The 144,179-nt window shown below is 48.4% G+C and overlaps 1 protein-coding gene across 1 annotated transcript; it reads right to left on the bottom strand.

Annotated features, from left to right (window-relative positions):
* Nucleotides 1–44,737: 44,737 nt before the first annotated feature.
* LOC142257063 (uncharacterized) lies at nucleotides 44,738–108,401 on the bottom strand. Its single transcript, XM_075329122.1, has 11 exons — nucleotides 108,210–108,401; nucleotides 108,026–108,121; nucleotides 106,096–106,272; nucleotides 105,890–106,013; nucleotides 105,749–105,810; nucleotides 62,439–62,507; nucleotides 61,817–61,993; nucleotides 61,611–61,734; nucleotides 61,465–61,529; nucleotides 61,161–61,263; nucleotides 44,738–47,025 (listed from the first exon to the last, which is right to left on the bottom strand). The coding sequence occupies exons 2-11, from the start codon at nucleotides 108,080–108,082 to the stop codon at nucleotides 45,800–45,802; spliced, it is 2,184 nt and encodes a 727-aa protein (XP_075185237.1). The 5' UTR covers nucleotides 108,083–108,121; nucleotides 108,210–108,401; the 3' UTR covers nucleotides 44,738–45,799.
* Between the last annotated feature and the right edge of the window lie 35,778 nt (nucleotides 108,402–144,179).

Genomic DNA, 144,179 nt, shown 5'->3' with positions numbered 1-144,179 from the left:
TTCTTTCGCTATTTGTTCCATGGTTCCTGCACCTTCATTAACAGTTTTTTTCGTACCATGAGACCTCCTCGATTGCTGAACTCTGCCCTCTCATGTCACCTCGCCTGCGCAACGACAGTCTGGACCTTAGAGATATTAGTTTCCCTTTCGCATCCTTCTCTGCTTCCTCCTCTGTTACCATTACTTCCTCCCGCAGACTATTCAAAGTGTGCTGCAGCATGTAGACCACCGAATAGTGATGGGAAGGACGTCATTATCAGCGGTAAGCATCTAAAGGTACCGTCACACATAACGAGATCGCTAGCAAGATTGCTGCTGAGTCACGGTTTCTGTGACGCAGTAGCGATCCCGTTAGCGATCTTGTTATGTGTAACATCTACCAGCGATCAGGCCCCTGCTGTGAGATCGCTAGTGATTGCAGAATGGTCCAGGCCATTTTCTTCAAAGGCGATGTCCTGCTGGGCAGGACACATCACTGTGTTTGACACTGTGTGACAGGGTCACAGTGACTGCTGAGATTGTTATACAGGTCGCTACTGCGACCTGTATCATTCCTGCAACGTTGGTAAGGTCTGACTGTGTGACATCTCACCAGCGACCTCCCAGTGACTTACCAGCGATCCCTATCAGGTCGCATCGTTTTTGGGATCGCTGGTAAGTCGTTGTGTGTGACTGGACCTTTAGTAGTCATTCAAGTAGTCAACTCTACAAAAGGATGCAGAGGTCCTTCATCTGTGCCCACTCTGTAAACATGATTTACCCCACGATTGGACTGTGTTGGTCCAGGCTATGCCTCATGACCTACTGCCCCAAAACTCATCGCTGTTGCTACAGTCACTGCAACATATGCAGAATGGAATCACATATCAATCGGTTAACCGGTAGGCCAAAAGACCTCTGTTGCGATACAAATCGATAAACTACGGTGTGTGAACGGCAGAAGTGAGCACACAGCGGCCGTGTTTTCTGCAGCAGCACATCCAGGCTGGAATAATGGCCTAGAAACTGCTGTACAACCAAATTGAGGACATGAGCCATGCAGGGCACATGTGTGAGGTTGCTCCGGTGCAGTGTAGGGCCGCCACCAGGTTTGCACCATTATTGCACACTGCCTTCCCTGGCTCCAGGTTCAGTGGAGACAGTGAATGCTGAAACTCGGCCTGGATAGCTGTCCACAACTCTTCAGCTGTGTGACTGTGTTGCCAAATACATTTTAACTTGCACACTGCCTGACTGCGTTGAGCCCTGGCAGCCTTGTATGGAGGAAGGGTGCTCTCTGAACTGTTGGAACACGTGTTACATTAATGTACAGTTGAGGCGCAGGTGGAGGCCCTAAAAGAGGTGGAGGAAGCAGAAGCAGTGGAGGAAGTGATAGATATAGAGGTTTATCCCACAAGCCTTGGAGATTCCAGGACTTGTGGAGCAGCCCCTTGCCCCAGCAGCCACCAGAGTCACCCAGTGAGCGAGACGTGACGCCCCTGGCCACGCTTGCTCATCCAGGTGTCAGTGGTGAAATGCACCCTGGCAGTCACAGAGTCTTCCAGGAATAGGCAAGGTTTCTTGCAACACACTGGTCTGGTTCTGGCCCAGGTTTATTAGAGAAATATTTACAACTGGAGGACTGGGACGGCCATCAGCTTTCAGAAACAGACTGTCCACAAGGTGGAAAGGCAGCATTTCAATGGCCGAAAAGCTGATAACTGTGAGGGAGGCCTAGGCGGAGATGTTATGGTGGGTTTAGAAAGATGTGGTTTGCTCTGTGTCTGACATCCGTCAAAAGCACCTGGCATGTCCATTTCCGTAACAGGTGATAGGCTCTCACTCACCCTGACTGTAGCGGGAACACAAGTGGAGGCTCTGCGGCCGGAGACCTGTGTGAGAACACTTGCCACGGTAATGGAGGAGGCAGAAGCAGCAGACAGAGTTGATGTGGTGGCCGGTAGTAAGCAAGGTGTTTTAGTGCAGTAAAATTCCCAGAATAGCTCATGTAGGTTGTAGATGTGCAGTTTTATTCAGGTAGTAGTCAAATTATTGGAATTTCTGCCTCTACTGAGTCGTTGTTGTTTTTTTTTAAGAATTTTTTAAGAAAGTTAGCAGATAATGTAAGTTGGGTCATTCTTTGCAATCTCAAAAAAAAAAAAAAGCCCAGGCAAGGCAACCCCTCCTACGAACTGCATACCCGCAGCCTGAGGTTTTGGCTGAGAATGAAGCACATGGCGTGGTTGCATTACTACGAGTTTGCTCGGAAAGCGGCAACGTAACCTCCTCGTCTTCCTCCTCTCCTGAGCTACTTAGCTGCATGTCTCTGGATTCACACCAAGTGGGATCTACAACCTCATCATCATCCTCACTGTTGTCCCACTCCTCGCCCGTGAGTCATTCTTCCTCCTCTTCCTGCCTTCACAGCACAGTACATTAAGCGTGCTCCTCAGGTATCCCAGTATCAACATCATCACCTCCAGCCCTGGAGGATAACGTCTGTTGACGAGGGTCTGGATCATGCTCGGACACAATTTTGTCCTGGCCCGGTTCCAATTGATAAAGATTTTGGGCATCAGTGCAGATGCTTTCCTCCTCTTGAGTCTCAGAATTTTTGGAACAAACCTTTGATACTCATGGGATAGAATGTGTGAACAGCTCTGCAGACTCAGTCATCTGTGATTCCCCACAGTCACTGGATGGTTGGAGAGTTGTGACGCGGGGAGAACAAGAGTAATTGGGGTGCCACCACTGAAGACTGTACTGTGTGTGATGTTGAGGAAGAGGAGGAGAGGCCACTTGATGCAGAGCTTGCTGTCCACTGTAGCACATGTTCTATCTGGCCCTCATCTACAAGTCATACCATTGTGAGGCTGCCAAAGAAAAGGAGCGGAGTAGCCCGCCCGGTAATGGAGGCTGTCAGCTGTCTTTGGATAGGACATGCCAGTGTTCATTCAGTAGAGCTTGCAGGAACATTGGCACCTACCCTACGTACACCTCAAACACCACGCCTATGCCCCCTTCCACCACAACCGTGGGATTAACTACTCATGTTTAATGTAACTTCCCCTCTTTTAACCAGCTGTTTCACAACCCGAGGCCCACATCTGTGTCACCTATCACTAAATTAATAATCAGTATTTACATGATGAAATTTCAATATGTGGCTGGACCAAGGATTTGCAATCTCCATTTAGATGATGAAATAGCAATTTTTGGCTGGACCACAGACTTTGTATGTGAGGCCTGTGACCACAACCAAAGAAAAAGCGATCAGACATCCAATGCAGTTAAAATATATATTTTTATTATTAGTGCAAGTGCATGGCATAGGAATAGACATATAAAGAGGGCCTAAAACGGTGGTGTCAATCCATCATAGTAGTACTGACAGTGCTAATGACACCGCTGGTGGCAGGGAGTGCCCGGGGAATACAGCAAACAATGGTAATGGTATCACATATATACGCAGGCATCCGCCGAAACTGACGTCCGTCGGGTGGGGGGCTCCGGTGAGTGTATTATTATGTCCATGGTGGGTGATGTACATATATGTGATAGGCAAAGATCTGTTGTGCCTCTGGTTGGTGGTGTGTCTTTGTGGAGCCCATCAGCATTGATACGTGAGTCATACCCCATTGTAGGGGATTTAATATTGAGGCCATTACCATTGTTTGCTGTATTCCCCGGGCACTCCCTGCCACCAGCGGTGTCATTAGCACTGTCAGTACTACTATGATGGATTGACACCACCGTTTTATGCCCTCTTTATATGTCTATTCCTATGCCATGCACTTGCACTAATAATAAAAATATATATTTTAACTGCATTGGATGTCTGATCGCTTTTTCTTTGGTTGTGGTTGTTTGCTATGCGATTTATCCAAGGTCCTCATATGCGCAGGCACCATCTATATAATATATATTGAATGGAAATTGGTAATATTTATGATGGTGGTATGTATGTCAAAAAGTTTACCTATTATGTGAGGCCTGTGGTCAGCTGTGATCCTGCCGTCTCCACCGCTCTCATTACACAAGTATAAACATCTAATACTGGAGGAGAAAACAAGACTGAACACAAGGAGGTCACAGCCGTCTACACCTCATAGGGGAGATCTCCATCTACCTGAGGATCCTGTGGAGGAGGAGGAGGAGCGGGACATCTCTCTGGGGTCGTCCTTGTACTGGAGAGACCTGCAGGAGACACAGACAGGACGGACATCATTATTACATACAGATAATTATAGGCCGGGTGTATTCAGTCCTGTCTATTACCTGGTGATGTGCGGGGCTGGGGCTCCTCCATCATCACCTCCTTGTACCGCTCCTTGTGTCCTTCTAGATACTCCCACTCCTCCATGGAGAAATAGACCATGACGTCCTGACACCTTATAGGAACCTGACAACACAATGATACCGTCATCACCCAGAATCCTCCAGTGCTGTCCTGTATAATGTCCCAGCATTCCCAGCAGTGTCACCTCTCCAGTCAGCAGCTCAAGCATCTTGTTGGTGAGACCTAGGATCTTCTGGTCATTGATGTCCTCATGTATCCGGGGGTGAGGTGGAGGCCCCGGGATTGGGCTCAGGGTTCCTCCCCGTCCTTCAGACACAAGGGTCTGACAGCGATCACTAGAGGTCTTCACTACTGTGTAATCCTGAGTGTGGAGACATTAATAAAATCACTACAGACATTTCCAGAGTCCATCACCTCCCCGGTCATATCCTCTGTTATTCCCATAGATAATAATGTAATGTGGTGACATCAGAGCCTCTCACCTCCCCGGTCATATCCTCTGTTATCCCCATAGATAATGATGTAATGTAATGACATCAGAGCCTCTCACCTCCCCGGTCACATCCTCTGTTATTCCCATAGATAATGATGTAATGTGGTGACATCAGAACCTCTCACCTCCCCGGTCACATCCTCTGTTATTCCCATAGATAATGATGTAATGTGATGACATCAGAGCCTCTCACCTCCCCGGTCATATCCTCTGTTATTCCCATAGATAATGGTGTAATGTGATGACATCAGAACCTCTCACCTCCCCGGTCATATCCTCTGTTATCCCCATAGATAATGATGTAATGTGGTGACATCAGAACCTCTCACCTCCCCGGTCATATCCTCTGTTATCCTCATAGATAATGATGTAATGTGATGACATCAGAGCCTCTCACCTCCCCGGTCATATCCTCTGTTATCCCCATAGATAATGATGTAATGTGATGACATCACAGCCTCTCACCTCCCCGGTCACATCCTCTGTTATCCCCATAGATAATGATGTAATGTGATGACATCAGAACCTCTCACCTCCCCGGTCATATCCTCTGTTATTCCCATAGATAATGATGTAATGTGATGACATCAGAGCCTCTCACCTCCCCGGTCATATCCTCTGTTATTCCCATAGATAATGATGTAATGTGATGACATCAGAGCCTCTCACCTCCCCGGTCATATCCTCTGTTATTCCCATAGATAATGATGTAATGTGATGACATCAGAACCTCTCACCTCCCCGGTCATATCCTCTGTTATTCCCATAGATAATGATGTAATGTGATGACATCAGAACCTCTCACCTCCCCGGTCATATCCTCTGTTATTCCCATAGATAATGATGTAATGTGATGACATCAGAGCCTCTCACCTCTCCAGTAAGATGGAAGATTATCTCCAGACTCAGGCTGAATATCTTCTCCATAATTTGGTCTTTCTCCTTATTCATGATTTATGGGTCAATCAGAAAAATAAAAATAAAACAGAGAATCCTTTATTGTAATGAGGATGAAATGATGTTAAAAAAATCAACTAAAAACACAAAACATTTGTGAAGATAATAAGGGGAAATCATTTGAGGCAATAAATTGTAGGTATAGTCTTCCGTCCTCTCTGCCGGCACCGACTGAATCTGATCTGAGGAGACTGTGCAGTAGATCGGGCGATTGCAACACTCCTGGTCCTATAATTGTCCAGCTTTAAAGGAGTTAATCATAAATCGTGTTTCGCTCTCCCCCCTCCCCCCGTGTAGTGCGGAGTTTGTCGCTCTCTCTTTCCCCCATGTGTAGTGCGGGGTCTGTCGTTCTCTCTCTCCCCCATGTGTAGTGTGGGGTCTGTCGCTCTCTCTCCCCCATGTGTAGTGCGGGGTCTGTCGCTCTCTCTCCCCCATGTGTAGTGCGGGGTCTGTCGCTCTCTCTCCCCCATGTGTAGTGCGGGGTCTGTCGCTCTCTCTCCCCCATGTGTAGTGCGGGGTCTGTCGCTCTCTCTCTCCTCCATGTGTAGTGCGGGGTCTGTCGCTCTCTCTTTCCCCCATGTGTAGTGCGGGGTCTGTCGCTCTCTCTCCCCCATGTGTAGTGCGGGGTCTGTCGCTCCCTCTCCCCCATGTGTAGTGCGGCGTCTGTCGCTCCCTCTCCCCCATGTGTAGTGCGGCGTCTGTCGCTCCCTCTCCCCCATGTGTAGTGCGGCGTCTGTCGCTCTCTCTCCCCCATGTGTAGTGCGGGGTCGCTCTCTCTCCCCCATGTGTAGCGCGGGGTCTGTCGCTCTCTCTCCCCCATGTGTAGTGCGGGATCTGTCGCTCTCTCTCCCCCATGTGTAGTGCGGGGTCTGTCGCGCTCTCTCCCCCTTGTGTAGTGCCGGGTCTGTCGCTCTACTCCCCCATGTGTAGTGCGGGATCTGACGCTCTCTCTCGCTTGCTCCCCTCCCCATCTGTAGTGCTGGGTGTCGCTCTCCCCCCCATGTGTAGTGCCTGTTTGTCGCTCTCCCCTCCCCATCTGTAGTGCTGGGTGTCGCTCTCCCCCCCATGTGTAGTGCGGGGTCTGTCGCTCTCTCTCTCCCCCCATGTGTAGTGTGTGGTCTGTCGCTCTCTCCCCCATGTGTAGTGCGGGGTCTGTCGCGCTCTCTCTCTCCCCCATGTGTAGTGCGGGGTCTGTCGCTCTCTCCCATGTGTAGTGCGGGGTCTGTCGCTCTCTCTCCCCCATGTGTATTGTGGGGTCTGTCGCTCTCTCTCCCTCATGTGTAGTGCGGGGTCTGTCGCTCTCTCTTTCCCCCATGTGTAGTGCAGAGTCTGTCGCTCTCTCCCCCCCCCATGTGTAGTGCCTGTTTGTCGCTCTCCCCTCCCCATCTGTAGTGCTGGGTCTGTCGCTCTCTCTCGTCCCCCCCCCCATGTGTAGTGCCGGGTTTGTCGCTCTCCCCTCCCCATGTGTAGTGTCGGGTATGTCGCTCTCTCTCTCCCCCATGTGTAGTGCAGGGTCTATTGCTGCACCCATAGTGGGAGCTTATGGCGGAGAGAGTATCCTAGTGAGGAGGAGAAAATGCCGAAAGCCATGAAACTGGTGATTACGAGTAAATGTTTTGTTAAGAAATCCCCGATGTGTCACAATTCCTGCACAGCACCTTCAAAGTGACAAAGTATGAAGTGAGAGCCGCACACCCCTCACAGGTCACACACACTCCGGGACCCCTCAGTGATGACCCCCCACAAGTCACATACACTCCGGGACCCCTCAGTGATGGCCGCGCACCCCCCACAGGTCACACACACTCCGGGACCCCTCAGTGATGGCCGCACACCCCTCACAGGTCACACACACTCCGGAACCCCTCAGTGATGGCCGCGCACCCCCCACAGGTCACACAAACTCCGGAACCCCTCAGTGATGGCCGCGCACCCCCCACATGTCAAACACACTCCGGGACCCTTGAGTGATGGCCGCGCTCCCCCCTCACAGGTCACACACACTCCGGGACCCCTCAGTGATGGCCGCGCTCCCCCCTCACAGGTCACGCACACTCCGGAACCCCTCAGTGATGGCCGCACACCCCTCACAGGTCACACACACTCCGGAACCCCTCAGTGATGGCCGCGCACCCCCCACAGGTCACACACACTCCGGGACCCATCAGTGATGGACGCGCACCCCCTACTGGTCACACACACTCCGGGACCCATCAGTGATGGACGCGCACCCCCTACAGGTCACACAGACTCCGGGACCCCTCAGTGATGGACGCGGCACCAAGCGGCCCGGCGCCTCCTTCCTGTTCACAGCCAGTGAGAAACCACCGGGCTACAATAAAGAAGACGAGGCAGAAGACTCACACCGGCTTAATCCAAGGACAAACAACATAACAGGAATAACAGCAGAAGGAAGGCTGGGGGCACAGGCTGCGCTCCAGCTATGCCGGGGGGACGGGGGCAGAGGCTGCACTCCAGCTGTGCCGGGGGGACAGGGGCACAGGCTGCGCTCCAGCTGTGCCGGGGGGAAGGGGACACAGGCTGCGCTCCAGCTGTGCCGGGGGGACGGGGACATAGGCTGCGCTCCAGCTGTGCCGGGGGGACGGGGGCACAGACTGCGCTCCAGCTGTGCCGGGGAGCCGGGGACACAGGCTGCGCTCCAGCTGTGCCGGGGAGCCGGGGACACAGGCTGCGCTCCAGCTGTGCCGGGGACACAGGCTGCGCTCCAGCTGTGCCGGGGAGCCGGGGACACAGGCTGCGCTCCAGCTGTGCCGGGGAGCCGGGGACACAGGCTGCGCTCCAGCTGTGCCGGGGAGCCGGGGACACAGGCTGCGCTCCAGCTATGGCGGGAGCCGGGGACACAGGCTGCGCTCCAGCTATGGCGGGAGCCGGGGACACAGGCTGCGCTCCAGCTATGGCGGGAGCCGGGGACACAGGCTGCGCTCCAGCTATGGCGGGAGCCGGGGACACAGGCTGCGCTCCAGCGATGGCGAGAAAGAGCGCAACCCCAACAGGAATAACCATTTCTACAGACTGGCTTGAATCAACAGTATCCCATGCACTGCTCCACACTTGTGCTGGTTGGTGCAGCTCTCCACCAGCTGCAATTTTGTAAAGAATCCAAGGCACCGAGAAGCCCCACTCCGATTATAAATCCGTATTTGTTCCAGCATACAGAAGGAAAAAGTGCAAAAAGAAAACAAAAACGTTTCGGCCGACAAAGGGCCTTTTTCAAGCCATAAAAATTACCTCTCTACAGACCGCGCTGCTCTACACCGCTAAGGCTGCTTTCACATCAGCGTTATTTTAGCTGCGGCATGAAAGGATTTTTTGCCGCAAAACCGGATCCTTTACAATTGCGTTGTCATTTTAATGCATTTCCAATGGAATTGCGGCAACATCCGGTCACATGCGGTTGCGTGCGTCACACACTGGATCCGTTGCTTTGCGGTATTTTATCTTTTGTCAAAAATGCAACTTCCCCCCCTTTAGCGTTTTTGTCCTCTATCAAAATACTGCACGTCAATGGATCCGTGATATTGCAGCGCTAGCTGCAATGTATTTGAATGAGCGCCGGATCCTGCTGTACCGGAAGTCGCCGTATCCTGATACACAGGATCCTGTTGTCTGTATTGAGCATGCCCAGAAAGCAGCCTGGCATGGTCAGTACAGAACTCTGTCTCTCAGACAGAAGACCAGGATCGTGGAGGGGTGAGAGGGAGTAATAAACATGGAGTCCCTAAGAGTGTCTGTGGATTTATTTCAAATAAAGTATTTTTTCTCTGTGTAGTCTTTTCTTTTTTAACCCTTTATTGGAGATTCTTAATGGTTGGGTCAAACGTGGCCTGACAATAACCTTGGGCAGGGCCGGCATCAGCACGTGTCATACACGGGCAAATGCCGGGGCCCTGGAGAGCCGGGGGGGCCCACTCGTCCTCGTCAGGTCTGATGCCCCTTGGCCGGGGCCCACTCGCCTTAGTTCTGCTGCCCCGGGCCGAGTTCCGGGGACCGCAGTCCTCGGCAGGAATCTGCGGCGCCGTCCCTTTAAGCGCGCAGACTTCCTGGTTTGAACTTCATCTGTGGGCGGAGCTACCGCCCGGCATCCTGCTCAGTTCCACAGATGAAGGAGGCGCAGTGCTAGCCAGCGACCCCAGCACAGCACTTCTCTCCGGCGCTGTGTGTGCCCCTCTCCACCATGACCTGAGCGGTATGTGCCCTCCCCGCCCCCCGATTTATGGGCCCTGTTGAGCTGTATGGGCTTCACCCCCCCTAGGTGTATGCCCTGCCCCCCGGTGCCGTATGAGCTGCGTGTGTGGGCCCCTCCAGAGCTGCGTGTGTGGGCCCCCCAGAGCCGCGTGTGTGGGCCCCCCAGAGACACGTGTGTCTGTATGTATACAGCAGAGCTATGTGTGTATGTATGTAGCAGAGCTATGTGTGTATGTAGCAGAGCTGTGTGTGTATGTAGCAGAGCTGTGTGTATGTAGCAGAGCTGTGTGTGTATGTAGCAGAGCTATGTGTGTATGTAGCAGAGCTGTGTGTGTATGTAGCAGAGCTATGTGTATGCATCAGAGCTATGTGTGTATGCAGCAGAGCTATGTGTGTATGTAGCAGAGCTGTGTGTGTATGTAGCAGAGCTATGTGTGTATGTAGGAGAGCTATGTGTGTATGTACGTAGCAGAGCTATGTGTGTATGTATGTAGCAGCTATGTATGTAGCAGAGCTAAGTATGTATGTAGCAGAGCTATGTGTGTATGTATGTAGCAGAGCTGTGTGTATGTATATAGCAGAGCTATATGTGTATGTATGCAGCAGAGCTATGTGTGTATGTATGCAGAAGAGCTATGTGTGTATGTAGCACAGCTATGTATGTATGTAGCAGAGCTATGTATGTATGTAGCAGAGCTATGTATTTATGTAGCAGAGCTATGTGTGTATGTATGTAGCAGAGCTATGTGTATATGTATGTAGCAGAGCTATGTGTGTATGTATGTAGCAGAGCTATGTGTGTATGTATGTAGCAGAGCTATGTGTGTATGTATGCAGCAGAGCTATGTGTGTATGTATGTAGCAGAGCTATGTGTGTATGTATGTAGCAGAGCTGTGTGTATGTATGTAGCAGAGCTGCGTGTGTATGTATGTAGCAGAGCTGTGTGTATGTATGTAGCAAAGCTGTGTGTGTATGTATATAGCAGAGCTATGTGTGTACATATGTATGTATCCAGCAGAGTTGTGTTGTGTGTGTCTGTATGCATGCAGTAGAGATGTGTGTGTCTGTATGCATGTATGATGTGTATCTATGTATGTCAGTGTATATGACTGTATAGATGTGTAAGTTCAATATATATTTTTCTCAGTTTGTCTTTAAATATGTATATGTATATGTATGTATATGTATGTGTACGTATGTGTGTGTCTGCGTGTGGATGGAACCCACTGGGACTCTTCCGCCCAGGGCCCACAAAAACCTGGAGCCGGCCCTGATCTTGGGCTTTATACCAGCTAGTAAACAAAGCTGGTATTAACTGTTTATTACCCAGCATGCCACCCGGCGCCAGGCCCGATGAAGAGTTGGATACAGCGCCTGAAGGCGCTTGTATGAAAGTGACACTTTCTGGGGCGGCTGCGGACTGCAATTCGCAGCGGGTGGGGCAGGGGGGCAGAAAGCTTGGCCCACCCTGCGCTGTGGATTCCAATCCCCAGCTGCCTAGTTGTAGCTGGTAGGACACAAAAAGTGGGCGAAGCCCCTGTGGTTTTTGTTTTTATTTCATGAAAATTAAAAAAAAAAAAAAAAAAAAGGGCTAACATACAAAAATATGGCGAAGCCCACGTCATATTTTTTTTTTAGTTTTTGGCCAACAAAATAAAGGGCTTCGACTTCTGGGTGGTGGAGTTTGATGATGGCCGCGTTGTAGAAGAGCTCCCCACAGCATATTGCCCTATACTCTGCTATCCAGGTCACTAAGGTCGGTGAATCACCGGAAAGCGGGATAAGGTCGGGACCAGGGTCGTGCTGCAGGGACCCAGCTTTCCCGAGATCCGGAGGTACCAGGGGTAAGTCTCACCAGCCAACAGTGGACGCTCAGGGAAGAAGCCTGACTACTCACCCACGCAGAGGCAGTGACGGCTCCACACAAGGCAGGAGGACGGTGACAGCGGGGACGGTGACTCTGTACAAGCCACAGCCAGTGTGAGGAGTGGGAACAGCAGCCGGATAAGGAGGAGCGTCCCTCACACGCGAGCTCCACGAGGCAGGGACACAGCGCTTGTTACACAGGGGAGGCTGAAGAGACATAAAGCAGAGCCACTCAGCTCAGCCATACAGGAGAAGGAGGGCTGCAGCCGAGGGTCTGTGTCTACATCCAGCGCCTCCCCCTGAAGCACAGAGAGCTGACAGCCAGGACCAGCAGCCTCATACTGGACCAGCACCAGAACCAGCCCGCCTCATACAGGACCAGCCCGCCTCATACAGACCCAGCCCGCCTCATACAGACCCAGCCCGCCTCATACAGGACCAGCCCGCCTCATACAGGACCAGCCCGCCTCATACAGGACCAGCCCGCCTCATACAGGACCAGAACCAGGACCAGCAGCCTCATACAGGACCAGCATCAGACCCAGCACCAGAACCAGCCCGCCTCATACAGACCCAGCACGCCTCATACAGGACCAGCACGCCTCATACAGGACCAGCACGCCTCATACAGGACCAGCCCGCCTCATACAGGACCAGCCCGCCTCATACAGGACCAGAACCAGGACCAGCAGCCTCATACAGGACCAGCATCAGACCCAGCACCAGAACCAGCCCGCCTCATACAGACCCAGCACGCCTCATACAGGACCAGCACGCCTCATACAGGACCAGCCCGCCTCATACAGGACCAGAACCAGGACCAGCAGCCTCATACAGAACCAGGACCAGCATCAGACCCAGCACCAGAACCAGCCCGCCTCATACAGACCCAGCCCGCCTCATACAGGACCAGAACCAGCACCAGAACCAGCCCGCCTCATACAGACCCAGCACGTCTCATACAGACCCAGAACCAGCACGCCTCAACCAGAACCACCACGCCTCATACAGAGCCAGCACGCCTCAACCAGGACCAGCACGCCTCATACAGAGCCAGCACGCCTCATACAGAGCCAGCACGCCTCATACAGAGCCAGCACGCCTCATACAGACCCAGCACGCCTCATACAGGACCAGCACGCCTCATACAGGACCAGCACGCCTCATACAGAGCCAGCACGCCTCATACAGAGCCAGCACGCCTCATACAGGACCAGCACGCCTCATACAGGACCAGCACGCCTCATACAGAGTCAGCACGCCTCATACAGACCCAGCCCGCCTCATACAGGACCAGCACGCCTCATACAGAGCCAGCACACTCTTACAGAGCCAGCACGCCTCATACAGGACCAGCACCAGAACCAGCACGCTTCATACAGACCCAGCACGCCTCATGCAGGCCCAGCCCGCCTCATACAGACCCAGCACGCCTCATACAGGCCCAGCACGCCTCATACAGGCCCAGCCCGCCTCATACAGACCCAGCACGCCTCATACAGACCCAGCACGCCTCATACAGACCCAGCACGCCTCATACAGACCCAGCACGCCTCATACAGACCCAGCACGCCTCATACAGACCCAGCACGCCTCATACAGACCCAGCCCGCCTCATACAGACCCAGCCCGCCTCATACAGACCCAGCCCGCCTCATAACGACCCAGCCCGCCTCATACAGACCCAGCCCGCCTCATACAAATCCAGCCCGCCTCATACAGACCAGCACGCCTCATACAGGACCAGCACGCCTCATACAGGACCAGCACGCCTCATACAGGACCAGCACGCCTCATACAGGACCAGCACGCCTCATACAGAACCAGCCCGCCTCATACAGACCCAGCACGCCTCATACAGACCCAGCACGCCTCATACAGACCCAGCACGCCTCATACAGACCCAGCACGCCTCATACAGACCCAGCACGCCTCATACAGACCCAGCACGCCTCATACAGACCCAGCCCGCCTCAACCAGGACCAGCACGCCTCATACAGACCCAGCCCACCTCATACAGACCCAGCACGCCTCATACAGACCCAGCCCGCCTCATACAGATCCAGCCCGCCTCATACAGACCAGCAGCCTCATACAGACCCAGCCCGCCTCATACAGGACCAGCACGCCTCATACAGGACCAGCACGCCTCATACAGGACCAGCACGCCTCATACAGACCCAGCACGCCTCATACAGACCCAGCACGCCTCATACAGACCCAGCACGCCTCATACAGACCCAGCACGCCTCATACAGACCTAGCCCGCCTCAACCAGGACCAGCACGCCTCATACAGACCCAGCCCGCCTCATACAGACCCAGCACGCCTCATACAGACCCAGCCCGCCTCATACAGATCCAGCCCGCCTCATACAGACCAGCAGCCTCATACAGACCCAGCCCGCCTCATACAGGACCAGCACGCCTCATACAGGACCAGCACGCCTCATACAGGCCCAGCCCGCCTCATACAGGACCAGCACGCCTCATACAGACCAGCACTCCTCATACAGACCCAGCCCGCCTCATACAGACCCAGCCCGCCTCATACAGGTCCAGCACGCCTCATACAGGACCAGCCCGCCTCATACAGGACCAACACGCCTCATACAGAGCCAGCACGCCTCATACAGACCCAGCCCGCCTCATACAGGACCAACACGCCTCATACAGGACCAGCGCGCCTCATACAGGACCAGCCCGCCTCATACAGGACCAGCCCGCCTCATACAGGACCAGCCCGCCTCATACAGGACCAGCACGCCTCATACAGACCCAGCCCGCCTCATACAGGACCAGCCCGCCTCATACAGACCCAGCACGCCTCATACAGGCCCAGCACGCCTCATACAGGACCAGCCCGCCTCATACAGGACCAGCACGCCTCATACAGACCCAGCCCGCCTCATACAGACCCAGCCCGCCTCATACAGAGCCAGCCCGCCTCATACAGGCCCAGCACGCCTCATACAGGCCCAGCACGCCTCATACAGACCCAGCCCGCCTCATACAGACCCAGCCCGCCTCATACAGAGCCAGCCCGCCTCATACAGGCCCAGCCCGCCTCATACAGGCCCAGCACGCCTCATACAGGCCCAGCACGCCTCATACAGACCCAGCCCGCCTCATATCTCCACACCTCCTGAGTGTAAGGGCTGGTTTCCATCTGCGATTCAATAATCTCTGCGATACTCGCCCAGAATGTGGGGTGTCATGCGTATGGTCTGCGGTTTGTGGGACATATTAAAAAGAATGATGAAAAGGAATAAATAAAAAGAATGAAGATAATAACTTATTAGGTGTATATTATGTAGATGTATAAAAGGTTTCTTTGGCAAGTTACACATGGAATGAACATTATATATGAGCATTATAGGTGTGGAATGATTAGGAAATATCTGTAGATAATAGGAAAATGAACGCATATGCCATATAACCAGGTGTATATTATGTTACCTGAGCATTATAGGTGTGGAATGATTATGAAATATCTGTAGATAATAGGAGAATGAACGCATATCCCATATAACCAGGTGTATATTATGTTACCTGAGCATTATAGGTGTGGAATGACCATGAAATATCTGTAGATAATAGGAGAATGAATGCATATGGCATATAACCAGGTGTATATTATGTTACCTGAGCATTATAGGTGTGGAATGACCATGAAATATCTGTAGATAATAATAGAATGAACGCATATGGCATATAACCAGGTGTATATTATGTTACCTGAGCATTATAGGTGTGGAATGATCATGAAATATCTGTAGATAATAGGAGAATGAACGCATATGGCATATAACCAGGTGTATATTATGTTACCTGAGCATTATAGGTGTGGAATGATCATGAAATATCTGTAGATAATAGGAGAATGAATGCATATGGCATATAACCAGGTGTATATTACGTTACCTGAGCATTATAGGTGTGGAATGATCACGAAATATATGTAGATAATAGGAAAATGAACACATATGGCATATAACCAGGTGTATGTTATGGTTATATGCCATATGCGTCCATTCTCCTATTATCTACATATATTTCATGATCATTCCACACCTATAATGCTCAGGTAACGTAACATACACCTAGTTATATGCCATATGCGTTCATTCTCCTATTATCTACATATATTTCATGATCATTCCACACCTATAATGCTCAGGTAACGTAATATACACCTGGTTATATGCCATATGCATTCATTCTCCTATTATCTACATATATTTCATGATCATTCCACACCTATAATGCTCAGGTAACGTAATATACACCTGGTTATATGCCATATGTGTTCATTTTCCTATTATCTACATATATTTCATGATCATTCCACACCTATAATGCTCAGGTAACGTAATATACACCTGGTTATATGGAATATGTGTTCATTTTCCCATTATCTACATATATTTCATTATCATTCCACACCTATAATGCTCAGGTAACATAATATACACCTGGTTATATGCCAAATGTGTTCATTTTCCCATTATCTACATATATTTCATTATCATTCCACACCTATAATGCTCAGGTAACATAATATACACCTGATTATATGCCATATGTGTTCATTTTCCCATTATCTACATATATTTCATGATCATTCCACACCTATAATGCTCAGGTAACGTAATATACACCTGGTTATATGGAATATGTGTTCATTTTCCCATTATCTACATATATTTCATTATCATTCCACACCTATAATGCTCAGGTAACATAATATACACCTGGTTATATGCCAAATGTGTTCATTTTCCCATTATCTACATATATTTCATTATCATTCCACACCTATAATGCTCAGGTAACATAATATACACCTGATTATATGCCATATGTGTTCATTTTCCCATTATCTACATATATTTCATGATCATTCCACACCTATAATGCTCAGGTAACGTAATATACACCTGATTATATGCCATATGTGTTCATTTTCCCATTATCTACATATATTTCATGATCATTCCACACCTATAATGCTCAGGTAACGTAATATACACCTGGTTATATGGAATATGCATTCATTCTCCTATTATCTACAGATATTTCATGATCATTCCACACCTATAATGCTCAGGTAACATAATATACACCTGATTATATGCCATATGTGTTCATTTTCCCATTATCTACATATATTTCATTATCATTCCACACCTATAATGCTCAGGTAACATAATATACACCTGGTTATATGCCATATGTGTTCATTTTCCCATTATCTACATATATTTCATTATCATTCCACACCTATAATGCTCAGGTAACATAATATACACCTGGTTATATGCCATATGTGTTCATTTTCCCATTATCTACATATATTTCATTATCATTGCACACCTATAATGCTCAGGTAACATAATATACACCTGGTTATATGGGATATGCGTTCATTCTCCTATTATCTACATATATTTCATGTTCATTCCATGTGTAACTTGCCCAAGAAACCTTTTATACATCTACATAACATACACCTAATAAGTTATTATCTTCATTCTTTTTATTTATTCCTTTTCATCATTCTTTTTAGTATGTCCCGCGGTTTGTTTCTCACCTAGCATTCGTATGACATGTGAGTGTCATGCAAGTGCCGTGCAAGTGGTATGTGAGTCTGTAGATTTTTCTTACCAAGGATCCATGTGACATGCGTATGCCATCGGTGTGACATGCATATGCCATCGGTGTGACATGCATATGCCATCCGTATTGCGATATTTTTCTTGTTCCCATAGGGTTGCATGGGGGTGCGAGAGCTGAGTCTCACTGACAATCGCAGGATGCTGGGATTTCACTAGGAGTGCGATTCATGTGGAGAAACAAGGGTCAGGATGGCATGGTCACATAGATTAACACTGGTGTGAGTGCAATCCGATTTTGCATCTGATCGCACTCGCACCAAAAAATCACAGAAAAGCGCCCTAAAAGTGAAATCCAGCACCCCACTGATATCTACAGTGGCATTAGCAACCCTGAAATAAAGCTGTATCATAGTGAATCCCAGCACAAGTTCTGGTCAGTGAGCTTTTTACTCCCCTAATCCATCAAGTCACGCTGAGAATAACATTAAATACAATAGCAGCTCAGGCCTCCGACACACATCCGTTAAGATCACGCACGTGTAATACGGGCTGTTTTTCAGGTCCGTTTTCCGTTTTTCCGTCCGGTTTTTGGGTCCGTGTGGCATCTGTGTGAATGCCGTATGATAGCCGTGTGTGCGTGTTCGTTGTTCGTTTATGTGAGTGTAAAATAACTGACGTGTATGTGTTGTCCATGTGAATTTATGCGTGTTTGTGATGCACAATATCGTAGATACATACCTGCTGACAGCAGACAGAGTCGCGCGTAGAGAATGAACTCGGGTGAACTGTACCCGACTTCATTGTCATACCGCGGCTCTGTCTGTGTGTCGTGTCCTGATTAGCGGTCACCCATGAAGGACTCACCGGTGACCGCTAATCCCCAGAGTGAAATGAGCAGCCCTCTCTCATACTTACCGTTCCCCGATAACTTCCGCGGCGCTGCACGGCTGTATTAAAAACTCCGGCGGCTTTTTCTATTTTGAAAAAGCCGGCCGCTCAATAATCAATCTCGTATTCCCTGCTTTCCACGCCCTCCAGCGAATCTGATTGGTTGCAGTGAGACAGTGAGACACGCCCCCACGCTGTGACAGCTGTCTCCCTGCAACCAATCCCAGCCGCCAGTGGGCGTGTCAATATCAAGCAGTCAAATAAATAATTAAAAAAAAAACGACGTGCGGTTCCCCCCATTTTGATACCAGTCAGGGTAAAGCCAAACGGCTCAAGGCTGGTATTCTCAGGATGGGGAGCCCCCCAGCCTAACAATATCAGCCAACAGTCGCCCAGAATGGCCGCATCAATTAGATGCGACTGTTCTGTGACTCTACCTGGCTCTTCCCGATTGGCCCTGGTGCGTTGGCAATCGAGGTAATAAGGAGTTAATGGCAGCCCATAGCTGCCAATAAGTCCTAGATTAATCATGGCAGGCGTCTCCCCGAGATACCTTCCATCTGTAAGTTACAGTAAATAAACACACACACCCGTAAAATCCTTTATTATAAAAAAACACAAACAAATTCCCTAGTTCACCAATTTATTAACCCCAAAAAAGCACTCCATGTCCGACGTAATCCACAGAGGTCCAGCGTCGCTTCCAGCTCTGCTGCATGCAGGTGACAGGAGCTGCAGAATACACAGCTGGTCCTGTCAGCTCCACGCAGCTAATGAAGGGAATAGCGCGATCAGCTGAGCTGTCACTGAGGTTACCCGCGGCCACCGCTGGATCCAGCAGTGGCCGCGAGTAACCTCAGTGACAGCTCAGCTGATCGCGCTACTCACCTCAGTAGCTGCGTGGAGCTGACAGGAGCGGCTGTGTTTACTAACGTGTGCGCACATAATCATTGACTTTCATGGTGTCTGTGTGTGCGTTCCGTGCAGGAAACGAACATGCTGCCGTATAAAACGGAAACACATACGGATCACGGAGATGGACACACGGACATGATGAAAAACGCAAGTGTGATCTCAAACATAGATAAACATTGGTGCACGTTTGTCCGTGTCTCCTGTATATACGGAAACGGACTAAACACGCACGTTTTTAACGGATGTGTGTCGGAGGCCTCAAACAAAGTGAATCACAGCAATCACCAATATAAACTGTAGCTCAGAAAAACAGAGTTGCAAGCTACAAAGCAGCAGTCCATATATCTGCAATACAGGGGACACTCAGAAAAGCAGCCTGGCCACAGATAATGACATTAGCTGCCTGTAACTGATACTAATATAAACTGCTCTCCTGCAGATGACGTGTACACAAGGTACAAAGATGTAATCATATGAACTCTAATATACTAAAGCTCCAACCACATATAAATCATGGAGAAATTTGTTGGCAAGAACTCTGCTACAACATCAGGGAAGGGCAACAGAGTGCAAAAGCGGGAACAAAGCACACTATCGCTGACGAAAGTGGCCTCTGAGACTGACCCTGACTCCCCTCAATCCACAGCTCAAGCTATCACTGAACTGTTGATGCCGGTGGTGGATGGACGACTGGCAGCCTTTCAATCCTCCCTAGATGTCATCGTCGCCCAAATTAATGCTCAGGGTGCGAGGCTCACAGATGCAGAACAGAAAATCTCTGACCTAGAGGACACCTCCAGAGAGCTTAAAGAGAAAATGGAGGACATGAATAAAGTCATTAATGAGCTGTTAAATAAAGTTAATTACCTAGAAAATAGGTCTCAAAGCAATAATTTCTGATTGGTGGGTCTTCCTGAATCAATCCAGCAATCTGAACTTCTGAATATCACATCAGAACAGCTGCCCAAGGCCCTGAACCTGGAGTTAAGTGGGTTTTACACAGGAGCGATATCGGTAACGATATTGCTATCGTGTATACCCGCCCCCTCGTTTGTGCGACACGGGCATATTGCTGCCAGTCGCTCACAAAATCGCGCTATCCCCATCACATGGCTTACCTGCCCTGCGACGTCACTCTGGCCAGTGATCCGCCTCCTTTCTAAGGGGGCGAGTCGTTCGGCGTCACCGCGACGTCACACGGCAGGTGGCCAATAGAAGCGGAGGGGCGGAGATGAACGGGACGTAAACATCCCGTCCACCTCTTTCCTTCCGCATAGCCGATGGAGGCAGGTTACCGTGCCTACTCGCTGGCAGGGCCGGCTCTAGATTTTTGTGGGCACTGGGCGAAAGAGTCTCAGTGGGCCCCATCCACAGATAGACATGCACAGATACATACATATACAGGCATACGTACACATATTTATTTAAAGAGAAATTCACAAAAACACATATAAACAGACATAAATCTATACACAGTCATATACACTGACATACATAGATACACATCATGCATGCACACACACATTATTTTTTATATATTTATACTGTACATATTTCTAATATTGGGAAGCCAGCAACAGCCTCATTCACCTCCCCGCTTGTCTAACAGACATGGCCGCACATAGAGCACACTAACACTGCTGTATATACATCACAAGAGAGGCTGGGGACTTGCATATTACTGGGAGGAATACATATTACTGAGGAAAAGGGTATACAGCAATGGGGGGGGCATACAGCTCTAGAGGAGGACAGTGACTCTGAGGTGGGGGGACAAACAGCTGTGAGGTGGGGGTGACATGCAGGTCTGGGCGTATACAGCTCTGGGGTGGCGGGGACATACAGCTCTGAGGGGGTATACAGCACCTGGGTGGAGTGGGCATACAACTCTGGGGGTATAGTAGTATGCAGCCCCCATATTCCTCCATATAGTGTTATGAAGCCCCCATATGGCACTATGCAGCCCCCATATGGCACTATGCAGCCCCCATATAGCAGAATGCAGACCCATATAGCATTAGGCACCCTCATGACGTATACAGCCCACATATAGCACAATACAGACTCAGATAGCATTAGGCACCCTCATGTAGTATACAACCCCTATGTACCACAGTGCAGAGCCAGATAGCATTAGGCACCCTTATGTAGTGCAGAGCCCCTATATAGTACACTGCAGAGTCAGATAGCAGTAGGCACCCTCATGTAGTATACAGCCCCTATATACCACAGTGCAGAGCCAGATAGCAGTAGGCACCCTAATGTAGTATACAGCTTGTATATAGCACAGCCTGTATATAGCACAGTGCAGAGCCAGATAGCAGTAGGCACCCTCATGTAGTATGCAGCCTGTATATAGCACAGTTGTATACAGCACAGTGCAGAGCCAGATAGCAGTAGGCACCCTCATGTAGTATACAGCTTGTATATAGCACAGCCTGTATATAGTACAGTGCAGAGCCAGATAGCAGTAGGCACCCTAATGTAGTATACAGCTTGTATATAGCACAGCTGTATACAGCACAGTGCAGAGCCAGAGATAGCAGTAGGCACCCTCATGTAATATACAGCTTTTATATAGCACAGCTGTATACAGCACAGTGCAGAGCCAGAGAGCAGTAGGCACCCTCATGTAGCATACAGCTTGTATATAGCACAGCTGTATGTAGCACAGTGCAGAGCCAGAGATAGCAGTAGGCGCCCTCATGTAGTATACAGCTTGTATATAGCACAGCTGTATACAGCACAGTGCAGAGCTAGAGAGCAGTAGGCACCCTCATGTAGTATACAGTGATTAATACTTCTCCTCGTTTCCCTGCTGATCCGGTCTCCTCGGCGCGTCCATTGCTGTCGCTCGCTCTGACCTCTCAGCAGGCGCGCAGTGATGACGTCACCGTGCTCTGCTGCAGAGCTGTCAGAATGCCGACAGGCACAGCGGGGAGAATGGTAAGAGACGGAGCACGCCGCTCACTCTCTCATCATTGTTCTCAATTGTATCGGCACTTGCGATGCCAATACTATTGAAAGCGCGATCCTCGGCGGGGGGGAGGGGGCGGTGACAGCGCAGGCACCGGGCCCCCCTGAGTAGCGGTGCGCCACTCTTGCCGCCGCGAGTGGTCCCCCCGGCAGCTCAGGGCCCCGGCATTTGACCGGGTTTGCCGGGTGCTAATGCCGGCCCTGCTCGCTGGGATGGGTGGGGAGTCCCAATTTGTTTTTCTATGATTCTGAGGTCATTTCCCAAGTTGGGAATAGGTTAATGGCAGACTCAGGGGATACTAATATGTCCATGTGATGCCCTGAATTAGCCAGGTAGTCACAGGCAGGCCCTTACACTACACCCATCCCCGCAATATGTAACATCAACCAACCTAAAGCCCTGAGTCACCCCTCTCAGGTCCTGACGTTCACAGCAGGGGCGGAGCCAGGCGGTTGGCCACGCCCACCGAGGAGTTCGGATGATCCGAGGCGGGAAAACAACACAGAGAGTTGTGAGGAGATCCGTTAGGGAAAGGAAAAAAGTAGGAGTGTGGAGAGGAGTTAGGAGAAGTAAACACCTGTCAGGGGTCTGGGTCGTAGCCCAGATACCCTGTGGCCAGGAGGCAGACGGTGGTTGCCGCCTGCAGTAGCCGGGAAGATCACGGTGGAACCGTAAGGGACCGTAACAGGGTAGTGGCCCGCCGGTACCGAACCGGGGAACCGACTGGAAACCGGAGCACCAGGAGGGGTACTCAGACCCAGTACGAGGCCCAGAAGCCACTGGACCAAGTCGAATTCACTGATCGAGGTCTGGACCTTAAGTTCTTTCCCACCCAAGTCCCGACTGAAGGCAACAGCCCAATGATGGGGATAGAAAGCCACCGCTCAGGCAGAGAGATCCCACAGGCCAGTGTCTGCGGGCAAAAGGGCTCCCCCGACACACAACATCAGGGAGCGTACTACCGTTACTCAGGCATAAGGAGTCAAAATCTATTAAAGAGGTGCAGGAGAAAGGCGGGAGCCACTTAACCATGTGGGGGAAAAGACGCAGCCGGCTGCGGGCACCGACCACCATCTTTTCTTGGTTTACCAGAGACTCCGGTGTATCTGTCATACAACAGAACAACAGTGCCTTCGGGCCGCGCACCGCACCGCACCATACCGCACCGCACCATACCGCACCGCACCATACCGCACCTCCAAACCCACCGGGCCCCGAGACCATCACCCCCTACCCACGGAGGGGTCAACACCAGGCTGCACAACACCATCCCTGGGAGCCTAGTCAATGACAGCGGTGATGTCCACATTCACCACAACCCGTGGGTGGTGTCACGAAGTTATCACACAAACCATGGCCCCGGCCGTGAACCAACTCACCACCCCTCCGCGTAGTGCCAGCACCCTTCCAGAGCGACGTGACCCCGGGTCTGGAGGCGCTCGAGCCACCGACCAGCGAGCCCGGACCCGAGCGGCTCGGCTGCAGCCGAGCTCGGGGCGGTACACATCAACTCTTCTGGCGTCACAAACAGGATTGAACCACTTACCAGTGGAAGTGCGCCTTGAAGTAGAAGTCCTGTTGAAAATTTGCAGAATCCGCCATCTTTGGGCGCGAAGTTTCCCGCCAAAGCCGTCTTCTTTACAGAAAGAGCGGGAAGGTGAAGCCCCGCCCCCTGGGAACAGAGCGGTGCAGGAAAGTGAGCGGCTGAAAAGTGAAGCTGAGCTGAAGAAGTGCCGAGTGCCGCGAAAAGACCAATGGGGGGCGGGTGAAGATTGCCTGCCATGTGACCAAGTGGATACAGGGCAGGGACTCCAGGACCCCTCCACCCGTTGTGTTCCTGGACCCCGAGTGTGCACAATGTCCGCCCCGTCTGGCAAGCCCGAGATCCTGGAGCCAGCGCCTAGAACAGCGGCGTGGGTGGAGGCCCGGACCGCACAGATGTGCTGACATCTCCAAGCGCAGGTGCGTTTCCTCCTGGAGCGATGGGCGGCCGAGATGGAGGGGATAGCCGCCGCCGTGCGGGCACGCAAAGTGGCGACAGTTTTGGAAGAGCGGGCACACGACCCACGCCCCTATGTCCCTGAGGGACCGGCCGCTGCGGCTGAGGGACCCGGTCTGCTCCCGCCCTCCATGCTGCTGCCCTCGCTGCCCGTAGCGGTTGCTGCTGCCTCTCCACCCGGTTCACCACTCCGACATCGGTGGCGGAATCCATCCCAGACGCCCACGAGGATCCACGTGTGGAGGCAGCCCGCGGACGGCCGTATGAGCGGCCTGCACCAATATCGCTGCCCCGGAAAAACAACCCCTGGAAGGTGCCCGACCTTGAGGTGGTCCCGCCAGTCCTGGAGGAAGTCGCGCCCGAGGAGGTCCCGGCACCGGCAATCCGCCCGGCCACGAGGGAAGTGGGCGCTGCTCGGAAGAAGGCCCAGCAGGTGAGGCTGGTCGTTCCCAGGTCTCAGGCCTCGGCTGAGGTCCCGCGGGGTGGCTGCTGCGAGGCAGCAGAGTCGGCAACGACACAGCGGGGTTCCCCACAGAGGGTGTCGGTCGTGGCCAACATCGGGGAGCTCCGGCTGGGCCACACCCCAGCACAAAGAGACCCAGGGCAGGCAGATGCCCCGTTTTGGGAGCGGCGGCCAAACCAGCTGGGCCGGGAGATCGAGGCCCAAGAGAAAAGGAGAGTCGACATCCTAGCCCATACCATCCGGGAAAAGGACAATCAGGCCTGCCACCTATCGGGTGCGGAGCCCCATTTACGAAGGCCAGGTCCGGCGGTTTGACCCCGATCGTGGATGGGGATTCATTTACGAGCCCGGCCTGGAGGCGGAGGTGTTTGTGTCCCGCCGGGACGTGTATCCGCACCTGCCTGTGGGTCACCCGGACCGTGACCTAGTGCCCGTTGACCTTGTGACCTACATCCGGCATTGCGAGGAGAGGGGCTGGTTTGCCCTCAGTGTGAAAAGGAAGGAGCGCCTCCAGTTCCCTCCCCCACCATACAGCCCTGAGGTCACGGTGGAAGCTGAATACGAAGATGAGTAGAAGGGTAGCAGTTCCAAGCTACCCCAGCTAATTGTTGTCCCCGTTGGGACCCTGTTTGCCCCCGTTCATGCCCCGTTAAAATGAACACGGCTGAGACCTCGCAGGCCACCCAAAAACTATTGGGTTTGTAAATAATTTGACTTGCCCACCCCAGGGCTCTGGGACACCAGGTGCCGGGCCGGACTAGTCCGGGGAGTAGTCAGTGGTGGCGGGGCCCGACTCCGTGACCCTGGCGGGGTCAACTAATATGGCGGCTGTGTTGGGGGTGATTATTAAAGTTTATATTCGTGTTGCCACCTGTGGTTTGCGGCTATTAAGCCGCCGCTGCTGTATGGGGCCTCCGGGGCTGGTGGAATGGCAGCTTGGATGGTCCTGCTCCCCACAGGTGGAGCAGTACCCCGGGGAAACTGTTGGTGCTCGTGACAGTCTATGGTGCTTGGAAAGGGTGCGGTGCAAGGCAAAATAAAGGAGGCAACACCAGGGGGTGCAGTTTCCAGGTTTTACTCACTATTGTTCTTTTAACACGGCAGCTGTCCGGTTGCCCACTGGTGTGTTGGGATCTCCTGTCTGGGACCTCCGCCGATCCTGGGTAGTTCTGGGAGTAAATGCCGGTGCACCCTTTAGTTGTGTCCCTTCCCTCGGCTGTCTTCAAAGCCTTGACCTTTCTGGATAGACCTGTCTCGGCCTCCACCATAGGTTCTGGTCAAGAAGGCTTGCCTTACTGGGTCTTGACCCAGGGGATCTACAGTGGGATGTGGCCCTGGGCGCTTGCAGCCACCCTGGGCCTTCGGTGTTTACTTTGGAAATGTTCTTTTCTTTCCTTAGTTTCTAGGGACCGTCCCTGGATGCAGCCGGATCCCTCCACATGATGTCCTAGTGGAACAGGCCACGAGCTACAAAGCCTTCTGTGGCCCTGGAATCCCTTCTTTACTGTCTGTGGTGTCACCTGGGCCTAGCTGGGCCCCAGGGTCTCCACCAGGAAGCTTCTCTTTCAATCACTTTTGCTCTGCTCTGCTGAGGTAACTACCTCCCTCTCCTTCTCCTGACTAACTCTCTGTCTTGGAACTCCCTGTATCTACTCTACTCTCTGTTGGCTCCTCCCACTTTCCTTGTTGCCAGGCCCCATCCTATGGAAGAAGAGATGGGTCTTACGGCCCCCCCAGCATGCAGCATGGGGGTAGCTGCCACTATCTCCGGTCCCTGTATGTGCCTAGCAATGGGTGTAGTGTGAATTTGCCTGTGAACCGGCGTTTACCCCTGTCCTTACCCAGGATGGGACATCACACCTCGGCTGAGGTGCAATGTCTCTGTGGCGACGGAAGCCTCAGGGGCGCCACAAATTCCCGGACCACCGTTCCCGTCTACGGTCTCCGGAGAGGCTGGTTGGAGGAAGGGCCTGCGGCAGAGGAGGCCGGGGTCCTGTCACCAACGTAACCGGTGACAACCCTCCGGGTCCAGGGGTCCCCTGGATGTTGGGCCTCTGAGAGACTGCCGGGTATGGAACTTTATACCCGGCCCGTATGGGCAATACCCGAGCCTTGACCTGTTCCTGGACTGGGGAAAAGGGGTGCTGACCTGGTTTTTAGAGGCAGCATCAAGGTTTAGGTTTGCTTGGGTGGGCAAGCGGAAGGACCCGGTCCCATTACTTTAATAAAAATGTTTTCATGTAACGTTAAAGAATGTGCCTCCCGTAAGGGAAGATTTGAAAAATATGCTTGCATTGTAAAAAGTTTAGTATACTTGTATCTGTTTTCCCGTTTTACCTTTTACAGTTACAGCAAACAAAAATAAACCGGTGGTGGTCGGGCAGCCCGCGGACGGTCTGCATTAAACCAAGGAGGAATGTGATGCCCTGGACTAGCCAGGTAGTCACAGGCAGGCCCTTACACTACACCCATCCCACCAATAAGGTAACATCTGCCAACCTAAAACCCTGAGTCACCCCTCTCGGGTCCTGATGTTCACACCAGGGGGCGGAGCCAGGTGGTTGGCCACGCCCACCGAGGAGTTCGCATGGTCCGAGGCGGGAAAACAACACAGTTAGAGAGTTGTGAGGGAAAGGAAAGGAGTAGGAGTGTCGAGAGGCGTTAGGAGAAGTAAACATTTGTCAGGGGTTTGGGTCGTAGCCCAGATACCCTGTGGCCAGGAGGCGGACGGTGGTTGCTGCCCGCAGGAGCTGGGAAGACGGCGGTGGAACCGTAAGGGACCGGGACAGGGTAGTGGCCCGCCGGTACCGAACCGGGGAACCGACTGGAAACCGGAGCACTAGGAGGGGTACTCAGACCCAGTACGAGGCCCAGAAGCCACTGGACCAAGTCGAATTCACTGATTGAGGTCTGGACCTTAGATTATTTCCCACCCAAGTCCCGACTCAAGGCAACAGCCCAACGAGGGGGATAGAAAGCCACCGCTCAGGCAGAGAGATCCCATGGGCCAGCGTCTGCAGGCACAAGGGCTCCCCCGGCACACACAACGTCAGGGAGCAGACTACCGTTGCTTAGGCATAAGGAGTCAAAATCTACTAAAGAGGTGCAGGAGAAAGGCGGGAGCCACCGAACCGTGTGTGGGGATAAGACGCTGCGGGCACCGACCACTATCTATTCTTGGTTTACCAGAGTGTATCTGTCATAGTGAGTACAACAGTGCCTTCGGGCCGCGTACCACACCGCACTGCCCCGCATCTCCAAACCCACCGGGCCCCAGGACCATCACCCCCTACCCTTGGAGGGGTCAACACCAGGCTGCACAACACCATCTCCGGGAGCCTAGTCAACGGCAGCGGTGGTGTCCACCTTCACCACAACCCGTGGGTGGCGTCACGAACTTATCACACAAACCACGGCCCCGGCCGAGAACCAACTCACCACCCCTCCGCGTAGCGCCAGCAGCCTTCCAGAGCGACGTGACCCCCGGGTCCGGAGGCGCTCGAGCCACCGACCAGCGAGCCCGAACCAGAGCGGCTCGGCTGCAGCCGAGCGTGGGGCGGTACATCCACACTACTATCACTCCACTGGTGTTCATGGAATGTTAATGGTTTAAACTCGCCGGTAAAAAGAAAAAAAAAAGTCTCAAACTATTTGCATCGCTCAGACTTTCATATTGTTTTCCTACAGGAGACATGCTGGATTAAAGGTAATCACCCGCTTCTTCGTAGCAAGAAGTATGTCACATGTGCAGAGGCTTCATACACCAGGAAACAGAGAGGGGTAGCTATATTAACAGACACATTAGTCATGAATGATGTAATTGAAGTGATAGAGGACCCCATGGGAAGATTTCTCCTGGTTAAAATTACTATGGAGGGTACAATTTATAGCCTAGTGAATGTATTTGCACCTAATGGGCCGGACCCCCAATTTCGTGCTGTTGTTGGATTGCATAGCAGGATGGGAGACACCTAATCTAATTATAGGAGGAGACTTTAACCCCTTCACCCCCGGCCACTAAAACACCCTAATGACGGGCCATTTTTTGCAATTCTGACCAGTGTCACTTTGACAGGTTATAACTCTGGAACGCTTCAACGGATTCTGGCGATTCTGAGACTGTTTTTTCGTGACATATTATACTTCATGTCAGTGGTATATTTAGGCCGATAATTTTTGCGTTAATTTGTGAAAATTTCGGAAATTTTGCGAAAATTTCGCAATTTTTAAACTTTGAAAATGTATGCCCATAAATCTGAGAGATGTCACACAAAATAGTTACTAAACAAGATTTCCCACTTGTCTACTTTACATCAGCGCAATTTAAAAAAAAAAAAAAAAATTCGTTAGGAAGTTAGAAGGGGTCAAAGTTTATCAGCAATTTCTCATTTTTCCAACAAAATTTACAAAAGAATTTTTTTTAGGGACCACATCACATTTGAAATGACTTTGAGAGGCCGAGGTGATGGAAAATACCCAAAAGTGACCCCATTCTAAAAACTGCACCCCTCACACTGCTCAAAACCACATCCAAGAAGTTTATTAACCCTTTAGGTGCTTCACCGCAACCAAAGCAATGTGGAAGGAAAAAATGAAAATTTTACTTTTTAACACAAAAATGTTACTTTAGCCATAACATTTTCATTTTCACAAGGGAGTAAAGAGAAAGTGCACCCTACAATTTATTGTGCATTTTCTCCTGACTACGCCGATACCTCATATGTGGTAAAAATCAATTCTTTGGGAGCACGGCAGAGGTCGAAAGGGAAGGAGCACCATTTGAATTTTTGAACGCAAAATTAGCTGCACTCATTAGTGGACGCCATGTCGGGTTTGAAGACCCCCTGAGGTGCCTAAACAATGGAGCTCCCCCACAAGTGACCCCATTTTGGAAACTAGAGCCCTCAAGTAATTTTTCTAGATGTTTAGTGAGCACTTTGAACCCCTGGGGTCTTCACAGAAGTTTATAACGTTGAGCCATGAAAAGAAAAAAATGTTTTACCACAAAACTGTTGCTTCAACTAGGTAGCTTTTTTTCACAAGGGTATCAGGAAAAAATGCACCATAAAATGTATTGTGCAATTTCTCCTGAGTACGAAGATACCTCACATGTGGTGGAAAGTAATTGTTTGGGCGCACAGCGGGGCTCGGAAGAGAAGGAGCACCATTTGACAGCAAAATTGGTTGGAATCATTAGCGGACGCCATGTCACGTTTGGAGACCCCCTGAGGTGCCTAAACAGTGGAGCTCCCCCACAAATTAACCCATTTTGGAACTAGACCCCTCAAGGAATTTATCTAGATGTTTGGTGAGCCCCTTGTACCCCCAGGGGCTCCACAGAAGTTGATAACGTTAAACCGTGAAAATTTTTTTTTTTACCACAAAATTTTTGCATCAACCAGGTAGCTTTTTTTTTCACAACGGTATCAGGAAAAAATGCACCATTAAACGTATTGTGCAATTTTTCCTGAGTATGCAGATACCTCATATGTGGTAGAAAACAATTGTTTGGGTGCATGGCGGGGCTCAGAAGAGAAGGAATGCCATTTTACTTTTCAAATGCACAGACGCGGTGCACTAATCGGCCGCTGCAGGACGCACGTTCAGATGAGATATAAAAAGCGTCGGGATCCGTAAAAAAAAAAAGTCACGCCAAAAATTGAGCAGGGATGACGATCCGTTATGTGCATCCCTGATCAGCGGTCGTCGGGACGCACGGATGGATGCGAAACAAAAAGCGTCACGGATACGGAAAAAAGTCACGGCAAAAATTGACCACGGATGCAGATCCGTTATCTTCATCCCTGATCAGTGCTCGGTGGGATGCACGGACAGATGAGGTGTAAAAATGGACAGGGGATACAGGAAAAAAAAAGTTATACTCACAGTACCCATAGGATTTGCAGGAGGATCACTGACCAGAAGAACTGCAGGAGGAACAGAAGGCAAGCGAGATAGACAGCTGTACAGGAGCAGCAGGCAGGACGTTGGACAGATCAGCAGAAGACCCAGGAAGAAGGACCCAGCGATGGAGGCAGATGTGATCGGGCCAGTGAAGACCTCGGACGACCTAAGTGAACGTCAAGGGGAGAGCAGAGGGGGAGGAAGAGAGCAGATGGGGAGGGGGGAGAGTAGATGGGGAGGGGGGAGAGCAGAGGGGGATACCGGAGAAGCAAAGGCAGACGGAAGGAAGCAGAATAGAAATCACAGAGGAGGCAGGCAGATCGCAGGGGGAGCAGATCGAGATGTCGGGGGGCAGATCGGGGCATGGGGGGCAGATCGCGGGGGGCACGGGCAGGGGCCATCACGGGAGCACGCAGGGGCCATCGCGGGAGCATGCACGGGCTGCAAGGGGAGCGGAATACTCATGTAGAGCAGGAGCTGGAGCGGTGACACTAGCGGCGGGAGCGGTGGCGTGTTACCACAAATACCAGCCAGTGCACACTGCAGACATGTTGGGGGAGGGCTTCCCAGACCAGCAAAGGCCTGGGGAAGGCGGCCACCTGCAGATCAGACCGCCCCACTTCACACTGATTGGAGCGATTGCGCGTCATAGCACGATCGCTCCAATCAGTGCTGCAGGGGCTGGGGGCGACATGTTTGAGGTCCAGCTATGATCTGCTGCACCTACTACAGCACCTCATAGCCGGATCTCACAGGATCACACTAATTCAGGCATTATTTTTGCCGAAATCGGTGCGAACGATGTGGTTGGCGGTTCAGATTTGAACAGCCAATCACATCGATCGTCTATGGGGGGTGGCGATGCCACCCCCCCTGGGGTCAAACAAGGGTCCCCTGCTGTAAGAAACAGCAGGGAACATCATTTGAAAGCCGTTGCTATGGCCACGGCAATCAAATGAACTTTAGGTAGTAAAGTCACGTCCCTGGTCGTTAAGTCACGTTAAAATAGGACGTAATTTTACTGCCCGCGGTCGTGAAGGGTTTAATGAGGTCCACGACGCAGTCCTAGATAAATCAGTTGCCCAGTCAGCTGGACTATCCAGTACACATAATTGTTTACAATATATTATGGACCATGTGGAGGTGGTAGATGTATGGCGGTTACAACACCCAATAGATAAAGATTACTCGCACTACTCACATGTCCATAATACACATGCCAGAATAGATTATTGGCTGATAAGCACGCCGCTGTTTCCACATCTAATATCCTCCTGTATTTTGGACATATACATATCGGATCATGCATCACTTACTTTTAAAACTTCACTAACAAATGTGGTGGTACGGGAAAGAAGGTGGAGGTTCCCATCATATTTATATCACTGTGAAGATTTTAAAAGGTCTGTACAGAATTATTGGAGCTTTTATGAGAATGACAACAGCGAACATAGAGAAAACACAAATCTGTTTTGGGCAGCCTCCAAGGGCGGTGATAGGCGGCCATATAATCTCCCATGTTAGTCATAAACGTAAAAAATTGTTGGAACTAACACTATTGTCCCAAAAATTACTTACACAGGCATACAAACAATTTAAAATAAACAATTCCCCTGTAACCAAACAATGATTTATAAAAGCAAAAGAAGCAGCGGACACGTTGGCTCACGAAACTGAACTTTATAACGTAGACTACCGGGCAGGTTATTAGCTTCCCTTACAAAACCCTTTAGAACGGCCACCAGAATTCACAGAATTAAAAAAAAAAAAGGATGGCACGATAGTGTCATAGGACGGGGAGATACCGGAGGAATTTAGAGCCTTCTTTAGCTCTCTATACAGGGCACAATCGGGAGAAAGGAACGGAGGATCACATTTCTTAGGTGATATGTGGCGCCTCTGACCTGGTCAGGCACCACTGAGTACTGCACCCATACTGGGGGCAGTACAATACAGGTAAACCAGAAGGCTGACCGAGGTGTGACTACAGGCGCATAGTAATCAGGCCTCACACATTTACCTTTGAAGGGACGCCTGAGAGATTCCAGGAGGGGGCGGAGCCTCCATGTCCACTCAGGGGGTGTGGTGGAGAGCCTGGTTGCTAGGTTTTGTAGGCAGGCACAGTGGAAAAAGGAGGTAGAGAGAGAGGAGAAGGGGGAGTCTGGAGTAGAGCTCAGGGAGAGCAGATGTGCAGGACCCACTAGTGAGCCAGTTAGTACAGCTCAGGGAGAGCAGATGTAGAAGCAAACCCTGCAGGCTGTGACGAAGCTGACAGCGTACGCGCAGTGACTACCAACGGGGGGGGGGGGGGGGGAGATTGGTCACCTGGCAGTAGCACCCAAAATCTACCCCAAGGCTAGAGAGAGCAACGCCATAGCTGGGTACGGGGACTGCCAGGTCGGTACCAGGCCCATACAGGTTGCAGGTTCCCCAGAGCAGGGGGCCATTTAGTTGTCCTGCTCAATCTGCAGGTGGGAGTACTTACTGCCCTCGCCACCACAACGGAGTCCGGAGCCACTTAGCGAAGAGAGGGCCCTTAGTTCACAGGAGGCAAGCAGCCAGAGTGACCTGGTCCAGGCTGCAAGCAGGAGAAAGACAGTAGCGACTTCCCTGGGTAGGGACTTCAAGTCGGGGTCACCACAAAAGACACAGGGCTAAGGAAGGCGAGTTGGTAGTCACCCTCATCAGCCAGCCGGAAGGATACCTGGTTCCAGCCTGGTTCATCCCAGCTACGCCCGGGTTACTCACTCTGCCACCTAATGTGAGTAAAACCCCTGAAAGGGGTGTGCGGCTGAGTCATTCTGCTTCTTGTAGTTCTACCCACTTACACTGGACCCTGGGGCTAGCCTCACTCTCAGGGGGCCACAACATCTGGCTGCATCTAACACCAGCCCCAGTCAACACCCTCCTCTGCAGCGGCGGTCCCCTGACCGCAATACTGAGAGTGGCGTTACGGAATTCCCATAGAAGTCAATTTGATCCTACCTGTGACCAGAAGATCCCTCCACGTGGAGAGCCTGAAGGTAATGAGGTTACCCAGGGCTTCACAGATACACTGGCCCCAACATTAACAACAGAACAAAGAATTCTACTTAACAACCCCATACATATATTGGAAATTATACAAACCATAGCCACCCTCAAAATAGCTAAAGCACCGGGTCCAGATGGATTCAGCAATGATTATTATAAGATTCTGGGTCCCTTAATAAGCCCACACTTATGCACAATGCTCAATAATATAGTCCAATCCAAAATAATCCCAGACGGATTTAATCAAGCATTATAGTTTTACCCAAGCCAGGCAAGACCCTCTGCAGGTGGAAGGTTGTAGACCTATATCTCTCCTAAATTCGGATTTCAAAATTTTCACCAAAATTCTGGCAACCAGGTTACAGCAGATAATCCCGGACCTCATACTCCCCTGTCAGACAGGATTTGTACATGGCAAGTCTGTCACATATAACATCAGAACGGCGATAGGAGTAATATCGTATGGCAGACTACATAGACATACCAAACAACTAATAGTAAGCCTAGATGCAGACAAGGCTTTTGATAGTCTCATGGGATTATCTGCATAACCTTCTGAGCTGTAGACAGTTTGGTCCTTGGTTCTGCGAAGCAATCAGAATAATTTATAAAGAACCGATGTCTAAAATGTCAATAAATAGCGCACCTTCGAGGCCTTTCAAAATTCAATGAGGGACAAGGCAGGGGTGTCTGTTGTCACCTCTGCTCTTTAATCTGGCTCTTGATCCCTTGTTGAGAGCCCTGCAAAATTTACCATCATTTCAAGGAGCACAGGTAGGATCAACATCAGTAAAGATCCTGGCCTTTACGGATGATATACTGTTATTTATAGCTAATCTTACACAAGCAATACCGGGAATAATGAATATGCTAAAAGATTTTGTAGAGACCACGGGGTTTAAAACTAATTATAGTAAATCAGAGACGTTGGCACTTTTCAAATCTAGAAGGAGTGATAATTCTTCATTCCCTTTGAAATGGACCACAAACGCAATAAGATACTGTCACACTCCCTGGGTCCCGACGCCGCCTCCCACCCCCCGTTCCGGTCCCCGGTCCCCCTGTCCATGGCTCCTTGGCTCACTCTCCCTCTTCTGCGTCCCCCGAGCTTCCGGTCCTCCGGTCCCGGCATTCCCCTGCGACCCAGGACACAGTCGGGCTCTCCTGCATCCTCTGCACCGCTTCCTGCTCTGGTCTCTGGCACACAGGCCTTGCGCATGCGCATTAGGGCGTGCGCGCGGTCACTGAACTCTTCTTAAAGGGCCAGCATCCCAGAAACAGGATATTGCCAATTACAGGTACAGGGTATATTAGGACTTCCTTTCCATGTGGGTGGTGCTTGATCAACGTGTTTCTCTAGCTAGGTGTTCAGGTCCGCTCTTGCCTTGTCTCTTATTAACCCTGTGTCTTTTGGAGAGCCAGTCCTGCCACTCTAACCCGGTCCTGACCACGGCTTGCCCAGGAAGTCTTCCGGTGACTGTCGGCTGTGAACCCCACCATCTCCTTCAGCCTGAACCCGTTTCCGATCCCCGACTTCATCTGGTGACCTCTGCCCTCTCGTCCAGCTGGACGCAGATCCCGCCAGACGACTCTACCTGGCACCTGAACCTGAGTCCCGTCATCTGGACTGCCTCCAGGAGCTCCGTGGCCCCAAAGACATCTTCATACCAGTTTCCTGAAGGACGCTGATCCTGTACCACTAGTGCTCCGGCTACCGTGCATCTAGGCCCTCTGGTGGGGTGATCGGACAGTCCCTGTACAGGGGTTAGCTCCGGGTTGCCTCACTGGGGGAGTCCGGTGCACAAATCCACCACCAGGACCTAACAGATACCGTATTTTTCGGATTATAAGACGCACTTTTCCTCCCAAAAATTTGGGAGTAAAATGAGGGGTGCGTCTTAAAACCCGAATATAGCTTACGGGGGGGGGGGGCTGTCTGTGCGGCGACCGGGTGCGTTTGGGTGGCCGGGTGTCTGTGGCTGCGCGCGGGCGGCCGGGTGCTTTTGGCTGTGTGCCGGCGGCCGGGTGCATGTCGGTGTCGGCTCCCCCTCTGTGCGGGCTGGCGTTCGGCTGTGCGGGTGGGTGTTCGGCTGTACGCACTGCGGTGAGTGTCCGAGTTCAAATGATGATGCCGGGAGTCAGTGCGTGCGCAGATGGAGCTCTTGGATGAGAGCTCCATCTGCGCATGCGCCGCTACCGGCGCCATCATTTAAATTGGGACCGCGGACACTGAGACACTCCCCGCACCGGCCTGCTTCACTACTGAGCAGTCCTGGAGGCCAGCTGCTTCTCTGTGCGGGCGGCTGTGCGGACTGTGGTGGCTGTGCGGTGAGTGTCCGAGTTCAAATGATGGTGCCGGGAGTCAGCGCGTGCGCAGATGGAGCTCTTGGCTGAGAGCTCCATCTGTGCACCTGCCGCTCCGGTAGTCAGCGCATGCGCAGATGGAGCCATTGGATGAGAGCTCCATCTGTGCATGTGCCGCTCCAGGCGCCATCATTTAAACTGGGACAACGGACACTGGGACACTCACCGCACCGGCCTGCTCCACTACTGACCCGCTGCTGCTGCCGCCACTGACACCACAAACCCCCCGCCCCCTCTGTTGCCGCCACTGACGCCGCCACAGACTCGCTGCCAGCACAACCTCTGCCTCCTGTGACCCACTTCACCACCACTGCTGCCCCCCTCCGGTAAGACAACACCGGAGTATAAGACGGACTGAAAAATACGAGACTTAGGCATTCAGTTACTAGCTGATCCTTCAACACTATATAAGATTAACTATAAACCCCTGATTACATCTTTGATACAGCTACTCCAATCCTGGAAACATCTAACCATCTCATTTTCAGGCAAATGCCACCTAATAAAAATGGTAGTCTTTCCTAAAATATTATACCTATTTCAAACTTTGCCTCTTTTGCTACATAAAACTGATGTTAAACTTTTAAACACCACATTCCGCAAATTTATTTGAAGGCATAAGGGACGTACACGCATAAGCCTAACAAAACTACAGTTACCCAAGGAGGAGGGAGGCATCAATATGCCAGATTTGAGTAAATACAACCTTGCTGCAAATTTCCGTTACATTTTGGACTGGATTAGGGGGAATTCCCTTTTTGCCAACATTCAATTGGAACGACAATTATACCCCAACACTTCCCTAACAGCTTTAGTGCATTTGAAGGGTGATGAAGTTCCGAATGGGATTAGGGAGCTTCCAACAATATGGCAGACAGTTCAAGGATGGAGAAGGATACGGAAATTATGTGGGGCTAGCGCCTGTAACACACCATTCCAGCCTTTTGTAGGGAACCCGAGATTTCTTAGGGGCAGGACTCCAACACAATATGACACACTAGCAAGGCAGGGGTGTGTCTTTGTGGCGGACGTAATGGATTCTGGGTATTCAATACTTCCATATGAAATACTACCACAACGCTTCCAAACCTTTGCTGGAAACCCCTTTTTGTTTCTCCAAGCTCGTAGTTTTGCACAGAAATGCATAGCTAGTAAACCAAGATCCGAGCAAGGGTCAGATGTAGACAATTCTTGAAACAAGCTAAGACACAGGTTTTCTCAACAAGTCACATATATGCGAGATTAAGACCCCATTGGTCGTGGGAGGCGAGAATCGGAGGACCCTTAAAATGGAGGGAGGTCATACCGGAATATGAAACTGGGGACTTTTTAAAGTCCACACTGATTGAAAGAAAATGTATGTCAGCTAGTAGTTACACAGATATGGCATTAATGATTTTCCATAGGGCCTACATCACCCCCTATATTCAGTCAAAAATAAACTTGAGAGCAAACTACAATTGTTCCAAATATGGCAAAGAGAAGACAGACTTATTTCCATCACCTTTGGGAACGTGCGCAGATTAGGGGGGTCTGGGGGAGCGTTCATTCAGTTCTACAATCCAAATATAACCACAATGGGCTATTTTTAATAATTTGGAAGAAGACCAACTAAAACTACCAAGACATATTAAAGCAGCTCTTATTATATGGGCCTCGGCCACCAGGAAAAGTATATTACATAAGTGGCTTAGTCCGGAACCCCCATCATTATCACTTATTCAAACTAAGGTTATGTTTGTATTCAAGATGGACTGTCTACACCAGCACAAGTAAAAGAGTCTGAAGTAAGAGGTACAGACAAGGGTAGGTCTTGTCCTATAACCGTTTTGGCAGCACCTGTGTCCACCATGAGTGTCCACCATGAATTTGATTGGGTTCTCATCTACCAGTAGGGTGACTGTAGAGCAAGGTAAAAAGACACTTGTGGTAGAAGCTATGGTGGGCTCAGGCATGCCCAACCATCATTGCAGCTGTGGTTGGGCTTGATCCTGGTCATTTTGTTGAGGTTCCAAGTATTGTCTCCTTTGTCGTCTATTGTCATTCCGAGGGTAGCACTTGTTGGACGGTGGTCGACAATCACGTTTTATATGTTCTTTTCTTTCGCACCAGAAGCAAGGTCAGGATAATTTTGGAATTGTGGTAGAGGCTTGCATAGAAAATGGTGATACATTAGACATGACATATTGAGGGTCTCTAGAGTCCTCGTCCTTCAGGACGACCATCGTCTTTTTGGAAGGCTTCATATTCTTATGAAAACTCTTTGCTATAATAATAGCATATTTCAATGGGACATTTTCAATTTCAGGACAAGTCTTCATGATGGTATTCCTGAGATCTTCTTGTGACAGAAGCGGAGCCTGAGGCTTAATTTGCTGTGAGAATCCAAGGTCGGCAAACATCTGTGTAAGGGTGCTTTACACGCTGCAACATCGCTAGCGATCTCGTTAGCGATGTGCCACGCTAGATCGCGACCGGCGCTATAAAGACGATCTATGTGTGACCTCGGCAGATCGCATCTGCGATCTAGTGTGTCACATCGCTAATGAGATCGCTAGCGATGTCGCAGCATGTAAAGCACCCTTAAGTCTGGAGGTTTACTTTTCAACTGACTGTTTGTTCTTGGATTACGTCCTTGAGGCTGGTAGCTTGGTCAGATAAGCATTCTTGTGCCCAAGATTTCAATTATTGGGTGGAGCAAGATGGCCGCCACAGGAGGAAGTGTCGGGCACCTGACTTCCAGATGGTGTAATACCGCCATCTTGGGTGTAATGGGAGGGACAGGGGCTACGAACGGCGCTGGGGTTGTTGACATGGGGACGTGTGGAGCAGTGGGCGGGATAGGGACCGCAGCTTGTAAAGGGGGAGTAGGGAGTAACAACAGGAACAGAGTGAGATCTGTGATCCACAATTATAACACATATACTGGGCTGCAATCTTGCTCCTGGAGATAACCCCACCAATTTTCACAACCTCTTACTATCCTTCACATATTTCTGCCCTTCTGCTAACTAGGGTGACAGCGTCTTCGGCTCCTGCAAAAATAGTCATTTTCTTCTTGAACAGAGTATACATAGTGCTTCCAGTTGGACTGGCCAGCTCCAACCTGAACCCTCTCCCCTCGTCATATAAGGAGGACGCTCTTTGGCATCCGACGCACGGATACTTTATCTCTCTTTCTCCTTGCGTCCCTTTTTCTCTGGCTTCAAACACGGCAGTTGATGTGTTAGGCTGGGTTCACACATAGCGACAGCGATAACTACGTCGCTGTTACGTCACCATTTTCTGTGACGTAACAGCGACCTAGTAAGTTGCTGTTATGATCGCTGCTTAGCTGTCAATCACAGTGATGCAGCAGCAATCATAACGTCGCTACATGTGCAGAGAGCAGGGAGCCGCGCACACTGCTTAGCGCTGGCTCCCCGCACTCCTAGCTACAGTACACATCGACTTAATTAACCTGATGTGTACTGCAGCTACATGTGCAGAGAGCAGGGAGCCGGCAGCACAGGCAGCGTGAGAGCGGCAGAGGCTGGTAACAAAGGTAAATATCGGGTAACCACCTTGGTTACCCGATGTTTACCCTGGTTACAGCTTACCACAGGCTGCCAGATGCCGGCTCCTGCTCTCTGCTCGCTTCATTTCGTCGCTCTCTCGCTGTCACACACAGCGATCTGTGCATCACAGCGGGAGAGCAACAATAAAAAAACGAACCAGGGCTGTGTGTAACGAGCAGCGATCTCACAGCAGGGGCCAGATTGCTGCTCAGTGTCACACACAGCGAGATTGCTAATGAGGTCACTGCTGCGTCACAAAAAACGTGACTCAGCAGCGATCTCGCTGTGTGTGAAGCACCCCTTAAAGAACACATGGGAGTACGCTAGTTCTCTTATCTCTCTGTTTATAATTCCTCACACACTGTCACTCCTGCTTACTGGCCCCCCTCCTTCTCCTGTTCCTTCTAACAGCCCCGTAACACCACAAGTATTCAGATCCTATTGACCTACACCCAGCACCCAGGGGTCTGAGTCTTTCCCTTCCCTAGTCCACCCACCGGCGGGTGATCGCCACACCATAGGTCTCCGGTGCTCTACCCCCTCTCCAAACTAGCAACCGCCCACTTTTCATCGAGCGTCTACAGATTACCTCAACAAATTAACAGCTAGAATGCCAAAGGTCTGCAAAGCTGTAATTGCTGCAAAGGAGCATTCTATGCCGAAAGCAAAGCTTCAAAGGAGAAAATTATTATTTCAAGTAAAAATGATTATTTCTAACTTAGTCAATGTCTGGATTATATTTTCTATTCATCATGCAACTCATTTGATAAATAAAAGTAAACAAAATTGTCTGGGTGACCCCAAACTTTTGAACTGTAGTGTGTAGAATTGACATGCTGCGGCTTCGGGAAGCCGCACCATAGGTCAATTTTCGCTGCAGGAAAAACAAAGCACAGTGGGCATTGGAAATAGAAATCCCATCCACTGTGCTTTTACTGTACAATGCAGCATTTTGTGTGCAGTGATAACATACGTCAGCATACTCGCTGTCTTGGCGTCATATTTGATTTAGAACTCTCCTTCATTCCCCATATACAATCACTCACTCGCACAGGTCACCTACATCTCAAAAACATCTCCAGAATCCAATCATTTTTAGTTACATAGTTACTAAGGTTGAAAAAAGACCTAGGTCCATCTAGTTCAACCTGCCTCCACCAGTCTACATTTCTTACTTTCGAAACTGCAAAAACCCTTAATGTCGCTCTTATTCATTCCCGCCTGCATTACTGCAACTCTTTATTGATTGGTCTCCCTCAGACCAAACTCTCCCCTCTCCAATCCATCTTGAAGGCAGCAGCCAGGGTCATATTCTTGTCCAGCCGCTTCATCGATGCCTCTACCTTATGCCAGTCACTACACTGGCTACCTATCAGTTACAGAATACAATACAAACTCATATCCCTCACCCACAAAGCTCTCCACAGCTCTGCACCACCATATATCTCATCCCTCATCTCTGTCTATCATCCCACCCGCCCCCTTTGTTCCGCAAATGATCTTAGGGGTACTTTGCAGGCTGCGACATCGCTGGTGCGATGTCGGTGGGGTCAAATCGAAAGTGACGTACATCCAGCGTCGCTGTCGACATCGCAGTATGTGAATCCTTTTACATACGATTAACGAGCGCAAAAGCGTCGTTATAGTATGATCGGTGTAGGGTCCGACATTTCCATAATTACCCTGCTGCGACGGTACGATGTTGTTCCTCGTTCTCTGCGGCCGCACACATCGCTGTGTATGTAGCCGCAGGAGCGAGGAACATCTCCTACCTGCGTCCCAAGGCTCACGCCGGCTATGCGGAAGGAAGGAGGTGGGCGGGATGTTTACGTCCCGGTCATCTCCGCCCCTCCACTTCTATTGGCCTCCTGCCGTGTGACGTCGCTGTGACGCCGCACGACACGCCCCCTTAGGAAGGAGGCGGTTCGCCGGCCAGAGTGACGTTGCAGGGCAGGTAAGTGCATGTGAAGCTGCCGTAGCGATAATGTTCACTACGGCAGCAATCACAAGATATCGCTGCTGCAACGGGGGCGGGGACTATCGCGCTTGGCATCGCAGCAATTGGCCTGCGATGTCGTAGTGTGCAAAGTACCCCTTAGACCAAGATCCTCCATAATACGAACCTCACACCTCCGTCTCCAAGACTTTTCTCGTGCCGCGCCAGTTTTCTGGAATGCACTACCCCAAAGAATGCGACTAACATCCAGCCCCCAAGTTTTTAAGCGTACATTAAAAACACATCTCTTCAGACAAGCGTATCATCTTAACTTACTAACCTAACTCTCCCCCGTCCCACCTTCTAAATGCTACTCGTAACTTTCTCTCTCCTATGTCTGTCATCACATCCTACATACAACAAATAGCACGTAAGGGTACCCAAAAAGTGACTGTCTAAAGACCAGATCATTCATCTTTATATGTAACCAATTAACTAGCATAACAATGGCCGGCCAGATCTACAAGTGTGCTTCACCTCTTGTGACCCCCTTCTTCCCCATAGATTGTAAGCTTTCGAGCAGGGCCCTCATTCCAACTGTAGCTGTTGAATTATGTACTATTTTGTTTTGTATTTGTCTATACAACCCCCCACCGGATTGTAAAGTGCTGTGCAATATGTTGGTGCTATATAAATAAACTTTATTATCATATTATTATTATGTCCAAAATGCGGTGAACCCTGATCATGAGCACGTAGCCTTACAGGCCTGTTCTCACCACTGGTCTGCAGCCCAGCACAAGGGATGATGAGAAATGTAGTCAGAAGGGAGCAGAAGAATCTGGAAGAGGAGGTGGTGGCTGACAGCAGAGCTGATGCCAGGGGCTGGAAGAGAAGCAGAAAGGCATAAAACAGCATGAAACTGGAAAAAATGACTTAGTGGGATCTTAGAGGCACGATCCCTCAGCATTTATAGAAAAACCATAACTGAGTCAGGGTAGTGGACAACCATTCTAATGTGAGAGATGGACTCTGCCTCTCTGCGCTATTCCACGTGTTTTTTATCCTGATGATGGTGGTAACATCATCCTTTGACCACAACCTCAAAGTCCTATTTGTAGTACACAAACCTAAGGATAATTTTAAAAACTTAGGAAATGTGCTAACAAATTGCCACAAACTCGTATATTTATACACACTATGCCGACCAGCTCAATCTCAACTCCGCAAGTTCTGATGAAATATCGGACCATCAAATGGACAACAGGTGAATAATCCCATATACTTTAAAGCAAATTGTTGATTGAGATAACACCAAAAAAAAAAATGGCCAAGAAAAATATTGATGGCTAACCCCTCATCAATAACACCTGATTAACAAAACTGGGTTTAAAGCCAAAATAAATATGCTTTATTTCTGTGTTTTGTATTTTCTTATTTTTGCATGCACCTTAAACCCTGAAAATACTTTTTCTGATAACAATGTTTCTTGTACATTGAAATTTCATCTGATGTATTTGCGCTTATATGGATGATGCAACGAGGACTGTTCAATGCATGTCCCCGCTATTTATTGTAATATTTAATTTATTTTAAATCCTTTCAATAAATATATTTTGAAAGAAAAAAAAGAATTATTTATTTTGGCTTTAAACCCAGTTTTGTCTATCAGGTCAAATTGTTTATTGGTAACAAGATTTAGGATACAATTATACATTAATGTATAATGTTCTGTGCACATGGCTGGATATATAGATGTTATTCGGATTCTACTTGCCACTTGTGATATTTATTGACAACTGTAAACAGGAAAATCATCACTTTCGTATAACATGTGACTTTATCTGGAAAGTATGCAAATCAAAAAAGTCCGTGGAGCCTCTGTTAGGAGTCTCAACACAGAAACTAGCCAGATATCCCTCTGGGAAGGACCTAGCCAAGGAGTGGCTTTTTAGGAAACCACCATATTAAGTGGCCCTTTTAGTCAATATAAAACTCTGACAAGTTTAAAGATATGACAAGGGAATTACCAAGGCCAGGTATTCATCCACAGACAGCTGTTTTGGGGTATTGCCCCTCATCAGTGTGGAGTAGGATTCTGGCCAGGTGGGAGCAATGCCTAGTAGACCAACAAGACAAAACAATCACTGATCTCAGGGAGACCAGCCAGAGAAAACACTGCCAGCAGCCAACAAGGGCGCTCAAGACCGTGAAATCCTAGGTGCATTGCCCACTGGGAAATATGCAAATCAAAAAAAGTCTGTGGAGCCTCTGTTAGGAGTCTCAACACAGAAACTAGCCAGATATCCCTCCGGGAAGGACCTAGCCAAGGAGTGGCTCTTTTTAGGAAACCACCATATTAAGTGGTCCTAGGATTTCACTGTCTTGAGCGCCCTTGTTGACTGCTGGCAGTGTTTTCTCTGTCTGGTCTTGGAAAGTAACTGTTGTATTATTTCTTGCACAGTGTCTCAATTGATGTATTTTACTCACTTATATAGCACCATTAATTCCGCAGCTTTAGGGTGCCCTCACATCGTATAAAATATGGCTCAGTTGTTGCTCCTGGAACGGTCTTGGAGTGAGATGCAAGTGTCATTCCGTATGTCACGTGAGTGCTTTTTTCCCATTTATCGTCCATGTGATTCCGTGTGACATGCGTTTTAACATGGAGTTTTACATACTGTCATAAGCTAGATAAATAGATGTGTAGCACATATATAATGTCCCACTCACCTGTATTTTGTAAGGTTTAACCCATTAGTGCCTTTCATGTGGCACTAAAGGACGTTCAGCTCTAAATTCATTATTTTCCCCCCAAAAACATGAGGTCCCCCTTATCTTTGTTCGGCAGCTAAGGTAAAGCTGAAAGCTGCAATCTGCAGACCACAGCTGGCAGCTCTACTTTGGCTGGTAATCCAAAATAAAGGGCATCCCACGCTGTTATTTAAAATTTTTTAATAAAATAAATAAATAATTAATTAAAATAAAAAACGTGGGTTCCTTACCAAATTAAATCACCAGTCAATGTAAAGCAGACAGCTGTGGTTTTGTATTCTCAGGCTGGGGAAGTCCATGGTTATTGGTCCCTCCACAGCCTAAAAATCGTATGTCGCATCCGTCCCAGAAATGGTGCATCAATTAGATGTGCCAATCCTGGCGCTGCCAAATGGGCTAATAAATGGGGTTTATGTCAGCCGTGAATTGTCAGCTGACATCAAGCCCTAGTATTAGTAATGAGTGGGTCTCTATCAAACACCTTCCATTACTGATCCAGTCGTTGATTCAAGACAAATACATTTTATTTGTACAAACACCCCTCCGACTACAAACCTCGCTCACCAATTAATTACAATTTTTAAAAACAAAATGTCAAAATATAATCCATAGCAAGATCCCACGACAATTACAAAAAGCTAACCTGAAAGACATCAAAAGAGAAAATTAATAAAGAAATAAAGACAAGAGGCACCCTCATTCACCAACTTATTTTCCAGGCAAATCCCTATCCAGCATAATCCAATAAGGGGGTACCTCGACGTTCCCATACTCACTGTCACAGTCAATGAACAAAAAGTTCCCATTGGCTGGGACAGCAGTGACTGCACTAACACACATTTTTGAGAATCCGTGCACTGACCTGAGAACCTCATGAGGTCAGCCCTTTTTTTCTTAATTCAACTACTGGATTAGTAATAGGGGGGGTATCTGCTAGACAGAGGAAACACGGGCAGAACATACAGACTCCCAGTAGATGTCATCCTTTGGGGGATTTGACTGAAAGAATCGAAAAAATGTCTGCTTCCTTGTGTGCGAGTTTTATCGTGTCTAACAAGATTTATGTTATGGATATTTTTTTTGTGTGTGAGCTTTTCATCTGCAATCAGATGTGATCTTGGCTGATAACACTTTCCACATACAGAACAAAAAGATGGCTTCTCCCATGTGTGAATTATTTGATGTCTGACAAGATCTGATTTACTGCTATAACTTCCCACATTGTAAATAAAAAAAAGTCCTCTACTTTGTGTGAATTCTCATGTGTAACAAAATGGGATATGTCAGCGAAGCATTATTATTATTTATAGAGCACTATTGATTCTATGGTGCTGTACATGAGAAGGGGGTTACATGCAGAATACACATACAAGTTACAGTAGACAGACTAGTACAGAGGGAAGAGGACCCTACCCTTGCGGGCTTACATTATATAGGATTTTGGGGAGGAGACAGTAAGTTGAGTGTAGGTTGGGCGGCAGCTCCGCACGGTGGTGGTGGTGAAGCAGTGAAGTCATTGTCGATTATAGGCATTTCTGAAGAGATGAGTTTTCAGGATCCATTTGAAGCTATTTCCCACATTCTAAACTAGAAAATGGCTTCTCCCCCGTGTGAGTTTTTATATGCCGATCAAGGCATGATTTCTGAATAAAACATTTCCCACATTCTGAACAAGAAAATAGCTTCTCCCCTGTATGAGTTTTTATATGCCGATCAAGGTGTGATTTCCGAATAAAACATTTCCCACATTCTGAACAAGAAAATGGCTTCTCCCCCGTGTGAGTTTTTATATGACGATCAAGGTGTGATTTCCGAATAAAATCTTTCCCACATTCTGAACAAGAAAATGGTTTCTCCCCCGTGTGAGTTTTTATATGCAGATCAAGGCATGATTTCTGAATAAAACATTTCCCACATTCTGAACATGAAAATGGCTTCTCCCCTATGTGAGATTTTATATGCCGATCAAGCAGTGCTTTTTGAATAAAACATTTCCCACATTCTGAACAAGAAAATGGCTTCTCCCCCGTGTGAGTTTTTATATGCAGATCAAGCTGTGATTTCCGAATAAAACCTTTCCCACATTCTGAACATGAAAATGGCTTCTCCCCAGTGTGAGTTTTTATATGCATATCAAGCTTCGATTTAAAAATAAAACCTTTCCCACATTCTGAACATGAAAGTGGCTTCTCCCCCGTGTGAGTTTTTATATGCTGATCAAGCTGTGCTTTTTGAATAAAACATTTCCCACAATACGAACAAGAAAATGGCTTCTCCCCCGTGTGAGTTTTTATATGCCGATCAAGCTGTGCTTTTTGAATAAAACATTTCCCACAATATGAACAAGAAAATGGCTTCTCCCCCGTGTGAGATTTCCTATGCAAATTAAAATATGATTTCTGAATAAAACATTTCCCACATTCTGGACATGAAAATGGCTTCTCCCCCGTGTGAATTTTTAGATGCACATCAAGATATGCTTTCTGAGAAAAACATTTCCCACATTCTGAACAAGAAAATGGCTTCTCCCCTGTGTGAGTTTTTAGATGTAAAACAAGCTGTGATTTCCAAGTAAAACATTTCTCACATTCTGAGCATGAATATGGCTTCTCCCCTGTGTGAGCTCTTAGTTGTTGATCTCCCCTCTTGTGGCTTTTATTTTGCTGAACATTCTGTTGTGAATCAGGATATTGTTTAGAAGCATCACATGACGGATCTTGGTTGTGAAGGGCTGAAGGTTTTTCTACGATAATGAATTGTTCTTCAGATGTATTCTTTATAATGCCAAAATCTTCTGTCAAAACAATAAAACAGAATTCGTAAATTTTAACCTTTAAACTTTAACCTTTAAACTTGGTTTTCACTGGTAAACTGAGGGCCCTGACTGCAGTATCGTTGTGCTGCCCAGATAGTGATGGTCTTATTACCAAGACGACTCTACCACAATCCCAAAAAGAAATTACACAGAAAATTAGCTAATAATATTGACTATATCCTGAATGTCATACCTGGCACCACAAGCACAGTGTCCATGGCTGCCTTATATAAGGAATATAAGAGGAATTATACTTTATGAGGCCAAAAAACTGACAGTCTAAATACTCTATAAAAAGAAAAGGACGACTTCCGGTTTCGGCGCCGATTATGTAAGTCGGACTTCTCTCGGGCTCAGTCACCCCTCGCCCAGAATCACAATGTGGGAGAATTAAGACGCTCAGCAATCCCCCGACCAAATCACCTGGCAATCTGTATAGTGTGGCAGAGGTTTTCTGCTCAGAGGGAGCCTGTAGCAGCGTCGCTGGAGAGACCCGCGTGAGACAGAGGGACATCAGGCTGCGTGATAAAGATGGCGCTGGCAGCATAGCTGAGCTCCTCATCCTCACTCCTCGTGTGCGCTTTAAAACGGACGGCCTTCTGGTAGGACAAATTATCAAACCGGGGGAGGTGGAGAGGCTGTATTGACGGCAGGGACCCAAGAGAGAGCTCAGAAGACGGGCGATATAGGGGGTTAAGGGTACCATCTCACTAAACGACGTACCAGCGATTCCGACCACGATATGACCTGGTCAGTATCACTGGTACGTAGCTACATGGTCGTTCGTGAGCTGTCAATCAGGCAGATCTCACCAGTGACCCGTGTAAACGATGCTGCGCTTACTAACCAAGGTAAATATCGGGTAACTAAGCAAACCGCTTTGCTTGGTTACTGGTCATATTTACCTTGGTTACCAGCCCACACCGCTTACACACACACACACACACACACACACACACACACACACACACACACAGACTATGAACTATATGAGAACAAGCAGAAGATAGACGCTTTCTTCCCCTGGTTGTGCAGAGCTGGGAGCTTCTGCTGTCTCTATTGTGATTGCTCTCAGTGCATCCACACTGGGAAGAGGCAGGGAGGAGACTTTGGGTGGAGGAGAGGGTGTGTTAGACACAATGGGTGTGTTAGACACCGCCCTAGAACCACAAAGAATTATGGGAGTTGTAGGAACTGAACCCAGGAAGTCAGAAGAGAGATTAACCCCATCAGAGCTGGAGCCAGCAATGAGCATGTGCTGCTAGAGCACAATAAAAGGTAATATTGCTGAAAAAACATAATAGATGTGTTGAGAGGCACATATTAGCAAGATTTATCAGAAGAAAAAAAAAAAAAATCAGTTCTGGTAACTGGACAACTTCTTTAACCCCTTCACGACCATGGACGGAAAGCTCCGTCATGGTGCCCTGGGCCTTAAAGACCAAGGACGGATCTTTCAGTCATGGCTAAATCGCGGCCCCAGAGCCCCCGGTGACCGCGATCGGTTTTCAAAAACTGTAGATTCGGGAAGGAGAGGACTTGTACCTGACCTCAGGAGGGGTGGTGTCTCCTTCCTGGACCTACGGAGGCTGTGATTGGCTGACGAACGCCGCTCAGCCAATCACAGCCAGTGTAATGTTTCAGCCATTGAAAATGGCTGAAGCATTTAAATCCAGCCATAATCAGTGCAGCTGTAGCACTGGCCATTGGCTGGAGCTGGGTGAGCTTTGCTGCACCCGCCCCCAGCTCTGATTGGAGTGATCGGCCTTGTGACCGATCTCTCCAAGCACCGTGCATCTGGGACCGGGTGAGTTATAGGAGATCGTTCTCCTCAGCTTCTCCCTCCGTGGAATCTGAGGAGAGCGATCCATGCGGGTGCCCATCTGTGAGTCACAGCCCCAGATCATCCCCTGCCCTCCTCCATCTGGTTCGCCCCTGCATGTGACTTCGCTACTCTCCCGCTGCGCTCCTGCAAGTGACGCCGCTACTCAGCAGAAAGAGAGCAGCGGCGTCAGATGCAGGGGGTGGTGCAGCGGGAGGAGAGCAGCAGCGTCACATGCAGGGGGGCATCTGACGCCGCTGTGCCCCCCCCTGCATCTGACGTCGCTGCTTTCTTTCTGCTGCCTCCTTGTATCCGCCGCTGCACCGCCCCTGCATCTGCCACCGCACTCTCCCCATCAGCCACCGCACTCTCCCCATCAGCCACCGCACTCTCCCCATCAGCCACCGCACTCTCCCCATCAGCCACCGCACTCTCCCCATCAGCCACCGCACTCTCCCCATCAGCCACCGCACTCTCCCCATCAGCCACCGCACTCTCCCCATCAGCCACCGCACTCTCCCCATCAGCCACCGCACTCTCCCCATCAGCCACCGCACTCTCCCCATCAGCCACCGCACTCCCCCATCAGCCACAGCACTCCCCCCATCAGCCACAGCACTCCCCCCATCTGCCGCTGCGCCCCTGCATCTGCTGCTGCGCCCCTGCATCTGCCACCTCACTCCCCCATCAGCCTCTGCCCCCTCCCTGATCTGCTGCCTGCTCTCTCCCATCCCCTTAATTCTGTGCCCCCTCTCCTACCTCTCCCCCTCCCAGATCTGCTGCAATCCTGCTGCCTAGATCCATTCTGTAAGGTAGCTATCCCCAAACTCACCTCCCACTCCCCTTCCACCCTTTCCCTCTCTCCCCCCTTCCTCTGCTGCTCCTGCATCCGTTGTGCCCTCACCCATCCTCCGCCGCTCCTCCATCCGCCGCGCCCTCTTCCATCCTCCATCCATCTTTTTTTCCATCCCACCTAGTCCCCCCCCCTTTTTGCGGCACATCCGTGCGTGCGTTCTGATTTCTTTTTTTATGTAAAGTAAGAAGTACAAATAAACTTAGTTTAGGGCCAGTAAAATTATACTGTAGTAATCGTCAACTACAGTATTTTTTACTGAATATTGTAAGGGTCAGCCCAGTGCCACACGTGAGAGCGATGCACGAGTCTCATATCGCATCATCCGGCACGGTCGCTCTCTTCCAGACAGGAGTGTGCGGCTGTGTCGGGTGATGCGATGCGAGATTTGCGCATAGTTCTCACATGTGGCACTTGCCTTAGTGTCAGTTGCAGGCGCTCATATATATATATATATTTTTTTTTACTGACGTTTGTATTTTTCATTTCGCCAAACTAATATTTCTTTGTATGGGGGGGGGTCTCGTTTCCAACATGGGGTCACATGTGGGGGAGCTCCACTGTTTGGGCACATCAGGGGGATCTCCAAACGCAACATGGTGCGGCTAACGATTCCAGCTAATTTTCCATTTAAAAAGTCAAATGAGGCTCCTTCCCTCTGGAGCTCTGCCGTGCGCCCAAACAGTGGTTTTCTGCCACATATGAGGTATAAGCGTACTAACAAATTGCCCAACAAATTTTATCCATTTTATCCTGTTACCCCTCTACAAATTAAAATATTGAGCCTAAAATAACATTTTTGTGGAAAAAAAAAAGTACTTTTTTGTTTTTATGCCTCAATGTATGAAGCACATGAGGGTTCAAAGTGCTCATTACCCATCTAGATTTATGCCATGGGGGGGTCTAGTTTCCAAAATGAGGTCACTTGTGGGGGAGCTCTATTGTTTAGGCACCTCAGGGGGTCTCCAAAGGCAACATGGCGTACGCTAATAATTCCAACCAATTTTGCTGAGAAATGACGCACCTTCTCTTCTGAGCCCCGCCGTGTGCCCAAACAATTACTTTCCACCACATATGAGGTATCTGTGTACTCAGGAGAAATTGCACAATACATTTTATGGTGCATTTTTTCCTGATACCCTTGTGGAAAAAAAAGCTACATGGTTGAAATAACAATTTCCTGGTAAAACAAATATATATATATTTTCACGGCTGAACATTCTAAACTTTTGTGAAGCCTCCAGGGGTTCAAAGTGTTCAGTAAACATCTAGATAAATTCCATGAGGGGTCTAGTTTCCAAAATGGGGTCACTTGTGGGGGAGCTCCATTGTTTAGGCACCTCAGGGGGTCTCCAAACACAATATGGCATCCACTAACGATTCCAGACAATTTTGCGTTTGAAAAAGTAAAATGACGCTCCTTGCCTTCCGAGCCCTGCTGTGCACCGAAACATTTGATTTCCACCACATATGAGGTATCTGTGTACTCACGAGAAAATGCACAATGCATTTTATGTTGCAATTTTTCCTGATACCCTTGTGAAAAAAAAGCTACCTGGTTGAAGTAACAATTTCGTGGTCATTTTTTTTTTTTTATTTTATTTTCACAGCACAAAGTTATTAACTTTTGTGAAACCCCCAGAGGTTCAAAGTGCTCAATAAACATCTAGATAAATTCCATCAGGGGTCTAGTTTCAAAAATGGGGTCACTTGTGGGAGAGCTCCATTGTTTAGGCACCTCAGGGGGTCTCCAAACGCAACATCGCATCCGCTAATTATTTCAGACAATTTTGCTTTCAAAAATGCAAATGATGCTCCTTCTCTTCCGAGCCTTGCCGTGCGCCCAAACAATTGATTTCCCCCACATATGAGATATCGGTGTACTCAGGAGAAAATTGCACAATTAATTTTATGGTGCATTTTTTCCTGATACCCTTGTGAAAATGCTAAATTTTATGGCTAAAGTAACATTTTTGTGTAAAATTTTCATTTTTTTCATTCCACATTGCTTTCGTTGCTGTAAAGCTCCTAAAGGGTTAATAAACTTCTTAGATGTAGTTTTGAGCAGTGTGAGGGGTGCATATTTTAGAATGGGGTCACTTTTCGGTATTTTCTGTCGCCTAGGTCTCTCAAAGTCACTCCAAATGTGATGTGGTACCTAAAAAATTATTTTTGTAAATTTTGTTGGAAAAATGAAAAATTGCTGAGGAACTTTGAACCCTTCTAACTTCCTAACGGAAAAAAAATTTGTTTCGAAAATTGCGCTGGTGTAAAGCAGACATGTGGGAAATGTTATTTAGTAACTATTTTGTGTGACATATCTCACAGATTTATGGGCATAAAATTTCAAATTTGAAAATTGCGAAATTTTCAAAATTTTCGCCAAATTTCCAAATTTTCACAAATAAACGCAAAACATATCGTCCTAAATTTACCACTGACATGAAGTACAATATGTCACGAAAAAGCAATGTTAGAATCGCCAGCATCAGTTGAAGCGTTCCAGAGTTATAACCTGTCAAAGTGACACTGGTCAGAATTGCAATAAAATGGCCTGGTCTTTAAGGTGAAAATAGGCTTGGGGCTAAAGGGGTTAAGATGATGTTCCTACCAAAAATTATTTATTTATTCCGCTGTCTTCCCTTGAGGTTCCCCAAGAGGTTTCTCTCTCTCCTGCAGGCAGTTGTGAGCAGATTTATTTGGACAGGAAAGAAACCTAGGGTTGGTATGTCTACCTTATTTTATAGTTATTCACATGGTGGTCTGGGGGTCCCGAATTTTTATTTGTACCATAACCACAAGGAAAGTGGTCAGATGCAGCTGACCAGTGTCACAGCGGACAGTGACACAGCCGGTGGCACTGCTCCTAGGGTACCAGAGCCGGTCAGGCTGATGGGGAAGAGTTATCCCCCGGGGAGACAGCCTTCCTCGGTGCTGTCACCCACAGTCAGAGTGCCCAGAACGCAAATGAAACCTTGCCTTCTGACACCTCTTCACCCAGAGAAATAACGGAACTGGTTACGGACCCAGAGCAGGTCCCAGAGGGTCCCGGTGAGTTTGGAACCTTAACGTCACTTTTGGCTGCCTCTAGCCAAGAGTTCCAGGTGGCTCTACAAACTGATGTCTGTCTAGAGACGTTAAGGGACCTCGCAGAGAAGCCCTCCTCCGAGACCGATAAGGAGAGGGTATTCTGGGACCAGGGGAGGTTATACCGGGAGACAGTTCCCTGTAACCCCCAACAGAAGTGACTGAAGGAAAGACAGTTGGTGGTGTCTCACCGCTTTAGGAGTGAGTTGCTGCAGATTGCCCATGAGATCCCACTCGCCGGACACTTGGGGGTCAGCAAAACCAAGGCCCGGCTGTCTCACCACTTCTATTGGCCCAAAATGGGGACAGATGTTGCCAATTACTGCCGTTCCTGTATCACATGTCAAAGAGTGGGAATGTCAGGGCCTGCTCCCAAAGCTTCCCTGATCTCTTTGCCGGTGATAGAAGAGCCTTTCCAGAGAGTCGCTGTGGACATCGTCGGGCCTCTGGCCGTCCCCGGCAGCTCTAGAAAACGTTTCATCCTTACTATGGTAAACTTTGCTACCCGGTATCCGGAGGCAGTGGCTCTGTCCTCAGTTAGGGCCGATAAGGTGGCAGATGCCCTCCTGGCCATATTCTCCCGAGTAGGATTTCCGAGGGAGATGCTTACCGACCAGGGGACTCCGTTCATGTCTGGTCTAATGGAGGCTCTCTGTAAGAAAATGCAGGTGCAGCATCTGGTATCAAGCGCCTATCACCCACAGACCAATGGTTTGTGTGAGCGATTTAATGGTACCCTTAAGCAGATGCTTAAGATGCTGGTTGAGTCACATGGACGCGACTGGGAGCGGTATCTCTCACATCTGCTGTTTGCCTACAGAGAGGTACCACAGGCCTCAACGGGGTTTGGGGTTTTTCCCCTTCAAGCTCCTGTATGGCAGACAAGTCCGGGGCCTCTTGGTCTGGTAAGGGAATCCTGGGAAGAGGAATTGAACTCCCCAGAAGTGTCCGTTATGGAGAATGTCATTCGGCTCCGTGACACAATGCAGTCAATAACATGGCCTGGTGCACGAGAATATGGTGCAAGCCCAGGCCAGCCAGAAGCTATGGTACGACCAACATGCTCGAGAGCGGGTGTACGAAATAGGTCAGAAGGTGTGGGTTCTAGTCCCAATGACCTAGAACAAGCTTCAGGCGGCTTGGGAGGGTCCATACCTTGTACATCAGCGCCTCAATGACGTAAACTACGTGGTTACCATCGACCATGCCAGGAAGAGGCAAAAGGTCTTCCATGTCAACATGATGAAAGCTCATCATGAAAGAGAAGCCCTCGCCCTTCCTGTGTGTAGCCTTCCCGAGGAAGGCGACATCGAAGTCTTGGTGGACTTGCTCGCATCGGCTTGGGATGGAGGGTCTATCGAGGAGGTGGCATTCAACCCACAGCTATCCATGGACCAAAGGTCCCAGCTGCGGGAGGTATTCCGGCCCTACCTGATGACCTTCACGAATGTCCCAGGGAAGACATTCCTAGCCACCCACCAGGTGGACACAGGGAGTCATTCCCCTGTCCGTCAACCCCCATACCGTGTCTCCCTAGAGGTAAAACAGGATATAAAAAGGGACATCGATGAAATGCTAGTCCTGGGGGTGATCCAGAGGTCCAAAAGTGCATGGGCCTCGCCTGTAGTTTTGGTTCCAAAAAAGGACCGGACAACCCGGTTTTGTGTGGACTACAGGAGGCTAAATGCAATCACAGCACCCGATGCATACCCAATGCCACGCATCGATAAGCTACCGGATTGCTTAGCCAGGGCCCGGTACCTGACAATCATGGACCTGAGTCGAGGGTACTGGCAGATTCCTATGTCCAAGGAAGCACAAGAAAGGTCCGCCTTCATCACCCCATTCAGGCTGTACGAATCCCTCGTCATGCCCTTTGGCATGAGAAATGCTCCTGCCACTTTCCAGCGATTGGTCGACCAGCTGCTTGAGGGACAAGGAGGGTTTTTAGTCGCTTACCTGGATGACATTGCCATCTTTAGTCCCACTTGGGAGGAACACCTGGGGTACCTGGAGCAGGTGCTCAGGCGGATCCAAAGCGCTGGTCTGACTATAAAGCCAGGGAAGTGTCAGATTGGCATGACGGAGGTACAGTACCTCGGACACAGAGTGGGTGGCGGGACCCTGAAACCAGAGACAGGGAAAGTTGATGCCATCACCTCCTGGCCTACCCCCAAGTCAAAGAAGCAGGTGATGTCCTTCTTGGGTACAGCAGGGTACTATAGGAAGTTCATTGCTAAGCCATTGACGGACCTCACCAAAAAGAAGCTACCGCAAGTAGTCACCTGGACAGATGCCTGTGAACGGTCCTTCAGAGCACTGAAAGCTGCCCTCGCCAATTCCCCAATCCTACAAGCCCCAGACTTCACCCGACGGTTCATAGTTCAGACAGATGCCAGTGCATTTGGCCTGGGTGCAGTACTCAGCCAGGTAAATGGGGAATGAGAAGAGCATCCGGTGGTGTTTCTCAGCCGCAAGCTCTTATCCCGGGAAGTGGCCTACGCCACTGTGGAGGAGTGCCTCGCTATAGTTTGGGCCCTGCGGAAACTGCAGCCATACCTATAGGGCTGCAACTTCACCACAGTAACAGATCACAACCCTCTCAGCTGGCTACAGCGGGTGGCCGGCGACAATGGTAAGCTACTGCGGTGGAGCTTGGCACTACAGCAGTATGATTTTACCATTCAACACAGGAAGGGTGTTGAGCATGGCAATGCTGACGGGCTGTCCCGGCAGGGGGATGCCAGCGAGGTAGGCTTAGGAGACGATCGGCAAACCAATCTCCCATACTACCTCAAAAAGGGGGAGGTGTCATGTAAAACTGTTGAAGGGTCAACACCCCCCTCCTTTCTGCCATCAGCCACAGATCGTCATGACGATTATCTGATCGGCCTGAAAGCTTAGGTATTTATCACTATGGGTGATGGTAGAACTGCAGAAAAGAAAATGCAGAGAAAGACAATCCTTTGTGCTGTTGTTGGGAAAAACTTCCAAAGCAGTTTTTAAGCGCTACGTTAATGCTAGAAAAATGAAAAACATATTGTCAGAATCCCTGAGGCGTGCTGAACCCAGCGCACTGTTTCGCTTGACGGGGAGATCACCGGTATCATGACAAATTAGTATTGGCCAGTAAAATCGTACTAGATGCGTTGTGTTTGGTATCTATGTAAATGTAAAATCGAGATATAAAATATGACGCTAATATCTTTCCCCTGTGTGGCCCAGGGGCAAAGATATGAAAAAAAAACTAGAACTAAGGAACTGTGTGACCATCTCAGCACAACCCACAAGAGACTCTAAAATGATGTCACAGAGAAGGGGGGTTACCTAAGGCATAAGAGAGACTACCTCCTTTCTGGAGGGCATCAGTAAGGGTGATGCTGGCTGAGTATAACATCTTCTTTTCTTGAAGTCCCTCCACTCCCTAAGTTTGGACGTCACTTCTATGGCACGATCTTAGTAAGTTTCACGTTTATACCTTTTATTTTTAATGTAACGGTCTATACTGTAATTGTATTGTTCCCTTTTGTAAATTCTTGTATATTTTTTTAACACTGCCTATTTTCGGATTAAATATATAAAATTTAATAGTTTCTTTCCTCATGCTTTATATACGAATCCAAAACCCAGAAGGGCCTTATGCTATCTGAAACGGGTTTCCAGCTATCCCGAAAAGCTGGGTGGTGGCAGCGTAATTGTTATTGCATAGAATTATTGGAGTGCTATCATTAAGGTTACCGAGGTATATATATATTCCATTAGCGGGAATCGGTGATATATACATTTACCCTTGCTGTGAGACCTCCAATATTTGGCATTATTAGCTCAGCAGCCTCATTTTATGCATTGTCCTGCAGTACCAAAAGTGGCCTGCAGACAAGGGGAGCGCTAGAGAGTAGTCGTGTTTGACAAATCAGCGAACAGCTGCGGGATTTCTAGTGACTCCCCTGTTCATGACATCTTGTCATAAGGAAATGCGACCGGTGGTGGTGGTGGGCAAGGTCAAAATGCCCCCTGTACATGTGCCTCCAACTACAAAAATGGTAGCTATGAATCAATATCGAATACCAGGAAATCACAGAGAGATAGGAGAAACCATTAAAGAATTGGTAAAAACTGGGGTAATGCGCCCTACTACTACCGCATGGAATAATCCTGTCTGGCCAGTTAAAAAGAGTAATGGCTCCTGGCGCATGATAGTTGATTATAGGGAGTTAAACAAGAATACTCCTCCTTTGACAGCTGCAGTTCCGGATACAATAACAATTGTGGAAAATATTCAGACTCACTCCGGAACTTGGTATGCAGTAATTGATTTGGCAAATGATTTCTTTACTATACCTATAGAAGAGAAGGCTCAAGATCAACTTGCATTCACTTGGTTAGGGAGACAATATACTTTTACCAGGTTACCTCAAGAATGGCTACATAGCCCCACAATCTGTCACCGGACGGTAGCAGAGCATTTGGATGGATTCAATTTACCATCAGAAATGCAGATCTCACCTTATATCGATGAATGATACAAGGACAAGATGAGCAAAGTGTGAAAGATCAATTGACAAAACTGGTTGCTCATATGAGTAAAGCCTGCTTTACACGTTGCAATTTCGCATACGATTTCGTATGCGATTTGCAACGCCCCCATCGTATGTGAGGCACGTTCAATTTGTTGAACGTGCCGCACAAACGATTAACCCCCGTCACACATACTTACCTTCCATACAACCGCGATGTGGGCAGCGAACGTCCACTTCCTGGAGTGGAAGGGACGTTCGGCGTCACATGGATGTCACGCGGCAGCCGGCCAATAGAAGCGGAGGGGCGGAGTGAAGTGGGACGTAAACATCCCGCCCACCTCCTCCTTACGCATTGCTGATCGGGAGCCACAGGAGGCAGGTGAGATCTGTTCATCGTTCCCGGGGTGTCACATGCTGCGATGTGTGCTACCCCGGGTACGATGAACAATCTGACGTGCAATTCTAGAGAAAGGTACGATGTGTATGCGATGAACGTTTTACCGTTCAATCGCAATCGCACGTACCTGTCACACACTGCAATGCACCTTACAATGCCGGATGTGCGTCACTTATAACGTGGAAAAGTTGTTCTGATCATCTTGCTGACAAAGACACTCGAAATGTTCGTCTATGGAATACTACAGTACCCATTCCTGTAGTGGGATGGATCAATCTTCCATGGTGGCAAGGCAATTTGAGTGGAACAATCACCAATTTACAATATCTGGCTTTTAAGGGAGGAAATTGGGTACCAAGAAATAAGACTGGACTGACTAACCTGGCATTCATCCCTATAGAGAATATAAAAATAAGTTTTGGGACAGCTATAAATACTGTAGATACTTTTAAACCCAACTTAGTGAAAAGGAAAATTCATGATATGTTATGGCCTTATGCCAATATCTTCATAAATGGGAATAGTGAAACTTGTAGTAACATATTGGGAAATTTAATGTGCAATGATTCCTCTGAATATCGAGCAAATGCCAAAATACATGATATTCAAGGGAGCTTTTCAGATAATATTGCTTTTGGTTTTAATATACATAGTAGTGAAAGTGATTATATTTGTGATTCAACATTTATCCAAACAAACCAAGAAATCAAAATTTGTGGCAAACGATGCCTCTTTGTCATGGTATGTTGTATTCTGAGTGATCTTCCTCTAGTGGAATACTGATGATGGAAAATAATCCCTGGGATCAAGGACCAATTGTGATACCAATGTGATATGACTGAAAGAATGAGTGTGGTTAGATAGGAATCCTAATCAAAAGGTAGTGATCACAGGCATTATTTGATCCATCCAAAACTCAGTATCAAAGAGGTGTCCTCTGGTTGAACCTATTTCACCATGATGAAGAATATACGTGTTAGTAGATCTTGAACAAACCACTTATGAGGAAGGAACGTTTACAGTTCAACTTACAGGAAACTCGTGGTTAGCTAAAAACATGTGTAAGGAAACTGGCATGTAAAATTCATGGCTCATTGCAATATCTCCAGGAAACTGTGGTCGGCTAACAAAACGTGCAGGAAGCTACTGGTGCCCATAACCGCGTGTGGTCAGGTTACATGACCATGACTCAGCAATCTCATGCTGGTCACAATTATAATACTGCATTTGCACACGACATACAAATTGTGTATAAAATACAGGGCTCGCTTAGTGAGATTAGTCACATTTCCAGGACGCTGAAGTGGACGCACTTCTCCTGTGATGCAAAGGCCAGGTTGTTTTCCTTCTCACTAATCGAGTCCTTCCGATGAGAAAGGATTGCTACAACATTCGGTAATGTTGATGCATATTTCTGTTATTGTATAAGATTCTATGACTATAAAGTAGTGCTAAAGCCTATGTATTGTAAACCAAAATCAATAAAGACAGGAGTATTAGAGCAAAAAAAAAACAAAAGAAAAACTTCTAAAATAGATTTTTATTAGTATTCAATATTAAAATCCCTATAATAATAGGACGACTACCCCGTAAAACTACAACTACTACAGTTGGCTTACCTATAACTAAGAGATTATCATCACTCATCCCACAAATCGTCTCTACCACTTTCCACACCCATCTCACGTGACCGGTCTATACTGAGTGGACATTGAGAAGCAATTTAGCTTTTTATAGTTAATGATTTTAATATTGAATACTAATAAAAATCTATTTTAGGAGTTTTTCTTTTGGTTCTAATGCCTATGTACCATTGATTATTCATGTGCTATTAAAATAAATAATATCTTGCTATAAAGAATCTTAGTATTCGTGCCTGATTAGGATATCAGTGAGCGCTTCGTAAGTACGGGCTTTCAGCCCCTTTTTTAGGAGAATTTAGCAAGACACAGCTCCTCTTCTGGAACGAGAGCGAATCGAGCGCCTACTCCACCCAGAAAGTATGTCATCACGCTAGCATTGGCTAGCGTGAGGACGTAAGCCTCACAGGATCTAAAGGGCCAGCAGCAAGACGCAGCTGCCACCTGAGTACTGGGGTCTCTGGAATGTGCCCGGGGGCCGCAGAAAAGGTCAAAGGTTCCACACCCCTGGTCTAAAAGATGAAAAAATAATGACATGGCCCCCTTGTTCACCTGATATGAACCCCATAGAAAACCTGTGGTCCCTGATAAAATGTAAGAGGTACTTTGCACGCTGCGACATCGCTACTGCGATATCGTCGGGGTCAAGTCGAAAGTGACGCACATCCTGCGCCGGTAACGACGTTGCAACGTTGCAACGTGTAAAGCCTAGATGCGCCGATAAACGATCGCAAAAGCGTCGTAAATCGGTGATCTGTGTAGCGTTGGTCATTTTCATAATGTCGCACCAATAGGAGATACGATGTTGTTCCTTGTTCCTGCGGCAGCACACATCGCTGTGTGTGAAGCCGCAGGAGCGAGGAACATCTCCTTACCTGCCTCCATCGGCAATGCGGAAGGAAGGAGGTGGGCGGAATGTTTACGTCCCGCTCATCTCCGCCCCTCCGCTTCTATTGGCCGCCTGCCGTGTGACGTCGCTGTGACGCTGCATGACCCGTTCCCTTAGGAAGGGGGTGGGTCGCCGGCCAGAGCGACGTCGCAGGGCAGGTAAGTGCGTGTGAAGCTGCCGTAGCGATAATGTTCGCTACGGCAGCTATCACAAGATATCGCATGTGCGACGGGGCGGGGACTATCGCGCTCAGCATTGCTAGCATCGGCTAGCGATGTCGCAGCGTGCAAAGTACCCCTAAGATCGACAGGGAGGGAAAACCGTACACCTCTTGGAACGGTGTCTAGGTTGTGGTGGCTGCTGCACGCAATGTTGATCGTAAACAGATCAAGCAAATTACAGAATCTATGGATGGTCGGCTGTTGAGTGTCATCATAAAGAAAGGGGGCTATATTGGTCACTAATTTTTTGAGGTTTTGTTTTTGCATATCAGAAATGTTTATTTCTAAATTTTGTGCAGTTATATTAGTTTACCTTGTGAAAATAAACAAGTGAGTTTATGTCTCCATGTTCTGTATCTGTCACACACTGACATGAGTGTAATAGGAAATAATGGATTCTTAGTCCCTAAACTGGAGAAACCCCTCATCAGCCCTGACAGCGGATAATAGGAAAGAGCTGGAGCTCGTCCTCGCTCACATCGGCAGAATTCATGTCCAGCTGTATTTCTCCTCTATAACATAACTGTACATCCCGTGTTATCACCTGCACCGGGATCACAGATTCATTCACATTTCATGTGTATTTTACATGAAGGGTTAATATACCGCTGGAGAAACTGACACAGCAAAGAGCGGAAAATGGGAATGTGTGACTTGTGTGTGTTATTGGGTGGTCTGTACTCACCGGGGCGGTGATCTGTAGGAATCCCCTCGTTACTCCGCTGATCGCCCCTCACATTTCTCTCTGGAGAATTAATATTGCTCAGATCTTTATCCAGATCCAAAAGCTGCAAAACAAAATATTGTAAAAGTCCCCGAGAATAATGGAGATAAGATCCGGACATGTGAGGTCTGTGGTCAGCTGTGATCCTGCCGTCTCCACCGCTCTCATTACACAAGTATAAAACATCTAAAACTGGAGGAGAAAACAAGACTGAACATAAGGAGGTCACAGCCGTCTACACCTCATAGGGGAGATCTCCATCTACCTGAGGATCCTGTGGAGGAGGAGGAGCGGGACATCTCTCTGGGGTCATCCTCGTACTGGAGAGACCTGCAGGAGACACAGACAGGACGGACATCATTATTACATACAGATAATTATAGGCCGGGTGTATTCAGTCCTGTCTATTACCTGGTGATGTGCGGGGCTGGGGCTCCTCCATCATCACCTCCTTGTACCGCTCCTTGTGTCCTTCTAGATACTCCCACTCCTCCATGGAGAAATAGACAGTGACGTCCTGACACCTTATAGGAACCTGACAACACAATGATACCGTCATCACCTAGAATCCTCCAGTGCAGCCCTGTATAATGTCCCAGTATTCCCAGCAGTGTCACCTCTCCAGTCACCAGCTCCAGCATCTTGTTGGTGAGTTCCAGGATCTTCTGGTCACTGATGTCCTCATGTATCCAGGGGTGAGGTGGAGGCCCCGGGATTGGGCTCAGGGTTCCTCCCCGTCTTTCAGACACAGGGGCCTGACAGCGATCACTAGAGGTCTTCACTACTGCGTAATCCTGAGTGTGGAGACATTGATAATATCCCTACAGACATTTACAGAGTCCATCACTTCCCCGCTCATATCCTCTGTTATTCCCATAGATAATGATGTAATGTGATGACATCAGAACCTCTCACCTCCCTGGTCATATCCTCTGTTATTCCCATAGATAATGATGTAATGTGATGACATCAGAGCCTCTCACCTCCCCGATCATATCCTCTGTTATTCCCATAATGATGTAATGTGATGACATCAGAGCCTCTCACCTCCCCGGTCATATCCTCTGTTATTCCCATAATGATGTAATGTGATGACATCAGAGCCTCTCACCTCCCCGGTCATATCCTCTGTTATTCCCATAATGATGTAATGTGATGACATCAGAGCCTCTCACCTCCCCGGTCATATCCTCTGTTATTCCCATAATGATGTAATGTGATGACATCAGAGCCTCTCACCTCTCCAGTAAGATGGAAGATTATATCCAGACTCAGGTGTAATATCTTCTCCATAATGTTATCTTTGTCCTTAATCATCATTTTTGGGTCAATCAGGAAAAATGAAAAGAAAAACAACAGAAGATTGATCCTTTATTATATAGAGGATGAGATGATAAGGAAATCAACTAAAAGGGAAAAAAAAAAATACAAAAAACAACTGAAGACAATAAGGGGAAATACAGTGGGGGAAATAAGTATTTGACCCTCTTGCTGATCTATAATGTTAAGGGTGGGTAATTTTACCATTGAGAGATAGGATATCCAAAATAAAATCCAGAAAATCCCATTGTAAAAATTATATAAAATTTTTTGCATTTTCCAGAGCGAAATAAGGGTGTGCGCACGTTGCATTTTTCCCGGCGTTTTGGCTGGGTTTAAAAATGCAGCGTGTCATTGTCAAAAATGCATGCGTTGTGCTTCCCCAGCAAAGTCTATGAGAAGTCAGCAAATCCCATGCGAACGTTGCATTTTTAGGCAGCTTTTTGGATGCCAAATATTTCACAAAATCGATGCGTTTAAAAAAGCAGCATGTCACTTCTTTTGTGCGTTTTGGTTGCATTTTCCACCCATTGAAATCAATGAGCCGTGTCAAAACGCAACCAAACTGCACTTGCACTGCATTTTTGCTGCGTTCTGCATGCTTTTTTGACAAACAGAATGCAGGTCTTTCGGTCGGTGTCGGTCTCTCCCCCCCCTCATACTCACCGATCACCGGAGCAGCGCTGCACGGCTGTCACACTGCTCTGACGGCTTCTCCTGCTTTTGAAAATGCCGGCCGCTCATTAATCCATCTCGTATTCACTACTTCCCCTGCCCACCGGCACCTATGATTGGTTACATTCAGACAAACCCCCACGCTGAGTGACAGCTGTCTCACTGCAACCAATCCCAGCTTCCGGTGGGCAAGTCTATTTAGTGTAGTAAAAAAAAATTATTAAAACAAAAAAAGTGTGCGGTCCCCCCAATTTTGATACCAGCCAAGATAAAGCCACACAGCTGAAGGCTGGTATTCTCAGGATGGGAAGCCCCACGTTATGGGGAGCCCCCCAACCTAAAAATATCAGCAAGCAGCCGCTCGAAATTGCCGCATCCATTAGATGTGACAATCCAAGGACTCTACGCGGCTCATCCCGAATTGCTCTGGCACAGTGGCAATTGGGGTAATAAGGAGTTAATGGCATCGCGATCAGCGGTGCCCTCACTTAGGTGATTTGCGGTCTCGAGTGGAGGACTCCAGCTGGCCGTGGATAACCTGAGTGACGGCACCGCTAATCCCGCGGCTGACTTCAGTCACTCAGGGGATTTGCGGTCACCAGTGAGTCCTTCACCGGTGACCGCAAATCAGGCCGCAGCACACAGACAGAGCCGAGCGATGACAATGAAATCAGGTGAAGTTCATCCGAGTTCATTCTGATCGCGCGGCTCGGTCTCACTGCCAGCCATGCTCTATGGGGATGTAGCAGAGCCGAGTGGGACTGCACTGTCAAAAATGCATCCAAAAGGCATTCAAAATGCATCCAAAATACATGCGCTTTGGATGCATTTTTTTGTCAAACGCAGTGTTTATAGTTATCCAGTCTGCCAGAGGGTGCATTGTTTTCTGCACTTGACAGAACGCAGAGTGCGCACATACCCTAAGTATTTGATCCCCTACCAACCATTAACATTTCTGGCTCCTACAGACACTAAAGCTGGGTTCACACATAGCGACAGCGACAATGACGTCGCTGTTACGTCACCATTTTCTGTGACGCAACAGCGACCTAGTAAGTCGCTGTCATGATCGCTGCTTAGCTGTCAAACACAGCAGACGCAGCAGCGATCATAACGACACGCGTTGCTGTGGAAGCCATGCTGCACTTGGTAACTAAGGTAAATATCGGGTAACCATTACCCGATATTTACCTTGGTTACCAGCGCACACGCTTAGCGCTGGCTCCCTGCTCTCCTAGCCTGGGTACACATCGGGTTAATTACCCGATGTGTTCTCCGGCTCCGGGAGCAGGGAGCCAGCGCTAAGCGGTGTGCTCTCACGCTGCCAGTGCCGGCTCCCTGCTCACGTAGCTGGAGTACACATCGGGTAATTAAATCGATGTGTACTCTGGCTAGGAGTGCAGGGAGCAGGGAGCCGGCACTGGCAACGTGAGAGCGGCGGTGCTAGTAACTAATGTAAATATCGGGTAACCAAGGAAAGGGCTTCCCTTGGTTAGCCGATGTTTACCTTGGTTACAGCTTACTGCAGTCTGCCAGAAGCCGGCTCCCTGGTCGCTTCAGTTCGTCGCTCTCTCGCTGTCACACACAGCGATGCGTGCTTCACAGCGGGAGAGCGACGAGCAAAAAATGAAGCAGGACATTCAGCAACGAGCAGCGACCTCACAGCAGGGGCCAGGTTGTTGCTGGATGTGACACACAGCGATGGTCGCTGCTACGTCACAGAAAATGGCGACTTAGCAGCGGCGTTGTTGTCACTATGTGTGACACCACCTTTAGTGGCCGGGGATGAAGGGGTTAATTCAAAATTTGCATGCCCAATAACTTGCATGCTCCCCACTGGCCCCTAGTAACTTGTATGTACCCCAAAGTAACTTGTATGTTCCCCCCAGCAACGTACTGTATATACTGTTTATTATATTTTATTGTACTTTTTTTAATGAGGGGGCCCCATTCAGACTTTTTCTATGGGGCCCCATGATTTCTATGTACGCCCGACTATGTTCCCACGCTGGCACTGGCTAGCGTGAGGACGCACTTTGTAGGCGGGGTGGGTGAGAGTTTGGCTCCAGTTCAACAGAAGAGGAGCGACTACCGCATCATCTCCCAGGTCCTACTGTGCCCGAAGCGCTCTCTGTCCCCGCCGGCGGCAGCGCTCTCTGTGCCCGCAGCCTCCCCCAGGTCTGTCTGTGCCCGCAGCCTCCCCCAGTGGTTTAACTGCCTCCGGCCTCCCCCAGGTCTGTCTGTGCCCCCTATCTCCCTCAGCGCGGTCTCTGTGCCCCCATCATCCACCAGGTCTGTCTGTACTCCTAGTTTGTGCCGTCCCAAGTGCTCTTTGTGCCCCCCAAATTCCCCCAGGGCTGGCTGTGCCGCTCCGGCGTCCCCCAGGGCTGGCTGTGCCGCTCCGGCGTCCCCCAGGGCTGGCTGTGCCGCTCGGGCGTTTGCAGGGTCTGTCGCTTTCTCCCCCCATGTGCAGTGGGGGGGTCTGTCGCTCTCTCTCTCTCCTCCATGTGTAGTGCGGAGTCGGTTGCTCTCTCTCCCCCATGTGTAGTGCGGGGTCTGTCGCTCTCTCTCCTCCATGTGTAGTGCGGGGTCTGTCGCTCTCTCTCTCTCCTCCATGTGTAGTGAGGAGTCGGTTGCTCTCTCTCCCCCATGTGTAGTGCGGGGTCTGTCGCTCTCTCTCCTCCATGTGTAGTGCGGGGTCTGTCGCTCTCTCTCCTCCATGTGAAGTGTGGGTTCTGCTGTTGCACCCATAGTGGGAGCTAATAGGGGAGAGGGCATTCTAGTGAGGAGAAGATGCTGAATGCCATGAGACTGGTGACTATGAGTAAATCTTTTGTTAATAAGTCCGCGATGTGGTGAGATTCCTGTACAGCAGCTTTCGAATATGAGGATGGGAAAATGGAGGCAGACTCTGAGGAGGCGAGAGACGCGCCCCCCGCACAGGGTCACGCACACTTCAGGATCCCTCAGTGGAGGACGGCGGCACCCTCTTTCTAGTGGACACTGCTCGCTGCACCAGTGAGACACCACTGGGCCGGGGTCCAATACAGGAGACGAGGCAGAAACCACACACCGGCTTTATTGAAAGACAGGCGATTTTGCAATTAAGTCGGTATAATGGTAAGAGTAATAATAGAAGGAAGGACGGCGGGGGCTGGTGACATAGACTGCGCTCCAGCTATGGTGAAAAAAAGCACAACCCCGAGAGAAATAACAATCTCTACAGACTGCGCTGCTCTACACTGCTAACCGGGCCGCACAGCTACAACACACACTAACGGAGCTGGTACAACGCACCAACGGAGCCAGCGCCGCTATAACTCACTAACGGAGCAGGCGCTGCACTCTGCACAGAGGAGCACCACATTCACAGCACTGCAGCGATGAGGAGGAGAAAGTCGCTAATTCTACTTGTCTCGATGTAGCTGAGCTGACTTTGATCTGTTCTCCTTTTCTTTGAGGCTGAGCTTTCCGTCTGTTTCTGGGGCAGGTGGGGTCCCGCTTCCTATGCTGAGCGGTCACTGGTGCCCCCCGCACTCCGTTTGTTTCGCTTTGCGGCCCTTCCTCTCACACGGTCCTGTTGTCGATGCGCCAGTACCGGCGCCGTGTTCTGTCTCTACTGATCTGAACCGTCCCATAATCCCAGACTCCCCGTCATGTCAGACTTTACCACAGGCAGCTGCTCCTCTCCTCACAACATCCCGCCTAAACCACCACACACAAACTGTAGGGGGAGGACAAGTCCAAGAGCCACAGATCAGAGGGGAGAGGTTGTCTACTCAACCACAATCTAATTAAGTCCTTTACAGGAGCGGAGCCGCGCGTGCGCAGCCGTCAAGTTTATAATTTCATAGTGTTTAAAGGGAACCTATCACCAAATTTAGATTATCACCACCAGTGGGCTCTTATATAAAAGATTATGAAATGTAGTATATAAGAACCCAGGTTGCGCTGTATAACGTAAAAAATACACTTATAATACTCACTTAGAGGGTGGTCCGGTTTGATGGCTGTCGCTGCTCTCTGGTCCGGTGCTTCGTCTCTGCTTCGTCTCTGCTGCGATCTCCATCCTCCTTCTACCCAGCCCAGTGTGGATGATGTGTCTGCATCATCCACACAGGCTGACACTGCGGTCCTTCACAGGCACACTTTCATCTGCCCTAGTGACAGCAGTTCAAAGTACTCTAATGCGCAGGCACGAGGAAAGGTTAAAACCGGTCATGCATGCGCACTACAATACTTTGATCTGCTCTCAACAGGACTTCAATGCCGGCTAGTGATGTAGGACACGTCATGCACATGGCCCTCAGAAGAAGGAGGACAGCGATCACCGCAGACAGGAGGCGCCGCACCGGAAAGAGGAGGTGCTGGACCGGAGAGCAGCGACACCCATTGGACCAGACCGCCCCCTAAGTTGAGTATTATAAAAGTGTTTTTTTTATATTATACAGCGCGGCCTGGGCACTTATATACAGTATTCTGGAATGCTGTATATAAGAGCTCAGTAGTGATTTCCGCAGCTTACAGTCGCCAAATCGGGTGACAGGTTCCCTTTAAGGTTGAAGGTAGAGTTAAGTCCATCAAGTTCAACCCATGACCTAACCTACCATGTTGACTCAGAGGAAGGGAAAAAAAAACAAAAAACCCATGGGACAGACAGTAAGTGCCAAATAAGGGGGAATAATTCCTTCCTGATTCCACATACGGCAATCACTGAATCTACTGCACATAACCAGTAATATTACATTTTTCAAGACAAGAAAGTCATCCAGACCTCTCTTCAATGTTAGTAGTGAATCAACCATTACACCATCATGTGGCAGAGACTTCCCTAGTGTCACTGCTCTTACAGTAAAGAATCTGCATCTGTGATTATGTCCCTGTTGCAGCCTGTGTGTAAAATGATCATTAGAGATAGCTCTGTACTGTCCCCTCATATTTGTACATTGTAATAAGATTACCCCATACAAAAGCCTTCATTTTTCCAGACTGAACACCCCCAGTTTAATAACCAGTCTTCTGCACCCCCCATTCCTGTAATAGCCTTGGTCGCTCTTCTCTGCAGCCGCTCTGGTTGAGTTCTGTTCTTATACACCGGAGACCACAATTGTACTCCGTATCCTCAGTGCGGTCGCACTAGTGACCTATATAGGGGTAACAGTATGATCTTCTCATGAGCATCTTAACCCCTTCACCCCCTGCCTGTTTTCTCCTTGATGACCCGGCCATTTTTTGCAATTTTGACCAGTTTCACTTTATAAGGTTATAACTCTGGAACGCTTCAATGGATCCGGGCGATTCTGACATTTTTTTTTGTGACATATTGTACTTCATGATATTGGTAAATTTAGGCCGATATTTTTTGCGTTTATTTGTGAAAAGTTCGGAAATTTTGGCAAAATTTTAAAAATTTCGCAATTTTCAAACTTTGAAAATTTATGCCCATAAATCCGAGAATTATGTCACGCAAAATAGTTACTAAATAACATTTCCCACTTGTCTACTTTACATCAGCGCAATTTTCGAAACAATTTTTTTTTTCGTTAGGAAGTTAGAAGGGGTCAAAGTTCATCAGCAATTTCTCATTTTTACAACAAAATTTACATAATCATTTTTTTAGGTACCACATCACATTTGAGGTGACTTTGAGAGGCCTAGGTGACATAAAACAGAGGCGTATCTGGGGGGGGCTAGCGGGGCATCTGCCCCGGGTGCAGTGTCAAGGGGGGGGCGCTGTAATGCCGACTGATGCAGCACTCTGAGTATCCCCGGCGGCCAGGGTCGGCATCAGCGCCTGGCTGTCAGCAAGGGTGGTGATGTATGCTGCGGCCACCGGGCCGAGTTTTGGTGACCTCACTACTCATGCTGGCAGCCGCACTTTCTTGGTTTGCTGGCTCTTAACGTCTCTCCTGCACGGAGCTTTCACTGCTGCGTGCAGTGTCTAAATTTGTCTGTGGGCGGAGCTAGCACAGCACGCAGCATGCACTGTGCTCTCATCCCACAGATGAAGGTAGATGCTAGAATGTACGGGCTCCTTACAGGTATGACTTAATTTGTAATGAAGCTGGTCACGCCCACTAACATGGAAGGAGCCCATACATTCTAGGTTTAACCCACAGAGGAGCTGAAGCATCAACATAACGTCGAGCTGTATGTCATCCTCCCCACCCTGTGCTGTATACCCCCAGTACTATCTGTCCCATGCACCCCAGTGCTGTATACCCCCAGTACTATCTGTCCCCACCACCCCAGAGCTGCATACCCCCAGAACTGTTTGTCCCCACCACCCCAAAGCTGTATATTCCCAGAACTGTTTGTCCCTACCAACCCAGTGTTGTATACCCCCACCGTAGTGCTGTATACCACCCCAGAACTGTCTGTCCACCAACCCCAGTACTGTATACCCACCAGAGGTCTCCCACTCCAGTGTGCTGTAACCCCCAGCGCTGTACGTCCCCCCACCCTAGTGCGGTATACCACCCTAGAGCTGTATACCCACAAGAGCTGTATCTCCCCCACCCCAGTGCTGTACACCCCAAGAGCTGTATGTCCCCCCACCCCAGTGCTGTATGCCACTTCAGAGCTGTATGTGCCCCCATTGCTGTATGTCTCCAGTTTTTCCTGTGATATATGGCAGTGTCAGTCTGCACTGTGTGCGGCTATGTCTGTTAGCCATGGCCACTAATAAGCGCGGCACAGCCACATGCGCAAGAGGAGATGGATGGGAGACAAGCGGGGGAGGTGAGTGAAGCTGCTGCCGACTTCCCCATATTAATACACATCAAACATGTACACTAGAGTGACCGCAAAAAAATCGATATCGGAATTTTGTCCGTCTGGACCCCACAAAACGATTCCCCTTTCCAGATATTGAGATAGCCAAAATTTGAGCTCGATCAAACGACGTTAACTCGTGCCGCTTGTCGCTCAAAGTTTGAAAAAATCCAAATTTTTGGCCAAAAAGCTGACATATGGAGCCATAACTCCAGAACGGTAAATAATAAAAACACGCTTAATATCTCAAAAGAAAGCTAATGTTGTTCTTCAAAATTTATATTTTATACATAATTGTTGTTATTTTAAGTCAAACTGAGTTACAACAGCTAGAGTCAAACAGAGTTACAAAGTGATAAATGTTGTGTTTTTTTGGTATATTTTTGAGTTTAAAGTAGAAATATAACAAAAAACAAGTAATACTGATGTCTAATGACATTTTTTATTTTAAAATTTACTTATAATGTTTTGACAATTTTCAATCCTTCTCGGAAGTCATTATTTTGAGGCCAGGTGTTTGGATTTTGTCTTAGGAAATCTGTTTTTATATTAAAATCGGTCAAAGAATGTAAATGTTTCTTTGGTAAGTAAATTTACCAATCCTCCATCAACTACCTCTTAATTTTTCTTTCCTAACTTTTGGATTTACAACCCTAGCGTGCTCTGATGGTTCATCTGTGCTACTGAGCAATTTATTAGCCATTAACAACTTTTCATCATCTGTAATGGTGGGATCAAAAAACGATAATCCCACCAACTCTGCATTCAAATACCACAAATGGTTCGAAAATTTGGTCAGGGCTATTTCTGCAATGTCGTTGTCACATTCTTTATAGTCTAACAGACTATGCAAAATACCTAAATCTTGCTTTGGCGCAAGATGAGCTTTTGGAGTATTGAACCAAGCTTTACAATAAATTTTAACTAGGAAAACAGAAATGGCACGCACAGAACTTTCTTCTTCTTTAGACATCTTAAATTGACGACGAAAAATTAGCATTTTTAAGCAGTAAATAGCCTTTGCCGTCCACCTAGCGTGATGAATGGCTCCTGGAGTTCTAAAACCCACAACATTGCCGTCTAGTGATCCAACAAATACGAGAACCAACTGCAACAGCTCCTTGTAGTCATCTCTGGGGTGGCGCTCAGTTAATTTGGTCTCGAATTCAGCAGTAACATTTGCAATTAGTTCTGGAGTTAGCTGCTTTTGTATTAGATTGTCACTGATACCTGTGTCGTATTTTCCTTTGTCTAAGGACAAAACTAAAGAAACTAAACTCAATAAATAAAAGGTCGGTTGTACGCTGAAGTAAAATCACCATCCCTAAAATAGAAATAACATGCACCCTGTGTGTAATATATACATTTTGAAGAACAACATTAGCTTTCTTTTGAGATATTAAGCGTGTTTTTATTATTATTTACCGTTCTGGAGTTATGGCTCCATATGTCAGCTTTTTGGCCAAAACTTTGGATTTTTTTTCAAACTTTGAGCAACGAGCGGCACGGGTTAACGTCGTTTGATCAAGCTCAAATTTTGGCTCTCTCAATATCTGGAAAGGGGAATCGTTTTGTGGGGTCCAGACGAACAAGATTCCGATATTTCCCCTCCACCCACCCTATGACATCTGGTCACCCTAATGTACACATTAGAGGTATCTATGTATGCCAGTGTATATGACTGTGTATAGATTTGTCTACTTAGATGTATTCTTGTGAATTTGTCTTTAAATATGTATATGTGCGTTTCTATGTGTGTAGGGGCCGACAGACTCTTTCGCCCGGGGCCCACAAAAACCTGGAGCCGGCCCTGGATGTACTGGAAGTTGTCAGTTCATGCAATACAAATGTGTATGGATCTGACCTAACCTTACAATTGATGTACCATGCACTGCTTGTGGTTCTGATTATGTATTTCTGTACTGATGAGGGTTTTGATGCTGTGTTTCTGAACTGATGGCGTAATATGGATGTATTTCTGTGCTGCTGGTGGTTCTGATGAAGAATTTCTGTACTGCTGGTGGTTGTGATGCTGTGTTTCTGCACTGTTGGGTGTTATAATTATGTATTTCTGTACCTCTGCTGGTTCTGGTGCTGTTATTAGCTCTAATCCTGTACACAAGTAACAATTCATAAATTGTAAGATTGGACAACCCCTTAACTTAAGGCTGCTTTACATGCTTCAATTTGTCGTGCGATCGCACCCGCCCCCATCGTTTGTGCGGCACGGGCAATTTTTTGCCCGTGTCGCACAATGCTGTAACCGGCCCATCACACGACTTACCTTCCAAATGACCTCGCTGTGGGCGGCGAACATCCACTTCCTGAAGGGGGAGGGACGTTCGGCGTCAAAGCGACGTCACACAGCGGCCGCCCAATAGAAGCGGAGGGGCGGAGATGAGCGGGACGTAAACATCCTGCCCACCTCCTTCCTTTCGCATTGCTGGCGGGACGCAGGTAAGCTGTGTTCATCGTTCCCGGCGTGTCACACGGAGCGATGTGTGCTGCCACGGGAACGATGAACAACCGGAAGTTCGATTTTTTGAAAATGAGCGACGTGTCAACGATAAACGAGGTGGTGAGTATTTCTGCTCGTTCACCGTCGCACGTAGCTGTCACACGCTACGATATCACTAACGATGCCGGATGTGCGTCACTTACGACGTGATCCCGATGACATCTCGTTAGATATGCCCGCTGGGGCGTGGCTTGAGCTTGATGGCAGGCAGACGTGCTCTGTAGGAGCTCTTGCAAGCTGAGGTGGCAAATAACATAGCAAAACCCACCTGGCACTCTCTAACATGCCGGGGAAGAGCGGCACAGCACCACAGACCGGACCACCAGCCCTGAGAAGCAGCAGCGCAGCAGTGGATCGTCTGTTCAAAGGGGGGAAGCTCTCTCCGGTCTCCAGGCCTGCTCCAGTAATGGCACCTGCATCCATGAGGCAGGGGCCTGCAGCAACAGCAGCCGTCAGTGGTGGCAGCGGGACAGAAGTGGCGGTGGCAATGCATGGCGTGCAGGTACAGGGCGGTGCCGTCAGAGATCAGCTGGGACCGAGATCTCCGCTTTCGTCACAGAGACCAGTGGTGCAGGGGTATACAGGAGGTGAGGCTGCTGCACAGAATACTCAGAAGGAGGGGGGCGGTGGAGTTCAGGCCCCACAGCAGAGCTTGATGAGCCAGGCTGGTGAAGAGAGCAGGAGTCTGGGCACTGATGGAGATATGCATGGGGGTAATGAATACAGGGCCTCCCAGGCATGTCAGGAGTTGTCAGGCTCCCAAAGCAGTCAATCCCCACACAGTCAGGGGAACCAAAATGGAGGTCAGCTCACACAAGGAGTTAACCCAGGAAGCTCCACTGTGGATACAGAGCGCATCCTGCAGCTGCTGGCTGCTCTCCCCACCAAACATGACCTGGACAATCTAGTTACTAAAATGGAGGCGGCACATGAGAGGGCTCTGTCCATTGTGAAAGGGGACATTGATGCTCTGGATACACGCACCACTGCAGTGGAGAATGATGTGTTTACACTATTTGAAAGAGTTAACACACTGGAGCAAACTCTATCCAAAGCCAGTACACACCTGCAAAATGTCGCTATCCTGTTAGATGATCAAGAAAACAGGGGGAGGCGAAATAATATTCGTTTAAAAGGCATCCCAGAAGAGATAGCAGCAGCTGCCCTCCCTAAGTCTGTAACTTTAATTTTCAACAAAGTGATGGGAGCTGCAGAGGACTCCACTTATGTGATCGACAGAGTCCACAGAGTGTTCCGCCAGGGGCCGGGTGACACAGCACAGCCGAGAGATGTTCTGTGCAGACTGCATTACTACACGGATAAAGAAGCCATACTGAGGAAGGCATGGGTCCATGGAACCGTCTCTTACAAAGGGTCTGAAATCAAGCTTTTTCCTGACATATCAGCCAGAACCCTGTATATGAGGCGTCAGCTCCTCCCTATTCTACAAAAAATTAAAGAGAAAGGAGCATCTTACAGATGGGGACATCCATTTCACCTAATAGTACGCCACAATGGAGACCAATATCTGCTGAAGCGGCCGGAGGAGGTGGAGGGTCTCTTCCAATTTCTTGATACACCGGCAGTAGAGATCCCTAACTGGCTACATATGGACAGACCCGCCGGGTTACCCCAAAGAAGAAGAGAAGGTGGACGCCGCCGTGCAAGACCTCAGAAGAGTTCCAGGGATCCCAAGCCGGCCGGAGAATCTTCCCAGGAGGAGCCAGATTGAAGACTTGGGTCTGATTGCGGTTTTCTATCTTGTGGTGGGGGGAGCGGGAGATGTGGGAGGATGGCCCCTTATAGGCCGGACGCGAACTTAAATATTGGGTTAATTGCTACTTGAAATGTATTTGTCTCTCTTTTCTTGGGTGGCAGGGAGAGAGGTGGAGAGATTATTATTCCCCCTCTATGCTCTCTTTTATCAGTTTGTGTTCCTCCCTTTTCTCTTTCTCTCCCTCTTCTCTCTCTCTCTTCCCTCTCTTTCTCCTCTCTCTTCTTGCTCCTCCTTTTTTCTCTCGTCCCTTTCTCTCTTTCTTCTCTCTCTCTCTGCTCCGTCGTTTCTCTTTCGCCCCTTTTTCTCTCTTCCTCCACTCTCTCTCTTCTTTATCTTTTTCTCCCCTTTCTTCCCCTTTTCTATCTCTTTCGCTCTCCCTTTCACACCCCCTCTCTTTGTCTCTCTCTCCCCCTAAGGGGGTCTCACATGGACCCTTCAATTGATAATGTTGATGGATAGTCTGATAAACGTGTTGTTCCTCTAAGAAATGTGCCTCTCACTGCCCTGTCGTGTAACGGGGGGGGGGGGGGGTGAGACGTGGGTTTTCAGTTCACTATAATATTGTCATTTCTGCCTCGAGCTTGTTTAGCTTTTGCCCTTGGTCTTTCACGCACCCCAAGGGTGGTTCTCCCATCTGGAGAGCACCAGGTCTCTAAGTTCTTCAGAGACTGCATAGTTTTATTGTGTGAAACTTACTGGCCATTCCTTTAGGCCAGCTGTTACTGTTCATATTTTCTGTCTGCTAATACTTATCGTTTTTTTTTTTTTTTTCTTTTTTCTCTCTCTCTGCTCTTTCTTCTCTGCTGCTAGTTCTTTTTTCTACCTGATTCTTGATCCCCCCCCCACCCGATCCTTACCCCACTTTCCCGTATCCGGTCAGTGTTTTGTAGGGGGTTCAACACTGTTCCTGACCCAACATCCATAAACCAGGGAACTCTGAGGTGAAATGTGGGACATTGAATGTGAAAGGTTTACATAGCCCGGGTAAGAGGTCTATCCTGGCAAATACGTTAAAAAAAATGGGGGTCCAAATTGCTTTCTTGCAAGAAACGCATCTGTGCAAACATAAACCGTTTAAATTGACATCACGCTGGTTCCCTGAGGCGTATCATAGCTTCTCGCCGGACCCGAAGTCCCGAGGTACTAGTATTCTTGTCTCGCGCTCCATCCCTTGGGAATTCATGGACTCTCGCAGTGATGACAGGGGACGGCTATTGTTGGTGAAGGGCAGGATCGCTACGCATATTTACACATTAGCTTCTATATATCTCCCCAATGTGGGGCAAATTGATACCCTGGCCGGATTTGTTGAAACTATGGAGGATTTCGTGGAGGGGACACTCATTATGGGGGGGGATTTCAATATCGCTCCAAACCCAGCTCAGGACACCTCCTCGGGGGCCTCTGCACATCCTACATCAGCCCTCCGCAGGCTGCCGAACTTATTACATGAGCAGCAGCTCGTGGACACATGGAGATTGTTACACCCGTCTGACAGGGACTACTCTTTCTATTCAAATGCACATGGGGTATACTCCAGATTGGACTACTTTTTTGTAAAAACATAAAGACCTCGAAAGGATCTCCAAAGCCCAGATAGATAGCATAACATTCTCTGACCATGCACTTTGCACTGTGTCTATGGTACTACAGTCTCCGTTTCCACAGCAGTGGCAATGGAGACTGAACACTTCCCTACTGGAGGACCCTGAAAGCCTTCAGTCAGTACAGAACTCCCTGACTGAATACTTTACGTTGAACGCGGGTGGGGATACATCACCAACGACGGTCTGGGAGGCCCACAAATGTGTTATTCGAGGGGTTCTCATACAGCAAGGGGCAAGAAGAAAGAGGGAAAGGGAACTAGAGGTCAACAGACTGCTAACACAGCTGAGAGATCTGGAGACACAACATAAGCAGATGCCCTCGGCGGAGGTAGGAGGAGCCTTATTCAAAGTCCGGGACGAGCTACGGAAACTACTCAACAGCAAGGCAAAAGGGGTCCTCAATAGATGCCGTAGACATTTTTATGAATACGGGAACAAGTGTAGCAAGACATTAGCGAGAGCACTCAGACAACAACAGGCGACAACCTTTATATCAAAAATTTCCCCTACACACCCTCAGGGATCAATATTACATTCTTCGGCAGAAACTGCGGAGACGTTCCAAAAATTCTATGCATCCTTATATAATTTAGAGACACATGACCCCACTTTGTCAAAATCATCTATTAAAAGTAAAATTTCAGAGTACATCAGAGAAGCAAAAATGCCGCGGTTGACAGACTCCGAGATAGCCGCATTGGAAACTCCAATTTCAAATCAAGAGCTGGTGGACGCAATAGGGTCATCCAAATCGGGAAAGGCACCTGGGCCTGATGGACTCCCCCTCGTATACTACAAAAAACTTAAGGAGATTATATCCCCACACCTCCTGTCGGCCTTTAATTCTAGGGCTTCAGAGGGCTCAACTCCCAATGCAGATTCATTGAGAGCACACATCACGGTAATACCTAAGATGGGGAAAGACCCAACACAATGTGCTAGCTATCGCCCGATATCCCTGTTGAATGTGGATACAAAATTATTTGCTAAAATCCTTGCAAGCAGGCTGGCACCTCTGATCTCTCAAATAATCCACCCAGATCAGGCAGGGTTTATGGCGGGTCGTGAGGCACGTGATAATACAGTTAAGGCCATTAATTTGATATATAAAGCTAAAAGTGGGGGTCTACCCTCTATCCTGCTGTCAACTGATGCCGAAAAGGCTTTTGATAGAGTGGATTGGACCTTTATGGAAGCCACGCTCGGGTGTCTGGGGTTGGGAAGTGGAATGATGGGTTGGATCATGTCTTTATACTCGGTACCCTCGGCGAGAGTCCGAGTGAATGGGATTCTGTCAGACCCATTTAAAATATCTAATGGCACCCGTCAGGGATGTCCGCTGTCTCCCTTAATCTTCATCTTGACGCTAGAACCCTTCCTCAGACACGTACGAGCCAACTCAGATATTGCGGGTATTGGGGTGGGCCATGTTACGCACAAAGTAGCTGCATATGCGGACGATCTCCTGTTTTTCGTTTCAGCCCCCAAGATCTCCCTGCCCAACTTAATGAGGGAATTCCGGAGATACTCCAGTTTATCAAATTTCAAGATAAATTTCACGAAATCTGAGGCCCTTAACATAAATCTCTCATCCAAAGAGGTGGAAGAGTTGAAGGGATCGTTTAAGTTCCGATGGGCATCCCAATCTCTAAATTACCTGGGGATACGGCTGACTGGGGATCTCGGTCTGCTCTACTCTCAGAATTTCCCGTCTCTGCTGTCTTCCATTAGGCGAGACTGTGACAGATGGGGGAAATCATTATTCTCTTGGTTTGGCAGAAGCCAGATTTACAAAATGAATATTTTACCTAGAATTCTATATCTACTGCAGGCGCTCCCAATCAAAATACCCTCAGGATTTTTCAAATCTCTGGAGTCCATTCAGTCCTCCTTCATTTGGGCAGGTAAATCGGTACGAATAAAAAGAGCTATTTTGCACAGGACCAAGTGTAGCGGGGGGATTGGGATGCCAGACATGAGAAGGTATCATTTAGCAGGTCATCTAACTAGAATGATTGATTGGTGCAGGAACGGGTCTCAAAAGGCTTGGATACAAATTGAACAGTCCTTTTCCCCAATTCCCCTCAACAAATTGCCATGGGTGCTCTCGGAGGTCCCTGCAAGCTTGAAAACACATCCAACTATCGGGTCAACTGTGAAATACTGTAATACGGGGAAGGTGCAATCAGAAATGTTACCCAGGCAATCGAGCTTGACGCCAATCCTGAGCCATCCTGCCTTTGAGCCAGGCAGAGCGGATCCAGTTTTTCAGTCTTGGGTTCGGGGCGGGGTGGATCGGGTAGAGGACTTTGGAAACCGGGACACCTGGCCGTCGGTAGAGGGATTGGCAGCTAAACAGGATCCCAGCTCACTTGGTCATTGGAGATGCTTGCAACTGGCACACTTTTTCAGTAGCCTTCCAGCCAGATCCCTCTTTCAGCGACCCAAGACACAGTTTGAACAAATATGTATGGGACCAGGCACGATACGGCATTCTCTTTCGGCAGTATATTCGCTCTTATCTTCGCCCCCGGACGAACAAATCCCCCCTTTTGCTTCACAGTGGGAACGGGATCTGGGAATCCAGCTGACACCAACACAGTGGGAAAGGGTCTTCAGATTGGCGCACACATCCTCCATCAGCTCCAGGTTTCAAGCGGCTAGCTACAAGCTGCTAACCAGATGGTACAGAGTACCTTCGAGGTTACATGCGATGTTCCCAACGGTTGATCCCATGTGCTGGCGGTGTGGCACAGCAGAGGGCAACATTCTACACGTGTTCTGGGAATGTGAGGCGATCCGTCCCTCCTGGAGGGGAGTGTCTGATATCATTTCACGGGTGACGGGTGGAGAGGAGGAATTGGGACCTGCTGCCGCCCTGTTACATCACTGCGGGACTTCTGAAAAAATATACAAAAAATCTCTGAGTAAATTCCTCATCATGGCGGCGAGAGTGTGCATCCCAGAGAGATGGAGGAGCACGGCACCCCCCTCGCTGGTTCAATGGATCAATAAGGTCAATGACCTCATGTATATGGAGGATCTAACTTCATCATTACACAACTCATATGAGAAATTTTGGGCCACGTGGAGGGAGTGGATGGACTTCGAGCACTCGGAGGACTATGGTGCTCTGGTGGGCAGTGTTGAGGCGGCTGAGGGAACCACAGAAGGTAGTACATAAGCGGATCCCCAGACCCCCCCACCCCTTGTTACCCTCACCTGGCCCCTCCACCTCCCAGCCCCCCACCACACCTTCTTACCCTCACCTGGCCCCTTCACCTCCCAGCCCCCCCCCCCCACCCCTTCTTACCCTCACCTGGCCCCTTCACCTCCCAGCCCCCCCTCACACTAAGCAACTTACCAGCGATCCCAACAACGATAGGGATCGCTGGTAAGTTGCTAGGAGGTTGCTGGTGAGATGTCACACTGCGACGCTCCAGCGATCCCACCAGCAACCTGCCCTGGCAGGGATCGCTGGAGCGTGGCTACACGAGTTGCTGGTGAGCTCACCAGCAACCAGTGACCAGCTACACGTGCAGAGAACAGGGAGCAGCGCACACTGAGCGCTGGCTCCTTGCTCTCCTAGTTACAGCACACATCGGGTTAATTACCCGATGTGTGCTGCAGCTACATGTGCACAGAGCAGGGAGCAGCGCACAATGCTTAGCGCTGGCTCCTTGCTTTCCTAGCTACAGCACACATCGGGTTAATTAACCCGATGTGTCCTGCAGCTACATGTGCACAGAGCAGGAGCCGGCACTGACAGTGAGAGCGGCTGAGGCTGGTAACAAAGGTAAATATCGGGTAACCAAGGACAGGGCTTCTTGGTTACCCGATGTTTACATTGGTTACCAGCCTCCGCAGAAGCCGGCTCCTGCTGCCTGCACATTTAGTTGTTGCTGTTTCGCTGTCACACACAGCGATCTGTGCTTCACAGCGGGACAGCAACAACTAAAAAATGGCCCAGGACATTCAGCAACAACCAACGACCTCACAGCAGGGGCCAGGTTGTTGCTGGATGTCACACATAGCAACATCGCTAGCAATGTCACAAAAGTTGTTCGTTAGCAGCGATGTTGCTAGCGATGTTGCTTAGTGTGACAGGGCCTTTACCCTCACCTGGCCCCTCCATCTCCCAGCCCTCCCCTCCCACCACCCTCCTCCTTTTCCCCAGTTTCTCACTCTTTTCTATTCTTTGTTTTATTTCTCTTGCTTTCTTTCTGGTCTTTTCCTCTTTCGCTTCTTACTATTCTTGGTGAGTTACGTATGTTACCTGTTAAATGTGAATTTATTCTTTGAAAAAGCTAGATGGAACCTTGAATGTCTACACACCTGAAAGGGGGCATTTGCGGGAACATTTTCTGTCACAATGTAAAAATGTAAAGTCTGCCTTATGTCCTATTTTTTGGTGTGTTGAATGTATCTTACAAAGGTCCATTTGATCTTAAGAACTGTTACGTGTACTGTTAAAGGATTACATTTATAAATAAAAGAATTTAAAAAAAAGATATGCCCGCTTTAGAATTGGGATACATTGCTTAATTGTATAAGTAAAGGGCTTGTCTAAGCCTGCACACTTTTGGGATTCTTCGTGCCAGTGGCAATAGTGGACGGTCATGTGAGCGCAAGTATGAGATTTCTATATTTGTAGCCACATTCTAATTTGACGTGACCAGCCTCAAGGGTGCTTTACACGCTGCGACCTCGCTAGCGATCTCGTTAGCGATGTGACACGCCAGATCGCACACGTGACCAGCGCTATAAAAATGACCTATGTGCGGTCTCGGCAGATCGCATCTACGATCTGGCGTGTCACATCGCTAACGAGATCGCTAGCGAGGTTGCAGCGTGTAAAAGCACCCTTCACTCAATTCACTTTGAGCGAGGCCACGCATATCTAGTCAGCACGTGACCACATACATGTAAATCACATACTTACAGTTTCATGATGTCCCATTCTCACCGCCAGCACCAGAGAATCCTGACTGCGGGCAGTGTGCGCACTGTGAGAATTCAGAAGTCTGCAGTCACATAGTGACTGCAGATTTTCATCTCAAACCTCGACAACCCCTTTACTTATAAAATTAAAGGGAACCTGTCATCAGAAATTTAGCTTTAAACCTAAAAGTTTCCCCCTCTGCAGCTCGTGGGCTCCATTCTAGCAAGGTTCCTGTACTTTTTGTGCCCCCTTTGAAACCAAATTAAATACTTTATAAAGTTGTACCTTTTTGTCTGCAATTCTTGTAAATTATCCATGGGGGCGGGCTCTCTTGCGTCCGTTGCTGTCCCTCCTGCAGATTGACGCCATCCCCCAATGCTCCATTTCATATCTCAGGACACCGCCCACTGTGCCCGAGGTCCCGTGCACGTGAGGACCGCTGATGACGTGGTCCAGGCACGAGATTATGGGCGACACTGTGATTGCATTGCAAGTGCCCGTCCATAATCTCGTGCCCGCCCTTTCCCCTCTGCCTCCAGTGTTCTGCGCAAGCGCTGGGCAAATGACCTGACGTCACCTCCTTCCCATCTTACCCTGCCGCAGGAAATGGATGGGAGGAGCGGAGCAGGAGGATCACTGACCAGAGGAACTGCAGGAGGAATAGAAGGCAGCAAGTGGACAGCTTTTTACAGGAGCAGCAGGCAGGAAGTTGCACAGCTCATCAGAAGACCCAGGAAGGACCCAGCGATGGAGGAAGATGTGATCGGCCAAGTGAAGACCTCGGACGACCCGGTGTAGGCAGGTAGGGGACATCGGAGAGGGAGAGCAGATGGAGAGGGGGAAGACCGGAGAAGAAGAGGAAGGAGAATGGGAGCAGAATACAGATCGCGGCGGGGTGCACATCGGCAGGGGCCATCGCGGGAGCGAACAGGGGGAGCATGCAGGGGCTACAGGGGGAGCACGCACGCAATACTCACAGTGGGAGCAGCAACCTTAAAGCAGCGTCGGCGGCAGCAGTGTCGGCATGGTACTACAAGTACCAGCCGGTTCACGCCGCAGACATGCTGAGGGCTCACCAGACCAACACAAGCCTGGGGAGGGCGGTCACCTCCAGATCAGACCGCCCCACTGCACGCTGATTGGAGCGATTGCACGTCATAGCACAACCGCTCCAATCAGTGCTGCAGGGGCTGGGGGGGGGGGGGGACGCCATGTTTGATCTCCTGCTATGATCTGCTGCAGCACCTCATAGCAGGATCTCACATCGCACTGGTTCAGGCATTGTTTTAGCCTAAACCAGTGCGAACGATGTGGTTGGCGGTTCAGATTTGAACAACCAATCACAACGATCGTCGATGGGGGGTGGCATCGCCCCTCCTAGGGTCAAGCAAAGGTCCCCTGCTATAAGAAACAGCAGGGGACATCATTTGAAAGCCGTTGCTATGTCCACGGCAATCAAATGAACTTTAGGCAGTAAAGTTACGTCCCTGGTCGTTAAGTCACGTAAAAATAGGACGTAACTTAAACCCCTTCACCCCCGGCCACTAAAACACCCTAATGACCGGGCCATTTTTTGAAATTCTGACCAGTGTCACTTTGACAGGTTATAACTCTGGAACGCTTCAACAAATCCTGGCGATTCTGAGATATTTTTTTCGTGACATATTGTACTTCATGTCAGTTGTAAATTTAGGCTGATACTTTTTGCGTTTATTTGTGAAAATTTAGGAAATTGTGCGAAAATTTTGAAAATTTCGCAATTTTCAAACTTTGAAAATTTATGCCCATAAATCTGAGAGATATGTCACACAAAATAGTTACGAAATAACATTTCCCACTTGTCTACTTTACATCAGCGCAATTTTCGAAAGAAATTTTTTTTTCGTTAGGAAGTTAGAAGGGGTCAAAGTTCATCAGCAATTTCTCATTTTTCCAACAAAATTTACAAAATAATTGTTTTAGGGACCACATCACATTTGAAGTGACTTTGAGAGGCCTAAAGGACATAAAATACCCAAAAGTGACCCCATTCTAAAAACTGCACCCCTCACACTGCTCAAAACCACATCCAATACGTTGATTAACTCTTTAGGTGCTTCACAGGAACCAAAGCAATGTGGAAGAAAAAAATGAAAATTTTACTTTTTAACACAAAAATGTTACTTTAGCCATAAAATTTTCATTTTTACAAGGGAGAAAAGAGAAAGTGCACCCTACAATTTATTGTGCATTTTCTCCTGAGTACGCTGATACCCCATATGTGGTAAAAATCAATTGTTTGGGTGCACGACAGAGGTCGAAAGGCAAGGAGCGCCATTTGAATTTTTGAACGCAAAATTAGCTGCACTCATTAGCGGACGCCATGTCGGGTTTGAAGACCCCCTGAGGTGCCTAAACAATGGAGCTCCCCCACAAGTGACCCCATTTTGGAAACTAGAGCCCTCAAATAATTTTTCTAGATGTTTGGTGAGCACTTTGAACACCTGGGGGCTTCACAGAAGTTTATAAAGTTGAGCTGTGAAAATATATTTTTTTTTTTTTTACCACAAAACTGTTGCTTCAACTAAGTAGCTTTTTGTTCAAATCAAAGTTTATTAGAATAGAAGAAGATAATCAAACAATTGCACAGCGCGCAGGCTGAGGGTATATATCCAAGCTAGCTGCTAAAAACACAACAGTTCTTTGACTACACCTGCGCCACTGGCGACCAAAAATAACAAGTACAATTCGTATGTGTTTGAAATAGGAAGAACAAGTTGAAAAAAAAGAGATAAGGAAGAGGAGGTGGAAGAAGAATTTAGAGACAGTAAAGACAACAGAAACGTGGGAAAGTAAGATGAAAGGGGAAGGGTACAAAGAGTTCCCACCCGAGTGGACGCGCCCTCCTACATCAAAACCACATTTTCAAGGCTAACCTTCTAGGTACAGAAATAAGAGAATGGAAAATTACCTACATACCTGCCCCCCCGTGAATCCATAGACCCATATCCGGTGAGTCCCTGAACATGATCCACGGGGCCCACGTAGCATCAACTTTGTCCTTGTTGCCGAGTGTCTGACCTATCAAGGTCTCCATCCTGAAGATCTCATTGCACTCCGCTATGAATTCATCCCGTGATGGGATTCTAGTTTGCTTCCAATATCTTGGAATTAGGTTTCTGGCAGCTGTTAAAAAATGTCTTAATAAACCTTTCCTAAACCCTGAAGCAGAAACATTCCCGAGGGACAGGAGAGCTAACTCTTTTGTGGGCCGGATCTGCCTCAAGGAAAGTTTATTGAGTAACTGGAAAATGCTCTCCCAGAATGATCTCACCGGGGGACATGACCACCAGATATGAGTGAGGGTTCCCCTCTCCTTTTGGCATCTCCAGCACACATCAGAGGCTGATGGAAAGGCAGCATAGATACTCACAGGACACCTATACCACCTAGATAGGATCTTGTAGCACCTCTCCTGTGATATCACATTCAGCGAAGTTTTACCAATAAAGAGAAGGATTTTGGTCCGCTCCTCAGCCAAGAATGACCTCCCCCACTCTCTCTCCCATTTCCCAAAGTACCCAGGCAAGCCGTCCCTCGCACCTCTGCATCTGAGAAACAAGTCATACAAGGTCGAAATGGTATGGCCTGGAGGATCCTTCTCTAGGCAAAGGGCCTCAAAGGGTGCGAGTGCCCTATAGAGGTCTACCCTCCTAGCCATAGACACTATATAAACTTTTCAGCTGTTCGAAGAAGAACCACATATCTTGAGATTTGTTGATATCTGAAGAGTAATTATCTAGGGGTTTAATACCTGTGTTTGAGATAAAGTCACGAATAATAGGATGGTCACTCTTCCTTTTATGGAGGAATGTTGATCTATGGAAACCCGCCTGAAAATCTGAATTACTATGGACCGGTGTCAATGGGCCTGGAATGGAGGACAAGTCAAGATATTTATTACCTCGGGACATAAAATTCCGCAATTGCTTTGTGATAAAGGGTACTGTGATAGAGCTGGAGCTGGGTGGTGCTCTGGTCCAAATAACTACCTTCGGATCAACATCAGATTGCGCGCTTTCGGCTTCCACCCATCTTTTCGTTTCACCTGAGTTAAATAGATCCAGAACGCACGTCCCTAAAGAGGCGTAGCTATACAAAAGGAGATTAGGGAGTCCAGTTCCTCCCATATCCCTTGATCTACTCAATATTTTGTGGGAAATACGTGGGCGTTTATGCGCCCAGACAAATTTGGTTATGCTAGATTTCAGACGTGAGAAAAAAGAGGCCGGCAATACTAAGGGGATGGTTTGGAAGTAATAAAGCAGCTTCGGTAACAGGTCCATTTTGATCGCATTTATCCTCCCAAACCATGAAAGCTGGAGTTTGTTCCAGTTATTGAGGTCTAATTCTAACTTCCTGGAAATGTGGCGGTGATTTGATTTAAAGAGGTCAAGGGGATCTGCCGTCAGTTTAATTCCTAGGTATGTCAATGAATCCACCTGCCATTTGAAGGGGAGAGAGGCTTTGAGCTGAGTCACCAGCATTGGAGGAAGAGATATATTCAGCATTTCGGATTTATGAGTATTTATTTTAAAATTACTCAGAGATCCGAACCTCCGCAATTCAGCCATTATGTTGGGTAGACTAATGAGTGGAGAGGTAACGTACAGGAGCAGATCATCTGCGAATAAAGCTAATTTATGGTCCTGTTTGTGAAATGTAACCCCTTTAATTGATATATTGCTCCTCAATGCCACCGCCAGATGTTCCATGGTCAGAATATATAATAGTGGGGAAAGGGGGCACCCTTGTCTTGTTCCATTACATATTGTAAAGGAATCTGAGAGGGAGCCATTTATTTTGATTTGTGCTGTGGGCGAAGAGTAGAGTGCTGTAACTCTGTTCATCATGTGCTCTCCCAACCCTATGTTTTTAAGGACCTGAAACATGAAACCCCAGTGCACCCTGTCAAACGCCTTCTCTGCATCTACCGACAGGATGCACATGGGGATCCTGTGACGTCTTGCGCCGTCAATCAGGGAGATGGTCCTCAGGGTGTTGTCCCTGGCTTCTCTTCTGGGCACGAAACCCACCTGGTCTGGATTTACCAGTCTGGGAAGAAGGTCTCGTAACCTATTTGATATCATTTTAGAATAAAGCTTGATATCTAGATTTATGAGCGAGATCGGTCTATAGTTGCAGCAAAGAGATGCGTCCTTCCCTGGTTTTGGTATAACTGTGATGTGGGCCATCAACGCCTGGGGAGGGAACGCACCCCCTGCAGATATATATCTACAGACCGATAGGAACAGAGGATTTAGAAGTTCTGAAAATTGTTTATAGAAACCCGCTGAGAACCCGTCTGGACCTGGGCTTTTCCCTGACTTCAAATCTGAGACTACCGCATTGACCTCCTCCAGGGAGAAGTCCTCTTCCAGCTCCAGTAAGGTATCATTTGAGATGGAAGGGAGATTATGGGATTTCAGGTAAGCTTTAACATCATCTTGAGTCCCATATGTCGCTATGTGTCCCGATTGTCCCCTAATATCATAAAGCGCCTTGTAGTATGTGCGGAAGCCTGCTAAAATGTCCTGGTTGCTATGCAAATGACCATCACATCCTGGGTCTTTTATGAAAGGGATGTAAGTATTCATGGAGCGGGGATGGAGGGCCCTTGCAAGAAGCTTCCCACTTCTATTGCCCAGTTGATAAAAGCGGCTTTTGAGAAGTTCTCTGAAGCCCCTGGATTTCTGGTCTAATACCTCTAGTAATTTATGTCTGGTTGTAGAGAGTTGTGCGTAGGTTGTAGGAGATGAGTCCCGTTTGTGTTTGCTTTCTAGTGAGGCAATCTGGTTAGATAACTGCGTTATTTCAATGGCTCTTTCTTTTTTCAGGCGGGTACCATGTGAGATCAAAATGCCCCTTAATACACATTTCAGTGATTCCCACTGGATTGCAGGAGAAGTGGTATCACATTCATGATCTCTAATAAAGTTATGAATTGACTGGGTAAGGTCCGCTTTGCATAACTGATCCTGTAATAGGTTTTCATTCAGTCGCCAGGTGAAATTTGATTTGACACGAGGCCCTAACTGAATCGATAAGTAAATGGGAGCGTGGTCTGACCATATTATATTACCTATGGTCGCTTCTACTGTCATGTCTAGGAGGGCATGAGAAATGTGGAAGGAGTCAATTCTGCTATAGACAGAATGGAGCGAGGAATAGAAGCTGTAATCTTTGGTGTCCGGATGAAGAATCCTCCATATGTCCACCAATCTCAGACCATGCATGTGCTTTTTGACCCTTTGTATGACTGAGGCCGGATAGGACGACTTACCCGAGGACACATCGAGGGCCGGGTTCATTGGTAGATTAAAATCGCCTCCTAATATCACCGGAGAGGAGTCCGCAAAATCTTCCAGAATTTTCCTCCCGTCTGCACAGAATCTGTCCTGCCCCTGGTTAGGAAAGTACATGTTAGCAATAACAAAGACATTGGTTTTCCAAGAAAGCTTTAAGAAAATATATCTTCCCTTGGGGTCGATACAGGAATCCAACACCTCTGGTATGAAGGACCTATGAAATGCCACGGAAACCCCCTTAGACTTAGCATCAGGATTCGAGCTATGGTGCCAAATCGGGTAGTAAGCCGAGGAACACTTAGGAATTGCATCTGACCTAAAGTGAGTTTCCTGAAGCATCAAGATGGCCACCCGTTGCTTATGACAGGAATATGCTATCTGTTTTCTTTTTTCAGGGACATTCAAACCTTTAACGTTGAAGGAGCAAAACTTGACACTATCCATAATGCAGGTCAGCTGGAAGCATGATGTGGTATCTGGGGGCTGGTCCAGTCATGTGAGAGGGAAGGATAGAGAAGAAAGAAAGACAGAGAAAAGAAAGAGCAAGGTTTAGGTCAAAGGACCTAAAAGGTGGGTAAGGAACCCTAGTATTAAGTGGTGCAAAATTTCCATGGCAATGGATTGCCATTTGCACTAAGGGGGGTTAGAGGAAGCCAAGAACGGCAGGGAGTCCGTCCCTTACCCCCCGCCTCTAATACAATATGATATATCATTATAAAGCGCACTAACTATATGCTCCCGCTAAAACTTTATCATCTAAAGAAAAGTAAACATCATAACAGGCTATTATTCTAGGCATTGACCCCAATCAGCATTGCCGGTAGGTAAGCAAAGTGTTCAGATCAGGGACAAGATTCTAGTAATTGTAAAAAACAAGAAAATCACATGGGTCTCCCGGGCTTATTTCTCAAAAGGCCCAGATCTTCGCCTCTAGACGGTCCAGCCCCACAGGGTCCGGTCAGTAAAGGCTAGGGGAAGACACTCCCAACCAGGTCCACCAGGTGGAGGGTCCAAGTGGATCTATAACACAAACAGTTTACTGCTTCCTCCTATGAGGTTTAAGTAGTACTTGACCCAATGTCAGAACCTCTGATAACACCTGTGAAATAACACAATGCTAGTCTGGAAAGAAGCAATATTAGGTGACAGGAGAAAGACTTTCAACCAATCACAGTAACTTGCAACGATGCCTTTGATGCAGTTTCATGGAAAGGCCCTCCCCTGTGGCTCCAGGGATAATTGGCTATCATGCCGGAAGGGCCCATGAAGGTTATCCCCAGTAGGAAACAGGGGTGCTACACAGGACCGCTACCCTGTCGGATTGCTCTTGTCAGGACCTCTTTTATAAAAATATTTTAGTGTAGGACTGCTTCAAATGAGATTTGCCGTGACGTGGCGAAGCAGCTCAAGAAATTGCAATTTTTTGCCAAAAATCTCAAAAAAAAAAAAAAAAAAAAATTTTATAATGCAGTTTGGAATATTTGATGCCTTAGTGCACACTGGTGCTGGCTCTTTGTTGTTTCTTTGTTGAATTGGTCGGTGGTTGACCTCCACCTTGCTATGCACCCCAATTTGGGATGTATTCCATCTGTATAGATTTTGGCGTTTGGTGACTGTTCACATTGGGTCATCAGGCTTTGTCCACAGGCTATATATATACTTCATGCAGCATTTGCTTGGACCTGTCCCGCCCACAGCCATGACTCAGTCATGGGTACGGGACTGCAATAGACCAGGTGAGTGCTGCTGAGAGCAGTTCTGCTATTTATATGTGAGGCCGCATGGCACATTTTATAAAAATATTTTAGTGTAGGACTGCTTCAAATGAGATTTGCCGTGACGTGGCGAAGCAGCTCAAGAAATTGCAATTTTTTGCCAAAAATCTCAAAAAAAAAAAAAAAAATTTTTATAATGCAGTTTGGAATATTTGATGCCTTAGTGCACACTGGTGCTGGCTCTTTGTTGTTTCTTTGTTGAATTGGTCGGTGGTTGACCTCCACCTTGCTATGCACCCCAATTTGGGATGTATTCCATCTGTATAGATTTTGGCGTTTGGTGACTGTTCACATTGGGTCATCAGGCTTTGTCCACAGGCTATATATATACTTCATGCAGCATTTGCTTGGACCTGTCCCGCCCACAGCCATGACTCAGTCATGGGTACGGGACTGCAATAGACCAGGTGAGTGCTGCTGAGAGCAGTTCTGCTATTTATATGTGAGGCCGCATGGCACATTTTATAAAAATATTTTAGTGTAGGACTGCTTCAAATGAGATTTGCCGTGACGTGGCGAAGCAGCTCAAGAAATTGCAATTTTTTGCCAAAAATCTCAAAAAAAAAAAAAAAAAAAAAAAATTTTTATAATGCAGTTTGGAATATTTGATGCCTTAGTGCACACTGGTGCTGGCTCTTTGTTGTTTCTTTGTTGAATTGGTCGGTGGTTGACCTCCACCTTGCTATGCACCCCAATTTGGGATGTATTCCATCTGTATAGATTTTGGCGTTTGGTGACTGTTCACATTGGGTCATCAGGCTTTGTCCACAGGCTATATATATACTTCATGCAGCATTTGCTTGGACCTGTCCCGCCCACAGCCATGACTCAGTCATGGGTACGGGACTGCAATAGACCAGGTGAGTGCTGCTGAGAGCAGTTCTGCTATTTATATGTGAGGCCGCATGGCACATTTTATAAAAATATTTTAGTGTAGGACTGCTTCAAATGAGATTTGCCGTGACGTGGCGAAGCAGCTCAAGAAATTGCAATTTTTTGCCAAAAATCTCAAAAAAAAAAAAAAAAAAAAAATTTTTATAATGCAGTTTGGAATATTTGATGCCTTAGTGCACACTGGTGCTGGCTCTTTGTTGTTTCTTTGTTGAATTGGTCGGTGGTTGACCTCCACCTTGCTATGCACCCCAATTTGGGATGTATTCCATCTGTATAGATTTTGGCGTTTGGTGACTGTTCACATTGGGTCATCAGGCTTTGTCCACAGGCTATATATATACTTCATGCAGCATTTGCTTGGACCTGTCCCGCCCACAGCCATGACTCAGTCATGGGTACGGGACTGCAATAGACCAGGTGAGTGCTGCTGAGAGCAGTTCTGCTATTTATATGTGAGGCCGCATGGCACATTTTATAAAAATATTTTAGTGTAGGACTGCTTCAAATGAGATTTGCCGTGACGTGGCGAAGCAGCTCAAGAAATTGCAATTTTTTGCCAAAAATCTCAAAAAAAAAAAAAAAAAAAAAAAAAATTTTTATAATGCAGTTTGGAATATTTGATGCCTTAGTGCACACTGGTGCTGGCTCTTTGTTGTTTCTTTGTTGAATTGGTCGGTGGTTGACCTCCACCTTGCTATGCACCCCAATTTGGGATGTATTCCATCTGTATAGATTTTGGCGTTTGGTGACTGTTCACATTGGGTCATCAGGCTTTGTCCACAGGCTATATATATACTTCATGCAGCATTTGCTTGGACCTGTCCCGCCCACAGCCATGACTCAGTCATGGGTACGGGACTGCAATAGACCAGGTGAGTGCTGCTGAGAGCAGTTCTGCTATTTATATGTGAGGCCGCATGGCACATTTTATAAAAATATTTTAGTGTAGGACTGCTTCAAATGAGATTTGCCGTGACGTGGCGAAGCAGCTCAAGAAATTGCAATTTTTTGCCAAAAATCTCAAAAAAAAAAAAAAAAAAAAAATTTTTATAATGCAGTTTGGAATATTTGATGCCTTAGTGCACACTGGTGCTGGCTCTTTGTTGTTTCTTTGTTGAATTGGTCGGTGGTTGACCTCCACCTTGCTATGCACCCCAATTTGGGATGTATTCCATCTGTATAGATTTTGGCGTTTGGTGACTGTTCACATTGGGTCATCAGGCTTTGTCCACAGGCTATATATATACTTCATGCAGCATTTGCTTGGACCTGTCCCGCCCACAGCCATGACTCAGTCATGGGTACGGGACTGCAATAGACCAGGTGAGTGCTGCTGAGAGCAGTTCTGCTATTTATATGTGAGGCCGCATGGCACATTTTATAAAAATATTTTAGTGTAGGACTGCTTCAAATGAGATTTGCCGTGACGTGGCGAAGCAGCTCAAGAAATTGCAATTTTTTGCCAAAAATCTCAAAAAAAAAAAAAAAAAAAAAAATTTTTATAATGCAGTTTGGAATATTTGATGCCTTAGTGCACACTGGTGCTGGCTCTTTGTTGTTTCTTTCAATCACAGTAACTTGCAACGATGCCTTTGATGCAGTTTCATGGAAAGGCCCTCCCCTGTGGCTCCAGGGATAATTGGCTATCATGCCGGAAGGGCCCATGAAGGTTATCCCCAGTAGGAAACAGGGGTGCTACACAGGACCGCTACCCTGTCGGATTGCTCTTGTCAGGACCTCTTTGTCTCCCATGGCGACGGACTGGCTGCCATACTGGGGGTTCCACAGGGAGTTGGGGGCCTGAGGGCCAATCCGGCAGTGCTACCATAGGAAGCTCGAAAGTCCCCAAGAACTTAGCCAGATCTCCGAGTTTGCGAAAGATTGCTGATTTCCCATCCTTATGCGCTGTCAGCTGGAAGGGGAAACCCCATCTATATGGAATGTTTCTGTCCTGGAGGTGTTGGAGCAGGGGTTTTAATGCTCTTCGCAGCTGCAGAGTGCGTCTAGCCAGATCCGGTAATATCTGGACCTGGGACCCCTGGTAGTTGATGGATCCTGCCTGCCGCACCGCGGACATGATGGAGTCCTTTACCTTATAAAAGTGGGCTCTACATATTATGTCCCTTGGACGTGAATCTGGAGGGGATTTGGGACCCAGGGCCCTATGTATGCGGTCTAACTCAATCGGCCCAGAGCTTTGTTCTCCCAGAATTTGAGCAAAGAGCTTCTGTGCCATGGCCTCCAGTTCAGGGGTGCCAATACTTTCAGGGATGCCACGGATACGGACATTATCTCGCCGATTGCGGTTCTCTAAGTCCTCTTGCCCTGAAGTGAGCTCATCATTCTTTGCTGAGTGGCTTAGTAATATTTTCCTTTGTAGGGACAACTCAGCAGTGATGGCTTCCTGGGACTTCACCTCCTCTACCCTGTATGTGAATTCAGATTTCAGTGCCTGCAGCTCTTTCTTATAAGTATTCTCAAGCCTGCTAGCAAATCTGTCCAAATCTTTTTTTGTAGGCAAAGCCTTGATAGATTTACTTATCTCATGTAGATTAGGCAGATCTCCCTCATTGTTCTCCTCGCTGGAAAAGTCCTGCTGTGATTTCCCCGGCCCCTGCTGTGTCTGTGTTTGACTTTCCCGGGGCTGTGAGTTTTCCATGAGGGAGGCAGACGCCATCATTGATCTAGTGTTCCTGACGGCTGCTGAGGTACTCTGGCTGAGGAAACGATCCATGCTGCTCACTGTCTCCTTTATCTCACCTCGGTGTCTGGTGACTTTCCTGGATCTGCCCATAAGCAGGGAGATGTTAATGTGCTCTAATAGAGGCTAATGGGGGAAGTTCAGGACAGAGCTCCCAGCAAGTGCAGCTCACTCGGCCATCAGCAAGCCACGCCCCCCCCAACTAAGTAGCTTTTTTTTCCACAAGGGTATAAGGAAAAAATACACCATGAAATTTATAGTGCATTTTTTCCTGAGTACGACGATACCTCATATGTGGTGGAAAGTAATTGTTTGGGCGCATGGCGGGGCTCAGAAGAGAAGGAGCACCATTTGACAGCAAAATTTGTTTGAATCATTAGCAGGTACCATGTCACGTTTGGAGACCCCCTGAGGTGACTACAGTGGAGCTCCCCCACAAGTGACCCCATTTTGGAAACTAGATCCCTCAAGGAGTTTATCTAGATGTTTAGTGAGCCCCAAGGGGCTCCACAGAAGTTGATAATGTTGAGCCATGAATACAATTTTCTTTTGTTTTACCACAGAACTGATACTTGAACCAGGTAGCTTTTTTTTCACAAGGGTATCAGGAAAAAATGCACCATAAAATGTATTGTGCAATTTCTCCTGAGTACACAGATACCTCACATGTGGTGGAAAATAATTGTTGGGCGCATGGCGTGGCTCAGAAGAGAAGGGCACCATTTGACAGCAAAATTGGTTGGAATCATTAGCGGACGCCATGTCAAGTTTTTAGACCCCCCCTATGGTGCCTAAACAGTGGAGCTCCCTCACAAATTACCCCATTTTGGAACTAAACCCCTCAAAGAATTTATCTAGATGTTTAGTGAGCCCCTTGTACCCCCAGGGGCTCCACTGAAAGTTGATAACGTTGAACCGTGAAAATTATTTATTTTTTTTAATTTTTTTTTTAAATTTTTGCAGCAACAAGGTAGCTTTTTTTTTCTTTTTACAAAGGTATCAGGAAAAAATGCACCATAAAACGTATTGTGCAATTTTTCCCGAGTACGCAGATACCTCATATGTGGTGGAAATCAATTGTTTGGGCGCATGGCGGGGCTCAGAAGACAAGGAACGCCATTTGACTTTTCAAACGCACAGACGCAGTGCACTGATCGGCCGCTGCAGGAGGCACGGTCGGATGAGATACAAAAAGCGCTGGGGATACGGAAAAAAAAAAAGTCATGCCAAAAATTGAGCAGGGATGCTCATCCGCGCTCAGCGGGACGCACGGACAGATGCGATACAGAAAGCGTCGGGGATACGGAAAAAAAAGTATCACATCTGTCCGTGCGTCCCGCTGAGCGCGGATCAGCATCCCTGCTCAATTTTTGCCGTGAAAAAAAAGCATCGGGGATACGGAAAAAAAGTCACGCCAAAAATTGAGCAGGGATGCCGATCCGTTATGTGCATCCCTGATCAGCGCTCGGCGGGACGCACGCACTGATGCGATACAAAAAGCGTCGGGGAGACGGGAAAAAAGTCCCGCCGAAAACTGACCACGGATGCAGATACGTTATCTGCATCCCTGATCAGCGCTCGGTGGGACGCACGGACACATGAGGTGCAAAAATGGACAGGGGATAGAGGAAAAAAAAGAAAAAAAAAAGTTATACTCACAGTACCCAGAGGATTAGCAGGAGGAACAGCTTTACAGGAGCAGCAGGCAGGAAGTTGGACAGCTCAGCAGAAGACCCAGGAAGAAGGACCCAGCGATGGAGGCAGATGTGATCGGCCGGTAGGGGGACAGCAGAGGGGGAGAGCAGAGGGGGAGGGAGATACCGGAGGAGCTGCAGAATAGAGATCACGGGGGAGGCTGGCAGATCGGGATGTCGGGGGGGGGGGGAAGATCGGGATGTCGGGGGGGGAAGATTGGGATGTCGGGGGGGGAAGATCGGGATGTCGGGGGGGGGGAAGATCGGGATGTCGGGGGGGGGGGAAGCAGATGGGGATGTCGGGGGAGCAGATCGGGATGTCGGGGGAGCAGATCGGGATGTCGGGGGGGGGCAGATCGGGATGTCGGGGGGGGAGCAGATCGGGATGTCGGGGGGGGGCAGATCGGGATGTCGGGGGAGCAGATCGGGATGTCGGGGGGGGCAGATCGGGATGTCAGGGGGGCAGATCGGGATGTCGGGGGGGCAGATCGGGATGTCGGGGGGCGGATCGCAGGGGGGCACGGGCAGGGGCCATTACGGGATCGCACAGGAGCAATCACAGGAGCGCGCAGGGGCTGCAAGGTGAGCACAATACTCACCGCTCCTGCTCCGTGACGTGACAGCAGCGGCAGCAGCAGCGGTGGCGTGGTACCACTAGTACCAGCCAGTGCACGCTGCAGACATGTTGGGGGAGGATCCCCAGACCAGCACAGGCCTGAGGAGGGCGGCCACCAACAAATCAAACCGCCCCACTGCACACTGATTGGAGCGATTGCGCGTCATAGCACGATCGCTCCAATCAGTGCTGCAGGGCCTGGGGGCGGCATGTTTGAGATCCACCTATGATCTGCTGTAGCTGCTACGGTATCTCATAGCCGGATCTCACAGTATCGCACTATTTCCGGCATTATTTTTACCGAAATCAGTGCGAAAGATGTGGTTGGCGGTTCAGATTTGAACAGCCAATCACATCGATCGTCGATGAGGGGTGGCGATGTCACCCCCCCTGGGGTCAAGCAAAGGTCCCCTGCTGTAAGAAACAGCAGGGGACATCATTTGAAAGCCGTTGCTATGGCCACGGCAATCAAATGAACTTTAGGCAGTAAAATTACGTCCCTGGTCGTTAAGTCACGTTAAAATAGGACGTAATTTTACTCCCCGCGGTCGTGAAGGGGTTAATGCCCACGGTCGTGAAGGGGTTAAACCAGCGAGATATATGACACAAAATAATTAATAAATAACATTTGCCACATGTCTACTTTACATCTGCACAATTTTGGGGGAAAAAAAGGAAGTTACAAGGGTTCAAAGTTTATGAGCAATTTCTCATTTTTACAATAAAATTTACAAAGCCACTTTTTTTTTTTTAGAGACGACATCACATTTTAAGTGATTTTGAGAGGCCTACATGACACAAAACACCCAAAAGTGACCCCATTCCAAAAACGGCCCCCCCTCAGGCTGCTCAAAACCACATTCAACAAAGTTATAATCCCTTCAGGTGCTTCACATGAACTAAAGCAATGTGGAAGGAAAAAATAAACATTTTACTTTTTGCAACAAAAATGTTAATTTAGCCTCAAATATTGCATTTTCACACGGGTATCAGGATTAAAGGGACCCAAAATGTGTTGGGTAATTTATTCTGAGCACGCAGATACCATATAAGTGGCAAAAAAAACACCGTTTGGGCGCACGGCGGGACTCGGAACGGAAGTCATTTGACTTGAAAGAAAATTAGCTGGAATGGTTAGCCGCACCATGTTGCGTTTGGAGAGCCCCTGATGTGCTGAAACATTGGAGCTTCCCCACATGTGACCCCCATTTTGGAAACTAGACCCGCCATTGCATAAATCTAGATGGGTAATGAGTACTTTGAACCCTCACGTGCTTGATACAATGAGCCATAAAAACAAAAAAAGTACTTTTTTTCCCCACAAAAATGTTAATTTAGGCTCAATTTTTTAATTTTTACAGGGGTAACAGGATAAAATGGACCGCAATATTTGTTGGGCAATTTGTCCCGAGTACGCAGATACCTCAAATGTGGCAGAAAACCACTGTTTGGGCGCACGGCAGAGCTCCGAAAGAAAGGAGCATCATTTGGCTTTTAGGAACGGAAAATTAGCTAGAATCGTTAGCTGCACCATGTTGTGTTTGGAGATCCCCCTGATGTGCCGAAACAGTGGATCTCCCCCACATGTGACCCCATTTTGGGAACTAGACCCCCATGGCATAAAAAAAACAAAATCAGGATGTACGCTTGTATGTGCTGCAAAAAGAGGGGGCACTAGGTGGGATGGAAAAAAGAAGTTCTGTCCAAAGTTGAGTATGGCTGCAGGACGCTTGCTGATCAGGTACCTAATGGTTCAAGTTTTGTCTTTTTTTTTTTTTTATTTGGGGTGCACAAAAAAACCCCCCAAAAAAACAAAAACGAGCCAAGCGCTGATCAGCTACGTGATTGGCTGATCAGCGCTTGGCGGCAAGCAGGCAGGGGTGGAGTGGAGAGGGAGTGGGAGGTGGGATAGTTAGAAAAGAGCCACGAACTATACTTACGGGATGGATCAGAACAGCAGCAGGATCACAGGAGAGATGGAGGGAGAGCAATGACGCAGCAGATGGGGGGCAGCAGCGGATGAAGGGGAGCAGCAGATGGGTGGAGGTGGATGTGAAAGGGTGGCGGCGGCTGGGAGAGGGCACAGCGGATGGAGGAGCGGAGGATGGGGGGTGGGATAGATTGGGGATAGCTACCTTACAGGATGGATCTCGGCAGCAGGATCACAGCAGATGGAGGAGGCAGCAGGTGAAGGAGGCAACAGATCGGGGAGGGTGAGAGGTGGGCACGTGCAAGGATCGCTCTCCTCAGCATCCACGGACGGAATGAAGCTGAGGGGAGCGGTCACCTACAGGTCAACAGCCCCAGATCCACGGTGACTGGAGAAACGATCACAATGCTAGTCTCTCCAATCAGAGCTGGGGGCGGGTGAAACAAAGATCACCCAGCTCTAGCCAATGATCAGTGCTATATCTGCACTGATGATGGCTGGATTTCAATGTTTTAGCCATTTTCAATGGTTGAAACATTACAGTGGCTGTAATTGGCTGACAAATGCCGCTCAGCCAATCACAGCCTCCGTAGGTTAATGACCATATAGGGGGCAGTGAGTAGAATTTCAATATTTGCAAATACTAAACTTTGCAAGGTAATTAACCCCTTAGCGGACCCATGACGTACTGGGTACGTCATGGCGAAGTTGCAGCCCCGGAGCCCGGGCTCTCGCTCACCCTGACTGTAGTGGGAAAACAAGTGGAGGTGCTGCGGCTGGAGACTTGTGTGAGAACACTTGCCTCAGTGACTGAGGAGGAAGAAGCAGCAGACACGGTTGAAGTGGCATCCGTTGTTTTGCAAGGCCCCTCTAGGCCACGTTATAGCTCAGTAAAATTCCCAGAATAATTCATGTTGGTCGCGCATTTGCCGATTCATTCAGGTAGTAGTCAAATTATTGGAATTTCTGCCTCTACTGATTGAAGTAGCAATCCAAAATTCAAAAGTGGCTCTTTAACGAGCCTTTTCATATGACTAAAGATGGTGTTACACGCTACATCGCTAAAGCGATGTCGCTGGGGTCACGGATTTTGTGATGCACAGCCGGCCGTGTTAGCGTTGTCGTTGCGTGTGACACCTATTAGCGATTTTGAATCGTTGCAAAAACGTTCAAAATCGCTAATCGGTGACATGCCCCCCTAATCTCAATTATCGTTACTGCTGCAGTAACGATGTTGTTCCTCGTTTCTGCGGCAGCACACATCGCTGTGTGTGACACCGCAGGAACGAGGAACCTCACCTTACCTGCGTCCCACCAGGAATGAGGAAGGAAGGAGGTGGGCGGGATGTTTGTCCCGCTCATCTCCGCCCCTCTGCTTTGATTGGACGGCCACTTAGTGACGTCGCGGTGACGCCAAACGCACCTCCCCCTTGAGGGAGGGATCGTTCGGCAGTCACAGCAACGTCACAGAGCAGGTATATGCGTGTGACGCTGCCGTAGCGATAATGTTAGCTACGGCAGCGATCACCACATATCGGTCGTACGACGGGGGCGGGTGCTATCACGCTCGATATCACTAGCAATTGCTAGCGATGTCGCAGCGTGTAAAGCCCGCTTTAGGCTTGATGCCAGATCAGAACCTCAATTTGCAGACACTGTGTTTCGCGGTGATTGCACTAGAGCTTGTCTCCTTCCTCCCGGAAGGGACAATTTGCATATTTCCCAAAGGAGCATTGCAGCTATAAGACTCCTCACTGGCAGACAGATTGTATTGTCAGGTGTCCGCAAGGAGAAGTTTTCCCCTTAGATGTTTCTACCGAGTTGTGGGGTTTTGGTTTTTTTTTTATTTATTTTTTTTACAAAGTTGGTAGATAATGTAAGTTGGGTCATTCTTTGCGATCTCAAAAAAGGCCCAGGCTAGGCAACCCTTCCTACCATCTGCAGACCCACGAGTTGTGGATGAGAATGAAACGCTTGGCGTAGTTGCATCACTACGTGTTTGTTCGAGAAGCGGCAACGTGATCTCCTCGCCTTCCTCCTCTGCTGAGCTACTTGGCTGCATGCCTCTGGATTCACAACAAGTGGGATCTACAACCTTATCGTCATCCTTTCGGTTGTCCCACTCCTCACCCAGAGTCACCCTCCTCCTTTTCCTGCCTCCACAGTACAATACGCTTGTGCCGCGGGTATCGGAGTCTCCTCCACCCCTGGGGGGTTAACGTCTGTTGATGAGGGTCTGGATCCTGCTCAGACCCTACTTTGTCTAGATTAGGATACAATTAACAAAGATTTTGGGTATCAATGCAGATGCTTTTTTCCTCTCAAGTCTGGGAATCTTTGGAGCAGACCTCTGATACCCATGGGATAGAATGTGTGAACAGTTCTGAAGACGAGCTCATCTGTGGTTCCCCACAGTGATGGGGCGATTGGAGAGTTGTAACATCCAGGGAACAAGAGTAATTGGGGTGCTACCTCTGAAGACTGTGCTGTGTGATGAGGAGGAGAGGCCATTTGACGCGCTTGACATCCACTGTAGCACATACTCCTTCTGGCCCTCATCTATAAGTTATACCGCTGTGCGGCTGCCAAAGAAAGGGAGTGGAGCAGCCATCCAGTAACGGAAGCCGGCAGCTGTGTTTGGGTAGGACGTGTCGGTGTTTGATCAGTAGAGCTTTCAGGAACATTAGCACCTACCCTACATACACCACCCCTATTCCCCCTTCCACCACAATCGTGGTATTAACTACTCATATTTAATGTACCTTTCCCCTCTTTTAACCAGCTGTTTCACAACCCGAGACCCACACCTGTGTCACCTATCACTAAATTAACAATCAGTATTTAGATGATGAATTGGCAATTTTTGGTGATCCTGCCGTCTCCACCGCTCTCATTACACAAGAATGAAACATCTAATACTGGAGGAGAAGAAGGGAATTTTGTTTACTTACCGTAAATTCCTTTTCTTCTAGCTCCAATTGGGAGACCCAGACAATTGGGGTGTATAGCTTCTGCCTCCGGAGGCCACACAAAGTATTACACTTAAAAGTGTATACACCCCCCCGTGCATCACGGGCTCCTCAGTTTTGGTGCAAAAGCAGGAAGGAGGAAACTTATAAATTGGTCGAAGGTAAATTCAATCCGAAGGATGTTCGGAGAACTGAAACCATGAACCAAAAGAACAATTCAACATGAACAACATGTGTACACAAAAAAACAACAGCCCGAAGGGAACAGGGGCGGGTGCTGGGTCTCCCAATTGGAGCTAGAAGAAAAGGAATTTACGGTAAGTAAACAAAATTCCCTTCTTCTTTGTCGCTCCATTGGGAGACCCAGACAATTGGGACGTCCAAAAGCAGTCCCTGGGTGGGTAAAAGAATACCTCGGTAAAAGAGTCGTAAAACGGCCCTTTCCTACAGGTGGGCAACCGCCGCCTGAAGGACTCGCCTACCTAGGCTGGCATCTGCCGAAGCGTAGGTATGCACTTGATAGTGTTTCGTGAAAGTGTGCAGACTCGACCAGGTAGCCGCCTGACACACCTGCTGAGCCGTAGCCTGGTGCCGCAAAGCCCAGGACGCACCCACGGCTCTGGTCGAATGGGCCTTCGGCCCTGAAGGAATCGGAAGCCCAGAAGAACGGTAGGCTTCCATAATTGGCTCCTTGATCCACCGAGCCAAGGTTGACTTGGAAGCCTGCGACCCTTTACGCTGGCCAGCGACAAGGACAAAGAGCGCATCCGAGCGGCGCAGGGGCGCCGTACGAGAAATGTAGAGTCTGAGTGCTCTCACCAGATCCAACAAGTGCAAATCCTTTTCACATTGGTGAAATGATGAGGACAAAAAGAAGGTAAGGAGATATCCTGATTGAGATGAAAAGGGGATACCACCTTCGGGAGAAATTCCGGAACCGGACGCAGAACCACCTTGTCCTGGTGAAACACCAGGAAGGGGGCTTTGCATGACAGCGCTGCTAGCTCAGACACTCTCCGAAGTGATGTGACTGCCACTAGGAAGACCACCTTCTGCGAAAGGCGTGAAAGAGAAATATCCCTCATTGGCTCGAAGGGTGGTTTCTGAAGAGCCGTTAGCACCCTGTTCAGATCCCAGGGTTCTAGCGGACGCTTGTAAGGAGGGACTATGTGGCAAACCCCCTGCAGGAACGTGCGTACCTGTGGAAGCCTGGCTAGACGCTTTTGAAAAAATACAGAGAGCGCCGAGACTTGTCCCTTAAGGGAACCGAGAGACAAACCCTTTTCCATTCCGGATTGAAGGAAGGACAGAAAAGTGGGCAAGGCAAATGGCCAGGGAGTAAAACCCTGATCAGAGCACCAGGATAAGAAGATCCTCCACGTCCTGTGGTAGATCTTGGCGGACGTTGGTTTCCTGGCCTGTCTCATAGTGGCAATGACCTCTTGAGATAACCCTGAAGACGCTAGGATCCAGGACTCAATGGCCACACAGTCAGGTTGAGGGCCGCAGAATTCAGATGGAAAAATGGCCCTTGAGACAGCAAGTCTGGTCGGTCTGGTAGTGCCCACGGTTGGCCCGCCGTGAGATGCCACAGATCCGGGTACCACGACCTCCTCGGCCAGTCTGGAGCGACGAGGACGGCGCGGCGGCAGTCGGACCTGATCTTGCGTAACACTCTGGGCAGCATTGCCAGAGGAGGAAACACATAAGGTAGTCGAAACTGCGACCAATCCTGAACTAATGCGTCCGCCGCCAGAGCTCTGTGATCTTGAGACCGTGCCATGAATGCCGGGACTTTGTTGTTGTGCCGAGACGCCATGAGATCGACGTCCGGCGTTCCCCAGCGGCAACATATCTCTTGAAACACGTCCGGGTGAAGAGACCATTCCCCTGCGTCCATGCCCTGGCGACTGAGAAAGTCTGCTTCCCAGTTTTCTACGCCCGGGATGTGAACTGCGGAGATGGTGGAGGCTGTGGCTTCCACCCACAGCAGAATCCGCCGAACTTCCTGGAAGGCTTGCCGACTGCGTGTGCCGCCTTGGTGGTTGATGTATGCCACCGCCGTGGCGTTGTCCGACTGAATTCGGATCTGCCTGCCTTCCAGCCATGGCTGGAACGCCTTTAGGGCTAGATACACTGCCCTTATCTCCAGAACATTGATCTGAAGGGAGGACTCTGGCTGAGTCCAGGTACCCTGAGCCCTGTGGTGGAGAAAGACCGCTCCCCACCCTGACAGACTCGCGTCCGTCGTGACCACAGCCCAGGATGGGGGCAGGAAGGATTTCCCCTTCGACAGAGAAGTGGGAAGAAGCCACCACTGAAGGGAGGCCTTGGCTGCCCGAGAAAGGGAGACGTTCCTGTCGAGGGACGTCGACTTCCTGTCCCATTTGCGGAGAATGTCCCATTGAAGTGGGCGCAGATGAAACTGCGCAAAAGGAACTGCCTCCATTGCTGCCACCATCTTCCCTAGGAAGTGCATGAGGCGCCTCAAGGGGTGCGACTGGGCTCGAAGGAGAGATTGCACCCCTGTTTGTAGTGAACGCTGTTTGTCCAGCGGAAGCTTCACTATCGCTGAGAGAGTATGAAACTCCATGCCGAGATATGTCAGTGATTGGGCCGGTGTCAATTTTGACTTTGGGAAATTGATGATCCACCCGAATCTCTGGAGAGTCTCCAGAGCAATGTTCAGGCTGTGTTGGCATGCCACCCGAGAGGGGGCCTTGACAAGCAGATCGTCTAAGTAAGGGATCACCGAGTGTCCCTGAGAGTGTAGGACTGCTACCACTGTTGCCATGACCTTGGTGAAGACCCGTGGGGCTGTCGCCAGGCCGAAAGGCAGTGCCACGAACTGAAGGTGTTCGTCCCCGATGGCGAAACGCAGGAAGCGCTGATGCTCTGGTGCAATCGGCACGTGGAGATAAGCATCCCTGATGTCGATTGATGCTAGGAAGTCTCCTTGGGACATTGAGGCGATGACGGAGCGGAGAGATTCCATCCGGAACCGCCTGGTTTTCACGTGTCTGTTGAGCAGTTTTAGGTCCAGAACGGGACGGAAAGATCCGTCCTTTTTTGGCACCACAAACAAGTTGGAGTAAAAAACCGTGGCCCCATTGCTGAAGGGGAACAGGGATCACCACTCCTTCTGCCTTCAGAGTGCTCACCGCCTGAAGAAGAGCATCGGCTCGCTCGGGGGGTGGAGATGTTCTGAAGAAACGAGTCGGAGGACGAGAGCAGAACTCTATCCTGTAACCGTGAGACAGAATGTCTCTCACCCATCGGTCTTGGACATGTGGCAACCAGGCGTTGCAAAAGCGGGAGAGCCTGCCACCGACCGAGGATGCGGTTTGGGGCGGCCGAAAGTCATGAGGAGGCCGCTTTGGGAGCGGTTCCTCCGGCGGTCTTCTTAGGACGTGACTTAGACCGCCATGAATCGGAGTTCCTCTGACCCTTCTGTGGCCTGTTGGACGAGGAGAATTGAGATCTGGCTGAGGGCCGAAAGGACCGAAACCTCGATTGTACCTTCCGTTGTTGAGGTCTGTTTGGTTTGGACTGGGGTAAGGACGAGTCCTTTCCCTTGGATTGTTTAATGATTTCATCCAATCGCTCGCCAAACAGGCGGTCGCCAGCAAATGGCAACCCGGTTAAGAACTTTTTGGAAGCAGAGTCTGCCTTCCATTCCCGTAGCCACATGGCCCTGCGGACTGCCACCGAATTGGCGGATGCTACCGCCGTACGGCTCGCAGAGTCCAGGACAGCATTCATGGCGTAGGACGCAAACGCCGACGCCTGAGAGGTTAAGGACACAACCTGCGGAGTAAAGGCACGTGTGACTGCATTAATCTCAGACTGACAAGCTGAGATAGCTTGGAGTGCCCATACGGCTGCGAATGCCGGAGCAAAGGACGCGCCGATAGCTTCATAGATGGATTTCATCAGGAGCTCTATCTGCCTGTCAGTGGCATCCTTAAGTGATGCACCATCTGCCACTGCAACTATGGATCTAGCCGCCAGTCTAGAGACTGGAGGATCCACCTTGGGACACTGAGCCCAACCCTTGACTACGTCAGGGGGGAAGGGATAACGTGTGTCATTAAGGCGCTTAGTAAAGCGCTTATCTGGAAACGCTCGGTGTTTCTGGACTGTATCTCTGAAGTCGGAGTGATCCAGAAACGCACTCCGTGTACGTTCGGGAAACCTAAAACGGAATTTCTCCTGCTGAGAAGCTGACTCCTCAATCGGAGGAGCTGGAGGAGAAAGATCCAACACCTGATTGATGGACGCTATAAGGTCGTTTACTATGGCGTCCCCTTCAGGTGTATCAAGGTTGAGAGCGGTGTCAGGATCAGAGCCCTGATCTGCCACCTCCGCTTCATCCTCCAGAGAGTCCTCATGCTGAGACCCTGAACAGTGTGATAAAGTCGAGGGAAGCTCCCAGCGAGCCCGCTTAGCCGGTCTGGGACTGCGGTCCGTGTCGGAGTCCTCACCGTGGGACCTATGAGTCGCCCCAGGAGCACTTTGCTGCTCCAACCGAGGGGGGCCTGGGGTCAATGATTCAACTGTGCCCTGGGCCTGTGTTACCGGTCTGGACTGCAAAGCTTCTAGTATCTTAGCAGACCATTTATCCATAGACTCAGACAGTTTATCAGCGAATACTGCAAACTCTGTCCCTGTCACCTGGACAGTGGCAGCAGGTGGTTCCACCTGTGCCGAGGGTCCCACCAGTGGCAGAGGCTCCGGCTGAGTGAGTGTCACAGGGGCCGAACATTGCACACAATGAGGGTAGGTGGAACCTGCAGGTAGCATAGCCGCACATGAGGTACAGGTTGCAAAGTAAACCTGTGCCTTGGCACCCTTGCTTTTTGCGGACGACATGCTGTTGTCTCCTCTTAGAGCAATCAGAGAGGGTATATAGCCAAGAGCAAATAGTGCGGCCGTACAGAGTAAATGTATACCATATAAGCATATAAATATACACTTCGGCACCCAGGGGGCCAGCACCTAGTAACAGGTGCGGCTTACCGACCGCCCTCAGCGGTTGTGTGACCACCAGATTCCCTGCCTGGGCCTCCCAGAGCTGTGTTGTCTCCCCTCTGAAGTTCTCCAGCGTCAGAAGTGCTGATAGGAATGGCTGCCAGCGTTCTGAGAGGAGGAGGGGGCCGTGGGCGTGCCTCAGAAAGTGCGGGAATCTGGTGCCCCACGGTGCTCAGTGAGGGGGGAGGAGGATACGAAGTATGCTCCAGCCCTCAGCGCTGACGTCCAGTGCAGCGTCCCGCCCTTACCCCTGACTGGCAGGCCCGGGGGCGGGAATATGCGGTCTAGGCCGCAAAAGCCGGGGAGTAAAGTTATAAGCGCGGCCGGCAAACAAGCGCGGTAGTCCCGGCGCACCAACACACCCAGCAGCTGCTGCAGCGTCCATAACACAGGCGCTCTATGCGCCGTCCCCAAGGGGACACAGAGTACCTCAGAGGAGCAGGGCTTGTCCCTGACGATACCCGGTCTCCTGTCCAGCAGATTCCCCCAGGGGCTGCGGAGGGAGCACGGTCCCAGTGCCTGGTGACCGGTTAGGATCCCACTTCACCCAGAGCCCCTAAGGGATGGGGAAGGAAAACAGCATGTGGCTCCAGCCTTTGTACCCGCAATGGGTACCTCAACCTTAACAGCACCGCCGACCAGAGTGGGGTGAGAAGGGAGCATGCTGGGGGCCCTGTTAGGGCCCTCTTTTCTTCCATCCGATATAGTCAGCAGCTGCTGCTGACTAAAATGTGGAGCTTGCGTGGATGTGTGCCTCCTTCGCACAAAGCATAAAAACTGAGGAGCCCGTGATGCACGGGGGGGTGTATAGGCAGAAGGGAGGGGTTTACACTTTTAAGTGTAATACTTTGTGTGGCCTCCGGAGGCAGAAGCTATACACCCCAATTGTCTGGGTCTCCCAATGGAGCGACAAAGAAAACAAGACTGAACACAAGGAGGTCACAGCCGTCTACACCTCATAGGAGAGATCTCCATCTACCTGAGGATCCTGTGGAGGAGGAGCGGGACATCTCTCTGGGGTCGTCCTCGTACTGGAGAGACCTGCAGGAGACAGACAGGACGGACATCATTATTACATACAGATAATTATAGGCCGGGTGTATTCAGTCCTGTCTATTACCTGGTGATGTGCGGGGCTGGGGCTCCTCCATCATCACCTCCTTGTACCGCTCCTTGTGTCCTTCTAGATACTCCCACTCCTCCATGGAGAAATAGACGGTGACGTCCTGACACCTTATAGGAACCTGACAACACAATGATACCGTCATCACCCAGAATCCTCCAGTGCCGTCCTGTATAATGTCCCAGCATTCCCGGCAGTGTCACCTCTCCAGTCAGCAGCTCCAGCATCTTGTGGGTGAGTTCTAGGACCTTCTGGTCATTGATGTCCTCATGTATCCGGGGGTGAGGTGGAGGCCCCGGGATTGGGCTCAGGGTTCCTCCCCGTCCTTCAGACACAGGGGCCTGACAGCGATCACTGGAGGTCTTCACTACTGTGTAATCCTGAGTGTGGAGACATTAATAATATCACTACAGACATTTCCAGAGTCCATCACCTCCCCGGTCATATCCTCTGTTATTCCCATAGATAATGATGTAATGTGATGACATCAGAACCTCTCACCTCCCCGGTCATATCCTCTGTTATTCCCATAGATAATGATGTAATGTGATGACATCAGAGCCTCTCACCTCCCCGGTCATATCCTCTGTTATCCCCATAGATAATGATGTAATGTGATGACATCAGAGCCTCTCACCTCCCCGGTCATATCCTCTGTTATCCCCATAAATAATGGTGTAATGTGATGACATCAGAGCCTCTCACCTCCCCGGTCATATCCTCTGTTATCCCCATAAATAATGGTGTAATGTGATGACATCAGAGCCTCTCACCTCCCCGGTCATATCTTCTGTTATTCCCATAGATAATGATGTAATGTGATGACATCAGAGCCTCTCACTTCCCCGGTCATATCTTCTGTTATTCCCATAGATAATGATGTATTGTGATGACATCACAGCCTCTCACCTCCCCGGTCATATCCTCTGTTATCCCCATATATAATGATGTAATGTGATGACGTCAGAGCCTCTCACCTCCCCGGTCATATCCTCTGTTATTCCCATAGATAATGATGTAATGTGATGACATCAGAACCTCTCACCTCCCCGTTCATATCCTCTGTTATCCCCATAGATAATGATGTAATGTGATGACATCAGAACCTCTCACCTCCCCGGTCATATCCTCTGTTATTCCCATAGATAATGATGTAATGTGGTGACATCAGAACCTCTCACCTCCCCGGTCATATCCTCTGTTATCCCCATAGATAATGATGTAATGTGATGACATCAGAGCCTCTCACCTCCCCGGTCATATCCTCTGTTATCCCCATAGATAATGATGTAATGTGGTGACATCAGAGCCTCTCACCTCCCCGGTCATATCCTCTGTTATTCCCATAGATAATGGTGTAATGTGGTGACGTCACAGCCTCTCACCTCCCCGGTCATATCCTCTGTTATCCCCATAGATAATGATGTAATGTGATGACATCAGAGCCTCTCACCTCCCCGGTCATATCCTCTGTTATCCCCATAGATAATGATGTAATGTGGTGACGTCACAGCCTCTCACCTCCCCGGTCATATCCTCTGTTATTCCCATAGATAATGATGTAATGTGATGACATCAGAACCTCTCACCTCCCCGGTCATATCCTCTGTTATTCCCATAGATAATGATGTAATGTGATGACATCAGAACCTCTCACCTCCCCGGTCATATCCTCGGTTATTACCATAGATAATGATGTAATGTGATGACATCAGAGCCTCTCACCTCCCCGGTCATATCCTCTGTTATCCCCATAGATAATGATGTAATGTGGTGACATCAGAGCCTCTCACCTCCCCAGTCATATCCTCTGTTATCCCCATAGATAATGATGTAATGTGGTGACGTCACAGCCTCTCACCTCCCCGGTCATATCCTCTGTTATCCCCATAGATAATGATGTAATGTGATGACATCAGAACCTCTCACCTCCCCGGTCATATCCTCGGTTATTACCATAGATAATGATGTAATGTGATGACATCAGAGCCTCTCACCTCCCCGGTCATATCCTCTGTTATTCCCATAGATAATGATGTAATGTGGTGACATCAGAGCCTCTCACCTCCCCGGTCATATCCTCTGTTATCCCCATAGATAATGATGTCATGTGGTGACGTCACAGCCTCTCACCTCTGCAGTAAGATGGGAGAGGAGCTCCAGGGTGAGGGGAATGATCCTCGCCGCCATTTTGCCTCTTTTCTTCAGAGGATTCTTTATTGGAGGAATCTGAATGGAGAAAAGATGAGAAGAGAAAATAACGGAAACTTCACAGGAAACAACTCGGAGAAACGTCTCCAGAGGATCCGGCATTTACCCTTATTCCCGGCTTCTGCCTGTAGGTGGCGCTGCACTTGCTCTGTGGCCAGCACTGGGGGCGCAGGCGCAGTGTGACATTAGTGTGGCTGGGACTTGTGGTGCAGCGAGTCTGTGTCTCTGCAGAGCGCTGGGATCTGGAGTTCTCCGCTCTGTGCTGGGGGAGGACACGTCCTGCAGATTTCCTGAGGGGTGACGTCACCGGAAGGGGCGGGGCAGAGCAGAGCTGCGGGCGGAGTAGAACTGTGGGCGGGGCAGGGCTCGGGGTGTGCAGAGCTGTGGGCGGGGCAGAGCTGTGGGCGGGGCAGAGCTGTGGGCGGGGCAGGGCTCGGGGTGTGCAGAGCTGTGGGCGGGGCAGAGCTGTGGGCGGGGCAGAGCTGTGGGCGGGGCAGAGCGGACGGATCCTGACCCTGAGGTGGAGAGGATTCAGCGGCTCCTCATTGGTTCTAGAACTTTCCTCTCAGACTGGATTTTGCCTCCGGTCATTTCTTGGGGCTGCAGCTCGTGTATATCTCACAGGGAATGGCCTGAAGCTGCAGCACGGGGCTGTGGGGGCTTCTATAAGGAGGGGATATGGGGGGCTACACAGGGCAGGGGGAGGGGCTGTGGAGGCTTCTATAAGGAGGGGGATATGGGGGGCTACACAGGGCAGGGGGAGGGGCTGTGGAGGCTTCTATAAGGAGGGGATATGGGGGGCTACACAGGGCAGGGGGAGGGGCTGTGGAGGCTTCTATAAGGAGGGGGATATGGGGGGCTACACAGGGCAGGGGGAGGGGCTGTGGAGGCTTCTATAAGGAGGGGGATATGGGGGGCTACACAGGGCAGGGGGAGGGGCTGTGGAGGCTTCTATAAGGAGGGGATATGGGGGGCTACACAGGGCAGGGGGAGGGGCTGTGGAGGCTTCTATAAGGAGGGGGATATGGGGGGCTACACAGGGCAGAGGGAGGGGCTGTGGGGGCTTCTATATGGAGGGGATATGGGGGGCTACACAGGGCAGGGGGAGGGGCTGTGGAGGCTTCTATAAGGAGGGGGATATGGGGGGCTACACAGGGCAGGGGGAGGGGCTGTGGAGGCTTCTATAAGGAGGGGATATGGGGGGCTACACAGGGCAGGGGGAGGGGCTGTGGAGGCTTCTATAAGGAGGGGGATATGGGGGACTACATAGGGCAGGGGAGGGGCTGTGGAGGCTTCTATAAGGAGGGGATATGGGGGGCTACACAGGGCAGGGGGAGGGGCTGTGGAGGCTTCTATAAGGAGGGGATATGGGGGCTACACAGGGCAGGGGGAGGGGCTGTGGAGGCTTCTATAAGGAGGGGGATATGGGGGACTACATAGGGCAGGGGAGGGGCTGTGGAGGCTTCTATAAGGAGGGGATATGGGGGGCTACACAGGGCAGGGGGAGGGGCTGTGGAGGCTTCTATAAGGAGGGGATATGGGGGGCTACACAGGGCAGGGGGAGGGGCTGTGGAGGCTTCTATAAGGAGGGGATATGGGGGCTACACAGGGCAGGGGGAGGGGCTGTGGAGGCTTCTATAAGGAGGGGATATGGGGGGCTACACAGGCCAGGGGGAGGGGCTGTGGAGGCTTCTATAAGGAGGGGGATATGGGGGCTACACAGGGCAGGGGGAGAGGCTGTGGAGGCTTCTATAAGGAGGGGGCTACACAGGGCAGGGGGAGAGGCTGTGGAGGCTTCTGTAAGGAGGGGGATATGGGGGGCTACACAGGGCAGGGGGAGGGGCTGTGGAGGCTTCTATAAGGAGGGGGGTATGGGGGGGCTACACAGGGCAGGGGGACGGGCTGTGGAGGCTTCTATAAGGAGGGGGGTATGGGGGGGCTACACAGGGCAGGGGGAGGGGCTGTGGAGGCTTCTATAAGGAGGGGGATATGGGGGGGTTACACAGGGCAGGGGGAGGGGCTGTGGAGGCTTCTATAAGGAGGGGATATGGGGGGCTACACATGGCAGGGGGAGGGGCTGTGGAGGCTTCTATAAGGAGGTGGATATGGGGGGCTACACAGGGCAGGGGGAGGGGCTGTGGAGGCTTCTATAAGGAGGGGGATATGGGGGGCTACACAGGGCAGGGGGAGGGGCTGTGGAGGCTTCTATAAGGAGGGGGATATGGGGGGCTACACAGGGCAGGGGGAGGGGCTGTGTAGGCTTCTATAAGGAGGGGGATATGGGGGGCTACACAGGGCAGGGGGAGGGGCTGTGGAGGCTTCTATAAGGAGGGGGATATGGGGGGCTACACAGGGCAGGGGGAGAGGCTGTGGAGGTTTCTATAAGGAGGGGGATATGGGGGGCTACACAGGGCAGGGGGGGGGGCTGTGGAGGCTTCTATAAGGAGGGGGATATGGGGGGCTACACAGGGCAGGGGGAGGGGCTGTGGAGGCTTCTATAAGGAGGGGGATATGGGGGGCTACACAGGGCAGGGGGAGGGGCTGTGGAGGCTTCTATAAGGAGGGGGATACGGGGGGCTACACAGGGCAGGGGGAGGGGCTGTGGAGGCTTCTATAAGGAGGGGGATATGGGGGGCTACACAGGGCAGGGGGAGAGGCTGTGGAGGCTTCTATAAGGAGGTGATATGGGGGGCTACACGGGGGAGGGGCTGTGGAGGCTTCTATAAGGAGGGGGATATGGGTGGCTACACGGGGGAGGGGCTGTGGAGGCTTCTATAAGGAGGGGATATGGGGGGCTACACAGAGCATTGTGGCATTTTTCTAATCTGCTTTTGCTATTGAAAACATTATGAGGTCAGATACCTTTCAGATGATGCGGTTTTTTAAAAACCCGATCTGCTTTTGCAGCTGAAAAACGTATCCTCAAAAAACGCAACAAAAACGCTGTATGTGAATGTGGCCTTAGATCAGGAATAGAGCAGCCATGTATAGGACATTTCATAACTTTCCCAAATTCCTATGAAAAAATATTCAGCACATTCTGCATTGAACTACTGTCCCCAATTTATTATATATTTTAGGAGTCGGAGTCGGTGCATTTTATAACGACTCCACTAAAAGGAACACCGACTCCACAGCCCTGGTTACATGCAGTCAAAAGCTAGAAAGATAGATAAGTGGATGGATAGATAGACATAAATAATGTTCCACTCACTTGCATTTTGTAATCTTGCACCCTTTAGTGCCTTTCATGTGGCACTAAAGGGTGCTTAGCCTTGTATTTAACCAAAAAATAAATAAATAATTAAAATCTGATGTGGGGTCCCCCCTATTTTTGTAACCAGCTAGGCTAAAGCAGGCGGCTGCAGCCTGAAGACAACAGCTGGCAGCTTCCCCTTGGCTGGTAATCGAAAACAGAGGGCACCCCACGTTATTGTTTTAAATTAAATAAATAATTTAAAACAAAAAACATGGGGTTTCCCAAATTGGATCACCAGTCAAGGTAAAGCGGACAGCTGTGGTCTGGTGTTCTTGGATGGGGGGAGGGAGGGTAGTAGAGCAAAAAAGGGGATAGATAGAGCAGATAGAGACAGTGAGATGGTAGGGGTCAATGAAGGATTAGGGGGGGATGGGACATGCAAGGAACGTAGGGAGGCTAGGAGTAATAAAGGTGTTAATAGGATTAAATGTCTACTGGCAAATGCAAGAAGTCTTGCAAACAAAATGAATGAATTGGAGACTCTTATGTCGACCATGGATTATGATGTGGTCGGCATTACGGAAACCTGGCTGGATGAAAGCCATGACTGGGTGACAAACATACAGGGTTATAGTACATTTAGGAGGGACAGGCAAGACAAAAAAGGTGGTGGGGTGTGTATATTTATCAAATCTAACCTAAAAGCTGTGTTGAATGATGACATTGGGGGGAACTGCAACAATGTAGAGTCAGTATGGATAAATGTACATGGGGAGGGGAATAATGGAAAAATGCTAATTGGAGTTTGCTATAAGCCTCCTAACATACCTGAACATATAGAGGGTGAAATGCTGGAACAAATTGAAAAGGCAGCTAATAATAATAATCGGGTTCTTATTATGGGGGATTTCAACTATCCAGACATACAGTGGGACATAGAATCTTCTGGTTGTGCTAAAAGCTGTAAATTCTTATCTACCATTCAAGACCATTTCCTCTCTCAGATGGTAGATGAACCGACGAGGGGAGATAATTTGCTAGATTTGGTCCTGTCAAATAGACCGGATACAATTTCAGATCTACAGGTCCGGGAGCACTTGGGCACCAGCGATCATAATATGGTAAGCTTCGACGTAATATTCAATAAAACATTTCAAAGGGGAAATGCTAAAACCTGGAATTTTAGGAAAGCTGATTTCAACAAATTAAGGGAAGAGCTTAAATGTGTAGATTGGGACAAAGTCATGGTAACTGGGGATACTGAACATAAATGGGGAAAGTTTAAGGATATACTACTAGAGTCCTGTAAAAAACGAATACCCTATGGTAATAAAATGTCCAGGAATAAAAAGAAACCACTATGGATAAATAAGACTGTACAAAGTATAATAAAACAAAAACAAAGGGCGTTTAAAATCTTGAAGGCTGAGAATACAGAAATAGCATTTCAGGAGTATAAAGATATGAATAGGCAATGCAAAAAAGAAATCAAACAAGCAAAACTAGCTACTGAAACAAAAATCGCCAATGACATTAAAATAAATCCCAAAATCTTTTATAAATACATTAATGCCAAAATGAAATCAAAGGATAGTATTGGCCCCTTAAAATATAATAACAAGTTAGTTATAGAGGACAAACAAAAGACTGAGATATTAAATAGGCATTTCTCTTCTGTGTTCACCAAGGAACTAACTGTAGCAGGCATCATTCAACAAGTGAAAAATCAAAGTTCACCACCCGATATAATTAATTTAACACAAGAAGAAGTATGCCTACGTCTGAGTAAATTAAACATTGACAAATCCCAGGGCCAGATGGTATTCATCCACGAATATTAAGGGAATTGAGCTCCGTAATTGACAGACCGCTGTATCTTATCTTTTTAGACTCGCTTGTAACAACAGAGTTGGTGCTTCAGGATTGGAGGATTGCTGATGTGGTACCGATATTTAAGAAAGGTAAGAGGGTAGATCCAGGCAACTACTGTCCAGTAAGTCTGACATCAGTAGTATGCAAAGTTTTTGAGGCCATTTTAAGGGATGACATGCAAAAATATGTTGCAGAAAATAATATAATAACTGACAGACAGCATGGATTCATGAAAGATAAATCGTGTCTAACCAACCTGTTGGGGTTCTATGAGGGGGTAAGTGCAAACCTGGATATTGGTAATGCAGCTGATGTGATTTATTTGGACTTTGCAAAGGCATTTGATACTGTACCACATAATAGCCTTATACTAAAGCTCCAGAAGCAAGGACTAGGGGAAACTATATGCAACTGGGTAAGGAATTGGATAAAAGATAGGAAACAAAGAGTAGTCATAAATGGAACATTCTCTAAATGGGCTATAGTCAGCAGTGGGGTGCCGCAGGGATCTGTGCTAGGACCAATTCTTTTTAATCTCTTTATTAATGACCTTGTGGATGGGATTGATAGTAAAGTGTCAGTCTTTGCTGATGACACCAAACTATGTAGGATATTAAAAACTGACCTTGATAGTATAATATTACAAAAAGATCTGGATAAGATGTCAGAATGGGCAGATACTTAGCAAATGAGATTTAATGTTGATAAATGTAAAGTAATGCACCTAGAACGGAGTAATCCTATAACTGCGTATACATTAAATGGAAGTAAACTCGGGACTACAGAACAGGAAAAGGACTTGTGTATTCTCATTACAAATAAGCTGAGCAGCAGCACTCAATGTCAAGCAGCAGCTGCTAAAGCAAACAAGATTCTAGGGTGTATAAAAAGAGAGATTAGATCCTGTGATCCCAACGTATTGTTACCTCTCTATAAATCACTTGTAAGGCCACATCTGGAATATGGGATTCAGTTTTGGGCTCCACATTTTAAAAAGGACATTGAGAAGTTAGAGTCAGTTCAAAGGCGGGCAACTAGACTATTACAAGGAATGGAAGGCCGCCCATATGATGACAGGTTGAAAGTTAGATATGTTTAGCTTAGAAAAAAGACGTCTCAGAGGAGATCTCATTTATATGTATAAATACATGTGTGGTCAATATAAAGGACTGGCACATGACTTATTTCTTCCGAAGACAATACTAAGGACCAGGGGGCATTCACTGCGAGTGGAAGAAAAGCGATTCCGACAGCTAAATAGGAAAGGGTTCTTTACAGTTAGAGCAGTCAGATTGTGGAATGCCCTACCACAAGAGGTAGTAAAGGCAGATACTATAACAGCTTTCAAAAAAGGGCTGGATGATTTCCTCAGTACACACAACATTGTTGGTTATAAATGACTTTGTGACCAAATGTAGAACTGGTGGAGGAAGGTTGAACTAGATGGACCTAGGTCTTTTTTCAACCTTAGTAACTATGTAACTATGATGCCAGCTGTGTAATGTCACCTGGCATCAAGCCCTGGCATTAGTGATGTCACTGAATCTATCAGATTCCCGATATCACTAACCCAGTCAATAATAAAAAAAAATGGACAACAATTTTTTTTTTATTTCAAAAACACTCTCCAAAACATTCCCTCTTTCACCAATTTATTGAAAAGAAAAAACAAATCCGGGTCTAGCGTAATCCAATATAGGGGTCCCACAACGATCCATACCATACTCACTGTTCCAGTCAATGAAGATCAGAATGTTTCCCATTGGCTGGGAGAGCAGTGCAGTGACCTGAGCTAACATCATTAGGTCAGGCCAGGTCACTGCAGGGCATAACGAATGCCGACATCATGAGGCTAGCTGAGTTCATTACCTGCAGTGATGAACTCCACTGAACTCCTGACGTCAACACTCGTCGCTGAGTTCCATGGCTCCCTCGTTTTCACGTGAACTGTTCCATGAACCCTTCATGTCACCACTAGTCACAGTCTCGGGCCACCCGTGAGACGTGATGGGAGAACGCGGCGTCATTGTAGTCAGTGATGAGTGCTGACATCATGAGTTCAGCAGAGATCATCATATCAGATAATGATCTGAGCTAACCTCCTGATGTCGGCGCTCGTCATCCCTCAGCTGCTCGCACACTGCAGAGGAACCGATAAACTGAAGCCACACGGAAGTTGTTCCGTGTGGCTTCAAGGGATCCCAGAAACCATAGATGAGTTAGAAATGCACGCAGGCATATTCTCCAGGCTCTCCCCATTCAGTTTCATCACTTTCCCATCCATTTCAGCATTTTCCTTAGGCCCCTAGACCTCTTTGTTGGGTCCAGCAGAAAATTTCTCGCATTTCCAATTGACTTGTATTGCACTCGCTATTCGCTATACGCGAGTATTACAAAGTACTTGTTACGAGTATAGCGAATATTATGGTACTTGCTCATCTCTAATGGCAGAGCCCTTGTTCTTCTATCTCCTTCTCCTCCCTTTACACATCTAATATAGAAGTGACTATGTCATCAGGAATATCCAGGTGCTCTTCTCTCGGCACTTTGGAGATCGAGTTTGATAAATGGCTGGGTCCACAGAACCTGGAGCTAGGGAAGGCCATGTGTGATTAGGGTGCAAACTTAGTGGCGGCACTAAGGCTGGGTGACACTATGGGTGACATCACATGTTCACTGCATGGATGAACCTGGTTGTACATAAATTTCTATGGTAGTATCATTTCCTGGATGCGCTGCAGAAGGCACCATAGTTGTGTACTCACTTTTTCAAATTAAAATGCGGCCGGCGTGTGATCCGGATTGCACTCGCATATCCATACAGTGTGATCCAGATTGCACTCGCACCAGTGTTAATCAATGAGGCTGTTCCCTCTGTCCTGTTTTTTCTCCACATGAATCGTGCTCTCGCAGCATGCTGCGATTTGCACAGAGTCTCAGCTCACGCATGTGTAAAATCGACTGCAGTGCGGTGCACGCAGAGACAGACAACAGTTGAGATGGGGAAAAAGTGCTCCCTCCCTCTTCTCCGTGGTTGTGATGCGAGATCACATCACAGTCGCATGACCCTCGATGACATGCAGAAAAGGGTCATTAGCATATCGCTTCCGATGCTCCCGCATCGGAAGCGGTACGCAGATGAAAAAGATCCCTTATCCCAGAGGCTCCATCACCCTCTTCTAAGCCAACGACAGTGAATTCACCTAACCATACTGTAGCCATTGACTGGAGGGGAGAAAGATCCTAAGGAGTTTGCGTAATTTCAACTCACGGACCCCACCTTAGGACTTCTCCCAGCTCCACATAATGGTATGCTAAAGGCATCAAGCATTCGTGGCCTTAGCATAACGTGGTGAGCAATACACCAAGTGATAAATGTTGTAGATGTAGTGGAGTGAAAGATGCATGTCAAAATCATAAAGAAACAGTAGATACCTGTACAGAGAGGACCTGGACAGCAAGGACCTGTGAGCACATGTAACCTCGACACGCACGTTTCGGCGTCACCTTCGTCATGGGGTCAACGAAGCTGACCTTTAGCATACTATTGTTCTGGGCATGCTCCATGTGGCGCTCTCTCTGATAGCATTCTTCTGACACCTGGTTGATTAACATACTCACCCCATCTTTTTTGGCTACCCCATTCCAGCAATTTTCATTTCAATGCTATGTGATATACATCTTGTTACACCTCATTGTGTGGAGCTGGGTGTCCTATGTTTTTGTTTTTTATTTATATGCTTCCTGAATTTTCTCTGGTCATTAATTTATTCGTCACGTTTTTCGCTTCATATACCTTTCCTGGACCGACTTCCTTTATACATTACTGAGTACCTGTGCTCTAACACTATGCTTTTTGTATCACATGTGATGACCTCCTTCTCTTTTCTTTTTTTTCTGGTGTAAACTGACGGTTGTGGCGGTCATTATTTTTAATCAATAAATATCATTGTTTTTTTTTACCTCATCGGTTCTCCGTAGATTTTTTTTTCTACAATTCTGTCTCTATTGTTAAATCCCGCAGGTCCATTACATCCTTACAGCCCATACACCTTTTATGCAATATGCACTTGTTATACATACAGTACAGACCAAATGTTTGGACACACCTTCTCATTCAAAGAGTTTTCTTTACTTTCATGACTCTGAAAATTGTAGATTCACATTGAAGGCATCAAAACTATGAATTAACACATGTGGAATGAATTACTTAACAAAAAAAGTCTGAAACAACTGAAAATATGTCTTATATTCTAGGTTCTTCAAAGTAGTCACCTTTTGCTTTGATTACTGCTTTGCACACTCTTGGCATTCTCTTGATGAGCTTCAAGAGGTAGTCACCGGAAATGGTTTTCCAACAGTCTTGAAGGAGTTCCCAGAGATGCTTAGCATTTGTTGGCCCTTTTGCCTTCACTCTGCGGTCCAGCTCACCCCAAACCGTCTCGGTTTGGTTCAGGTCTGGTGACTGTGGAGGCCAGGTCATCTAGTATAGCACCCCATCACTCTCCTTCTTAGTCAAATAGCCCTTACACAGCCTGCAGGTGTGTTTTGGGTCATTGTCCTGTTGAAAAATAAATGATGGTCCCCCTGATGCTGGAGTCTTTTAATTCAATTTCAGAAACCACTCCTTTCCCGATGGACTCTACAACAGCGCACATCACAGTCATCCCCAAAATGGGTAAGGACCCGGGTATCTGTGGTAGCTACAGACCGATTTCTCTGCTTAATGTAGACATCAAGTGCTATGCTAAACTTATTGCCAACAGGCTAAATCCTCTCCTTCCGGATCTGATCCACCTAGATCAGGTTGGGTTTGTCCTGGGATGAGAGGCTAGAGATAATACTTTTAAAACTCTAGCTATTATTCAATACGCTCGTGACCGGGGGATCCCATTGATGGTCCTGTCACTAGATGCCGAGAAGACCTTTGACAGGATATCATGGGAGTCGCTTTCTCAAACACTAAATCATCTGGAGCTGGGCCCCAAACCTCACGGCTAAAATACTTGCGCTATACCATACCCCGTCGGCTCGCATAAAAATTAATGGCACCCTGTCTGCCCCTGTCACCATTCGTAATGGGACAAGACAGGGATGACCCTTATCCCCTCTACTATACATCCTGGTGATGGAACATCTCATGGCTGCTCTACGAGCCAACTCGGACATCCGCGGGATCCAGATAGCAAACCAGGAATATAAATGCTCGGCTTTTGCCGATGATCTCTTAAGCTGGTGTCACACATAACGACGACGACGACGACGTCGCTGCTACGTCACCATTTTCTGTGACGTTGCAGCGACGTCCCGTCGTTGTCGCTGTGTGTGACATCCAGCAACGACCTGGCCCCTGCTGTGAGGTCGCCGGTCGTTGCTGAATGTCCAGCTTCATTTTTTGGTCGTCACTCTCCCGCTGTGACACACACATCGCTGTGTGTGACAGCGAGAGAGCGACGAAATGAAGCGATCAGGAGCCGGCACTGGCAGCTGCGGTAAGCTGTAACCAGCGTAAACATCGGGTAACCAAGGGAAGACCTTTCCCTGGTTACCCGATGTTTACGCTGGTTACCAGCCTCCGCTCTTGCTGCCAGTGCCGGCTCCTGCACTGTGACATGTGGCTGCAGTATGCATCGGATAATTAACCCGATGTATACTGTAGCAAGGAGAGCAAGGAGCCAGCGCTAAGCAGTGCGCGCGGCTCCTTGCTCTCTGCACTGTGACATGTAGCTGCAGCACACATCGGGTTAATTAACCCGATGTGTACTGTACCTAGGAGAGCAAGGAGCCAGCGCTAAGCGCGGCTCCCTGCTCTCTGCACATGTAGCACAGCGACGTTATGATCGCTGCTTCTGCTGCGTTTGACAGCTAAGCAGCGATCATAACAGCGACTTACAAGGTCGCTGTTACGTCACAGAAAATGGTGACGTAACAGCGACGTCGTTGTCGCTGTCGCTTAGTGTGACACCAGCTTTAGTCTATCTCACTAATCCGCTTGAGGCACTCCCATCTCTGATGTCCGAGTTGGATAGCTTTGGCAAATGGTCCAATTTCCGGATAAACCTTGATAAATTGGAGGCCTTGAACATCTCCTTCCCTGAAAATCTAGTTTCTTCCTTAAAATCCAACCACCCTTTTAAGTGGCCCCAAAGCAATAGTATCAGATACCTGGGTGTTGCCATTCCATCTGACCTGTCCAGATTGTTCTTACTTAACTTTCAACAATTCCTTATTAAATTAGAGAAGGACCTGGCCACATGGCATCAGGGGGTGGTGTCCTGGTTTGGGAGGGTTGGCACCCTCAAGATGACAGTTCTGCCCAGATTGTTATACCTTCTACAGACGGTACCCGTTCACATTCCTGCGTCATACTGGCATAAGATTCAAAAATTATTCATCCAATTTGTTTGGTCCAAGGGTCGGCCTAGAATACGAGGTAGTGTTCTGACCAGACTAAAGGACGCGGGAAGTCTGGGACTGCCGGACAGCTGAAGGTATCACATGGCGGCGGCTCACGCATGGGTCCTGGACCTAGTGCATGGTGAGGGGTCTAAGCTATGGGTGCATTTTGCCCATGATCTGTGTTCTTTGTCGGTGTCAACACTCCCTGGACTTGGCCTCGACTTAACCGCCGCAAACTTGTGGTAGGGTATAGTGTTGGGCAGACTCTACGCACAATACATGCCCCTGGAGGGAGGTGAGACCTGATTCATGTGCGGGGACCGCTGATGCCGGTGACGGATAGTCCGGACTTCCCTCCGGGTGCTTCCGCTACCCTATTCTTGGAAGGTTCTAAAAGGACACCTCTTCGTCTTATGCATGTTGCGCCACAGGGACAGATCCTCCCACTCTCCGTAATCCTGAGGGAGAAACCCCAAAAATGATGCCATAATTTTGAATATGCTCAACTCCAGGACTTTATTGCATCTCTTACACAGGCGCATGAGCTCTCATTCTCTCAATCCCCTTATGAAGCTAAGTGTACTACGATGGCCCCTAATCACAATATTTCAGTTATATACAAATTACTGGTCTCTAGAGGCTTGAATGCTTTCCCTCTTTTTTGTGGAGCGTGGGAAGGGGAACTCAACCAAACATTCTCTAGAGAACAATGGAAGCGTTGCTTCCATTTGTCACATAAATCAGTGACCGCCACTAAAGGCTGCTTTACACGCAACGACATCGCTAACGAAATGTCGTTGGGGTCACGAAATTCGTGACGCACATCTGGCCTCGTTAGCGACGTTGTTGCGTGTGAAATAAGTTACCTTATTGTTGATCGTTGACGCGTCGTTCTATTCCAAATTATCGTTGCTGGTGCAGGACCCAGGTTCTTCGTCGTTCATGTGGCAGCACACATCGCTATTGGTGACACCGCTAAAACGAGGAACATGACCGTACCTGCGGCCGCCGGCAATGAGGAAGGAAGGAGGTGGGCGGGATGTTCCACCTGCTCATCTCCGCCCCTCCTCTTCTATTGGGTGGCCGTTTAGTGATGTCGCTGTGATGTCACTGTGAAGCCAAATGCACTTCCCCTTGAAGGAGGGATTGTTCGGTGGTCACAGCGACGTCGCTGCACAGGTATGTGCATGTGACGCTGCCGTAGCGATATTGTTCGGTACAGCAGCAATCACCAAATATCGCACTAACGACTGGGGCGGGTGCTATCGCTCGCAACATCGCTAACAATGTCGCAGCGTGTAAAGTACCCTTTAGTCCCAGGAGACTAGTTATAAAGTCATACCACGGTGGTAAAGGGTCCCTTCCCTCCTTCATAGGTGATGGCCCGAGATCCCGGATAATTGTTGGAGGTGTGGGAGTCAGGGGGGTACCATGACGCATATATTGTGGTCGTGTACAGCTCTGGGGACCTTCTGGGAGAGGGTGCTGGAGGTGGGCAAGGAGGTTTCGGGGATGGTGGTGCCTAGACGTCCTGAGGCGGTCCTGCTCTATATGTTTCCTATGTCCCAGAGAGCTTACAAAAAATCTGTTATACGACACCTTTTGCAGGCCGCCAAGACTGTTATACCTTGCCACTGGAAGACGGCAGACTCTCCAACACTGGAAGAGTGGATTGAGGAGGTGAATGCAATATATCAGATGAAGAGAATACTTGGCCCAATCGCGGAGGGATGCGGAATCTGTGATCACAAAATGGTTTCACTGGGAGTCTTATTTGGCAGGGTGCAGCTCGAGCGCATGACTTAAGGTGGTGTCACACACAGCGACGACAACAACGACGTCGCTGCTACGTCACCATTTGCTGTGACGTTGCAGCGACGTCCCGTCGCTGTCGCTGTGTGTGACATCCAGCAACGAGCTGGCCCCTGCTGTGAGGTCGTTGCTCGTTGCTGAATGTCCTGCTTCATTTTTTCGTCGTCGCTCTCCCGCTGTGACGCACACATCGCTGTGTGTGACAGCGAAGAGAGCGACGAAATGAAGCGAGCAGGGAGCAGGAGCCGGCGTCTGGCAGCTGCGGAAAGCTGTAACCACTGTAAACATCGGGTAACCAAGGGAAGACCTTTCCCTGGTTACCCGATATTTACTTTCGTTACCAGCCTCCGCCGCTCTTGCTGCTAGTGCCGGCTCCTGCTCTGTGCACATGTAGCTGCAGTACGCATCGGGTAATTAACCCTATGTGTACTGTAGCTAGGAGAGCAAGGAGCCAGCGCTAAGCAGTGTGCGCGGCTCCCTGCTCTCTGCACTGTGACATGTAGCTGCAGTACACATCGGGTTAATTAACCCGATGTGTACTGTAGCTATGAGAGCAAGGAGCCAGCGCTCAGTGTGCGCGGCTCCCTGCTCTCTGCACATGTTGCAGCACAGCGACGCGTGTCGTTATGATCGCTGCTTCGGCTGCTGTGTTTGACAGCTAAGCAGCGATCATAACAGCGACTTACAAGGTCGCTGTTACGTCACAGAAAATGGTGACGTAACAGCGACGTCGTTGTCGCTGTCGTTTAGTGTGACCCCAGCTTTAATCTCACTTTTTGAACGAGACTCTCCGTCTCCTTACATGAACATGGCGGGTAGGTGGTGGCCCCCTGGTCTCTTCTTTGTTGCTCCTCCATTCTTCCTTCTTTTCCTCTTCCTTTTACTCCTCAACTTTTGCGGTAAGTTTCCTTTGTGGGGGGAAAGGGGGGTTCTTGCACAAGGATTTTCTATGTTTGGTGTACTGGATAACTGTTACAACGACATATAAAAGAGATGCCTTCCGGCTCCCTCTCTACCTTTTCTTTCTTTTGTTGGACTTCGTGGTCCCGATATTCCCAATTTGTCATGCAAAATGTAGTTCTATGCTGTAACCTGTTATGTTTTTCATGAAAACCAATAAAATACTTAAATTCGAAAAATAAATGATGGTCCAACTAAATGCAAACTGGATAGAATAGCACGCTGCTGCAACATGCTGTGGTAGCCATGCTGGTTCAGTATGCCTTCAATTTGGAATAGAAAAGGAGAGGATAAATCCAGCGAGCTCAAGTTGATGAATAAAAATTATTTTTTGTAAGCGCCCGGCAAGACGCGTTTCAGCTATGCATTTATCATTGCCATGATACACATTGCGGTTTCACTGGGAAAGAAACAGGAAAAACTCTTAAGGTAGTTGGTGCTATAGCAAATTTACCCGTAATTGGTCACAGATGTGAGCATCCACCTTATACCATTAACCATTTAAAAACCAAACCCAAGGAAAGGCTGATATATAAGCAGAAATATATGTATACAATTTACAATGTAACAATATAACAGATTTTCATATAATGAATTTCATATAAGCACATACAAAAAGAAGAAAAAGATGCTCCTCAATATAACATTAGAGAATAACAATATATATACATACATACATACAGTACAGACCAACAGTTTGGACACACCTTCTCATTCAAAGAGTTTTCTTTATTTTCAGGACTCTGAAAATTGAAGATTCATATATAAGGCATCAAAACTATGAATTCAAACATTTGGAATGAAATACTTAAAGTGTGAGACAACTGAAAATATGTCTTATATTCTAGGTTCTTTAAAGTAGCCACCTTTTGCTTTGATTACTACTTTGCACAGTCTTGGCATTCTCTTGATGAGCTTCAAGAGGTAGTCACCGGAAATGGTTTTCCAACAGTCTTGAAGGAGTTCCCAGAGATGCTTAGCATTTGTTGGCCCTTTTGCCTTCACTCTGCGGTCCAGCTCAGCCCAAACCATCTCGATTGGGTTCAGCTCTGGTGACTGTGGAGACCAGGTCATCTGGCGTAGCACCCCATCACTCTCCTTCTTCGTCAAATAGCCCTTACACAGCCTGGAGGTGTGTTTGGGGTCATTGTCCTGTTGAAAAATAAATGATGTTCCAACTAAATGCAAACCGGCAAGATGCTGTTGTAGGCATGCTGGTTCTGTATGCCTTCAATTTTGAATAAATCCCCAACAGTGTCATCAGCAAAGCACCTCCACACCATCAAACCGCCTCCTCCATGCTTCACGGTGGGAACCAGCCATGTAGAGTCCATCCGTTCACCTTTTCTACAAAGACACGGTGGTTGGATCGAAAGATCTCAAATTTGGACTCATCAGATCAAAGCACAGATTTCCACTGGTCTAATGTCCATTCCTTGTGTTCTTTAGCCCAAACAAGTCTCTTCCGCTTGTTGCCTGTCCTTAGCAGTGGTTTCCTAGCAGCTATTTTACCATGAAGGCTGCTGCACAAAGTCTCCTCTTAACAGTTGTTCTAGAGATAAGAAGGTGTGTCCAAACGTTTGGTCTGTACTGTACGTGTTTTTCTTTAGTATAGGGCGTGGGCGGCTCTGCCAATTATATACTTTATTTTCTTTGTAGTCTCTCAGATCTCTGTCAAACTTTCGTGTTTTGATGTTTGTGGCAGAATTCTCCAGTTTAGCCCGATTTTAATTTCATTTTATCCTGTAATTTTTAAAAGTCTGTATAAAGGCTGTGAAAATTTGGCTAAATTGTTTTTAAGATCCTTTATGTTTGTTTATATAGAGGCAAGATGATTTTCCTCTTCTTTGATAATCAGTTGAATAAGTTTCAAGGAACACGTGCTGAGAATATCTTCGAGAGACAAACCGTAGAAATTATCATTAAGGGATAATAGAAGCAAAAAAACGTGAAAAACCCTTAAAAAATTTTTTTTATTAAATATGATTAAAATTAGAATCCCCACACAAAACAAGTATAACACACAAAAATACAAGGACATAAAGTGCTACAGTGCAGAACGGCGTTTGATCAAATGCCCTATAAATTGTCCTACCTTGCCGCGGAGGTTGGCACCCTAAGTGAACGAAATGGCGCCCCCAGTTAACGTCAGCTCACCCTCCTATCCCTGCACAATGCTAAAGTGCAGCTAGTCTGGGAGCATAGGAGTGCAAATAAATTAGTCACTGCACTGCAGATTAATCAAAAAAGTCCATACTGTGAAGAAGTTTTTTTTAAAATGACAGTTTTGATATGTACTCAAGAACGATAGGGAGAGGTGTAACCCCACAACAGTATCAGAGGCTCATGTGATAATAATGTAATAACCTCCAACCTTTATGATATAATGGATGCCTTAGAAAAGAATCTATCCACCAATATAGACTATAAAGTGCACCAGTGCTATACAGCTTATAGAGGCCTTAAAGTGCTGTACATACAGTTTATCACAATATATTGATAATATGCAAACATTCCACTCAATTGCTATAGACAACCTATCAATAAGGGACAGATAAATCACATTCAATTATTCAGGAATGTTGGTTAGATATAAATCATCACAGTGAGTGGTCATATGTGATCATTGCACTAGTAACAGCAAGGCTGAAAGCATGTGATATCCTACTACAGTGTAACCACAGCAGTGCCCGACTCCTATATAGCAGGCATATACTGGAGCATAAACATACAAAGCATAGGCGACTTCCAAGGAAGCGGCGACTGGGACCGAGAGTGCGAACGTCAGACTGGGGCCAGCCTCCTGTACCCTATCGTGGGAGCCCCTGAAGAACCCCGGCGGGATTCTGAGCCGGGGGAAACGCGTCGGGCGAGTGGCTATCGAGCCAATTTTTTTTTTGTTTTTTTTTGGCTACCAGCAATCCGGCTGTATTAGAATAACCGGGCGATTCTGCTCAAGTCTGCGTGAAAGCTAAGTACTACCATAGTCAGCATAATGTCACGTCTATTATATTGCAGTTACGCCCCCTGCTGTGTATTGGCTCTTAGTGGGGTGTAATGTTTACCTTTTTATCTCAATACCTTTATATACAGTGCTGGCCAAAAGTATTGGCACCCCTGCAATTCTGTCAGAGAATACTAATACTCAGTTTCTTCCTGAAAATGAGTGCAATCACAAATTCTTTGGTATTATTATCTTCATTTTATTTGTCTTCAATGAAAAAAATAAAAAAAATTGTCATAAAGCCAAATTGGATATAATTCCACACCAAACATAAAAAGGGGGTGGACAAAAGTATTGGCACTGTTTGAAAAATCATGTGATGCTTCTCTAATTTGTGTAATAACAGCCCCTGTAACTTACCTGTGGCACCTAACAGATGTTGGCAATAACTAAATCACACTTGCAGCCAGTTGACATGGATTAAAGTTGACTCAACCTCTGTCCTGTGTCCTTGTGTGTACCACATTGAGTATGGAGAAAAGAAAGAAGACCAAAGAACTGTCTGAGGACTTGAGAATCCAAATTGTGAGGAAGCATGAGCAATCTCAAGGCTACAAGTCCATCTCCAAAGACCTGAAAGTTCCTGTGTCTACGGTGCGCAGTGTCATCAAGAGGTTTAAAGCCCTTGGCACTGTGGATAACCTCCCTAGATGTGGAAGGAAAAGAAAAATTGATGAGAGATTTCAACGCAAAATTGTGCTGATGGTGGATAAAGAACCTCAGCTAACATCCAAACAAGTTCAAGCTGCCCTGCAGTCCGAGGGTACGACAGTATAAACCCGTACTATCCGTTGGCGTCTGAATGAAAAGGAACTGTATGGTAGGATACCCAGGACGACCCCACTTCTTACCCCAAGACATAAAAAAGCCAGGCTGGAGTTTGCCAAAACTTACCTGAGAAAGCCTAAAACGTTTTGGAAGAATGTTCTCTGGTCAGATGAGACAAAAGTAGAGCTTTTTGGGAAAAGCCATCAACATAGAGTTTACAGGAAAAAAAAAAACAGAGGCATTCAAAGAAAAGAACACGGTCCCTACAGTCAAACATGGCGGAGGTTCCCTGATGTTTTGGGGTTGCTTTGCTGCCTCTGGCACTGGGCTGCTTGACCGTATGCATGGCATTATGAAGTCTGAAGACTACCAACAAATTTTGCAGCATAATGTAGGGCCCAGTGTGAGAAAGCTGGGTCTCCCTCAGAGGTCATGGGTCTTCCAGCAGGACAATGACCCAAAACACACTTAAAAAAGCACTAGAAAATGGTTTGAGAGAAACCACTGGAGACTACTAAAGTGGCCAGCAATGAGTCCAGACCTGAATCCCATAGACCACCTGTGGAGAGATTTCACAATGGCAGTTTGGAGAAGGCCCCCTTCAAATCTCAGGGACCTAGAGCAGTTTGCCAAAGAAGAATGGTCTAAAATTCCAGCAGAGCATTGTAAGAAACTCATTGATGGTTACCGGAAGCGGTTGTGCGCAGTTATTTTGGCTAAAGGTTGTGCAACCAAATATTAGGCTGAGGGTGCCAATACTTTTGTCTGGCCCATTTTTGGAGTTTTGTGTGAAATGATCAATGATTTGATTTTTGTTTCATTCTCTTTTGTGTTTTTTCATTGCAAGCAAAATAAATGAAGATAATAATACCAAAGAATTTGTGATTGCAATCATTTTCAAGAAGAAACTGAGTATTATCTGACAGAATTGCAGGGGTGCCAATACTTTTGGCCAGCACTGTATGCTTTTTATGTTTATGCTCCAGTATATGCCTGCTATATAGGAGTCGGGTCACTGCTGTGGTTACACTGTAGTAGGAGATCACATGCTTTCAGCCTTGCTGTTACTAGTGAAATGATCACATATGACCACTCATTGTGATGATTTATATCTAAAGCCTGCTTTACATGTTGCAATTTCGCAATTTGTTGAACGTGCCGCACAAACTATTAACCCCCGTCACACATACTTACCTTCCATACGACCTCGATGTGGGCGGCGAACGTCCACTTCCTGGAATGGGAGGGACGTTCGGCGTCACATCGACGTCACGCGGCAGCCGGCCAATAGAAGCGGAGGGGCGGAGATGAGCGAGACGTAAAGATCCCGCCCACCTCCTTCCTTCCGCATTGCCAGCCGGGAGCTGCAGGACGCAGGTAAGATCTGTTCATCGTTCCCGGGGTGTCACACACTGCGATGTGGGCTACCCCGGGTACGATGAACAACCTGACGTTCCATTCGTCAGGAATGAACGACGTGCATGCGATGAACGTTTTTTCGTTCAATCGCAATTGCACGTCGCTGTCGCACGCTACAACATACCTTACGATGCCGGATGTGCGTCACTTACGACGTGACCCCGCCGACACATCGTAAGATATATTGTAGCGTGTAAAGCGGCCTTTACCAGCGTACCTGAATAATTGAATGTGATTTATCTGTCCCTTATTGATAGGTTGTCTATAGCAATTGAGTGGAATGTTTGCATATTATCAATATATTGTGATAAACTGTATGCACAGCACTTTAAGTCCTCTATAAGCTGTATAGCACTGGTGCACTTTATAATCTATATTGGTGGATAGATTGTTTTCCAAGGCATTAATTATATCATAAAGGTTGGAGGTTATTACATTAATATCACGTGAGCCTCTGATACTGTTGTGGGGTTACACCTCTCCCTATCGTTCTTGAGTACATATCAAAACAGTCATTTTAAAAAAAATGTCTTCACAGTATGGACTTTTTTGATTAATCTGCAGTGCAGTGACTAATTTATTTGCTCTCCTATACTCCCAGACTAGCTGCACTTTAGCATAGTGCAGGGATAGGAGGGTGAGCCGACGTTGATCGGGGGTGCCATTTCGTTCTCTAAAGGCCCCGTGACACACAGAGATAAATCTTTGGCAGATCTGTGGTTGCAGTTAAATCATGGACATATTGTTCCAATTGTACACAGCCACAAACCTGGCACTGATTGTCCACAATTTCACTGCAACCACGGATCTGCCGCGGATTTATCTCTGTGTGTGACAGGGCCTTTAGGGTGCCAACCTCCGCGGCAAGGTAGGGGAATTTATAGGGCATTTGACCAAACCGCCGTTCTGCACTGTAACACTTTATGTCCTTGTATTTTTGTGTGTTATACTTGTTTTGTGTGGGGATTCTAATTTTAATCATATTTAATAACAGTTTTTTAAGGGTTTTTCCCGTTTTTTTTGCTGAGAATATCTTCCCATTTTTTCTGGAATTCTTCACTATAATGAGCTGTTGCTTTTTTTCTCAGTCTGAGTCCACGGGGAATCATCTCCTTATCAAAATATGCGTTTAGAGATTTATGATTCCACCATGTTCTTATTTCTTTGCCCATCTTGTATGTATATATATATATTGTGAGACTGTGACCGGGGTTATCTATGACGGCCGGTATGTCTCGCCCCGGTTGTGCTCACTCCATGATAGAAAGTAAATCCACTCTAGGGTTAATGCTGTTTCCCTACAGGCTGAAGGAAGGGTTAAATGGAAACAGGAACGAGGGCAGGTGTGCCGGGTGTGAGGGAGTGAACAGAACTCCCTGAGTTCTCTGCTGGAGAGGCACATGTATATTGCTGTGGACTTTTGTTTGGACATTAAACCGTGTGCTGTGAACCTTAATGCCTGGATCCCGTGTCTTCTGCTGCACAGCCGACCGTGCTACCTCACATATGGTGGAGAATCGGCGGGCATGACAGCCGGTGAGGTGTAGCATCCATCCCTGGTGACCCAGTAGCACATGTCCTGGATTCGAGCGGCTATACTACAGCCCAAACCCGGCGACGCCATGGAGGACATACTAAGGCAGCAGCAACAGACTAATGCACAGCTACAAGAGACTAATGCACAGCAGCAACAGACCAATGCACACCTGCTCCGGGCGTTGGAACGTCAGCAGCAATCCTTGCAAATGCAGGAAAAAATGCACCAAGAACAGATGGTTCTCCTGGCCAAGTCGATCCGTGCCGGACCGGCAGCAACAACCCCGGGACCGGGCGACGACGGCAGCGTCCGGAAAGCGGTGAGACAAGCGTTGCAAAAGATGACCCCGGGGGATGATGTGGAAGCGTTCCTGGCGGTGTTTGAGCAGGTGGCCGAGCGGGAAAAGCTGCCGACCCCCCAGTGGGCTGAGGTATTGTCGCCCTATCTGACAGGGGAACCCCAAAAAGCGTACCTGGACCTCTGTACCGAGGACGCCATTGACTATGTGACCCTGAAAGCCGAAATACTGACTCGGTTGGGGGTGAATACCTATGTACGGGCTCAGCGGGTAATTCAGTGGTTCTATGAGGAAGCCAAACCCGTACGCTCCCAGGCCTATGACTTGTTGCATCTTGTAAAAAAGTGGTTGCAGCCTGACACTCTGAGCCCGGCGCAAATGGTGGAAAGGGTAGTAGTGGATCGTTTTGTGCGCACTTTACCCGTCACCGTTCAACGGTGGGTAGGACAGGGTGACCCGAGTACCCTGGACCAATTAGTGTCCCTGGTAGAGCGGCATGTGGCTACGCAGGACTTGATACGGGACACTGAGACTTTGCGTACCGCCCGTCGGTCCGGCCCCTCCAAGCCTAGGGCCAAGGACCCACCGCTGACAACGGTGCAGGAGTCCCCTACCGTCCCGTCTGAGGCCGCCATTCCTGAGGTCCGGAAGGTTCTGTACCCTAAACGACAACCCGTCAAGGGGGTTTCCGTCCCCATTAGATGTTGGCGGTGCCAGCGGGTGGGACATATGGAAGCCCAGTGTCCACTCACCACGGAGCCCATGGATTGTGGGGTTACCCGGTGGGGTTCAATGTATGCTCAGGTGGTGTGTACCGCTGACCTGGTCTCCCCAGAGACGGAGCCCCACTTGTGCCAAATACAGGTGAATGGATGTCCGGTTACAGGATTGTTGGATTCCGGAAGCTTAGTGACCCTTGTGCGATCCACCTTGAGGGCTAAAGTAAAGGCCAGAGGACGTACCGTGGGGGTGGTTTGCATACATGGGGACCGCCGAGACTATCCCACGGGGATTGTCACCATCACAGCACCTTGCGGTCAGGTGCAACATGAGGTGGGACTTCTTAACACTCTTCCTTATGACGTGATCCTAGGAAGGGATCTGCCCTATTTTTGGACTTTATGGAGGGGACCCCCTAAGTCCCCTCAGTTATTGGTCAGTCCGGGACCTGAGCCCTACAATCCTGAATCCGGGACGCCTGCCGTAGGGGTCCCCATGATAGGGACAGAGTGTGAACCCGATAGGTCACCCCTAGAGGTATTGGCAGGAGAGGCTGAGATGGTCGAGCCCATCCCGGAGTTGGAGGCGTCCCCGGATACGTTTGGGACAGCCCAACTCCAGGACCCTACGTTAATACATGCCCGGAGTCGGGTGACAGTAGTTGACGGGGTGGCACAGCTGCCCGGTGCCCAGGTAAGGTACCCCCATTTCGCTCTTAAGCAAGATTTACTCTACCGGGTAGATGAAATACGGGGCGTGGGGGTAGAACAGTTGGTGGTGCCCCAGCCGTATCGCCGGCGGGTCCTCGACTTGGCTCATAAACACCTGATGAGTGGCCACCTAGGGGTCAAGAAAACGAAAGAAAAGAAAAGCGAATATTGCAAAGGTTCTATTGGCCCGGGGTCTTTGGGGAGGTAAAACGGTTCTGCGAAACCTGCCCGGAGTGTCAGCTTACCGCACCCCTGACCCATTTTCGCAGTCCGTTGGTACCGTTACCCATTATAGAAGTCCCTTTTGAACGGATAGGGATGGATCTGGTGGGGCCCCTCGTAAAGTCCGCTCGAGGGCACCAACACATCCTAGTGATCGTTGACTATGCCACCCGGTATCCCGAGGCGATACCTCTCAGACATACTGCAGCAAAGCTTGTAGCTCGGGAGTTGTTTGCTGTGTTCTGCCGGGTGGGGTTGCCCAAGGAGATCCTTACGGATCAGGGGACCCCATTCATGTCTAAAGTGACCAAAGAGCTATTCCGGCTACTCCAGATCAAGCAGTTGCGTACGTCTGTGTATCATCCTCAAACGGACGGTTTAGTCGAGCGTTTCAATAAAACCCTGAAAACCATGCTCAAAAGGGTGATCTCCAAAGACGGGAAAGACTGGGATATGATGCTTCCCTATTTGATGTTTGCCATACGAGAGGTGCCACAGGCATCCACGGGGTTTTCGCCTTTTGAATTGTTATACGGGTGACATCCCCGGGGATTGTTGGACCTGGCAAAGGAAACATGGGAGCAAGAGCCCACCCCCCATAAAAGTGTGATTGAACACATTTTGGGTATGCAGAACCGCATAAGCGCGGTCATGCCAATTGTGAAGGAGCATTTACAGGAGGCTCAGGCCGCGCAAAGCGGCCGCTACAATAGACAAGCCACCGTGCGGACCTTTAAACCCGGGGATCGGGTGTTGGTATTAATCCCCACGGCGGAGAGTAAATTCCTGGCTCAGTGGCAAGGCCCCTACGAGATAAAGGAAAGAGTAGGGGTGGTTAACTATAAAAGTATTGCAGCCCGGTAGGCGGAAACCTGAACAAATATACCATGTCAACCTATTAAAACCTTGGCAGGAACGGGAAAGCCTGATGGCTGTTTTTTCCCCACCTCCCTCCTCTTCGGGTCGTTCACATCCGGCTCCAGCGACCTCCAGAGAGGACGATCCGGAAGTAAGGATTGGAGAAGCCCTCACCAAGACTCAGAGGCGAGAGGCCAGACGGTTGGTTCAGCAGAACCCCGATGTCTTCTCCGAGCTGCCCGGTAGGACCAGTCTGATACGACATGATATTGTCACCGAGCCCCACCTGAAGGTACGCCTGAAGTCATACCGGGTACCGGAGGCTCGACGACAAGCCATATCGGAGGAAGTAAAGACGATGTTACGCCTGGGGGTCATCGAAAAATCCCGGAGTGAATGGGCTAGTCCGATTGTCCTAATACCAAAACCCGATGGCTCCTTAAGGTTCTGCAATGACTTTAGGAGATTGAACGAAATATCCAAGTTCGATCTCTACCCCATGCCACGGGTGGATGAGCTGATTGATAGGCTGGGACAGGCGCGATATTTTACCACGCTCGACCTGACCAAGGGGTACTGGCAGGTGCCACTGACGGAGTCCGCCAAGGAGAAAACCGCTTTTGTTACGCCGGAGGGTCTCTTCCACTATGTTGTCTTGCCTTTTGGGTTACATGGCGCTCCGGCCACGTTCCAGAGTTTGATGGACTTAGTGCTGGAACCCCACCAGGCGTATGCATCAGCGTACCTTGATGACATCATTATTTACAGCTCCGATTGGCAGTCCCACTTGGAACAGGTACAAGCGGTGGTGGACGCGCTTCGAACAGCCGGATTGACAGCCAATCCCAAGAAATGTGCATTGGGACTCACGGAAGCCCGCTACTTGGGCTACGTGCTAGGCCAAGGAGTGATTAAGCCCCAAATTAACAAGGTTGAGGCGATCCAGAAGTGGCCTAGACCCCTGACCACGAAGCAGGTTAGGGCCTTCCTGGGTATCGTGGGGTACTACAGGAGGTTTGTAAAGGATTTTGCGGGACTATCAGCCCCCTTGACGGACCTTCTCAAAGGCAAGAAGTCCGTCATGGTGCGCTGGACTCCGCAGGCCGAGGACTCCTTCCGGGCCCTGAAGGAGGTCCTGTGCGGACAGCCCGTTCTCGTACACCCTGATTTCCGGAAGGAGTTCATAGTACAGACTGACGCCTCAGAGGTCGGCCTGGGGGCTGTGCTGTCTCAGGTGGTTCAGGGGGAGGAACACCCCGTCACCTTCTTAAGTAGGAAGCTCACCCCTCCCGAGCGGAATTATAGCGTAGTGGAGAAGGAGTGCCTGGCGATCAAGTGGGCCTTGGAGTCCCTACGCTATTACCTGCTGGGACGGCAGTTTCGCTTGGTGACGGATCACTCTCCGCTGGTCTGGATGAGGTCCGCCAAGGAACGGAATGCCCGGGTTACCCGGTGGTTCCTTTCTCTGCAGAACTTCCGGTTTACGGTTGAACATAGGGCCGGTGGGTTGCAGAGCAACGCCGATGCCTTGTCCCGCGGCCCGTGTTTGATGGCGGGAGTTCAACCCCGCACGCTTGAACTGAGGGGGGGGGGTATGTGAGACTGTGACCGGGGTTATCTATGACGGCCGGTATGTCTCGCCCCGGTTGTGCTCACTCCATGATAGAAAGTAAATCCACTCTAGGGTTAATGCTGTTTCCCTACAGGCTGAAGGAAGGGTTAAATGGAAACAGGAACGAGGGCAGGTGTGCCGGGTGTGAGGGAGTGAACAGAACTCCCTGAGTTCTCTGCTGGAGAGGCACATGTATATTGCTGTGGACTTTTGTTTGGACATTAAACCGTGTGCTGTGAACCTTAATGCCTGGATCCCGTGTCTTCTGCTGCGCAGCCGACCGTGCTACCTCACAATATATATAGATTTATTTAGTTATTCTCTAATGCTATATTGAGGAGCCTCTGTTTCTTCTTTTTGTATGTGCTTATATGAAATTCATTATATGAAAATTTGTTATATTGTTACATTGTAGATTGTATATGTGAGGTAAATCCTGGGATATGAAGAGGAATTATGATGTTCAGTCATAATTCCTCTAATCGCTCCCTGATGGCACCCCTCCTTTCTCCCTTCACACACAGGAATCCTTGGCAGATTGGTGTCAAAGGAAAGGTGTCAAATCCACTTACACAGCCAGAGGCAATCTCCTATGATATGGAGATTAGCTGAGCTGTGAACAAAAGACACAGGAAGATTCCCATCAGTGACACTGTGGCAGACATTTGTACCTACTTAGCAGGCTTTGAAGGATCCAGAGAGCCAGACTCCAGTAGAATATGGTTAATATTTCGTGAGCCGTGCTTCCTATAAATATGGCAAGCATAAAAATGGTGTCTCAGCATGCGGACAATGCTAGCACATATTTTATATGGAAGTGGGGCCTTGGGAAGTATCTCAAACGTGATATAGGCCAGTGGGGAACCACCAGACTAGCCATGCGTCCTATCATTTTGAAGCTAAAATCATAACTGTCAAAATGAGAGCATTAGCGTCCGCCTACGACGTTCCCAGGCAAAGTTATGGCCAAAAATCACTTTGGATACTACTTTTGACTTAAAGCAGGGGGTGGGGCAGTACTACCCTGTGAAGTCACCAAAAGAGGAGGGGATATGAATTGAGCTTGTTTAATAACCCCAGTTCAGACATTTTTAGCTTGTTATTTGCCGGGGGTCACGTGTGGATACACCTGTGGGAAAGTTCCTGGAATCCGGGTCTAACAGCGCCCCTGTTATGATCCGGAACCATGGAAGACCACCATAAATCATTGGTAAAATGTAACAAGAGCATTGGCAACTAATCTGGCCGCCATCCCCTTACTAACCATCACAACCAAAAGTAGCCAAGGGGTGAACTAACATCCTGTGCACCGCGAACCCATCCGGAGAACTAGCTATCCCAAAGAAGGAAAGACGAATAACTCTCTGCCTCAGAAAAATAGATAAAGAATAGCAAACCCCCACATTCAAAGACTGCGGTGATATAGGAAAACACAATACACAGATAGATGATAGGACCAGCAAAAGGTGAGGCCCCCACTGATTAAAATAGGAAAGGACAGGAAAAGGGCTAATGGTGGCCAGAGAAAAACCCTGCAAAATTCCAACTTTCCGACAGTACAAAAAGGCCCTCAGATCGCACGATCTGCACTCCGTCCTATACCAGGCGCCCTTGTCATACCAATGAACAGAAAACAAGAATCATCACAAATTCAAAAAGCCACAAACACATGGACTTATAGGAGCTATACTCCAAACATAACTGCAGGGAGCTTCCCAGCTAAACAACTGAGAGGGAAGATCCCTGCATGCAAATAAACTGAAAACAACCACAGCAAATGACAAACTCAGATAAGAGCAAAAGAACCAAACAACAAATAAAGAGCAAAGAACTCATCTGGGGTAGATGTGGTGTGGAGCAGAATGAAGCAGGCTGGTGAGCAAAGAACAACTGACATCCGGCATAGCCTGCTATCAGACCAGGATTTAAATAAGTAGAGAGTTAGCAATGGAAACGCCCATTGCTCAACACACCTGGTCTAGGTCCAAACCATTCCTGGCCACAAGAGGGAGCCTCCCAGCAGCCAAAGCATAACTGACATTCACAAAAGTACCCCCCCTCGAGGAGGGGTCACCGAACCCTCACCAACGCCAACTGGTCGATCGGAATGAGCATGATGGAAGGCGTGAACAAACCTGTTCGCATGAATGTCAGAAGCCACAACCCAAGAGTTATCCTCCTGCCCATAATCCTTCCATTTCACAAGGTACTGAAGCTGATGCCTACTGCGACGGGAATCCAGAATTTTTTCAACCTCATACTCCAGATCCCCCTGTACCAAAACAGGGTCAGGAGGCGCTGCTGCAGGAACTGTTGGCTCCACATGTTTCTTCAACAAGGACTTATGGAAGACATTGTGAATCCTAAATGACACAGTCAAACGGAAAGATACAGGGTTGATAATCTCCAAAATCTTATAAGGTCCAATAAATCTGGACTTAAATTTAGGAGATGGAACTCTCATAGGAATATTTTTTTAGGACAACCACACCATGTCCCCCACTTTAAACCGGGGACCGACAGTCCAACGCCGGTTGGCAAACTTTTTGGCAGTTTCTTGGGACTGAAACAATTTATCCACTACCTGCCCCCAAATCTGCTGCATTCTGTTGACCACCGAATCCACCCCTGGACAGTCAGACGCCTAAAGCTGCCCCGAGAGGAATCTGGGGTGATACCCAAAATTGCAGAAAAAGGGGGACACCAATGTGGTAGAGCTAGCTCTATTGTTAAGGGCAAATTCAGCCAAAGGCAAAAACGAAACCCAGTCATCCTGATCCGCAGAAACAAAACACCGTAAATAGGTCTCCAGGGTCTGGTTAGCCCTTTCAGTCTGACCGTTGGTCTGAGGATGAAACGCCGAGGAGAAAGACAGCTGAACACCCAATTTGGAGCAAAAAATCCTCCAAAAACTGGATACAAACTGCACCCCTCTGTCAGAAACAATGTTTTCGGGTACACCATGCAAACGAACAACATGTTGGAAAAACAAAGGCACCAACTCTGATGAAGACGGCAACTTAGATAGGGGAACCAGGTGGACCATCTTGGAGAATCTACCACAGATCACTTAAATCACAGTCATTTTCTGAGAGACGGGAAGCTCTGAAATAAAATCCATAGAGAAGTGCGTCCAAGGTTTCTTAGGTACCGGCAAAGGCAATAATAGCCCACTAGAACGTGAACAACAGGGCTTGGACCTAGAACAAACTCCACACGACTGCACAAAACGACGGACATCCCGGGATAGGGAAGGCCACCACAAAGAGCGTCTCACAAGATCCCGAGTACCAAAAATGCCAGGATGACCCGCCAAAACAGAGCAATGAACCTCAGAGACAACTCTGTTTCTCCATTGGTCCAGGACAAACAGTTTCCCCTTAGGACATCTCTTAGGTTTATCCCCCTGAAATTCCGCCAGCGCCAACCGCAGATCAGGCGAACATTCTTGGTGCCCGGCAAAAAAGAGACCACAAAATTAAACCGGGTAAAAAACAAAGCCCACCTGGCCTGCCGAGGATTCAACCTCTTGGCCGATTCCAGATAGGTAAGATTCTTGTGGTCCGTCAGCACCACAACTTGATGTCTAGCCCCCTCCAACCAATGCCTCCACTCTTCAAATGCCCACTTCATAGCCAATAATTCCCAGTTCCCCACGTCATTATTCCGTTCAGAAGGAGCAAACTTCCGAGAGAAAAAGGCACAGGGCTTAAGTTTACCCGAAATAGCGTCTCGTTGAGACAGAACACCTCCAGCTCCGATCTCTGAGGCATCGATCTCAACTTGAAATGGGCGAGACACATCAGGTTGCTGCAGGACTGGGGCAGAAGTGAATCGCCTTTTAAGCTCCTGGAAGGCCACAATCGCCTCTGGGGTCCAATGCTCAGCATCAGCTCCCTTCTTGGTCAAATCTGTCAGAGGTTTGACAATGGCAGAAAAATTGGCTATAAATTTACGATAAAAATTAGCAAACCCCAAAAACTGCTGCAGGGATTTTAGAGAAGTCGGTTGCACCCAGTCGTAAATAGCCTGAACCTTAACCAGGTCCATTTTGATAGCGGAGGTAGACAAGATGAAGCCCAAAAAGGAAATCCTTTGCACCCCAAAGAGGCACTTTGACCCCTTAACGTACAGTGCATGATCCTTAAGTATCTGAAAAACAGCCCATACTTGCCCAACATGAGAGTCCCAATCATCAGAAAAAATCAAGATGTCATCCAAATACACAATCAAAAATTTACCAATAAGGTCCCGAAAAATATCATTCATGAAGGCCTGGAAGACGGAGGGTGCATTAGTGAGCCCAAAAGGCATCACTAGGTACTCAAAATGCCCCTCAGGAGTATTAAAAGCAGTCTTCCATTCATCACCCTCCTTAATACGGATGAGATTATACGCACCCTTGAGATCCAGTTTTGTAAACCATTTGGCGCTATTCACGCTAGAGAAAAGATCAGACATCAGAGGCAAAGGGTACTGATATTTGACCGTAATTTTATTAAGAAGACGGTAATCAATACAAGGCCTCAACGACCCATCCTTCTTAGCAACAAAGAAAAAGCCAGCACCCAAAGGAGAAGATGAGGGCCGAATGTGCCCCTTCTACAATGATTCCCTGATGTATGACCGCATGGCATCATGTTTGGGCACAGACAAGTTGAAAATCTGCCCCTTGGGAAATTTACAACCCAGCACCAGCTCAATGGCACAGTCACAGTCCCGGTGTGGTGGCAGAGAATCAAATTCCTGGTCATTAAATACATCACGGAAATCAGACAAGAAAGCCGGAACATCAACTGCCTGAGCAGACGTGGACGACACGGAAAGGTCCTGATGCAAACCTTGACAACCCCAACTAGCTACTGTCAAGGATCTCCAGTCAAGAACTGGATTATGGGTCTGCAACCAAGGAAATCCCAGTACCAAGGTATCCTGTAGATTATGCAATACTAAAAATGTACAAGTTTACTGATGCGCTGGTGCAACTCTCATAGGCACCTGGGTCCAAAATTGGGGTTTATATTCTGCCAAAAGGGGTAGCATCAATGCCCCTTAAAGGAATAGGAGTTTTCAAAGGAAACATGGGGAAACCACAATCCCTAGCAAACACACAATCCATCAAATTGAGCGCTGCCCCTGAGTCCACAAAGGCAAATGCATAAAAGGAAGACAATAAGCAAAGCAATGTGACAGACAAAAGAAACTTTGGTTGCAAAGAACCCACAGTAACAGAAGTAGCCAATCTCCTTTCACGTTTAGGGCAGACAGAGATGTTATGCGAAGCGTCTCCACAATAGAAGCACAGTCTATTCTTCCGTCTGAACCCCTGCCGACTAGCATTAGAAAGGACCTTATCACACTCCATAGGCTCCAAAGGCTGTTCCACAGGCACAAAACCAGCAGGTATCTTCCTGCACTCATGTAACCGCCTATCAATCTGAATGGCCAAGGTCATAGAGGCATCAAGACCAAAAGGGACGGGAAATCCTACCATTACATCCTTCACAGTATCAGCAATACCCTTCCGAAAAAGAACCGCAAGTGCATCATCATTCCATTTGGTAAAGACCGCCCACTTTCGAAATTTCTGACAAAACGTTTCTGCAGAATCCAAACCCTGAGTTAAGGACAAGGCCTTTTCTGCTTGGTCCACAATATTGGGTTCGTTATATAATAAACCCAAGGCCTGAAAAAAGGAGTCCACATCACTGAGAATCGGATCATCAGACGCTAAAGAGAAGGCCCAGTCCTGAGGGTCACCACGCAGCAAGGAGATGACAATCTTAACCTGCTGTACAGGATTCCCTGAGGACTTAGGGCGCAGGTCAAAAAATAATTTACAATTATTTTTGGAGCTCAAAAATCTCGACCTATCTCCTGAAAAAAATTCAGCAACGTGAATCTTAGGCTCTGCAAGGGGAGTCAGTGCAAGATAAGACTCTATACGACGAACCTTAGCATCAAGATGAGCAACACGCTCAGCCAATTCATCCATGCTAGAAAAAGAAATCTTCCACGGAACCCAAAGGAGAAGAGGTAAAACACCCAAAAAAAAAAAATTTCAGCAGACCTCTTTTTTTTTTTTCTTCCTTCTTAAGAGTACCCTTTAAATTTGTTGGCCGGATGTACTGTTATGATCCGAAACCATGGAAGACCACCATAAATCATTGGTAAAAAGTGACAAGAGCATTGGCAACTAATCTGGCCGCCATCCCCTTACTAACCATCACAACCAGAAGTAGCCGAGGGGTGAACTAACATCCTGTGCACCGCGAACCCAGCCGGAGAACTAGCTATCCTAAAGGTAGGAAAGACGAATAACTCTCTGCCTCAGAAAAATAGATAAAGAATAGAAAGCCCCCACATTCAAAGACTGCGGTGATATAGGAAAACACAATACACAGATAGATGATAGGACCAGCAAAAGGTGAGGCCCCCACTGACTAAACTAGGAAAGGACAGGAAAGGGGCTGATGGTGGCCAGAGAAAAACCCTGCAAAATTCCAACTTCCCGACAGTACAAAAAGGCCCTCAGATCGCACGATCTGCACTCCGTCCTAAACCAGGCGCCTTTGTCATACCAATGAACAGAAAACAAGAATCATCACAAATTCAAAAAGCCACAAACACATGGACTTATAGGAGCTATACTCCAAACATAACTGCAGGGAGCTTCCCAGCTAAACAACTGAGAGGGAAGATCCCTGCATACAAATAAACTGAAAACAACCACAGCAAATGACAAACTCAGATAAGAGCAAAAGAACCAAACAACAAATATAGAGCAAAGAACTCATCTGGGGTAGATGTGGCGTGGAGCAGAATGAAGCAGGCTGGTGAGCAAAGAACAACTGACATCCGGCATAGCCTGCTATCAGACCAGGATTTAAATAAGTAGAGAGTTAGCAATGGAAACGCCCATTGCACAACACACCTGGTCTAGGTCCAAACCATTCCTGGCCACAAGAGGGAGCCTCCCAGCAGCCAAAGCATAACTGACATTCACAAAAGTACCCCCCCTCGAGGAGGGGTCACCGAACCCTCACCAACGCCACCTTATCGATCGGGATGAGCATGATGAAAGGCGTGAACAAACCTGTTCGCATGAATGTCAGAAGCCACAAGCCACCTGTGGCCAGACGCACAAGGTAACTGCTTGAACTGTATGCCTGCTTGTAATCCATAACTTACTTGTAAATGTACTCTGACCTATGTATATTCTGTAGATTCCATATTGTATATATTATAGTTTCTAGTGTGCCTTAGGCTGATTAAAATATATAATTAATCTTGGGCTGTTCTGTTATCTTGAATCCCACGTCTGTGTGCTCGGTTAATAGTTACCGTAAATCGGTTGGTGGCAGCGAGTTTATGCCAGGGATCATTGTGGGGCGGCCAGTGAGATTTGGGGAGGTTTTTATATATTCCATCCGCTGAGGTCGGGGGAATACCTTATTCTCACTGGGAGCCCTTCAATCATCGGCATAGTAGAATATCGACCTTACTTATTGTCGGGCAATTCCATAATTGGCCTGACTATAAGAGGGGTGCTAGAGAGCGCGTCACGTGCTCTGTCTGCCGGTCGGACGGGTGGTAGAAACGAAGGGCGTTTCGTGACATATTCATGACAGTATACATATATTACTGCTTGTATATCAGCCTTTTCTTGGGTTTGATTTTTAAATGGTTAATGGTATAAGGTGGATGCTCACATCTGTGACCAATTACGGGTAAATTTGCTATACCACCACCTACCTTAAGAATTTTTACTTTTTATTTCCCAGTGAAACAGCAATGTGTATCATGGCAATGATAAAGGCATAACCGAAACGTGTCTTGCCGTGTGCTTACAGCAGTAATTTTTTCATCTCTGCCTGAAATAACTAACTTGCTGCTATTTGAAAATGTTATTTACTTTTGAAATAAAGAAAATAATTTTTCTTCATCAACTTGAGCTCGCTGGATTTATCCTCTCCTTTTCTAATTAAAGTGTTGTCAAGAACTCCAGCCACTGAATCCGATGCAGAGCGTCTCTATGGAATAGCAGCATACACACTGAAATGTCTTTTGGTTAGTTGGCTCCTTTGTTTTTTTCTATTTCAATTTTGAATAAATCCCCAACAATGTCACCAGCAAAGCACCCCCGCACCATCACACCTCCTCCTCCATGCTTCACGGTGGGAACCAGCCATGTAGAGTCCATCCGTTCAAAGACACGGTGGTTGGATCCAAAGATCTGAAATTTGGACTCATCAGATCAAAGCACAGATATCCACTGGTCTAATGTTCAGTCCTTGCGTTCTTTAGCCCAAACAAGTGTCTTCTGCTTGTTGCCTGTCCTTAGCAGTGGTTTCCTAGCAGCTATTTTACCATGAAGGCCTGCTGCACAAAGTCTCCTCTTAACAGTTGTTCTAGAGATGTATCTGCTGCTAGAACTCTGTGTGGCATTGACCTGGTCTCTAATCTGAGCTGCTGTTAACCTGCGATTTCTGAGGCGATTTCAATAAGAATCAACACCTTGCATACACAAATGCTATAACATGGAACCCATGACCCCCCCACCCAAAACATTGAATGCTGGTTACACATATGGCGCTCATTTAACTTTGATGCTCAAAGTGGCCACCGTCAGCTGCAATGCACATCTGGACAGCATACTGTATCTTGCTGCACGTTGTGCAATATGGTACACAAATGACATGGTATGGTACATAAATGGTACATAAACGACACATTTGCACAAGCATCTGTAATACGTCGTCGTAGGTTCTGCAATGTTGGTGGAGGGGTCGCATACACCTGCTGTTTGATGAGATGTCACAGAAAGGAGTCCAATGGGGTCAGGGCAGGTGAGCGTGGAGGCCACTCCACGCAGCCACCATACCCAATGACTTGTAGGAATGTCTCCATGAGGTATCGCTTCACGTCCGCAGCCTTGTGAGTTTTACATGTTCTAATCATAGCATTTCTGTATGCAAGGTGTCGATTCGTATTGAATTGATGATGCCCTTTAACTTTGTAATTCACTTTTTTTCCTCTATCTAGTTCCGTTTTCGAGATAAAAATGCTAACTCTGTTGTTTTCCACCAGGTGGCGCTATAGGTGGTTTCATTGCGTAGCGCATGGATACTTTACTATACCTAGACACCACTTCTATGCCTATAGCTGCCGCCGTTCAAGTTAATGGCGGTGGACAGGATTTGGGTGGACACACTGTATATGTTTATATTATGTGCACTGTATATACACCCTGCTGTATTATGAATACATTCATAACTCTCTCCCTATCCATCCATTACCCAGTGAGGAGGCGTATGGAATAATCTTTATTGCCAGGGCTGCTGTTCTGGTGCTTTGTGCATTCTTTCTATCCTCTGTAACCGTGTCCTATAGGAGATTGTGCTGATGCTGTGAGTTATACTAGGGGGTGAAGTGAGAAGAGTTTAGGAAATGTAAGGGTATGTGCACACGATCAGGACCCACTGTGTACTGGATGTGGCGGGTCCTGACCTGTGTGACCGCGAGTCTCCTCCAAAGGAGACTGCATCTGCTTGTGCCTACGATCCAGGGTCGAACAGTTGCGGTCTCTTGCTGTGTTCTCCCTGCAGAGAAAAGTTGCGTCTCCATGGCAAAGAATTGACATGCTGCGGCTTCGGGAAGCCGCACCATAGGTCAATTTTTGCTGCAGGAAAAACAAGCACAGTGGGCATTGGAAATAGAAATCCCATCCACTGTGCTTGTACTGTACAATGCAGCATTTTGTGCACAGTGATAACATACGTCAGCATAGGCAGCATGCTCGCTGTCTTGGGGTCATATTTGATTTAGAACTCTCCTTCATTCCCCATATACAATCACTCACTCGCACATGTCACCTACATCTCAAAAACATCTCCAGAATCCGACCATTTCTTACTTTCGAAACTGCAAAAACCCTTACTGTCGCTCTTATTCATTCCCGCCTGGATTACTGCAACTCTTTATTGATTGGTCTCCCTCAGACCAAACTCTCCCCTCTCCAATCCATCTTGAATGCAGCAGCCAGGGTCATATTCCTGTCCAGCCGCTTCATCAATGCCTCTACCTTATGCCATGAAAAAATTCTTTCGGTCTAATATAGCGCAATAAGGATATATGCTGATATATTAGATATTAGTTATTTAAACTTTATTAATTAGGCGCTCCTATTATTACAACGCGTTTCAGCGGAATTGCTTTCATCAGGTAAAATAGGAGCAGTACTGCTCCTATTTTACCTGATGAAAGCAATTCCGCTGAAACGCGTTGTAATAATAGGAGCGCCTAATTAATAAAGTTTAAATAACTAATATCAGCATATATCCTTATTGCGCTATATTAGACCGAAAGAATTTTTTCATATACCCCCTCCCCATTGGGAATCGGTAATAGCTGCAAAGGACCTGCTGACATATCAAAAAATCCAGCTGGTAGCTGGAGGATTGAAAGGGAAAAAAAACCTGAATTCCATGGTGCCGGTGGAAATCAGTAACTGACAACGTTACCCCAAATCTGGACTCCTGAAGCCTGGTTACAGGATCTGCTCAGAGGAACTCCAGACTGAAAAGCTTACACTGAAGTTGTGCGGGGGCGCACAACCAACAAAGGTGAGCAATTCTAATATTTTAAACGCTAAAAGGATTCCACGGGTGCTTCTCATAGTGCGCT

The sequence above is a fragment of the Anomaloglossus baeobatrachus genome, chromosome 1 (assembly GCF_048569485.1).
Source record: "Anomaloglossus baeobatrachus isolate aAnoBae1 chromosome 1, aAnoBae1.hap1, whole genome shotgun sequence".
Classification (NCBI taxonomy): Eukaryota; Metazoa; Chordata; class Amphibia; order Anura; family Aromobatidae; genus Anomaloglossus; species Anomaloglossus baeobatrachus.
This window is presented reverse-complemented; position numbering and strand designations above follow the sequence as displayed.

Bases quoted from the DNA above. Each gene is read 5' to 3' on its own strand.
- LOC142257063 (XM_075329122.1), bottom strand. From the start codon at position 108,082: ATGGCGGCGAGGATCATTCCCCTCACCCTGGAGCTCCTCTCCCATCTT. The intron at 62,508-105,748 runs GTAGATGGAGAT...ATGATGATTAAG, and splicing joins CTCCTCCACAGGATCCTCAG to GACAAAGATAACATTATGGA. The intron at 47,026-61,160 runs GTGAGTACAGAC...TTGTTTTGACAG, and splicing joins TCCTACAGATCACCGCCCCG to AAGATTTTGGCATTATAAAG.